This window comes from Podarcis liolepis (assembly GCF_965112155.1).
Source record: "Podarcis liolepis genome assembly, chromosome: 3".
Lineage (NCBI taxonomy): Eukaryota > Metazoa > Chordata > Lepidosauria > Squamata > Lacertidae > Podarcis > Podarcis liolepis.
This window is the reverse complement of record NC_139557.1, coordinates 13,839,887-13,967,822: the sequence shown is the minus strand read 5'-3', so window position 1 is coordinate 13,967,822 and position 127,936 is coordinate 13,839,887. Positions and strand designations below refer to the sequence as shown.

General features: G+C 44.9%; 1 protein-coding gene across 1 annotated transcript; it reads right to left on the bottom strand.

Moving 5' to 3' along the window:
• Positions 1–6,556: 6,556 nt before the first annotated feature.
• Positions 6,557–53,287, bottom strand: FERMT1 (FERM domain containing kindlin 1). Its single transcript, XM_083493784.1, has 15 exons — positions 53,076–53,287; positions 49,551–49,750; positions 47,770–48,003; positions 41,098–41,238; positions 38,277–38,490; positions 37,564–37,666; positions 36,042–36,149; positions 34,418–34,549; positions 32,824–32,873; positions 29,069–29,193; positions 25,984–26,090; positions 18,075–18,296; positions 14,666–14,790; positions 10,273–10,414; positions 6,557–8,534 (listed from the first exon to the last, which is right to left on the bottom strand). The coding sequence occupies exons 2-15, from the start codon at positions 49,699–49,701 to the stop codon at positions 8,361–8,363; spliced, it is 2,028 nt and encodes a 675-aa protein (XP_083349910.1). The 5' UTR covers positions 49,702–49,750; positions 53,076–53,287; the 3' UTR covers positions 6,557–8,360.
• Between the last annotated feature and the right edge of the window lie 74,649 nt (positions 53,288–127,936).

Genomic DNA, 127,936 nt, shown 5'->3' with positions numbered 1-127,936 from the left:
CAGTAGTCCAGCTGAGAGTGTAGATCACGGGTTCCAGGCTCCCCCAGTCCGCAGATGGCTGTAGCAGGGGAACCAACCAGAGTTGGGGATAAACACTCCTCTTCACTGAAGCCACTTGGGTTGACAGTCACTGCACAGAATCGGGGTGTGTCCAAGCTGCATATGTGCTCCTGCACGGGGAGTGCAATGCCTCCAGAACAGGCTGCCTCCCTAATTCCCAGACCTGGGAACCTCCTATCCACAGCATCGTGCTCTTATCAGGATTCAGCTTCATTTTTTTCAACCTTATCCAGCTCATCAGTGTCTCCAGACACTGGTCCAGTATTAGCACAGCCTCTATAGGCGTAAGCAAAATCTCCCAGAGCATTCTGTAAACCCACTGGAATTTTCAATCTTCAAGTCTGGACCATCCTTTGGCCTGTACATCTCATCTCTCTTCTGCCTCCCATCACAGACTGTGTCATGAAAATGTACGCCCTTTGTGATGTAATGATCTGATCATAAGGGTGACATCTGCATCACCCATCTTCAGGCTGCCTGTTTCCATGACAGCGTAATACAACAAATCTAACATAGGACCTGTCACATGTGTCCTACATGTGTAGTAGCCCTAAACACAGGCTTAGCAACTGAGTAACTAATGCTAGTAGGGTCCTATGAGTGTCAGTCATCCCCTGAGCCCTGCTCTGGAGTGGTCTCCTAGACTACATCTTACTGTTAAGACGTGAAGTTGTGAAGAAATGTGGATTAAACATTAAAAGCTGTGACATTAAAAGCCCTGAGCAGCTTGGGCCCAGGTTACTTGAATAACTACCTGCACTCATGGACCCCTGACCATTAGGTCCAGTCGTGGACGACTCTGGGGTTGCGGCGCTCATCTCGCTTTATTGGCCGAGGGAGCCGGCGTACAGCTTCCGGGTCATGTGGCCAGCATGACTAAGCCTGGAAACGCCGTTTACCTTCCCGCCGGAGTGGTACCTATTTATCTACTTGCACTTTGACATACTTTCAAACTGCTAGGTTGGCAGGAGCAGGGACTGAGCAACGGGAGCTCATCCCGTCGCGGGGATTCGAACCACCGACCTTCTGATCGGCAAGTCCTAGGCTCTGTGGTTTAACCCACAGCGCTACCCGTGTCCTATGTTAGCAGCATAAATGCCCCCAATCCCAACCCTTTCGGATGTCTGTCCTACAAGAAAGCTGCCAAATAATGAAACGGGTACGAGAAGCAACTCCAAAACTTGCCCTAGCAAACATCTGCCAAGACAACAATGTATACTCACCTTACAAAGAACTCATAAGCCACCTACTCTCAGCAGTGAGGAGCGTCATAACTAAAAACTGGAGGGACCTGCCACTGCTCCCAAACTGTATGGGAAACGGCCCTACTAGAAAAGTTAAGCAACAAATTGAAACTAGCACAGGGACAGACAAAAGAAGATGCCGTAACACTGGTATGGCTCCCCTTTATTACACATACAGCCCAGCAAGACAACAACATAACCCCCCCAACAGCATACCAATTGATGCGGCTAACTTGACCCAACCACCTTCCACCCTCTCTCACATACAAACAAAACTCATTGCAACCAACCATGCTCTGGGCTCTCGGTCCGCCAAAACAGACAGACAAATAAAGAACCTATCACTGTGATGCTGACACAAAAACCCTATGCATATACTAAGCAAAAGAATGGAAAACTCTATGAACTGAGAACAAAGATGTTGCATGTACCCTTGCTGTTCTAGGAAAATCCAATAATAATAATAATAATAATAATAATAATAATAATGGCATCACACTCCAAATTCCTGGGAGGCATCTCCCAGTGGTTTCATATAGCTATTAAATAGGTTGGCTATGACAAAGAGAGACTATAAAATCACAATTGGCCACCCTCCCAGAGTCACTTTTCTTTAAATGAAGAAAGAACAAGCCAGTGTCAAGGCTTAATTATTGTTGTGCAAATTAGCAGTTTGTTGCTCAGTTTGCTACCTATCCATTCTGAAGGAAATCAGCCCTGAGTGCTCACTGGAAGGACAGATCCTGAAGCTGAGGCTCCGATACTTTGGCCACCTCATGAGAAGAGAAGACTCCCTGGAAAAGACCCTGATGTTGGGAAAGATGGAGAGCACAAGGAGAAGGGGACGACAGAGGACAACATGGTTGGACAGTGTTCTCGAAGCTACCAGCATGAGTTTGACCAAACTGCAGGAGGCAGTGGAAGACAGGAGTGCCTGGCGTGCTCTGGTCCAGGGGTTCACAAAGAGTCGGACACAACTAAACAACAACAACAACTCAGTTTAAAACAAGTGAGTGAAAAGCAGCAGGCATCATTGTCCAAGGAAAACCATGCACACCCTACAACTACCATAGCAATTAAAGCTACGCTTTTCAAAGGGCCTTGAGAACACATGCTGGGCTTATCTTTGCACATGTCACTCAACATCAAGGCAGCTTTGAGATCTACCAGACTTCGCAGAAACGTAAGACAGATTTCTTAATGGGTCTGTCTGGTCTGGAGCCCTTTTGGGTTCTGCCTCCTTTGTTACAAACTGATCAGCGTGTACTTTTAGAAAACCCCTTTCAAGCGAAGGAGCGTCATCGGGTATTGCCAAATGCTGTTCAACTCTGGTGAATACAGAAAGGTAATTTCTCCCGCAGCAACAATTCTGGAAAAACAAAGCCCAGGCAGAAATAGGGCAAAAAGAGGCGTACCTCAGTTTACCTCAGAATGCCCAACTGTCTGATTTAAAATATATTTATTTATATTTATAAAACACATGCCCTAAGTGCTCAAGTTGCTTCATTCAGCACTACCCAGAGGTCCTTATGACAATCCAGTCAGCTTGAAATAAACAAGTACTATTTTATTTCCAAAATAAAACAAACAACAAAAATCAAAAAGTTACACCATATAAATACTAACAGAAGGTGATGATGCCTTTAACACATCTCTCCTCTGTAGGTATCTAGGCATCCAATATGCACTGGCAACTTGGAGATTTTGTTCTACTTCTTCGCAAGATTGCAATTTCTACTTAAGCTCTTTCCCGCAATCTGTGAAAAGCCTTTGATACGTGTCCCTGATTTGTATACGAGATAAAACCACGCCACACTATGAAAATTAGTTATTTTAGTTTTGTCTTTAGCTAATCTACATTGGTAAGTCAATTTTTTCTGCCATGGGTATTTGCCAGCAGTTTGTGGTAAAAAGCTCTTGCAGTTTCCGAGTGTCTGCGAGCAAAAATACTGTTAGTTCCTTAGATGTCGCTTTGATGAGGTTGACTGGTTTTGTTATCCCACTAATGCATACAGAGAACGGAAGCTGAGAGGTCAGAGTTTACCTAGGGCTATCTAAAGCGTTAATGGCTAAACTGTGATTTGAATGAATGACATCTGCCTCATATCTCCTGATCTTAACAGCACCGCTTCTGTAAGTGAAACACATTCCTGATTTCACAGGTTAAAAGCACAGGTTAAAAAACAACATGAAAGAAAAAGCACGTGAGAGTGTGCATGCCCATCTCAAGCTTATCGTTTCATTCCTCAGGAAATGACACAAATTACTGTTGTAAACAAAAATCTGCCCTCTTTCCCTTATGGGGTATCCGAGAGCCCATATAGAGTCCTTACATAGGTTCCCTATTGGTAGGAGAAGATAACAGAGGCCAACCAGAGAATATTGAGAAGCAAAGCAGCTAGTAAGCTTGATCTTTATTTAACTGTTGCAACAGGGTGCTCCCCTCACCTGTAGGAGAAGAAGAGGAACCCAGAAAAATGGCGCGCAAGGCCTTATAAAGACTTTTGAAATTGCCACCCTGTAGATCAAGACCACCCCCAGAAACATCATACATACATCACAGAAGGGGTGTAACCTAAGACCACCCCTCAGATACATCATACCTACATCACAGAAAAGGCGGTCTTAAAACAGAAATTTGAATGTTGTTTTTCTCCTGTCGTTGTTTATCTCCTATCTGGCAGGTTACTTGATTGGATTTCCTTGGTAGCCTGGCCAGTCTTTTGTAATGATAAATACTTAGTTCCTGGGCCATGTCACAGGCTCACACCCTAGTCATATCTTAAATGTGCCCTTAAGACAGGATTTGTGAGGAAAGAGACAATGGGGAGGTTTCCCACTTTGACCTTGCAGAGAAAACATTTGCTCAGTTTAGGAATCAAAATGGTTCCAGGTCGGTCTTCCTGTGCTGATCTATGTACGTGCTTGGTTGGTATGCTTATGAACATTACCATATATCTAAGACCTCAAAATTCCTATCACACTGCCAAGATATTAAAGAAGAAAGATGGAAGGCGGAAGACAGCAATTAATCACCTGCGTTTGGGGTGACCCTGACATTTCAAATTTTGATCCAGAATTTAGAGAACAAATCTTATAACGAAGTTAGATTGAAAGTTAAATAAAGTGATCTATTTTGATTTCTGGAGAAAATAAAGGTACGCCAAATATTCACTGGTGACTGGGCTTAGCACTATACAAGCATCTTCCATCGCAAATGAGCTCCTCTTTATGTTCACATTAAAGGGGGGAATTCTGCATGCGCCTGTGTCCTGGTCCCTTCCCACATCTGCTCCAGAGATAGTTTAGGGGGAACAGATTTAGGAGGCACATAGTGGGGAAAGAGTGGGAGAATATTTCACTGTACAAGCAGAAATCCTCACACTAACCAAACATTCACAAAGCGCTACATTAGATACAACCCATTATCATTTATTTTTAAAAGTCATTGTAAAACGTCTGCTGCACAATAAGCTGGTGGTTTCGCCATCTAAAGTGCCTTTAAGAAGTGTCTCATTTTTTGATCCCACCACACAGCTGCTCTTGAAACCCCTTAACAAATTGCAGAAGTCATATTGGCCACTTGGTGCCCTAATGTTGGGAAGTGCAAAACAGTTCTCTGGTGTGAAGTACTAAGCATATGATGAGCATTCCCTCATCCATTTTAGCACTGGAATCATTATCTCATTTACTACTGGATGAAAATGGGTGAAATTGACTCGCTCAAAGGGATTTAAACCCAGATCTCCTAAACCAGGCATGTCCAAAATCCATTTCGGGGGCCTAATCTGGCCCGCTAACCGGTTTAATCCGGCCCCTGTGGCAGTTTCCAAGTTTATTTCCTGAGGTAAAATCCTAAAAAAACTTCAACAACTTCAATTGTAAAGAAAGCTTAACAACTTCAACCCTAAAAAAAGGTCAATGACTTTGGTTGGCCCTTTGGTCACTTCATCAAATCTGGCCCTCTTTGAAAAAAGTTTGGACACCACTGTCCTAAACATACAGGAAGTAGACTACACAGATGTGTGTTTGCTTTAGAAGCATGTTGCACTCTGTATATTATAACAGCACCTTGAAAGCTGCAACCAGCTATGTCCTCCTCCTCCTCTCCATCTCTAAAGGGATGAATCAACGCTGGCTGCAAATCATCCAGGTTGGAATGTGAAGGCTGAAAGCTGAATTCCTTACTGACACAGGAAGATAAACAGAGCAGAGCAGTCCCAAGAGGAGATGGTACCAGGCTCCAGAGATGAGCTCCTCCTTTAGCAAGCAGAGAATGATAAGAACTGAAATATTCAGCAAAGGCTGAGGAATTTTTCTTTCTTTTTTGCACTCTATAAAAATAGCATGACATATTCAATCCAGACTGAATCAGATCCCTGCATACAACTGATTGTAACAAAGGAAAATGAAATATAGCTCAAAGAGAAAGAACATGCTGTTTTCTTCTCTGTCGCACATTCTGACACCAAAAATTGAGGCAATTTCTACAGAGGACAGAAAGATCTGTTGTGCTCTAATTAGTTTGGCTTTAACTCCATAGAATATAGTTCATGTAGCAGGAAACGCTACATTAGATGCTGCTTCAGCCCCCCCCCCCGATTAGAACTGAAGGAAACCACCACCATGAAAAGCACGATAGAATGTTCCCTCTGGAAAGCAGACTGTATGTTAAAGCCTGCAGTGTAGCACCCTTGGCAGGATGTGGGTGGCGCTGTGGTCTAAATCACTGAGCCTCTTGGGCTTGCTGATCGGAAGATCGGTGGTTCAAATCCCCGCGATGGGGTGAGCTCCCGTTGCTCTGTCCCAGCTGCTGCCAACCTAGCAGTTTGAAAGCACACCAGTGCAAGTAGATAAATAGGTACCACTCTGGCGGGAAGGCAAATGGTGTTTCCATGCACTCTGGTTTCCATCACTGTGTTCTGTTGCACCAGAAGCGGTTTAGTCCTGCTGGCCACACGACCCAGAAAGCTGTCTGGGGATAAATGCTGTCTCCCTCGGCCTGAAAGCAAGATGAGCACTGCAACCCCATAGTCGCCTTTGACTGGACTTAACCATCCAGGCGTCCTTTACTTTTTACCTAGCACCCTTGGCACTGGATTGGATCCAAATAACTATGAACAGAAGAAAGCAGTAGAGCAAGAATCCATCTCAAAGTAGTAGTTGTTTTTTTTTTAAAAAAGAAGGCAGAATAGAATAAGTACAGAAGAAGAGGCTTTCTTGGAAGTCCCGGAAACATCACTAGGATACTATTGTTTTGCAAGAATGTATTTATTTTAAAATCTCTATTACACAGCTTAAAAAATTATGGTTTCAGTAGGTTCATTGCTACATGCCAATAGTTTTGATATAAAATATTAAAACGACTAAACGTTAAAAACAAGCTGGAAGTTAAATTTCTTCAGAAGATGGCACGAAATTAAAACTGTAGTTTCCCCACAGCAAGGCGCTAGTTGCTAGTTGCAAAGCTTTACAAAATGCACTGTACAAAAAGCAGATACTAATGGCTTATGAAAATATGAGCAATTGCAGCAAAAACTGGGAGGACGTTGATAAAATCCTTTCCATGAGAAGAACAAGAAGAACAACAAAATGTCCAGGTGCAACAACACCCTAAAAATAACATTAAATCTTTTGGTGGCACTTGTTTTCTTGTCTTATTTAAGCAGTAAGGAAAAGTCATCGGAATTAATCAATTCAAATAAATGCTTTTCACAGTATGCCATGCTTGTGCGTGTGTCTGACAGTTCGTAGTCTTCGGGAGTGAACCCCAAGGAAAAATCCATACCTGATGCATTGTGGGACATCTTTAGGAAAAGAAAAGGCTAAGTGCACATCTGGAGACAGTTGAATGTCATCTTGTATGCCTCCTTCTGGCAACTCCTGCAGCCAAACTGGTGCCAAACGTATCTGGTTTCCTTTGGACCACATCAGCGGGGCCACTGGACCGAGTCTTGTTATCGGGGCAGCCCAGGTCCTCCACACAGACTGCCCAGGCCTGCGCCCCAGAGAGGTCACGTGGGAGCTGCCGATACAGCAAAAACAACGAAGGAGGCAGCGGTTACAAGTTACCGGTCTCCGCAGCCACAGCAGGCGCTGTGATTCTCCAGCGGATTGACTCCTCCCCCGAAGGAGCACTCCAATGTGTCTTGAGACGGATGGACCATGCCTAAGGGGTTCAGGAGTGAGCGGAGGTGAGGAATAGGAGGCACAAAAGGAAGCTGGATTTGTCCTCTAAAGTGTTTGCTGCATTGGAGCCTTAACTGGATTTCACAGGCTCCCCAGCGTCACACGCCAATAAAGATTACGGATAAGCCAAAACCATGTGCTCTACAGGGATAGAGAACTATTGGACTACAACTCCCATCATCCCCGTCCATGCCGGCTGGGGCTGATGCGGCTTGGATTGCAGTATCACCTGGAAGACTGCAGGCTCCACACCTCTGCCGCAGGTACTTGGTTGCAATACAGTAGACTCTAGGTTTGTTGTTGCCCAGTAGGCTCCAAGTCAGGGGTGGGGAGCGTGAGGGCCTCCCGATTATATGGACTACAAGTCCCATCGGCCCTGCCAGCACATCCAGCGGTCAGGAAAAATGGGAGTCGAACAGCATTCGGCGGGACACGGGTTAGCCCATAGCTGTCAAGTGTCCCTTATTTGGTGGGACAATCCCTTATCCCAGCGCCATGTCCTGCTGCTGTCCCTTATTGATGAGGCTTCATTTGGCTGCTGGCTGGGCTTTCTGCCTTTGGCTCAGAGGGGCTCAGAAGTTGAACATACCTGTGCCCGGAAAATCCCTTATTTTGGCTGCTGATCCCTTATTTTCGAGGCTGCTGGTCCCTTATTTTCAAATCTGTAAGTTGACAGCTATGGGTTAGCCACCCCTGCTCCAAGTATTTACATCCAACGTAGATAAACCCTTGAGGTAAGCTTATGTTTCTTTTTCAAAAGGTTACTGAGCTACACCCATTTAAACTTCTCAGGTTCAAAACCAAGATGGATCTAGAGGAGGCACTTGGATTTTGGAGTTGTCAATCGGCTTCTTGCTTCTCCCCTCCTTATTCCCATCCTCCAGTTAACTTGTGGAACAAGTCCTCATCCAGCGTTTCGTTCTGGTCTTTGGAACGGGTGGACAGGAAGATGTAACCTCCAATGTATTCGTGGACCACCTTGCAGTCTGCGCTCAGGCAAGCGAAAGCAATAGACACGTTCTGGTCAAACTCAATTGCAACCTGAAGGGGAAATGCAAAGAGGTCTATATATAAAAAGCATTAAGAGCATGCAAGTATGGATTGTTAACACTTAAAAATATATATTTACAATAGGTGATGACACAGAGTCATGAAAAACGACAGAGGGTAAGGATTTGCTGAAAGGTCTTTCTAAATGGGAATACAAAAGGGGAGGTGTGAGGAGGTCAAAGATTCATGGTAATGAGATAAAGGATGACTTAATTTTAAACTTTCTATGTTTGTTTTTTTCTTTTTTTATATAACTAATCATTGTCTTTTTCTCTTGTTCATTTAATTTTTTCTCTACGTGTGCTCTTTCTTTTTTATTCAACTTTCTATTCTTTTTAAATTGCTATTTATGATCTGTATGAATTGTACTGTATAACTCTATGTTTACTTTTAAAACCTTAATAAATATTATTTATTAAAAAAAAGCACAATTAAACCGCCAAGAATAGAGGGAGGAAGGCGATAGCCAGAGAGGAAGCCTGTGATATACAGGATTGGACCAATGGCCCATTTAACCGTGCATCTTTTATCCAATGCCTCCACGCAGCCTGTAGACAGGGCCCAAAGAGCCAAAGGTCCAACCTTTCCCACCAGTCACTGGTATTAGGCGGCTAGACTGCGCCTGCACCTGGAGGGTCTGTTTAGCCGCAACTGCTAAAAGACTGTGATAGACTTTTCTCTCATGAATTTGCCTCGGTCCCCTTGACAGCTTGTGTCTATCAATGCTTCTTGCAGCAGCAAATTCTGTCAAGTGAATTATGCATTCTGCGAAGCGTTTTTGCTTCTTTGCCCTGAAACTATGAACATATTTCAGAGATTATCTTTTGTGACTCCCAGCTGAGCTCTATCCCCTTGCATTCATCGCATTTATGTCTCCCACACTCCCAGTTTTCCTTCAAATGACTGTTAAAGAAAGAAACTCCACAGCGATATTTTATATCATGGTGGAGATCGTGAAGTCCCTAAATAAAAAACGTAGTGAATAAAACAGCCCAATATGATGAAAAACCACCCAATATAATAAAGTATAATACTGTGAATGGGGATGTGATGCATAATAAGGTAAAAGTAAAGCGATCCCTGACCATTAGGTCCAGTCGTGACCGACTCTGGGGTTGTGGCGCTCATCTCGCTTTAATGGCCGAGGGAGCTGGCGTACAGATTCCGGGTCATGTGGCCAGCATGACTAAGCCGCTTCCAGAGAACCAGAGCAGCACACGGAAACGGCATTTACCTTCCCGCCGGAGTGGTACCTATTTATCTAATTGCACTTTGATGTGCTTTCGAACTGCTAGGTTGGCAGGAGCAGGGACCGAGCAATGGGAGCTCACCCCGTCGCAGGGATTTGAACCGCTGACCTTCTGATCGGCAAGTCCTAGGCTCTGTGGTTTAACCCACAGCGCCACCCGCGTCCCTCCGTGATGCAGATTAGGAAACACATTAATGCAGAGATAGGGAACCTGCGGTCCTCCAGATGTTATTGGACTACAATACCCATCAGCCCCCGCTGACATGGCCAGCAATAAAGGATTATGGGAGTTGTAGTCCAATACCACTGTAGGGCCACGGGTCCTCTTCCGTGCATTCATATAAGGGTTTCTATGTACAATGGGTATATTGTTTTGCATTTCAAATACATCACAAAAGGGCTGTTTGCCAGGTTTATTTGTGCAAAAGGTTAAATCGCAGTGCGAGAGGCAAGTTTGCTCCAGGAAACCTTTGTCTTTACCTGCCGTATCTCCCAGTTCACGTTCCACTGTTTCATATTTGAGAATCTCCATGTCGTAATTGGGTCCCCGGTGGCTGTATCTATCCTTATCAGCCTGTTGTAAGAAATGCCCAAGAGGTCATCCTTCTTGCTTCCTTTAAATCTAAGGAGGGGGAAAACCCAGTCAATTAATTCGGCAAGTCTCTCAAAAAGCAGTTTGCAACAGAGGGGAAAAAATCACAGCCTCTTTCGGAGGTTCTGTGAAGACTGTGTATAAGGATTTGCACTGGGAGAGAGGACCTATGTAGAGTGGTATTATTATTATTATTATTATTATTATTATTGTCTCCCCTCAAGCCTACAAGTCAGTAACTAATGTAAAGAGGGATGAAATGAGAATATCAATGTTTATGATGGGATTGCACTTCCCTCTACTGGCCAAGCACAGAAATGCAATGGTAAACTATGTTATGAAAATAGTTATCGCTAAGCATTAAACTTTCCGAAGGTTTTTCCAAGTGTTTTTTTTTTTAAAAAAACTTATTGTGAATAAAAAATATTTTGGCCCAAACTCTGATTTAGTAGTAGCAGGGCAAAATGTAACGACCTTGTAATGACTGTAGCCTTTTTTGCAGGGGAGACAGCCTGTTGTGGTTGAAATCTGCACTTGTATTTGACAGTTAAACGTTAAAGCCGGAAAAGATGTGTACACAGGACCCAAGAGAGGGAGAACACAGTATTTAAAGACCTCACACACCAGCAACAGTTTCCAAAAGGACATGGTGGTAAAGGAAGCAGATTTAGCTTCGTGGGTGTTCGTGGTTGAGTAATATCTGCTCATTATGGCACAGGCATTTTTTTCTGGTTAAGAGCACATGACAACAGAAAGAGAACTGGGCCTCTGGCCAGGTTACCTGATCTCATGCGCTCTGAATTTGAAAAATGTTGGTGCTGCTCTCTGCCCAAACAGGGCTCACCCTCAGTTACCTGCTAACTCGTTTTGGAGCCATAGCTGTCAACTTACAGATTTGAAAATAAGGGACCAGCAGCCTCGAAAATAAGGGATAGGCAGCCAAAATAAGGGATTTCCAGAGCACAGGTAGGTTCAACTTCTGAGCCCCTCCAAGCCAAAGGCAGAAAGCCCAGCCAGCAACCAAACAAAGCCTCAAGCGGTGGTTCCCACAGCATAGCAACCCGGCAAAGGGGAAGCAGCAAGGAAAACCACTATCACCTCTCCGCTGGGAAGCGCTGAGCAAAAGCGAGTCCCCAGGTAACGCGTCCAATTTGATCAGCACAAGGCATGCAAGCTCCACCCCCCAGTCGTTCTTAGACTCCTTATTGGGTGAGCAACACAGCCAATCAACACAGTTGGAGCCTCCCTCCTCCCTGGCCGGCAGGGAGGGAGGAAGAGGAGCTACTTCCTTTGAAACCCGGGAAATTTAAGGGACATCATCAATCCGGGACAGCAGCGGGATACAGCGCTGGGATAAGGGACTTTCCCACCAAATAAGGGATGGTTGACAGCTATGTTTGGAGCACTGGCCCAGGGACTGAACACCAGAATCTCTCAAAGGACCAGTTGATGGCATTTTACCATTGCACTGTTGAGAGTGTATTAACTTATGGTCTGTGTGTGTGGTTTGGGAGCTGCACGGTCAGGGAAAACACCAATGCTGTCCAAGGTTGTAAAGACTACAGAATAAGGAGAATAAGTGGGTACACTCTTCCCACCTTGGATCAAATCTATGCTTCCAGGTGCCATAAGAAAGCTGCAAAGATAGCGCAGGATAGTGCGCACCCCGGAAATGATCTCTTTCAACTTCTGGAAGAAGGTACAGGGTTATAAAGACTAGGACTAGCCGCCTGAGAAACAGTTTCTATCCAAATGCGATTTTGGTTTTAAACGCAGTGTAAGGTAGTTTCTATGGGAGTATATTATATTCAATTATGGGGTATCAGAGTTTTTAGGGGCTAACCAGGCTGGGATAGTTGGAATAGCAGGCTTGTTGGTTTTTGAATGTCTGATGTAATTTTTTTCAATTTCGTTGTTCTGTATGGGACAATGACAATAAAGATTATCATATCATAATTCCAGACCCCCAGTCAGGAATTCTATGATGGGAGTCAGCTAAGGGACGCCGAGGATGGAGCGGGAGAAAATATGCGACAGCCAGGTCAGTGTGAAACAGCTACCTCTTAATTGCAAGTGGGAGATACCTAAACAAGTGGGAGAGCCAGTGTGGTGTATTGGTTAAGAGCGGTATTCTCATAATCTGGTGGACCGGGTTCGCGTCTCCGCTCCTCCACAGCTGCTGGGTGACCTTGGGCTAGTCACACTTCTCTGAAGTCTCTCAGCCCTACTCACCTCACAGAGTGTTTGTTGTGGGGGAGGAAGGGAAAGGAGAATGTGAGCCGCTTTGAGACTCCTTAAAGGGAGTGAAAGGCGGGATATCAAATCCAAACTCTTCTTCTTCCTCTAAACAATTTCCCAGCGGCTCAGTTTTTTTACTTGCATGAATTCAACAGCTGCTTTCCTGCACCCCGTTCCAGCCTTTTTCTTCTGCCTTTCCCTTTCTTTCTGGCTGCCCCCTCTTCGCTCTCTCCTTGTCCTCTGGCCTCGCCCTGTGACTTCACTCATTTGTCAGCCAAGGGTAAAGGTAAAGGGACCCCTGACCATTAGGTCCAGTTATGACCGACTCTGGGGTTGCGACGCTCATCTCGCTTTACTGGCTGAGGGAGCCAGCGTACAGCTTCCAGGTCATGTGGCCAGCATGACTAAGCTGCTTGTGGCGAACCAGAGCAGCGCATGGAAACGCTGTTTACCTTCCCACCTATTTATCTCCTTGCACTTTGATGTGCTTTCGAACTGCTAGGTTGGCAGGAGCAGGGACTGAGCAACGGGAGCTCACCCCATCATGGGGATTCGAACTGCCAACCTTCTGATCGGCAAGTCCTAGGCTCTGTGGTTTAACCCACAGCGCCACCCGCGTCCCTGTGCCAGCCAAGGGCTGGGTGCAAAAAAGGATCATAATCCCCATGCAATGTAACTTGACAGTATTTTCTTTTCTTTAACACGGACTTGTCAGTCATTCCAATGTTGGTCAGAACACTGGAAGATGAGCACCAGTTTAAGGACACCTGATCAACTAAATGCTAAATGCTGCCTGCGGTTTTCCTCCCATCTATGTGCACAAAGGATTACAGGCTTCATTTAAAAACACAAAAGTGTAAAGTTCACATCTTGTCCACAACCCTACAGCTGAGACCCAAAGGCATTCCAGTCAAGAGCTCTAGCAACATGGGCCAACAACCCTAGAAAAACATACAGTGGCACCTCAGGTTACATACACTTCAGGTTACAGATGCTTCAAGTTACAGACTCTGCTAACCCAGAAATAGTACCTCAGGTTAAGAACTTTGCTTCAGGATGAGAACAGAAATTGTGCGCCGGTGGCATGGCGGCAGCGGGAAGCCCCATTAGCTAAAGTGGTTCTTCAGGTTAAGAACAGTTTCAGGTTAAGAACGGACCTCCAGAACGAATTAAGTTCTTAACCCGAGGTACCACTGTATTCATTTATTTATGTAAACAGCAGGATAATATTAGGACTGCGTTCTTTGCAGTTGGGTCACGTGACTTCAAATGACTGTCAAAGTGGCCCACAGCTGATGACCCTGTTCACCCACCCTGCTGTATTTTATCCAATTCCACCTGGGAGAAAAATCGATGCATCTTGAAGAACATTGTCGGGTCACCAGGAATCATGTTGCAACTGTCACAGCTTCTGTTAAAAAAAGTCACCTCTGCCTGATCTAATTAATAATAATAATAATAATATTTTTTTTTATACCCTGCCTTTCCCAGTTAAAAAACCAGGCTTAGGGCAGCTAACAACAAGTTTAAAACAATTAATTATAAAAGCAGCATAAGATACAGTATATAAAAAAATTCAATTTAGGGGAAATAAGCATTAGATAATCCCCAGGGCTAGCTGGCTGAATTGGTCCTACTTGGGCCAGCGAGGAGGCCAGGGGAGAATTAGATGTGAGGTCTCAGAGTAAGTGATCTTCATAAAAGGGGAGGGGGAGGGAAGAGAAGGGAAATAAAAGATCAAATTAAAGGCCAGGTGGAATAGCTCTGTCTTACAGGCCCAACGGAAGGAGGTTAAATCCTGCAGGGCCCTGGTCTCATGGGACAGAGCATTCCACCAGGCTGGAGCCATCACTGAAAAGGCCCTGGCCCTGGTGGAGGATAGTCTGACTTCCTTAGGACCTGGGACCTCTAAACTATGGTTATTCATTATTAATTAATAATTGGTTATTAATTGCCAACTCACTTGGTGCTCAGTCAAAATGAAGGAAGTGGAAGAGCTCAGAGAGCCATTAAATGGTCACAGCAGCGTAACATTGCACTTACCTCACAATGTAGTACGATAAGCCAAACTCAGGGAGCGACTGCCACGCCTGGACAAACCTCAGCTTGGCTTCCACCAGAGACATGTGGGCGATATTTTGGTGCGCCTCCAAAATGCGAGTAGCCAGCTGCGAAAACAAGGAGGGGAATAGAGGTTTCGATTGACAGGTGCCGGGGGTGAAAGAAGAGCATTAGGAAGATGGTTATGCATGTGGTCAGAGAGCAGGCAGGCATCCTTGATACTCCCTTAAGGAAGGAAGGCAAAGGGGTGCAAACTGGGGACAGCTCATTCATTTCAGGGGGACCTTCTTACTTGGTTCCCAATCCCCAGAAACGTTGCACACATGGCCAGAGTTGATATCCCCTAATCACATGGGCAAGAGGCCTTAAACGGCTACAGGTGGCTTTGATTTCCCGTAGCTTTTGTTTTCTTTATCACCAGGGCGTGGGTGGAGAACTTAAGCTATGAATGGTATTTGATGCCCAAGAGGAGGACTTGTTGACTGTGGTTTACTACAGCGCTGCCTGGTGCAATACATAATGAGGCAATCTTAATGGAATCCAATGCTGGAGGAGACTCTTGAGAGTCCCATGGACTGCAAGAAGATCAAACCTCTCCATTCTGAAGGAAATCAGCCCTGAGTGCTGACTGGAAGGACAGATCCTGAAGCTGAGGCTCCAAGACTTTGGCCACCTCATGAGAAGAGAAGACTCCCTGGAAAAGACCCTGATGCTGGGAAAGATGGAGAGCACAAGGAGAAGGGGATGACAGAGGACGAGATGGTTGGACAGTGTTCTCGAAGCTACCAGCATGAGTTTGACCAAACTGCGGGAGGCAGTGGGGACAGGAGTGCCTGGCGTGCTCTGGTCCACGGGGTCACGAAGAGTCGGACACGACTAAACGACTAAACAACAACAAATGGAATCCAAAGGTGAGGGAACTGACCAGCTAGGGTTGTTAGAAGCGAAACCTTAACACACAATGCTGGGAATGTAAGAAAGTAAAAAACGTCTAGGAAATGATATATAATAAGATGAAAAAGATGTTGAAATATACATTTCTAAAAAAACTAGAAGCATTTTTACTTATAGGTGAGGATATTAATAGACAGGATGTTAAATTGTTCTTATATGCAACAACAGCGACAAGAATATTGTTGGCCCAGAAATGGAAGCAAGAAGAAATACTGACAAAAGAAGAATGGCAAACAAAATTAATGGACTACGCAGAACTGGATAAAATGACAGGAAGGATTCGAAACCTGCGGGACCAGAGATTTACAGAAGATTGGTAGAAATATACAAACTATTTGAAGAGGAACTGTAATCAACAAATTACAAGATGTTTTATAAGGAGAAATATATGAAATATTGCAAAGAAGAGAAAGAAGAGAGACATTAGTTATGAGATTTAAATGTAACAGTGAAAGTAAGAAATGTATATTAAGTGAAAAGATTGGAAAAATTTTCAGATGTGATTGATGGAGGTAAAAAAAAATTGTATAAGATATAAAAGTATGTTTAATAATTGTTGAAAATGATATGTTAAAAAACTAATAATTTTTTTTTTTTAAAAAGAAACTTTAACACACAATGCAACAAGGAACTGAGCACATTTTTAAAAGCAATAGAGAGAAGTCAGGTTGGGGTTGGGCAGTTTTGAACTGACTCTGGCAATCTGCATTTTAATCTTCCTCTATTAGGAACAACGCAGCAATTAAGGATTGTTTCTCAAGAGTCCTTAATGCTTCAAGGATCTTTCTGTCCGTAATGTTTCTTGAGGCCAGTTAAGTACACAGGATTTGGGTAGCTGAGGCTGCCTTGTGCTGGATCAGGCCATCCTGGGCACAGCGAATGTAACCTGAGGCTTTACAGAAATGCTTGCAATTTTGCCCAGCCCTACTCTACTCTCTTAGGGACACAGATGCTGCTGTGGGTTAAACCACAGAGGCTAGGGCTTGCCGATCAGGAGGTCGGTGGTTCGAATCCCCGCGGCGGGGTGAGTTCCCGTTGCTTGGTCCCTGCTCCTGCCAACCTAGCAGTTCGAAAGCACGTCAGAGTGCAAGTAGATAAATAGGTACCACTCCGGCGGGAAGGTAAACGGCATTTCCGTGCACTGCTCTGGTTTGCCAGAAGCAGCTTAGTCATGCTGGCCACATGACCCAGAGGCTGTACGCTGGCTCCCTCAGCCAGTAAAGCGAGATGAGCGCCACAACCCCAGAGTTGGTCACGACTGGACCTAATGGTCAGGGGTCCCTTTACCTTTACTCTACTCTCTTAAACCTATTCTGCAGAAGGAAAACTGGGAGCCTTCAATGATTTTCACAGGGTCAATACAGTGAGGACATGAGAAACGCACATCTCCCAAATTCAAGTTCAATACTCTGTATCTGTTGTATAAAGCTGGCTCTTCGGTTATTACATGCAGATCTCATTATTTAGGGGGGTGACCAACCTTTTTTATTTTTAAATATGATTTTTATTAAATTTTCTGTTTTACAATTTCAGATAAACCTTTTACATACTTAAGATATCAATTACTTCCATGGTTTATTTTACACATATCCCTGCATATTTTACATAAACTATACCAATAGGTTTTCCATTATTACATCTTTCAAAACTTATTTACGCTGTTGAATTTATCTTAATGCTGCCAGAGTTTTCAGCCGAACACAATTATTTTCCATATATTCAATAAACGTTTCCCAATCTTCTTTAAATGTATGCTATTCTTGTTCCCTTATTCTATATGTTAAGTCTGCAAGCTGTGCATATTCTGTCAGTCTAAGTTGTCAATCTTTTTCCATTCTCCATTTTTGGGCTAACAAAACATGGGCCGCAGTTGGGGAATTTCAGTCTGAATGATGCCCAACAGAAAGGACTCTCGTTTCAGGGGGAAGGTAATTTTTAACATTGTGACCAACCTTTTAAAGTTTGTGGGCACGTTTGGATTTGGGAGTATGTGCCATAGACTCTGGATAAAGGTTAGATCCAGTACAATTAATCTGAGCCTTGAAAAGCATATAGAACTGGAAAGGGAAATGGGAAAGAGCGTCGCTCTTCCAACCGCATATTGATGTCCTTTTCAAAGGAGAAAAGGGTAACCACCCTCACCACTTTATGACCAACAGGGAAGTGTGTGTGTGTGTGTGTGTGTGTGTGTGTGTGTGTTTGTGATCTTCAAAAGCTTCACGGGTTCAGAGGAAGACCTCAAACGGTCATTGCACCCACAGGTGTTATGCTTCCGACTCTCGTCCCAGTCTAAGACCTTGCTGAAGAAAAATACATGCTTTTGGCTTTGTTAAGCAAGAATCATTTGAATCAGGCTTGAGTCAGCTTGACAAGGGAAATCTGCTCTAGATCCCGCTGTTATTTCCTTCTCCCAACCCCTTGCCCCACCCCCAGTTACCTGCTTCGACTTGTATTTCTTTGCATATCGTGGCGAGATAAAGCACTCTGGCTTCATATCCATGCTTTCCACGTCAGAAACATCCTGGGGAGCAGCAGTTCTGCTTTTCATCTTTAAGAAAGACAAGATGTTGTGGACCTCTGGGTGGTAGGAGCTGTCGGCCATCGTTTTCCCTTTGGAAGCCAAAACGCAAGCGGCCATCCACCTGGCATACTGGTTTTCCTGCAAAGAACACAGTCAGCGACGTAAATTGAAATATACTCAGAGTCGAGAGTGGATTTCATGCTCTTTATTCAGCTCATAGTGGTGAGGAGGAATGAAAGTTTCCCCAAAGTATCTGCTTTATATACATTATTTACACAATGGGCTGCATGTGATTGGCTAATTCTGGAATTCTCCTGTAGGCCAATCAGGTTGTGAATTCACTTCCATCTGGAGCTGGATTGGGTGGCTCCTGAAGATCAATCATACTGCTGCATTGTTCTAGTACCAATCAGACTGCTGCATTTTGGATCCTATTGTTCTAGGACCAATCAGACTGCTGCATTTTGGATCCTATTCAACTCAGTACATAACACAAATGAAGAATAAACTTCTTCAAAGAATCCTTGCACTGTCATTTGCTTCCTTCTGCCCCACCTTGCAGTTGCTTGAACCAAGGGCCAGCAAAATGGTACCCTCTCATGGTAAAGGATGGTGGAGGGCCCCATGTTAACTTCCCCCTTTTTGGTTAAGTTTAGACGCAGCCCCTAATCTGAAAGCGACAGGGTAGGGCCTAGACTTCACTTGCATGAGTTCTGGGTGGCTTTGCAAGGAGACTGGACTAATTCAAGGAGGATCAGTAAACAATGGCTACCAGTCATGGTGGCGGCACTCAGGTTCGGAGGCTTTCTGTCTCCGAACAACAGCTGCTACCTTTGCCCCTTGTAATAATAATAATAATAATAATAATAATAATAATAATAATAATAATAACAACAATTTATTATTTATACCCTGCCCATCTGGCTGAGTCTTCCCAGCCACTCTGGGCGGCTCCCAATCAAGTGTTAAAAACAATACAGCACTAAATATTAAAAACTTCCCTAAACAGGGCTGTCTTCAGATGTCTTTTAAAGCTAGGGTAGCTGCTTATTTCCTTCACATCAATGTAAACTTCCAAAAGGCACTTGGCATCGCTGATGTAGCCATTGGCCTGATCCAGTAGGCTCTTCTTACCTATCCAGCAATTCAACATATGGGTTTGCCTATCCAGCAATTCAACATATGGGTTTCAGAGTGGCGGTGGTGGTGACGCTGGGGCAAGAGGCTGGGTGCAGACCCTCCAGGTGTCCCTATTTTCCAAGGACGGTTCTGGATTTATAGGGGACATTAAACCTGAGACTTCTTCCTTGCCTTGTGCTATAGTTCCTTTGCTCCAGAGGGGCAAACCGAGTGCCTTGCTTTCAACTTTTGTGAAGCTCAAACTGTTAAGTCGTGGGTTGACATAGCAGCCGGCACAGCGATTTCTTCAAGTAGCTCTTTATTCTGGTAAGCTGGAATAGAACTGACTGGGAACAGCTCAGCCGGCCTGTATTTATAGGCAGCCGGCTGTCAACATTGTAACCACAACAGCCCAGAGTTCCCGCCTAAAATAACTGCCGCGGACCTGAGTGAAAACTATCTACAGACCTGAGTGAAAACTATATACAGTATCCCCCTGTTGGCCCAGGGTGAAACTACACTACATAACACCCCTCCCCACCGAGATAAGGCGTTAGTTACAATCGTAATGGTTTCCTTATATACAGCACTACGCGTAATGGTTCAATTAGGCACAAAAGCATATCGGTTACATTTCCCATATTTAGACCAACAGTGATACCTGTCCAACAACATAGTCCCTTAAATGAGTTGGGCGCTTGGAAACTCTGCCAGACCGCCGGGGACTGGTAGCCAAGTCCGGGGGGCCACACAGTTCTCGCTGAGGCTGTGGTGCGACCCTAGGTGGCGTTGGAACCAACTCCCCTGGATCCGCTGCTGTGAGTGGAGCCTCCGCAAGTGGAGTGGTCTGAGTCTGTTCTGAAACGGCTTGGTTCGGCTCCACGCTGGCAGTTTGCGAGGGAGGTGTAGGTGGGGCCTCGCCATCTGTACGTGTCTCTTCTGGAGCCGCAAGCGCAGTTGGGGGCACCTCGGTAGTGTCCAAGTCCCCAACCCTGCGCCTAAGCTGGTCTATGTGCCGTCGCCACAAGCGTCCGTCTTCGAGTGCCACCTGGTACGAGCGAGGTCCAGTGACTCCCACCACTGTGGCTGGCACCCAAGGGATGTCCCCCACATAGTTCCGGGCAAAGACCTGGTTTCCTGGGACAAATGACCGTGGTGCGTTGGCACAGCCTGGGGGTTCAGCCACGGCAAAGTCTGGGTGTAGCCGGTCGAGCGGTGGCCTGAGGCGGCGGCCCATAAGCAGTTCAGCAGGACTCCTCCCTGTGGCCGCATGAGGGGTGATGTGTTGCACGAACAAGTATTCGGCGACCCGCTCATGCCAGTCTCCCCGGTCCAGGCGCGCCAGTGCCTCTTTTGTCGAGCGCACCATTCTTTCCGCTTGCCCGTTGCTGGATGGATGAAAAGGTGCCGTTAGGGCATGGCGGATGCCCAGTCCCAAAAGATACCGCTCAAACGTGCCTGACGTGAACTGCGGTCCGTTGTCAGAGACAAGGACATCAGGACACCCATGCGTTGCAAACAGGCCTCGCAGCACCCGGATGACAGCTTCGGTAGTGGTGGAGGGCATCAGGGCGACCTCCAGCCATTTGGAATAGGCGTCCACCACTACCATAAAGGTCCGGCCGTGAAAGGGGCCAGCCAAATCGATGTGCACCCTCGACCAGGGTGTCTTTGGCGTCTCCCAGGTGTGTCCCTTAGCTGCCGGTGGTGCAGGCCTCGACTCCTGGCACGCTTGACAGGCGGACACCCAGGCAGTGATGGCATCGTCCATATTAGGCCACCAGACGTAACACCGAGCCAACGCCTTCATTTTGACAATTCCCGGGTGGCCAACGTGCAGAGCCTCCAGGACGCGCTGATGGAGTCCCTGGGGAATCACGACGCGGTCTCCCCACAGCAGGCAGCCACGATGAGCTGAGAGTTCATGTTGTCTGGTTGCGAAGGGCTGGAACTCCGATGCAAAAGGCCCTTGTGGCCACCCCCTCCACACCCAGTTGAGCACCCGGCTGATGGTGCGATCCTGGGCAGATGCGGAGGCCACAGTGGCAGCCGATACAGGCGCTGCCGGAAGATCCGCAATCAGAAGGAGCGATGAAGCTGGAGCCGGGTCTTCCACAAATGCTGGAAGAGGGCAACGGCTGAGGGCGTCGGCATGGCCCATCGATTTCCCCGGGCGATGGATGAGCCGGTAGTGGTAGGCAGCCAGGAAAACAGTCCATCGCAGCATGCGTGGTGAGAGGACCGGTGGAGTTGGACGATCACCGGCGAGGAGGCCCAGGAGTGGCTTGTGGTCAGTGATGAGGTCAAAAGTCCTGCCATAGAGGTATTCATGGAACCTCTTCACTCCAGCCACAAGTGCCAATGCCTCCTTGTCGAGCTGGCTGTAATTCCGTTCTGTCGGAGATAGTGTCCTGGAAAAGTAGGCGAGCGGTGCTTCTCTTCCATCTGGAAAACGGTGACTAAGGACAGCACCGATGCCAAAAGGTGAGGCGTCGCAGGCAAGGACCAGCGGCCTGGATTCACTGTACTGTACCAGCACACTGTCTGAAGAAAGGAGAGCCTTGACCGCGTTGAAGGCCGCCGTCTCCCGATGACCCCAGGCCCAAGGCGTCTTAGTGCTAAGGAGTCGGTGAAGAGGCTCAGCCACTGTGGCTTTGTGGGGCAGGAACATGTTATAAAAGTTCAGCAGCCCCAGGAACGCCTGCAACTCCGTTTTGTTCTTTGGAGTGGGGGCCTGCTGGATAGCGCGGATCTTGGATGTGGTTGGATGAAGACCGGAGGCATCGATAAGATAGCCCAGGAACTCTACCTGTGGAACGGCGATCTGGCACTTCTCCCTTTTTACCTTGAGCCCGGCCTCCTGGAACCTGGTCAGCACGGCACGGAGGCGCTCGAACAGCTGCTGGTGTGAGTCTGCAGACACCAAGACGTCATCAAAATATGGTACCACGCCCGGAAGCCCTTGCAGGAGACGCTCCATAAGGCTTTGGAAGATGCCAGGAGCCACACTCACCCCGAACTGCAACCGGCGGCAACGGAATGCCCCCCGGTGGGTGACGATCGTCTGGGCTTCAGCGGTGGCATCATCGACTGGCAGTTGTTGATAGGCTTGGGCAAGGTCCAGCTTAGCGAAGACCTTACCCTCACCCAGGGAATGCAGCAGGTGTTGGACAACAGGAACCGGATAAGCGTGCTGCTGAAGTGCCTTGTTGATCGTGCACTTGTAGTCAGCGCAGATTCTCACCGACCCATCTGGCTTGACAGGCGTGACGATGGGGGTTTCCCACTTTGCGTGGTCAACCGGCTCCAAAACTCCTTGGGCGATCAGTTTGTCCAGTTGTTCGTCCACCTTAGCCTTGAGAGCAAAGGGAACCCGGCGTGGCTTTAGCTTGATGGGGGCGACTTGTGGATCAAGGCTAAAGGAGATGGGCGTACCTGTATATTGGCCCAAGGTGCCGTCAAAAACCTCGGCAAAGTCTTTGACCAGACCCTCAGTCTCTGCGTTAGAGATGCAGTTGATGCCGGTGACTTCCAGGCCGAGGGCATCAAACCAGTCTAACCCTAGGAGGCTTGGCCGCTGACCTTCGACCACCACCAACCGGAGCAGGCCCGAAAAATCCTTGAAGGCGATCCGGAACCGGCCAACGCCTACCACGGGAATGTCGTTTCCCTGGTAGTCTCTCAGGTGTACGCGGTGAGAGTCGAGTTGCCTTTTGGACACTCTGGGTACCAGTCTTTTGATGGTGCTCCATGACACGATGGACAGGGCAGACCCGGTGTCGATCTCCATGTCACATGGAGCTCCTTCAATGAGCACCGTGACGTTCAGCTTGCGTCGCGTAGGCGAGTCGGTTTGGCCAATCGTGGTTCCAGACGGGCAGCGGCAGTTGGTGAGAGCGAAACAACTTTCCTTGGCAGACTGGAGTGAAGACTTGGACTTGCGAGTCGATGAAGGGGGGGTGTCAGACGGAGCCGATCGGCAGACCTTAGCGATGTGGCCCCTTCTGGAACACTTCCTACAGATGGCGTCTCTGAATCGACAGTTGGCACGGGAATGGTTGCCTCCGCAGCCAGCACATTCCGGTTGGCCCTTGGACTTCTGTTGGAACTTCCTGCGCTCCCGCTTTGTCTGGTGCACGTCATCGTCTTCACTGGAGGATGCCTCCTCACTGCTGGCCTCTTCATGATGCACCGGAACTGGCTCCCTAGCAAGACGCGGGCTGCTGGACTTGCGGATCTCCTGGGCGGAGCGTTCAGCAGCTTCTGAGGCCACAGCCTCCTCAATGGCTTTCTGTAGCGTGAGGTCTGGCTTGGCTAGGAGACGCCGTTGCAGATGGATGTCCCGGACCCCGCAGACGATTCGATCCATCAGGGCATCGTCTAAGTCTCGGAACTCACAGTGCATTGCAGCCTGTCGCAGGGCGGTGGTGTAGTTGTTGATTGACTCCCCCTCTGCCTGGTTCCGGTGGTAGAACGCATGGCGGGCAGCAATCTTGGACGGCTTTGGTGCGTAGTGGTTGCGGAGCTTCTCTTGGATCGTGTCCCATGGTGTTGCCTGGACTGCTTCAGGCGCAACCAACGCTCGGGCCGTCTCAAACACCTCAGGCCCACAGAGGCTGAGGAATAGGCCCCGCTTCCGATCCTTTGATACTGCTGTCAGCTCGTTGGCTTGGAGGTAGCAGTCGAACCGAGCGAGGTAGGAGTCCCATGATTCAGAGGCTGGCGCAAACGGCGGTAGAGGCACAAGTGAAGCCATGATTCCGATGCCGGCGTGAAGGGCGATGGATGGAACACAGTGCTCTAGCCAGAACAGTCAGCTCTGAACTGGTTCTGCCCAGTGATTTCGCTCAGTGATTTCGCTCTGTGATTCAGCTCAGTGATTCAGCTCAGTTCAGAGGCTGGCCGCATCTGGCTGTGCTCTGATGTCCATCTATCCCACCTTCGTCGCCAGTGTTAAGTCGTGGGTTGACATAGCAGCCGGCACAGCGATTTCTTCAAGTAGCTCTTTATTCTGGTAAGCTGGAATAGAACTGACTGGGAACAGCTCAGCCGGCCTGTATTTATAGGCAGCCGGCTGTCAACATTGTAACCACAACAGCCCAGAGTTCCCGCCTAAAATAACTGCCGCGGACCTGAGTGAAAACTATCTACAGACCTGAGTGAAAACTATATACAGTATCCCCCTGTTGGCCCAGGGTGAAACTACACTACATAACACAAACAGTTTTCGTCTTCACTTAGGAGGCTCTTATAGGACAAAGGGTGAACAACACTCCCAGGTCTGGAGAATGCAGGGTATTTTGAATGGACAAGGTTGAGGTTATTGCTGAGAGGTTTGTGAACTCCAGATGTTATCTGAAAGACAGGCTTCACCCAGACACTGTGCTAACTCCCTTGTTTACACTGGGCACCCCATAAATCTCCCCACTGACAGGCTGGCCTGCGTTGTAAAGGTAAAGGTAAAAGGACCCCTGACCATTAGGTCCAGTCGTGGCTGACTCTGGGGTTGCGGTGCTCATCTCACTTTATTGGCCGAGGGAGCTGGCGTACAGCTTCTGGGTCATGTGGCCAGCATGACTAAGCCACTTCTGGCGAACCAGAGCAGCGCACAGAAACGCCATTTTCCTTCCCGCCGGAGCGGTACCTATTTATCTACTTGCACTTTGACGTGCTTCCGAACTGCTAGGTTGGCAGGAGCAGGGACCGAGCAACAGGAGCTCACCCTGTCACGGGGATTCGAACCGCCAACCTTCTGATTGGCAAGTCCTAGGCTCTGTGGTTTAACCCACAGCGCCACCCGCGTCCCTAGGAGGCTCTTATAGGACAAAGGTTGAACAACACTCCCAAGTCTGGAGAATGCAGGGTATTTTGAATGGAGAAGGTTGAGGTTATTGCTGAGAGGTTTGTGAACTCCAGATGTTATCTGAAAGACAGATTTCGCCCAGACGCTGTGCTAATTCCCTTGTTTACACTGGCGTCCCCATAAATCTCCCTGCTCACAGGCTGGCCTGCATTGTAAAAGAACATAAATCCAAGGCTATAGGTGGGAAAAGGAGTTCGCCCAGGGGGGCAACAGCCTCCCAGCAGCAGAAATAGCCTTTCCAGCAAGCTGTTGCTTAATGGAGAAGTTGGGCGTGAGGACAGAGCTGTGTATACCCTTCGGGGAAGCTATTGCTTGAGCTCTGCCTCCCCACCAGGTGAACCACTCCTGATATGTGGAAGCCAACCTGCAGCCTGGTTCACTGTTGTCCCTTCTGTGTTGTTAACTTGTTCCCTGCACAAACCCCATTTCTGTGCATATGCCTCATGTTAAGTACTGAAGTTCTCACCCTGGGCCAGCAGGGGGATACTGTAGATAGTTATGCAAATGAAGGATCGAAAGTGACGTTCAGCGATTGGATAGTTTTAGAAAGTTGTTACAGTAACGTTGTACTGGAGCTCTATATAAGCAGGCCGACTGAACCCTTCAGTTCAGTTCTGTTTTGGCCTCTGAATAAACAAGAGCTGTTTGAAGAATCGCTGTGTCGTCTGATATGTTCACCCACAACTTAACACCTCACTTCATTGGCCATATTTAGGCCCTGCAGTCGTTCCCCGTGCTTTGCAATGCCAGCCGCTAAAGAGACTTCCTAAACTTCTCAGCAATGCATGTAATGGACCTTAAACCCTCCTATAGAATCTGGGTTAACCCTTTTTTACTACTCACGTTATCACATCTCAGGTGCACTTCATTCATTCCGTCGGCTACAGGGATGAGTAACTTAATCCCGTATTTTCTGCCCGACACACTCACGTCCGGAACAATCTCACATCCTGATTGACAGAAGGTACGAAAAGTCAGAAGCGAAGTTATGCTTGTAAAGGTGAGCTACGGTAGGAGAACTTGAAAGAAAACCAGAAGAGGATAAGAATAAAAAGGCATATAAAAAAAAGAAGGTAACATGATTTCAAGTTGTGCAGGCGATTGAATATTATATTACTATGCTGGAAATGTAACAGAACAAAAGGTATGTTATACCACATGTGGTGGACTTGCCCAAAGATTAAAATCTTTTGGGACATGATCCATGACGAAATAAAAAAATTGATAAGGACATCACACAAAAAAAGGCAGAGGCATATCTATTAGGAATCCTAGATAAAGATATCCCCAAAGATAAAACTAACTTATTTCTATACGCGACAACAGCGGCAAGAATTTTGATTGCTAGCTATTGGAAAGAGGAAAGCATCCCAACAAAAAGGGAATGGTTGGGGAAACTTTGCGAGTACCTGGTACTATGATGGCCTCCCTATGCCCATACCATGACTATTACCAAATAGCTGGTTTAGGAAATACTGAAATTAATTTCCTTAACTCTCTCCACGTATTAGGTGTGGCAAGACATGTTCTTAATATTACAGCATAGAACAGGCATCCCCAACCTGTGGCCCTCCAGATGTTTTGGCCTACAACTCCCATGATCCCTAGCTAGCAGGACCAGTGGTCAGGGATGATGGGAATTGTAGTCCAAAACATCTGGAGGGCCGAAGGTTGGGGATGGCTGGCATAGAAGTTAGTTAAATTTAAGGCCAAAAGTAACACTCTAAATCAGTGTCTCCCCAATTTGCATCTCCATCTGTTGTTGGACTACAACTCCCATCATCCCTAGCTAGCAGGACCAGTCGTCAGGGATGATGGGAATTGTAGTCCAAAAACAGTTGGAGACCCAATTTAAGAAATCCTGGTCTAGAATCACAGCGCTGACAGACAACATAGTCATCGTAAACATCAAAATCCTACATTTGGCAAGAGCCCATGCTCTAAAGCAGAAGCAGTGATTCAGAAAACAGCAAATTCAATCAAAACATTGGGCTTTGTTTGCACACAATAAACCACAGTCAGGTAATTAAGTCTGTGCATGAGATGCATGATAGTACAGAGTTTGCTTTCTCCTCTGTTCTTAGAGTGGAGAAACAGTACGGAGCAGCCGTCTTAGCATTAAGTGTGGAAGCCAAAGTTTGCTTGGGGGAAAGTAAGTCACAAGAGTTTCTTTTCACATAACACCAAGCCAGCCGCTCCGCCGTGTGTCGACCTGGTTTAGGAAGGGAGGAGCTGAATGCAGTAGCACATAGTTCCTGCACAGGATAATTTCCCTAACCCTGGTTTATGGCCAGTGTCATGTCTGAATGGGGCGACTCCATAAAAGCAGACTACAAATTCTTGTTGGAAATGTAAAGAAGGTACCTTTTATCGTATGTGGTGGACTTACAAGGTAATATAAGCTTTCTGGGAGATGATATACAGTGAAATGAAGAAAATGTTTAAAATAACTTTTGTTAAGAAACCAGAAGCCTTTCTATTAGGAATTACAGGTACTGATATTCAAAAGGAACAGAGGAGACTTTTTATGTATGGAACAACAGCTGCCCGGATGTTACTGGCCCAGAGATGTCCCTACAAAGTCCCTACCAGAGAGGAATGGCAAACCAAGCTATTTGGACTATGCCGAAATGGCAAAACTGACTGGAAGGCTCAGGAACCAAGAGGACCAAAACTTTATAAAAGAATGAAAAAATGTATAAGTTATTTAGGAGACCATTGCAAGCAGATAGAAACATTAGCAGAGTTTTGATCTCACTTGTAGCTTAACAATTACCATGGATAATACGCTTTGATATAAAAATCGAAGTATGAAAGAATATACAATTGTACCTTGGCTTACAAGCACTTTGGGTTACAGGCTCTGCTAACCCAGAAGTAGTACCTTGGGTTAAGAACTTTACCTCAGGATGAGAACAGAAATCATGCGCTGGTGGCGCCGTGGCAGCGGGAAGCCCCATTAGCTAAAGTCATGGGTAGGCAAATTAAGGCCCAGGGGCCGGATCTGGCCCAATCGCCTTCTAAATCCGGCCAGCAGACAGTCCGGGAATCAGCATGTTTTTACATGAGTAGAATGTGTGTTTTTATTTAAAATGCATCACTGGATTATTTGTGGGGCATAGGAAAATTTGTTCATTATTTTTTCAAAATATAGTCCAGCCCCCACAAGGTCTGAGGGACAGTGGACTGGCCCCCTGCTGAAAAAGTTTGTTGACCCCTGGCTAAAGTGGTACCTCAGGTTAAGAATGGTTTCAGGTTAAGAATGGACCTCCGGAATGAATTAAGTTCGTAACCAGAGGTACCACTGTACAGTATTAAATGTTCAAAACCCCGTGGAGGGGATGAGGGAAGCCCTGAGATTTGGAGGAACCTCTTTACATTGAGGTCCAGCGCCGAGGGCCTTCTGGCGGTTCCCTCATTGCGAGAAGCGAGGTTACAGGGAACCAGGCAGAGGGCCTTCTTGGTAGTGGTGCCCGCACTGTGGAACGCCCTCCCATCAGATGTCAAGGAAATAAGCAGCTATCTTATCTTTAAAAGAGATCTGAAGGCAGCCCTGTTTAGGGAAGTTTTTAATATTTAATGCTGTATTGTTTTTAACACTCGATTGGAAGCCGCCCAGAGTGGCTGGGGAAACTCAGTCAAATGGGTGTGGTATAAATTTATTATTATTATTATTATTATTATTATTATTATTATTATTATTATTATTTGAATATACTTTTTGATTCTTTGTTTATAACTTTGTATTTGAAAAACCAATAAAAATGATTTCCAAAAAAAGAAAAGAAAGCAGATTACACGGTGCTTGTGCACATATGCACCAAAAGTGCAGAGCAAAGGGGAGCGCTGAATTGTGCTAGAAATTCCCCAGTAGGTAGTCAACCAGGATGCGTTTCGTAAAGGTGGTCTGAAAAACAGCACTCCATACCTCTTAGGTTGAGCTTCTCAATGGGTTCTCCATGTTCAGCCTCCTTATTTTTAAAGTAAGAGACGGATGTGTCCTTGAAGACAAACCAATATTGCTTGAAGGCTTTCAGCGCCAGCTTTTTGGACCTGCAAATTAACAAACCAATTAACAAACCTGCAAATTAACAAACTATCTGTGTGGGGATGGGGAGAAAGCTTGTTCTCCCCTGCTCCAGAGGTTAGGACCTAAACCGATGGCAGCCTCAAGTTACAAGAAAGGAGATTCCACTTAAACATCAGGATGGACTTTCTGACAGTAGGAGCTGCTTGAGGGTGGAACAGACTCCCATGAGAGGCAGTGTACACTCTTTCATTTGAGGTTTTTAAAGCAGATTTGGATGGCCATCTGTCATGGATGCTTTAGCTGAGATTCTTGCATAGTCGGGGATTGGACTACATTGGACTAGTACCTTCCAACACTACAGTTCTTTGTATAGTTTGAGCAGGGTGGATAAGAAACAATGATTTTAAAATATTAAATAAATCGGATTTTTTAAAATTTAAATCAGATTTTAAAAAAAATTAAATTGGATTTTTAAAATAAAATGCTTTTGGAGGAAAAATCTTTCTAAAGATAGTTTTCTATTTAAGTTACATTATAGTCCAAAGGCTATTCATCAGGATATGTTTTAAGTATTTCATGTGTGCTAAAACTCAGTCTAAGTTTTTTTCTTTTTAAATATGCAACCACACCAGTTAACAAACATGGATATGTGTGTGATAATATTATTGTTTTAGTTAAATAGTTTCAATTGTTATTAAGGAAATGATTATTTTTCTCCTTCCAAAAGTTGTCCAAATATAAACAGTTAACTTATTAAACCTCACAATAATTTCATAATTATCTGTCTATGTATTTCAAATAGTGTAACAGATCAGTAATTTTTGATATAACTGTAAAAACTACTCTGAAAATTTATTATTCCAGAAATGAAACCTTCATTCGGTTGTAAATATTAAGATTATATGAGCAAGAATGAGTCTTCCTGTAAAAAAAATGATTTAAATCAAGTCTTACTGACTAGTTTGTTTGTCTTGTTGTTTGCGGGACCAGAGATTTACAGAAGATTGGAAGAAGTATATGAATTATTTGAAGAGCAACTGTAATCAACAAATTACGCTAGTAGGACTACAAGAAGTTTTGTAAGGAGAAATATAAGAAGTGCTACAAAGTATAAAAAGATAGAGAAATTGGTTATGAGTTTGAAATGTAATAGGGAAAATAAGAAATGCATACTGAGAGATTAGACTGGAAAATTTTCAGACAGGATTGATGGAAGTCAAAAATTTGAATAAGATGTAAAAGCATGTTTAATTACTGTTGAAAATGATATGTTAAAAAAACTAATAAAAATTATATTTTAAAAAAAAGTCTTAGTGACTAGTGATTTAAATCTTGATTTAAATCGATTTGATTCAAATGAAATCCACCCTGAGTGTGTGCACATTAATTTGGCTGCTTTTTTTTCCCCTTGCTCTAGTTTCTTGCATTTCAAAGGTCACTTCTGAGGTTCCGAGGTTCTTATTAAGAATGTCTTAATGACATTGGTTCGGTGACAGAAATGGGTCCCTTTGGCACTGTTGCCTTTGAGGGAGCTCACACAAGTCCTTTGGGGGCTATTGCCCTGACAGCCAGGGAACAGACCGATGCTGAAAACTGGCATTTAATCTTGAAAGCACAGCTCCTGCCCTTTGTCACTTGCATATGAATCGAAACGGTCTTTTATTAGAGGTTTCAAAAATAATCAAATTCCCTTTGAAGCACACCGCTTCATTTCTGGGGGAAATGCCGCCACCGATTAGCAAAACTAAACACTCTAATCAGAGTTCAAAGCTACAGGCAATCTCTTATCTTATGTTTTCCATAGAATTAAACGCTTGGAATCAGTCACTTCAATGGAAGAAATAGGCTAGAGACTTTCCAGTGCAAATAAGACAGGCAATAGCAGAGCTTTATCTGAGTCACTGGAATGTTCAATTTGATTGCCAACACACACAACTGATAGTGACACAGGTCGGTGCTCCTACCAGAAATTCATGCTCATTTAACAATATACAGTCGTACCTTGGTTTGCAAACAGCTTAGTTCTCGGACATTTTGGCTCCTGAACGCCGCAAACCCAGAAGTGACTGTTCCGGTTTGCGAACTATTTCTGGAAGCTGAACGTCAGACGGGTTTGACGGGAACTTCCTGCAGCCAATCAGAAGCCATGCTTTGGTCTCCCAACGTTTTGGAAGTCGAACAGGCTTCTGGAACGGATTCCATTAGACTTCCAAGGTACGACTGTACTTAGAAGCATGCAGGCAAATGTTGCCGACAGCTGTGTTGGTCTACTACAGGCATAGGCAAACTCCGGCCCTCCAGGAGTTTGGGACTACATTTCCCATCATCCCTAGCTAAAAGTGGTCAGGGATGATGGGAATTGTAGTCCCAAACATCTGGAGGGCTGGAATTTGCCTATCCCTGCTTTACTGGGGGGGGGGGGGGAATCCAAAATAGCAACAGTTAATTCTATTTTTAAGACCAACTAAAAAGTCACCAAGAAGCCAGCCTTGGTGTTTCTTAAGCCTATGGATCTAGGTAGATGTTAAGCACAAAAGAAATGCACACCTAAAAATGAGGCAGGAAGAGAGTGAGAGAAAAATATGTTGCTGGCATGATAAAGGGGGGGAAATCTAGTCTGCAATTTGCAAGGTGTGGTAAGGGCTCAGTGGCACAATATCTGCTTTCTATGCAAAAGGTTCCATGTTCAATTCTTGGCACCTCCTGGTAGTACAAGGAGAGTCCCTGGTCTGAAATTCTGGAAAGCTGTGGACAGTCAGTGTAGGTTTTTTCTGAGATAGATGGGTCAAGGATGTGACGTGTCAGCTTCCAGTCTTCCTAACAGTCTTAAGACAGAATGGAAGAGGTGCCATGCAGATTAACCACACTTATTAGATAAAAGGTATAAAGATAAACAACCCCTGGACGGTTAAGTCCAATCAAAGCTGACTATGGGGTTGCGGTGCTCATCTCGCTTTCAGGCCGAGGGAGCTAGCGTTTGTCCACAGACCCTTTTCTGGGTGATGTGGCCAGCAGGACTAAACTGCTACTGGCACATGGAGTACCGTGACAAGTGCCAGAGAGCATGGAAACGCTGTTTACCTTCCCGCCGCAGAGGTACCTATTTATCTGCTTGCACTGGTGTGCTTTCGAACTGATAGGTTGGCAGGAGCTGGGGCAGAGCAATGGGAGCTCACCCCGTCGTGGGGATTCAAACCGCCAACCTTCTGATCAGCAAGCCCAAGAGGCTCAGCGGTTTAGACCACAGCACCACCCGCGTCCCACTTATTAGGGACTCGGTCCCATTTAACTCAGTGAGACATAGTACTTCCGCGTGAGAATACAGAAGTCTCTGCTGCACACAAGGCTAAACTGTGAAAGGCTTAAAGTGCAACAAGGCAACTTTGTCCAACCACGTGGCCATTCCAGTTCACAGCACAATCCTTAAAAGAAAAAAAGATTAAAGAAAGCTATTTTACGGAGGTGGCTAATGGCATTCATCACATTATAGTGTTACATTGGTAGACTCTGCATCTCAGCGGGAATGTTAAAATAAATTATAGCCAGAAAACCTTTCTGTGCTAACTGGTGTCCATTACAGTCCATATTTTAATTTTACGATTTACAAAACAAAAACAAAGAAAACTTTATATGATTTTTTTTTTTTTACTTACCTAAATAGTTTGAGGTTATCTGCAAGCTTTGGTATGTCTGTGATATCCTCCTAAAGACAGCCAAGAATTGTTTTAGTTTCACTTATAGATAATTTGCTGATACTATCATATATATGCACTTGGTTAAAAAGTTATGTGTTGTCATTATTACTATTCCCTTGCGGTATATCTTGAATCCCAACTCAACAGCATGCCAACAAATAGGTAGCTTTTTTCACATTTGGGAGAAGCAGACTATCCAGAAGGTGTTCTCCAGAGCATAGCAAGTTGACAGAAAAATTTCTCTTTAGGACAATCTAGGCCAAGTCAGAAATTCGGGAGCAATCTCCGCACTGGGAGAGATTCAACTGAGTTATTGCATATGCAAAACAAAGGACTTTCCCAGCACCCCACCTGTGCTCCCTAAATCTGTTCTGGAGGGTAGGCGGGAAGCCCAGGACAGGTTTAGGGGACTCGTGAGGGGAGGAGAGGGAGAAAGTCCTGTTGTGCAAGTGTACCTTGTTCCCCATGTGCATTACCCCACTTAAGCTGAATTCCACCCCACGAAAAGAACATTTATTTCATTAGAAGAGTTGCAACCATACGAGAGATGGACTGTCATTGCAATGGAGTCAGTGTGTGTTCCCATATTGCAGGGATAGCCAAAACGAAACCCCCAAGATGTTGCTGGACTACAGCTCCCATCAACCCCAACTATCATGACCAATGGACAGGGATAATGGAAGTCATTGTCCAACGCCCAGATACCTCAGCTGGTTAGAGCATGATCCAGCCAAGGTTGCAGGTTTGATCCCCGCATGACGAAGGGCTTCAACATTTTTGAGTCCTGGGCTCCCCATACCACCTACATTCTTTCTGTGGCAGCCCTGTGGGGCTCAGGAGCCCAGTTATGTCACCCCTTGCCTGCAGAGCTGGCAACCTCTCACCCTTTCCCAAACAACCTCCCTTGTGGAGTGTTCCCTTAGCCTCCTCTCCCATCTCCTTGGAAGTCCTCTGGGCAGCCGCTGCCGCCGCCCCCTGCCCCAAAGAGAGGCACCTCCTCACACTGTCCATTCCCAACATCAAGGGCTGGAGGACTGCCTGGCTGGACTCCCCTCACCCACTTGCTTGCTTACTCCAAGGCCGCCTCAGCTCCTGGCAACCAGCACGCTCTGACCAGCCCCAAAGGCAACATTCGCCTAGGGAGCTTGTAGCCAGGGCTGCTGCAACAAACAGCTGTGCAAGCTGTGGGGAGACAGAGATGTGAGAGGGTATCAAAGGAGCGAGGGAAGGAAAGAGGGATGGAGGCGAGTGTTGCCCGTGGCACCCCGATCATTATTCAAGGCACGCTAAGGTGCCGTGGCCCACTGGTTGAAAACCACTGCCGTAAGGGACAGTTGCATATTCCTGAATTGCAGGAGGTTGGAAGAGATGATCATCAGTGTCTCTTCCAGCTCTATGAGTCTACCACTTCTGGAGGGTTTCCTGTGTTGGCCACACCTGCCCTACTGGATGTAGCTTGAGAGATGTTTAGTGACAAATCACAGACCCCACTCCTCTGCCCACCCAATTTTCTCAACTTTGACCTCTACAGGCACGCGTGTGCATGGTATACCAAAATATTCTCTGCTTTCCCCCCTTCCAGAGTGACTTCAAGGTTAGAAAGGGCCGCCTCCACTTCATCCGTTTCTGCTTCGGTTGTGAAAACTTGTGACCCCGATGACAGTGTCAACTTGCTGATGTGGTACTGCAGGAAAGATAACAAGATAAAGACAGGGAGTTGAGCAAGAGAAGGTACGTTGGCTTCACATCCAGGAGGGATTTGTTGTGAGCCAGTAACAAAATCTTATGAAACTGTCCTTTTAAGAAATGTATGCATTACATATGAATGCATATGAATGTTTTGTTAGCCCCAAAATGGAAAACGAGCGAAGTCCCAAACAAAGAAGAATGGCAACTTAAACTGATGGAATATGCGCAGACTGCGGACCTAACATATAGAATCAGAGAACAAGAAGAACATACGTTTAAAGAAGATTGGAAAATGTTTATTGAATATATGGGGGGAAATTGTGTGCATTTGAAAACGTGGACAGCATTAAGATAAATTCAACAGTGTAAATAAGTTTTGGTGGATGTAATAAGGGAATACTGAATGGTTTATTTTATATAAAATATGAAGGGATTTATGTTATGCAAAATGAGCCATGGAAAATAGCCTTGATATTTTAAGGTTGCTTAAATGAATATGCTAAAATGTAAAACAGAAAATGTAATAAAAATGATACAAAAAGGAAAAGGAAAAAATGTATGCATTAGATTTGTCCTGTTTTTTCACCGGCTCTCAGAAAGTCTTACTATAACAACAGCCAAGTACAACAGAAGACTGGAGTCTCTTGATTGACCAGAGTCTCCCATTTTAATCACCGTGTATTAATGGGAACACTGTATATTTATACCCCACCTGTCCTGCAAGGAGCTCAAGGTGGCCTACTCAATTCTGTTACCTTTCCATTTTATCCGAACAACAACCCTGTGACATAGGCTGAGAGACAGTGGCTGGCCCAAGGTCATCCAGTGAACTTCATGGCTGAATCGGGCATTGAACCCTAATCTCCCAGGTTCTGGGACATCACTCTAACCACTATTACACACTGGCTCTGTTTTATTGCATATTTTGACCATGGGCCTTAATATTTTAACATGTCAAGCAGATAGTTTTATTGTGCATTTTAACAATGAACACGGAGCCTGCAGAAATCACTTTCTGGGAATCTGTTGCAGGACAGCTGCCTGTTTGTTTCCACTCTGCCTTCATTGTTGTAAGCAAAGGGGGAAAAAAGTATAGAAACACTCTTCTCTCATCTGAAAGAAACTGATTCCTGTAGCACTCCTCCTGAAATGACCAATCGCTTGGAAGTGGCAAGCATAGAACAATGCTTTGAGAGGGATGGTCCTGTTTGCATTTCGTGTGGTTAGATTCGTTCTGCCAAAGTGTAACTTGGCAGTTGTCGCCGTAAAAGACTGGGGGCACCTGTCAATTATTTACATGGGTCTCAGCGGAGCTTGAAAGAGCCAACCCGTTAATCACTGCCGAAAGAGGCGGGGTTGGAGCAGGAGAAGGAAAGGGCTTGGAGAGGAACCAGTCTGAGCTCGGTTCATTGTGTTCATGTCCTGGCAGGTGTTTGCCTGCCGCAGATGGGGAAACTGGTTTGTCAACTTGAGGATCAAGTACGTACCTGCAGCGCAGCAAATATGAAGGTTTCTTCCTCTGTGCAATCTATCTCTTCCAGCAGAATGGCCCAGCGGGCTTGTTCGTAGAGCTGGTTGATTCGCACTGCGTCGTACTGCCAGGAGAAGACAAACAAGGCCATGTTGTGTCAGAGGCGGCCAAAGGCTCTCAGCCAGCGGTGGCCAACATCTTGAGTGAGCCTGTCATTATGTACAGCTAAGCAGTGCGACACACAAACACACAATGCATTTCTAATAGGAAGCAAGCCTGAGTCAGACAGAGATAGCTGCAGGAGTGAGAAAACGTTAAAAGATAAGTGGAAATCTTTAATTGAATTCATGAAGAATAGGTAGAACATTAACATTGATGAGACCTACATTGGCTCCCAGTACGTTTCCAAGCACAATTCAAAGTGTTGGTGCTGACCTTTAAAGCCCAAAATGGCCTTGGCCCAGTATACCTGAAGGAGTGTCTCCACTCCATCATTCAGCCTGGACACCAAGGTCCAGCTCTGAGGTCCTTCTGGCTGTTCCTTCCCTGCGAGAAGTGAGGTTACAGGGAACCAGGCAGAGGGTCTTCTCGGTGGTGGCACCCGTCCCGTGGAACACCCTCCCATCAGATGTCAAGGAAATAAACAACTATCTGACTTTTAGAAGACATCTGAAGGCAGCCCTGATTAGGGAAGTTTTTAATGTTTGATATTTTATTGTGTTTTTAATATTCTGTTGGGAGCCGCCCAGAGTGGCTGAGGAAACGCAGCCAGATGGGTAGGGTATAAATAATAAATTATATTATTAGTTATTACTATTATTAATTATTAAAGCCAGATAGTGTGTTGCATTTGAGCTCCGGACCTGAGCTCAAATGCAAGTCTGATGAGAGCCCTGCAACTAGGCATTTGAGAGTGACTTCCATCTTTCTTTGCACAGGAGAAAGAATCAAACATTAACCTTCCCAAAGCTACATGGAAGCATGACTTGGCGTTGGTCAGGATATAAGCAAAAAATTATGATTCTTATAATTAGAGCAGTTTTTCTACGTGGTAAATTAGTAAAGTTATAGTTATTGCATTGTGATATTTATAATACTGGTATTTATAGTTGTGGGAGATAGAAATGTATTATCTAGATGGTGGAATTCAATGGAGTGCTGTGGAGATTGTTCAGAAACCATCTCCCTTCTCCTTCCTGGGATGTTCTGCAGTTCTCCGAACTCTCCAGAGCAGATTTGGGGCAGGTGCCTGGGTGGGTTTGAAAGATGCTAGCAGGAGTCATTGCACTGGCTTCCACTAGTGGAATGAGTTAGCTGAATCCAGTGTACAGGCAGAGTTGGCAACTGCCGCGAGGAGGGGTGGCAGCCCTTAGTTTTTCTATATTTACGTAGATACGCATTTGCTACATGAGTCGCAGATGGCCAAAACTCAGAGAACAAACAGGAAACCTAGTAAGATCCTCGCAGTTGCTCTTTATCCAACATGCCCTAAGTCACGACAGACCGTGAAGGAAAGCGACTCTTTAAGAGCTACTTACTTTTGCATTCAGATCAAAGAAAGAATAGTACTTGAAGCGTAACAAAAGCTGGTCGTCCTCCTGGATACCTTGTTCCATAAGTGACCGAGAGGAATCTAACCACCTGAAAGAGGACGGGAGATAAAGGAACAGAGCAGGAAGGATCCTGTTAATTTGCAAGGCGTCTGGGAGAAACAAGGCAGCATATAACCATGCAATCGGGGCTTCAGGCACTGTCTTCCAGACCTACCTGGAGACCCCGGGGTTTAAATTAAGAACTTTTGGCTGTGTCACTGATTTTCAGCCTCCCTTCCCCCCGTAAACCCCCCCCCCCCATAATACTGTAAGCTGCCTTGAGTCCCTGCCAGGGAAATTGGCAAGGCATAAATAGAGATACAGTGGTGCCTCGGGTTACATACGCTTCAGGTTACAGACGCTTCAGGTTACAGACTCCGCTAACCCAGAAATAGTACCTCGGGTTAAGAATTTTGCTTCAGGATGAGAACAGAAATCGTGCTCCGGCGGCGCAGCAGCAGCCGCAGGAGGCCCCATTAGTTAAAGTGGTGCTTCAGGTTAAGAACAGTTTCAGGTTAAGAACGGACCTCTGGAATGAATTAAGTACTTAACCCAAGGTACCACTGTAATAATAATAAGCCTATACAAGGACACACTTATGACCTATCCTGGCATGTCCAAAGTGGCTAATCCTGATATCCAGCGGAGGAGTCTCTTACCCAGCATTCAGCTTTGCTTTGTCGACCAGAGTCCGAGGCTGGTACATTTTGGCAAGCGATTCCGGTGTGCAGTTCGAAGGGCTGAAGGCAAGGTTGTTCCAGCTCTGCTTGGCCAGAGGGCTGTCACCAAACCAGGCAACTGCAGACGAGACAGGTGTCCCACTGACAGGATCATAGATGGGAGTCATGGTTTTGCTATAGAAGCCAGGGCTTGCTGAAATAGAGGAGATGAACAATTGAGTCTACAACAGCACAGCCAGTATCAAAACAAGGAAAGTGGCTTTCCCTAAAGCCTGGCTGATCTCAGAAGTGACCTTCTATAAAACAGGTATAGAGAACTCCGCTCTCTCCAGGCAATGCTGGACTCCAACTCCCATCAGCTCAAAGCAGAATGGCCAATGGTTGGGCATCATGGGAGCTGTAGTGACATCTAGAGGGGCGCAAGTTTGTCCCGTCCCTGATGGGAGCTGCTCATGGAAATTGAAGAAATCAAAGTCTCTTTAAGGCTAAGAGCATACTGTGGCGAAGGAATGAGCAACGAGCTAGGTGCTCCCAGTTATTGACAGCATAATGTCTCTACATGTCTACTCAAAAGCAAGACCTATTTATTTCCATGGGGCTTAGCCTCATGTAAACAGGTACAGAATGACAGCCTTAATGGCATTTTTAAAGGCTGTTCTGGGGTGGTTGGAGCAGGCAACTTTCACGTGCCCGGTACCCCAGGACCGAATTCGTATCAGCCAGAGCCTTGCTTTCCTGAGAAAGGCACTTTGTGACTCAGCTAGAGCAATAGCTCCCATGCGACTGCGGTTCATTAGCCAAGACTGCAAACTGTGTCCCTTCTTTCCTGGCCAGGTCCTTTCAGTGAACCTCCTTCGCTCCTCTTGAAAGCTTTCCAGGATATGTGGCTTCTAAGTCAAGAGATCAGTGACACAAGCCAGAAGACATTGCTGGGAAAACTCACTCCCTTTGATAGCCAATCTATCATACTACAACTGTCCCTTTTTCAGCAGGCTAATCCTGAGGGGATCTGGTGGGAGACTGAAATGGGAGGAACAAACTAGAGCAGAGTCACCATTTCTCAGGAAACATTTTTCTGATAAACTTCCTGAGATTTTCCTTTGCCTCGTTCCCTCACCCAAGTAAAGAAGGCTACACTGCCGACTCATCTCCACTTTTTGCTTGGTTTTTGTGTTTTGCTTGCTTCGGCAGCCACCATTTCTACCCTTCCAATAGCCCAGAAGGATGCTAGGCCTGAGGCACTGGGGTGGATTCAAAATGGCGGACACTTTGCCAACAGCAGCAGAATAAACAAAGCCAAACTTGGCGACAGAGGCTGCCAATGGTGAGCCCCCACCCCTGGAAAACTGTTGAAGAGCTTCCCATCTCCTTGGAGAAACAGGTCATAAGAATCCCGAGAGCTTTGGTTTACCCCTCACATCACAGCATCCTTAACACACTACAGTTCCCAGAATTCTTTGGGGGAAGCCATGCGTTTTAAATACATGGTGTGGATGTAGCAGCAGTCTTTCCTTCTGCCCACAGAGGGGAGAATTTCAAGAGGCCATTTTGTGCACAGCTCCAGAGATAGCCTCCCACAGACAGATAGTTATCCCACCAGCTCCTCTCTCCATTTTCTCCTTGTTCAGCAGACTGAAAGATGCTCAAAGGCCTTCACTGCCATCATCCAGCACAGCTAGCAAGATTTGTTACTGCGGAGACCACTGATTCCCTCCAGATTGTATTGATGCCTTTTTGGACTTGGGTACCAGTTTTTATAGGGACGCGGGTGGCGGTGTGGGTTAAACCACAGAGCCTAGGACTTGCCGATCAGAAGGTCGGCGGTTCGAATCCCCGCAATGGGGTGAGCTCCTGTTGCTCGGTCCCTGCTCCTGCCAACCTAGCAGTTCGAAAGCACGTCAAAGTGCAAGTAGATAAATAGGTACTGCTCCGGTGAGAAGGTAAACGGTGTTTCCGTGCGCTGCTCTGGTTTGCCAGAAGCGGCTTAGTCATGCTGGCCACATGACCCAGAAGCTGTATGCTGGCTCCCTTGGCCAATAAAGCGAGGTGAGCGCTGCAACCCGAGAGTCGGTCCCGACTGGACCTAATGGTCAGGGGTCCCTTTACCTTTACCAGTTTTATGGGTGTCACAATGCAGATGGTGGAGAATGGTTTTTCCCCTTTTCACCATAAAAAAGTTTGAAAAACCACCCAGAGATGGAAAGAAGAAAAAGTCCCCACCAGAGAGGAATGGCAAACTAAATTGTCAGACTATGCTGGGATGGCAAAACTGACTGGGAAACTCAGAGACCAAGAAGAAACTCAAGAAAGAATGGGGAAAGTTTATAATTTATTTAGGAGACCACTGTAAGCAGATGAAAACATTAGCAGGATTTTAATCTCACTTGTAATGCCACAAATACTACGGACAATATGGATGGTTATAAAACATAGATTATGGAATAATATGCAGTCAGAAATGTTGACAACAGGACCCATGGAGTGGATGGGGGAGGGAAAGTCTTGAGATTCAGAGAAATCTCATTTTATGGATATGTATTTGGTATTGTAACTAATTTCCATTTGTAAAATCAAATAAAACATGATTTCAAAAGCTAAAAAAAAGTTTGAAAAACTAATTCAGGTTTTGGTACAACCCCCATAATGCTCACCTGCTACCGAAAGCAAGCCTTCCTATCAACTCAACACGTTTCCTTCCCTCTCTTTCCTCTGTTGCTTGTGACAAATTGAAAGATCACGAGTGCTTTACTTACCAAATAAGTAAGTAAATAAACTCAGTAGTGTCTGTTGGGTTATTTACCTGGCAATCCCAAACTCACAGGAGAGTTGTTCAGATTTAAAATATCTTCTATGACTGGTTCTTTGTCTTTCTCTTTTCTCTTTTTCTTCTTCGCGTCTTCCGATGGTCTCAGTAGAGAGAGTTCTTCTGGCCGTCTGATACCTGGGAGGGAGTTTCGGAAGGTAAAAATGGAAACATCTTTGATGAGAATAGGCTGAAAAGGCTTCCCTCATTTGTGCCTCCTGAGCTTTGACAAATTTGGTCGCAGCCTTGCCTATGCTTACAATATTTCCTTGGTAACCCTCCCTGGACAAATTTATTGTATCAAAGGGCAGCACATACACGTTATGTTTCTTTTCCTCACATTTTCTATATTAATAAAAGTTATTTTTAGGGGAGGGGGAAACCTTGGAAACGAATAATAAAATAAAAATGAACCTGACTACCTACGAGCTGGCAATTCAAACAAGAAATTTTGTGTGTTATTTTCTTTGCTTTTCCCAGTGTATGGGAACATTCTCCTTGCTTGCTTGACCAAGGTGCAGGGATGAGAACTGCAGGGCTGAATCTCTGCATATGTAGAACAAACATGGTCTGATGTGTATGAATGACCCTATTTTATTTCGTCAGTCAACTCAAGCAATAGAACTAACTGCTGATATTGTAGCAGAAGTACTGCAGTGTTCTGAAAACACAATCAATTGTATTAGGTGCTTCCTACTTTCCCTTCTTTAATTACGGTCTTATAGCCAAACAATGCTTTTATTCAGTTAATTTGGTCACACATATTCTCCCGCAGGCTGAACTAATTTATCTGCTCCATAACTGTTATTTGTGGTTAGGAAGACTGAAGAGCCAAATTCCAGTTGAGCAATATCTGGGGCTTTCATCATAGTAATTGTGACACTCAAGACAGGTTTACAGTCATGCGCTAGGAATTTAGATAGTGAATTGCACAGCTGTTAATATGGCTCGGGGTGACAAATTCCATCCCCAGGGAGCGTGCGCGTTAATTCACATGCCACAGGAGATGTGAACGATATGCACTGCGGTCGTTCCGAAATTCATGGCCTTAAAACAGCCTTATTGAGTTGAGGCAGCAACCTCAAGCTGCCGTGTTGATGCAAACGCCATTAACTCTGTGAGATTTGTACCAGTAGGAAGATGGTGTGTTATCACTGCCATTTTGACAGTTTCAGAACCACTCCTCCTCATCTCTCTCTAAAGACAGATACCGTATTTTTCGCTCTACAAGACGCACCAGACCACAAGACGCACCTAGTTTTTGGAGGAGGTAAACAAGAAAAAAAATATTCTGAATCTCAGAAGCCAGAACAGCAAGAGGGATCGCTGTGCAGTGAAAGCAGCAACCCCTCTTGCTGTTCTGGCTTCTGTGATAGCTGCCCAGCCTGCATTCACTCCATAAGATGAACATACATTTCCCCTTACTTTTTAGAAGGGACAAAGTGAGTTTTATAAAGCAAAAAAATACGGTAAATAATTTTATTGCAGTGGTGCATTCCATTTTTCTTCGCAAAAACAAATCCAAAGTTGCTCACGGGGGTGGGGGAGGTGTTGAAGTGTAAAGGGAGGGGGGTTGATTAAGTATGGGGGAAGGATAGTTTGCAATGGGGTTGACAAGTAGGTGGGGCAGCGAAGCGAGCAGGGGCAGAAACCTTAGTGTGTGTCTGTGTATACTCTGTCTGTCTATCTGTCTGATATTCATCTCTGCTTCACATTAACTAAGATATATATATGAGATTTTTTCTGAATATAATAGGTCCCGACGCAGGTGGTGCTGTGGGTTAAACCACAGAGCCTAGGACTTGCCAATCAGAAGGTCAGCGGTTCGAATCCCCGCAACAGGGTGAGCTCCCGTTGCTCGGTCCCTGTTCCTGCCAACCTAGCAGTTTGAAAGCATGTCAAAGTGCAAGAAGATAAATAGGTACCACTTTGGCAGGAAGGTAAACGGTGTTTCCGTGCGCTGCTCTGGTTTGCCAGAAGCAGCTTAGTCATGCTGGACACATGACCCAGAAGCTGTATGCCGGCTCCCTCGGCCAATAAAGCGAGATGAGCGCCGCAACCCCAGAGTCGCCCATGACTGGACCTAATGGTCAGGGGTCCCTTTACCTTTAACGTTTAGTCTATATACTCTTTCTTTTTTGAGAGAAAATGTTTCTATTCTTTCTTTCTTTCTTTTTTTGGAATAACATTATTATTATTATTATTATTATTATTACGTTTTTACATCAAGTTTAAGGTGCATAAAAATAAAACACATAGAACAATACCCGTAACAAATGAAGCAAACAAGTGTGGGACAATCAAATGTTAAATCAACAACAAGGTGCTTCCGTATCCGTGCCAAATATAGTCCATAATCTTCTGAGAGTTGTGGGAGGGTGAAGAATGCCCTCAGATTTAAGTTATATGCTCAATAAATTTATACCATATAGCATAAAAATTATCTGCTTCTGGACCATTTCTTTGAGCCTGAACTTGAAAGGTAAGGTTTTACATCAGAGGAATTTGCCACATTTCCTTATATTCTTTTTTCTTAGAATTCAGACAAAATCATTCAAGTCCTACTCTCCGGAGCAACAGGAAATAAATCTGGCCAGAATCTAGGTGAGAGTTCTTCTGCTATCTTGTCCAAACTGCTTTCAATGCAGGAATCTTTTGCCAAACCCACAACCTTGAGATTAAAAGTTCCATGCTCTACTGACTGAGCTGAGTCAGATACCCAACTCATTCATTCAGTGTTTCCTCTTTGGACTTGCTCCCCAGGCCCCTCACTGTCTTTGTCTCCCTCTTCTCTACTTATTAATTTATTTAATATACAGCCCTTTATCTGTAGATCTCAGGGTGGTTCCTGCTCCCGTTAGCCTTCTTTGAACAGCCGTGCCCAGAGTACTCTAGGTGGGGTCTGGCTTAGCCTACAGACAGTAAAGTAAAGGTAAAGGGACCCCTGATCATTAGGTCCAGTCGTGGCTGACTCTGGGGTTGCGGCGCTCATCTCGCTTTATTGGCCGAGGGAGCTGGCGTACAGATTCCGGGTCATGTGGCCAGCATGACTAAGCCGCTTCTGGTGAACCAGAGCAGTGCACGGAAACACCGTTTACCTTCCCGCTGGAGTGGTACTTATTTATCTACTTGCACTTTGACGTGCTTTCGAACTGCTAGGTTGGCAGGAGCAAGGACCGAGCAACGGGAGCTCATCCCGTGGCAGGGATTCGGACCACCGACCTTCTGATCGGCAAGTCCTAGGCTCTGTGGTTTAACCCACAGCGCCACCTGCGTCCCTTTTCTACAGATAGAACCTCTGATCTAAAGAAGTGCATACAGCAGCTCCTTCCATGCAACAAAGGATAACTGCTCCACAACATAAACCATAATTGAAATACCACCCAAAGCCATCTGCAATGCAGCGTCGGGTGGAGAAAAGAGGAACACTGTTCAGAAAAGTAAAGAGGTTCCTGGGCTGTTTGAAAAGCTGATTGTAGATCACAACCAACCTTACATACCGTATTTTTCGCTCTATAAGACGCACAAGACCACAAGATGCACTTAGTTTTTGGAGGAGGAAAACAAGAAAAAAATATTCTGAATCTCAGAAGCCAGAACAGCAAGAGGGATCGCTGCGCAGCGAAAGCAGCAATCCCTCTTGCTGTTCTGGCTTCTGGGATAGCTGCACAGACTGCATTCGCTCCATAAGATGCACACATATTTCCCCTTACTTTTAAGGAGGGAAAAAGTGAGTCCTACAGAGCAAAAAAATACGGTATATGGGCAGAAAGTGCTTATTCAAATAATAATAATAACACACAGGTGAGGACAGGGTGGATTTGATTTAAATCAATCAATTAGATTTAAATCAATCACAATTTAAATCACTAGTCAGTAAAACTTGATTTAAATCATTTTTTTTACAGAAAGACTCATTCTTGGTGGTATAATCTTAATATTTGCAACCAGATGAAGGTTTCATTTTTGGAATAATAAATTTTCAGAGTAGTTTTTACAGTTATATCAGAAATGACTGATTTGGTTATACTATTAGAAATACATCGGCAGAAAATTATGAAATGATTGTGAGGTTAACTTGCTTTATATTTGGACAACTTTTCTGCTGTACTTTACTGGAAGGAGAAAAATAACCATTTCCTTAATAACAATTTAAACAATTTATTTAACTGAAACAATAAAACATTATAGCATATGTATCCATGTTTGTTAACTGATGTGGTTAAACAATTTTTTTTTTTAAAAAACAACCTCTTAGACTGAGTTTTAGCACACATGAAAAACTTAAAACAAATCCTTATTTCCTGATGATATAGCCTTTGGACTATAACGTAACTTAAATAGAAAAGTATCTTTAGAAAGATTTTTCCTCCAAAAGCATTTTATTTTAAAAATCCGATTTTTAAAAAAAATTTCGATTTAAATTTTTAAAATCCAATTTTTTTTATTTGATTTTTAAAAAAAATCTATGATTTTTATCCATCCTGGGTGAGGAGGACCATATTTCCTTCCTGTGACAGCTCCACATGGGGTGTTGCTCTGTAAAATTCCCCCTGACCCTGGCAACTTGGAAAAGGTTTTTCTGGAGCAATGAGAGTTGCAACTGAAAGGTGCATGGATGAAAAGCCTTGGAGAATGCAGAGGAGACAATGAATGATGGTAGCAACTCTGACTAGTACAGTGGTACCTCGGGTTAAGTACTTAATTTGTTCCGGACGTCCGTTCTTAACCTGACACTGTTCTTAACCTGGAGCACCACTTTAGCAATTGGGGCCTCCTGCTGCTGCCGCACCGCCGGAGCACAATTTCAGTTCTCATCCTGAAGCAAAGTTCTTAACCTGAAGCACTATTTCTGGCTTAGTGGAGTGTGTAACCTGAAGCGTATGTAACCCGAGGTACCACTGTATTGGGCTTTCATCCAATTAGCTTGGGATTAACCCACTGAAGCAAACAGTACAGTGGTACCTTGGTTGTCAAACTTTATTTCTTCTGGGAGTCTGTTCGACTCCCAAAACCTGCGCTCAGTTGGAAGCCAAGGAAGTTGCATCGGATGTTTGGCTTCTGAAAAATGTTCGCAAACCGGAACACTCACTTCCGGGTCTGCGGCGTTTAGGAGCCGATTTGTTCACGAGGCAAGCCGTTTGGGTACCAAGGTACCACTGTATAGAATATCTATATATGGGTAACACAGATAACTGAAGAAGAAACTCTTTCCTTTAATCACAGAAGCAGAAAGCTCATTCTTAGATCATCAAACAAGCCTTAGGAATTATAACCTTCACCGAACAACATAGAGCGAAATTTACCAAAGCCAGATGTTGTTCTGTTTCCATCCTTTGCAAAGAGCGGTTTCATGGGAAGCCAACCACAAGATAGAAGATACGGAAGGGATTGCAGTTGTGGGAAGGGACATAGGTCAATGGCAGAACACAGGCTTTGGGAGGCAGCCTTGTCTGAAAACCTGCAGAACTGCTGCTAGTCACACTTCCGGTTTACCACGGAGCCGATTTGCAAGCGGGATTCAGCCCTCTGGGGAGAATCCAGCTTTTCAGGGGAAAACGGGGGTTTTGCAAGGGCGCCGCAAGCCCCCCAAAAGCCACAGGAGGAAGATCCTGAGGACAGGATCCCTGCAAGCCATAGAGCGGTCTCTCTGCTGCCAAAAAAAGCTCCTTTAAGGAGCAAAAAGAGCAGTGAGATTGAGACGCCGGTGTGGGACGCCATTTTCTACCCTCGAGAAGTGCAGCCTCAAGCTTGTTCGGCAAAGCGGTGGACTCTTAAACACTAAAAAAATCTGGATTTAATTGGCGAAACAAATAAGAAATGCATAAGAAGTGGTTAAAACAGTGGATCATCAGAGGTGCTGATGGAAGTCTAAAAAGATTGTGTAAGTGATAAGTTTTGTGGTACATTTTATAATTTATATGTTAAAAATCAATAAAAATTATTTATATATATATAGAGAGAGAGAGAGAGAGAGAACAGCTGCTAGTCAGTGCAGGTAGTACTAAGTTAGAAGGAACAATTGTCTGACTCAGTATATAATGCATCTTTGTATACTACTAATTGTGTTAGCAAAGAGCTAACGCCTGCTCCTTGGGAGAAAGGCAATGGCAAACCTAGACAGCATCTTAAAAAGCAGAGATATCACCTTGCCAACAAAGGTCCGTATAGTTATAGCCATGGTTTTCCCAGTAGTGATGTAAGGAAGTGAGAGCTGGACCATAAAGAATTGATGCTTTTGAATTATGGTGCTGGAGGAGACTCTTGAGAGTCCCATGGACTGCAAGAAGATCCAACCTCTCCATTCTGAAGGAAATCAGCCCTGAGAGCTCACTGGAAGGACAGATCCTGAAGCTGAGGCTCCAATACTTTGGCCACCTCATGAGAAGAGAAGACTCCCTGGAAAAGACCCTGATGTTGGGAAAGATGGAGGGCACAAGGAGAAGGGGACGACAGAGGACGAGATGGTTGGACAGTGTTCTCGAAGCTACCAGCATGCACCTGACCAAACTGTGAGAGGCAGTGGAAGACAGAAGTGCCTGGTGTGCTCTGGTCCATGGGGTCACAAAGAGTCGGACATGACTGAACGACTAAACAACAACAACAATTGTGTTACACATATTCAGGTCACCAAATATAACTTCCCAGAGTCTTGGAGAGGCCACTTACCAAGGGTCCTGCAGATGTCTCCAACTACCCTGAAGACCACAGATGAGAAGCTAACGTTCAGCCTCACCGTCTTCATGCTTGGCAGACGGAGGCGCAACATTTTGTGCTGAACAGTGAACAACAGCTTGGCATCTGCTTGCACCCCATACTTATCCAGCGTCCAGTGAGTTTTGAGAAGCCAGCACTGCTTCTGCTCCCACCAAAGGGCATAGTCTGACCAGTCCTGCGACACTCCTGGGGAAAACAACAAAACCAAGCACAAGTATTAACAACCTGCTAAAGGTGATTGGTCAGGGATGATGGGAGTTGTAGTGCGACAACATTTTTATGGCTATGGGTTTCCCATCCCTGAGTTCAAAGAACAGGTACCATTATAAGCTTTCTTATGTAAACATGAATCCACCTGGCTCTACTTTGCACCTAGGCTGGTGAGCCGGATCCTTATTTTTCCCAGTTCCCCAAGTTTGATAGGTAGGTGCGGCTGCCTATCTGTCTATCCCATGATGTCACCTGGACCTCAAGTGACCTCTTTTCGCCACATGTGGGGCACGACACTTGGAAGCCCCGACAATCAGCTGAAAGCCTAATTTGAAAGAAGGAAGAACAAGCCTTGTTGTTGCTCTTGTTAATCAACGAAAGCCAGAATCTCTTGACTATCTACTGAAGTGATGGCCAAACTTGCCCCTCCAGCTGTTTTTGGACTACAACTCCCATCATCCCTAGCTAACAGGACCAGTGGTCAGGGATGATGGGAACTGTAGTCCCAAAACAGCTGGAGGGCCAAGTTTGGCCACCACTGGTCTACTGCAAGTCATCCCAGCGTTACTATTCATTATAATTGTCGCTTGCTACAAATATTTCTCTCTCTCTCTCTCTCTCTCTCTCTCTTCTTTCTCTGGCTCTCTCTCTCTCTCTTCTTTCTCTGGCGCTCTCTCTCTCTCTCTCTCTCTCTCTCGTAGCTTACAATTTAAAAGCAAAACAAAACGTACAATATAAAATTATAATGCAGCCAAAGATTAAATGCATTGGGAGGCACTCAAGTGTTGCACTACCGAGTCATTCTGTCAGTGCAAACATTTCTGCTTGTCACACAGAATAATCTCCCCTCTTCTCCCCATGCACACCATTCTGGGGGTTCTCCTGACCCCCCCCCCCACAGCCAATTTTGGGGGTAGCGGGAGCCCTGTTGCACTAATGGGACTTCTTGCACTAACTCCCACTAGTGCAACTACTTAGTTGAATCCAGCCCTTTATTACCAAAAAGCGTTCATCCTGCAATAGCTTAAACAGGACACATCCTACTCCCCCCCCAAAAATGAGCACCAATGAAGAGTTGTTGTACAGTGGTGCCTCGCAAGACGAAATTAATCCGTTCCGCGAGTCTCTTCGTCTAGCGGTTTTTCCGTCTTGCGAAGCAACCCTATTAGCGGCTTAGCGGCTTAGCGCTATTAGCGGCTTAGCAGCTATTAAAGGCTTAGGGGCTTAGCGGCTAAAAGGCTATTAGCGGCTTAGCAGCTTAGAAAAAGGGGGGAAGCGAAAAAAAATCGCAACACTCGCAAGACGCTTTCGTTTTGCGAAGCAAGCCCATAGGGAAATTCGCCTTGCGAAGCGCATCCAAAAACGGAAAACCCTTTCGTCTAGCGGGTTTTCCGTCTTGCGAGGCATTCGTCTTGTGGGGCACCACTGTATAGTGACACTTGAAGAAACTGCCTATATAAGGATATTAACCAAAATGTTCTGCCTTGGTGCATATACAGAAAAGCATATATCATTGAACTCACTGATTTGTTCCACGAGCTTAAGCATCACTCCTCCAATGTGAAGATCTCCTGATACTTGGAGGGAGCTTTCCTTTTGCTCCCCTCCGCACTGGTGATCGATAGCAACAATGAGCTCCCAGGAACTGGAACCATATTCATTCGACGAAGTCATATTGCTACTGAAAATCCCAGAGGCTCAAGAATGGAAGAAAAGTCAACATCTGTTCAGAAAGAAAGGCGAAGGGGGAAAAAAAGAGACTTTTTTCTTGCACAGTTACCCAGCTATGAGGCCACTTCACCTGGTTTAGGACCAGGATGACTGAAGCCAACTGGAGATATTCCCATGAATGTTCGGCTGCTGCCTTCATTATATACCTTTAGGCTCCAGGCAAAAACATTCCTCTTTAACCAGGCCTTTGCCTGATTGAGGTCCAATGCCCTTTTAAAATGTGATAGGCCTATGGGTTCTTGGGTTGCTTTTGTTTCTGTTTTGATTATGCATTTTTTTGTTTTTATATTGTGATTTTATGTTGTGAACTGCCCTGAAATCTGTGGGTATAGGGCGGCATGCAAATTTAATAAATAACAGTAATTAGTTCTAAATAATTACTGGTTACAACCAAAAACATGGTTGCCATCAATTTGATTTGAATTAATTTTATAATTAAATAATTATAGAATGTTGTATTATTTTATTGTTGTTAGCTGCCCTGAGCCCGGCTTCGGCTGGGGAGGGTGGGATATAAATAAAAATTATTATTATTATTAAATGATATTATATCCTGAAGTGCATTCCATAGTTTTCAATGGGGATGCCTTTTCTGGAGAGATTCTGGAGAGATCCCATTCAACTCAATCCTTGGAATCTTCCCCCCACCAATAAACAGGAAGAACCACTAATTAAATTCCAAGGAGCTTCTATGAACTATTATTTTCCTGAACTCTGTGACCCAGCAACAACAAAAGAAAATCCTCTGCTATCCATCAAACTCAATAAATATACCAGATGTCTCTTGTTTTCAAGGTCATGTCTTTTTCTTTAACACTCCCCTCCCCCCAAACACACACACACACACACACACACACACACACACACACCACTCCCCTCCCAATAGTTTATTCAAGACTTGAAAGTCCATTAAATCTGCAATCTTTTAAGGTGCTCCTGTGGAAGGAAATTTGGGTGCTGGAAACCATGTTTGTTAGAGCAATCACCCTTATGGCTCTACATATTATTTAATCTGCTTAGAAGATTCATTCATTCATCATCATCATCATCATCATCTATTATATTTGTATACTACCCCTCATCTGAACATCCTAGAGAGGCTGACAACAGAAAAATACAAATTGAGAACACAAAATACAGAATAAAACAAAAACTTACAACCTCCTTCCCACAAACACATTTAAAAAGCCATAGAATGTTAATCAGCTGAACACCTGGTGGAGGAGAAGCACTTTCACCTGGCACCTAAAGATATGTAATGATTGGCACCAGGTGAGTCACCACAAGCAGGGAGCCACCACAGGAAAGGCCCATTCTTGTGTTGTGGAGGAGACACACAAAGAAGGGCCTCAGAGATTGATCTCAGGGTCCGGTTGGTTCATATGAGGAGAGGCAGTCCTTAAGGTATTGCGGTCCTGGGCCATTTAGGGCTTTATAGGTGAAAACCAGCACTTTGAATTGGGACCAGAAGCTAATTGGCAGCCAGTGCAGTCAGACCAGGATCAGTGCAATAAGCTCAAACCGTGAAGAAAAGAAGAAAAAGCTCTTCAGGCAGTGCACAAGCAATAATATCTATCTATCTATCTATCTATCTATCTATCTATCTATCTATCATGGGATGCAGGTGGCGCTGTGGGTTAAACCACAGAGCCTAGGACTTGCTGATCAGAAGGTCGGTGGTTTGAATCCCCGCAACGGGGTGAGCTCCCATTGCTCAGTCCCAGCTCCTGCCAACCTAGCAGTTCGAAAGTACGTCAAAGTGCAAGTAGATAAATAGGTACCGCTCTGGCGGGAAGGTAAACAGCGTTTCCGTGCGCTGCTCTGGTTTGCCAGAAGCGGCTTAGTCATGCTGGCCACATGACCCGGAAGCTGTACGCCGGCTCCCTCAGCCAATAAAGTGAAAAGAGCGCCGCAACCCCAGAGTCAGCCACGACTGGACCTAATGGTCAGGGGTCCCTTTACCTTTACCTATCTATCTAGCGCTGGCTTCAGGGCAGTGTGGGTTGTTTCCCCGTACAGGGCGCTGAGCCAAGGAGGCACATAACAACAACAACAACAACAACTATATTTATATTGGTACCAACTGAGAAGATCTGAAAAAGAAGAAACTGTGCCTAAAGGAATTAGTGCGACACTAATAAATATATTTAGCGGTGGCACCAAATTTTGTCCTCGCTCATGGCATCATATTAAAGTCCAGCTCTGAGATATATATATATATGCAAATGAATAAATCTTCTTAAGTAGATCAAATAATAGGGATAGCATATCAGAGTGTGTATATATGTAAGTGTGTGTGTGTGTGTGTGTGTATAAACACATGACCAAGACATTCTCTGATATGCTATCCATATTATTTGACCTACTTAGAAGATTTATTCTTTTGAAAAGGAAAGAAAAAGCTCTCCCAGCAGTTTGCAAGCATCTACCTATATATGTGTTTGTGTGCTCTTAATGTTGTACACTGTCCTGGGATTGTTGGTAAAGGCGGTACATAAATTGATATTTCATATATATATATATATATATTCATATATATATATATATATATATATATATATATATATATATATATATATATATATATTCATATATATATATATATATTCATATATTTGCTTTCGTAGATTTTCACGGGTACAGGAATGCAGGTTTTGGTGTCCGTCGAAACGTCGCCTAGACACCCCAACTCTTACACGGGAAGACACCCGAAGACACCAAAACCTATATTCATATATATATATATATATATATATATATATATATATATATATTCATATATATATATATATATATATATTCATATATATATATATATATATATATATATATATATATATATATATATATATATATATATATATATATATATATATGAGAGCTGGGAGGGTCTACTACCATCTGTGGGCGGTAAGCGTTAAGAACTATCTTTAAGAGAGGACTCCATTCAGATACTTGTATCCGTTTTTGTTTTTTGTTTACATTAAGTTTTCTAGATCACGAAAAAAGCTAATCTAAACAGCCATACGTGTGCACGGCCTCCTCTAGTGCCTTCCTAGTGCCTAGCAGACGTGCTGCTGCAACTCTCGAGTCGCACGATTCCCGCCCTCTGGAAGTAACCCGCGCGCTCCCCACTCCCCATAGCATAGCAACGGCGCAGGTGTTCCCACTGGCTGAGCTACTCCGAATCGCGCGCTTCCCTTCCGCAAGCAGCCTGGGAAATCGCGAGCGCGCTGGCACCAGCCCCGGCCACCCGGGCTGCCCCAGATCCCCACCCGATAAGTCTTTGATGGTGCCCAAATCCACGCGCTACTCACTCGCTCCTTCCCAAGCCGGGCGCCGTCTCTGCTGCTGCCGCTGCCGCCGCCACCGCCTCTTCCCGTCCTGGAGGAGCCGCTGGGTGCAGGTCCCGACAGCGCCAGCCCAGGAGGTGCCTCCCTCCTTCCCCGCCAGCCCCACCCTCCGAGGCGGCGGGGCCCCGAGGAGCCGGCGCAGATGCGCTGATGACCTGCGCTCTCGTCGGGCCCCGTGCGCAAAGACGCACGCCTGGCCCGGACGCGAGATTCCACAGTCTCCTCCCTGTCTGGCACCGGCAGGCAGGCAGGTAAGAACAAGCGAGCGCGCCGGGCGGAGCTTCCTGCAAGACGCCTCGGCGAAACGCGCGCGGGTCTTTCCCAGCGTCTGGCTGGAGCGAAGAGGAACGGCGTCGAAGCCCAGGAATGCGCCTCCTGCAGTTCCGTGCGCGCTGACTCCGAAGGAAACTGCGCTGGGGTCAAGGAGTAGGCTTGTTGCTCCCCGGTAAGGATGCGCAGCATCTTAAAAACAGAGACATCACCTTGCCAACAAAGGTCCGTATAGTTAAAGCTATGGTTTTCCCAGTACAGTGGTACCTCGGGTTAAGTACTTAATTCCTTCCGGAGATCTGTACTTAACCTGAAACTGTTCTTAACCTGAAGCACCACTTTAGCTAATGGGGCCTCCTGCTGCTGCCGCACCACCGGAGCACGATTTCTGTTCTCATCCTGAAGCAAAGTTCTTAACCTGAAGCACTATTTGTGGGTTAGTGAAGTGTGTAACCTGAAGCGTATGTAACCTGAAGCGTATGTAACCTGAAGCATATGTAACCCGAGGTACTACTGTAGTGATGTATGGAAGTGAGAGCTGGACCATAAAGAAGGCTGATCACTGAAGAATTGATGCTTTTGAATTATGGTGCTGGAGGAGACTCTTGAGAGTCCCATGGACTGCAAGAAGATCCAGCCTATCCATTCTGAAGGAAATCAGCCCTGAGTGCTCACTGGAAGGACAGATCCTGAAGCTGAGGCTCCAATACTTTAGCCACCTCATGAGAAGAGAAGACTCCCTGGAAAAGACCCTGATGTTGGGAAAGACTGAGGGCACAAGGAGAAGGGGACGACAGAGGACAAGATGGTTGGACAGTGTTCTTGAAGCTACCAGCATGAGTTTGACCAAACTGCAGGAGGCAGTGGAAGACAGAAGTGCCTGGCGTGCTCTGGTCCATGGGGTCACGAAGAGTCGGACACGACTAAACGACTAAACAACAACAACAAAGGATGCGCATGGTGGAAGCATCGTGGTCTCCACTTCCCCAATATGCACGTGTTGCGCGCAGGAAGAGCCCCTCTGTGGATCAGGCCAAGGGCTCGTCTGGTTCCCATCTCAAAAATGACAAACTAGCAGAGGGAAACCCCCAAAGCAGGGGTGCAAACTTGAATAAAATATGTGGGGCGGCAGGTAAGCCTCTCTCTGCATAATCAGTCACAAGATGTTGGGCACACATACCATCAATGACAATGCCCATCAACTTGGGGGGTCGGGCTGGCCCCCTCATATTTTATTGGGGGTCCTGAAAGGAGCTCTGCATCTAGGAGTTGGCTCCTATGTCCCAAACACATATACAGAATTATTTAAAAGTTATTCTTCTGTATTGTTGTTATTATTTTTGGCTAAACAGCACAGAAAATAAATACATCATTCTATGAAGTTCAAGAGCTGTGTTACTGCATTCTTAGCAATGAGCCCCTGTGCAATTTCAGTACATTCAGAACTTTCAAAATGTTTCCAACCAGACTAAAACCTAAATTCTAAACTGAGGAAACAGAATTTCCTGTAAGGATACTAAATAATCTGCTTGTTCCAATGATGATTGCAGAGGGAAAACAAATGTCTACCTGAAATATAAACATAGCTTTACTTAGAACCTATCATTTCAAATGTGTGCTGCCACAAGATTTTGGTGTTCTAAATGAATCCTGATCAAACAAGAGGCACACTAATTCGACAAGAGTTGGTTCCCTTCTAATTTACGATAATAATGGTCCAAGATGCTTAGCTAATGACTTCATATTCACATTATAAAAAATATTCATATTCACTATAAAAAAAGAAAGAGTTCCAGCGATAGGTCTATGGGAAACTCAGGTGTATACAGCGATAAGTACAAATTCCAAAGTTCTGGTTGTTGCAACAAAAACAAATAGTTTTGTGGCAGCTTAAAAACCCAGCAGGTTTATTGCGATAAATAGGCTTTCCTTATCCTGAGCCAAACCATTGAGCCATCTGGCTCAGTATGATCTACATTAACTGCCAGCATTCCTCAAGGGATTCATGCAGGCCTTTCTCCCAGTTGTACCTGGAGATAAGGTAGGGGAAAAAAAAGAGAGGTAAAGGTAAGGTAAAGGGCCCCTGGACAAACTGGCCACTGTGTTCTCAACGGATGTGTCCAACCAGAAGGAGAGACACAGGCCATTGTGATGTCATGCTGATGCTGAAGGAGAGAGAAACTGGCCAATGTACCAGCCCACAACTGCTGTTCACCTGAATAACAAGGAGACACTGCCTGGCACGCCAACACATTGCTCACCATGTTCATGAGAATTAGGTCCTTTGCACCTTGGACTAAACTGGGGTTTTTTAACTTGCTTTTACTCTCTTGTTCCTGCATATTAGGTTCCCTTACCAGAGGTCTATAATAACAAGGTAATGAATCAACCACATTTATTTGTACATAAAAGGTAAAAGGTAAAGGACCCCTAGATGGTTAAGTCCAGTCAAAGGCAACTATGGGGTTGTGTTCATCTCGCTTTCAGGCTGAGGGAGACAGCATTTATCTGCAGACAGCTTTCTGGGTCATGTGGCCAGCAGGACTAAACCGCTTCTGGCGCAACTGAACACTGTGACGGAAGCCAGAGCACACAGAAATGCCATTTAACTTCCTGCTGCAGTGGTACCTATTTATCTGCTTGCACTGGCATGCTTTTGAACTGCTAGGTTGGCAGGAGCTGGAACAGAGCAACAGGAGCTCACCCTGTCAAGCGGATTTGAACCACCAACCTTTTGATCAGCAAGCCCAAGAAGCTCAGTGGTTTAGACGGGATTGAGCCTGGGAACTTCTCTGCATGTCAGAAAGATATCATTCCACTGAACCTTTTCCTACTGCTAGCCAACAGCTGACAGATATATCACACACTTATCTGGAGAAAAATAATATTAGTAACAATAACAACTGTTACATATACTCTACTTTTCAGCTAAACTGTGATCGAAGACCATAAAATGCAGGAGAAGTGGTGGGACTGTGACCAAACACATGGTACTGGTGCTTGCCTTAAAACAGCTAGGAGGAGTTTAGCTGATGCTTTGATGCTTTGTCTCCACTGATGCTGTGTTTTCATATAGGTAAAGAAGCAATGCTGCAAGAATAACATTTAAACAGTCTTCAGTGCTCTCTCTTCCAGATGAGACCAAACTCTGGTAGCATTGCTCTCCTCCCAGCCCCCTGGAGTCTTACCACAAGTCAGTTAGTTAGAAATGTAAGGAAACTAAGAAAAGCTAAGGGGAACTCTAGAGTGTCACTATTTTGTGGGATGGCGCATACCATATATCCAGGATTAAAGTCTTCTGTTGTCTGGATCAGGCTTCCTCAACCTCGGCCCTCTAGAAGTTTTTGGCCTACAACTCCCATGATCCTTAGCTAGCAGGACCAGTGGTCAGGGATGCTGGGAATTGTAGTCCCAAAAAAATTTGGAGGTTCGAGGTTGAGGAAGCCTGGTCTAGATTAACAAACACACTTTTTTTTTTAAAAAAAGTGGGATTTTTGCAGCTGGGATGTGAAGAGTGTGGGAGGAACATAAGATTAGTAGGAAGACCTATAAACACCCTACAAGCAGCTCAGGATGAATGTAGGGTGAATTCTTCTTGTTATATAGTTTTCCTGTAAACAAAACACAATGAATGTCACAGTCTAACTACTGTGTAAGCTTTGGGCAAACAAATCAGGATGGTTGCTGAGTAAACTAGCTGTCTATAAGAACCCTAATGGACTCCATTTTTCAAAACAGATGAAAGATCATGGAGTTGCGGGGTGACGAAGAAGTTTGTTAGGGAGCCCAGGGAAATATTTGGGGTACTGGGCATGAAGATTCCTATAGCTCAGATTATGGGCACACTATACCTTTAAAACACATTCAAAGCTCATTTCCCCCCCTCAAAGAATTCTGGGCACTGTAGTTTGTTAAAGTTTGGTGGGAATTGCAACTCTCTGAGGGGTAAACTATAGCACCCAGAAGAGAAAGAAATGTGTTCTGGATGTGCTTTAAAGGCATAGTGTATAAGCAGCCTCAGACTACACTAGACTTAATGGTCTTCTTAACCCGAGGTGCCACTGTAACAAGACTAAAAACTTAGCACTAAGCATACAGAACACCACACCAGACAGAAAATAGATAGAAAAAGAAAGTAAGTGAAACCAAGGCTCCTTCTGGCCCTACTATTATAGTCAGCATGACCTTGACTGAAAGAGATAACAGAAGCAGTTTAAGCCTGCTGTACTCAGTTTTCCATAAGGAATAACCCGAACATCATGAGGCTTCTTTCACACAGAGAAGCTTCTAGAAGCTTCCAGAATTAAATAGAATAGGAACAGTATCTACACATCAGATTGATACTTTCTGTACTAAAAAACGCAAACTGACACTCCCCCCTTCCGTTCTCTGGTAGCCAAAGTACAACAATAATAAATTAAGCCATTACTTGCTACCCCAAATCTCCTGTTTGAGGTAGCCAACATGGTAGTGCCATGTTATGCCCTGACGCACAACAACACACAAGAAATGATCATATGGCAGGATAACCAATGGAGATCCAGAAATGTCTGCATGAAGTCACCAGTGAGTAAACATGAGATGTGTGTGGCTGGGTGGAATTCTGTCTCTGATTCAAAGGAGATCAGTAATACAAGCAAACGTATCACAACAATGTGGAGTTTCCTATGCAGTCTGGGCTAATGATTCAGATCTTTGTCATGCTTCCAAACATGAATCCCCAAATCTGGGCCCGGTTAGATGGCAATGGAATCATTTGTCATGCTCAGAAAGGTCTCTCATTGATTCAGCTTCCGGCAGACCTTCCTGTTATGTGTCATGGATTGATAGCAGTGGCGAATACAGGCGTTCTCTCTATGGGTAGGAGTTCAGTAGCGAACCAGAGGCTTATTGGAGAAGACTGGAAAACAATCTGTGAATTTTTATACGCCAGCCGTCTTAATGGCTTGCCCCAGCCACTCTGGGCAGCTTCCAACATACATAAAAACATAATAAAACATTCAGCATTAAAAAAAAAAACACAACTTCCCTATACAGGGCTGCATTCAGATGTCTTCTATAGATTATATAGTTACCGTATTTTTCGCTCTATAAGACGCACCAGACCACAAGACGCACCTAGTTTTTGGAGGAGGAAAACAAGAAAAAATATATTCTGAATCTCAGAAACCAGAACAGCAAGAGGGATCGCTGCGCAGTGAAAGCAGCAATCCCTCTTGCTGTTCTGGCTTCTGGGATAGCTGTGCAGCCTGCATTCGCTCCATAAGACGCACACACATTTCCCCTTACTTTTTAGGAGGGAAAAAGTGAGTCTTATAGAGCAAAAAATACGGTACTTATCTCCTTGGCTCAGGGTGGGTGTCACATCACTCCATACCCTCCAACATTTCTCTGGTGAAAATGGGGGTGTCCTGAGGAAAAGCGGGACATTTCTCCCCCCCCTCCATTTTTTATTCATTTTATAACAAACAGGAAAACAAACAATAGAAACAGATTCTTGTCTTATCCTTATTTTTTCTAAACATTGTTAGGTGGGCTTCCCCAAGTCCCCCCTATCTGATTTTCATTTTACCTCATCTTTAGCAGTTTACATATATAATAATTTCTAACCATTTTTTTTATCACACTTACTTTAACCATAAAAATCTTCACATTTTATCACTTGCAAATAATACTATTTTAAAATACACTGTCTTCTACTTCTAACCCTACAGCCTAAATTTACTTCCAAAGCTATTCTAAGATTTAAATATTAACATATTTTTTTCAAATATTCCTTAAACTTCTACCAATCTTCTTCCACCGTCTCTTCTCTCGGAGTCTCCCGGTCAGTTCGGCAAGTTCCATATAGTCCATCATCTTCATCTGCCATTCTTCTATAGTTGGTAAATCTGGCTTCTTCCGATTCTTCGCTAGCAATATTCTCGCAGCTGTTGTGGCATACAGAAAAACGTAACATCCTTTTTGGGGATTTCACCCCCCACTATACCAAGTAAAAAGGCTTCTGGTTTTTTTAATAAAAGTGTTTTTCAACACTTTTTTCAATTCATTATAAATCCTTTCCCAGCAGTCTTTTACCTTGGGGCATGTCCACCACATTTGGTAAAAGGTTCCTCCTTTTTCTCTGCATTTCCAGCATTTATTATCATGAGTATGATACATTTTTGCTAACTTCACTGGTGTTAAATACCATTGTCATCAAATTCTCTCTTAATACATTACAAGCTGTAAATTTAATTCCTTTCCCCCGCAATTTGTCCCAATCCACCATCATGATATTGTGCCTGGCCCATTCAATCATTACAGATTTCACTTGTTCATCTTTCGTATGCCATTCCAGCAATAAACTGTACATCTTAGATAGGTTTTTTGTTTTTGTATCTAATAATTCTGTTCCCAGTTTGGATTTTTCTGTTTGAAAACCGATTTTCTTATCCATTTTAAAGACTTCATTTATCTGGATGTACTGGAAGTGGGAGATTTTAGGATCAAATCAGAAACCAGGATGGCTTAAATAAATCTGGGACTGTCCCCGGAAAATAGGGACACTTGGAAGGTCTGCAAATCTAGGGTTGAACTGGCCAGGACACTGGGGTGGCAACATCCCTTTCCGGAAAGCATCTTATCACCTGTTGAGACGGGGCTGTGGGAGTGAGCAAAGGCCTAGGCATCTTCCTTTCCCAGGAGTCCTGAAATCGCATCAAAACTTTCCTTGTTTGAGTAACCCCAAACGTCAGTCAAGATACCTCTCCAGATTTGGACGCTCTCACCTGTCTTCTGCTCGGGGACTTTGAATGAAGATGTGCCAAGGCAATTTCACAACAGTCGGAGACAAATGTATTTCCCCTCCAAGGCAAGTGTTCAGCTGTTTGTTTCTGAAGGTGTTTCTTGGCGCTGGGGTAGTCATGCATATTATCTCATGGAAGTTACATTGACTCAGAAGAACCTGTACAGGCAGCAAGGTTGCAACCCAGTATTCTGGGGAACTGTTGGCCCTCCAGATGTTGTTGGAGTACAACTCCCATTGTGCCTGAAAACTGGTCGTACTGACCAGGGCTGGGAATTGGTTATACTGATTGGAATCTTCCCAAGATGCCCATTCCAAATTCTCAAAACAGTGATTTTAGAGCAGTGGTTCTCAACCTGTGGGTCTCCATATGTCGTTGGACTACAACTCCCATCATCTCTGAGCTCTTGCCTTGCTAGCTAGGTGTGATGGGAGTTGTAGTTCAACAACATCTGGGGAACCCACAGGTTGTGAAAGGCTGTTTTAGAGGATCATCTAACACCAGGGATGGGGCACCTGTGGCTCTCCAGATATTGGACTCCATCAGCTGCTGTCAGCACAACCAGTGGTCAGATGGAGCTGCTGTCTACCAACATCTGGAGGGCCGCAGGCTTCCTATCTATATGACTGGCAGAGGAGTTTATATCTCATAAATAAGAAAATTCTCATCATCACCATGTTTATTTACATCTTTAGGCACCAGGCAAAAATGTTGTTCTTTAGCTAGGCCTTTGGCTATTTGACATCCAATGCCTTTCTAAGGTGTGCATGTGTGTATATGTGTGTGTGTGTGTGTGATTATTGGGTTGCTTTAGTTTATATTTTGATCATGTATTTTGTGCTTTGATATTGTGGTTTTATCTTGTGAACCACCCCGAGACCTCTGGGTATGGGGCGGTATATACATTTTAACAACAACATTTATGCGCTATTTTCTCAAAGCAGCTCACAAGCATTGGGAGTTTCCATAATAAAATATAACAACATTTCAAGAGAATTATAAGATATATCAACCAAATGTCTATAGCCATACAAATATTGATAGGCTATAATTAAAAAAACAATCAATGTTTTATCAATGTAGATAGTTTCGATTCCATCAATGTTTATTTCTTTCTTTGATGGTTGTTTTTTCCTATGTTTTTAGTGGTTCTTATTTTTACCTGTAAGCTGCCATCAGGGGAAAAGGTGGGATATAAATAAATATATTCTACTAATCAAGTTAAACAGTCCAGTATCAATTCATAGTTAGGCCCAAAAATAAAAATACAAGATCATAATCCAGATGGCAGCAAAAATAGTATATTTCCCCCAGAATTAAATGTTGCTGCCAACTACAACCCTAAGCAAGATCCTGCCCCGATGGTCCCTATTAGGCCCTTTGAGCAACAGCAATCTGGGCTGTTCGTGCATGCAGGCTACATCTCCTTGCAAACCATAGCTGTCAACTTACAGATTTGAAAATAAGGGACCAGCAGCCTCGAAAATAAGGGACCAGCAGCCAAAATAAGGGATTTTGCTTAGCTTATGCATGTTGGGGCTGCCATCGTCCTGGCGCGAGGAGTTCCATCGACCCTTCCCCGCCCAAGAAAGAGGGAGGGAGGGAGAGAGACTCCCGCCCGCGAGTCCGGCATGAGGCGGTTGCGGTGCCACCGCAGCCACTGAAGCGCCGCCCTTCTGCGTCCCTCCCCATCCCCTCCTCTTCCTCCTCCCTCAGGCTGCCTCCTCAGCTGCCGCTGCCGCCTCTGGCTTCCCCTGGCAGCGTGGCGGAAGTCTCGCAAGAGAGGGGCTGCCTGCCCACCCGCTGCCACCCGTCTCCTCACGATGTGCCCCTGAGGGGGGAAAGGGAGAGACAGAGACATGGCAACTCGTGCACGCGCGCTCTCTCGCAGCGGAGGACCCAGAGCCGCTGCTTCCATCCCAAGCCGGGCCAGCATGAAACCCAGGAAATTTAAGGGACATCTTCAATCCGGGACAGCAGCGGGACACGGCGCTGGGATAAGGGAGTTTCCCGCCAAATAAGGGACGGCTGACAGCTATGCTGCAAACCCTCCTCTATCTGCAGCTAGCCCCAAGAAGCCTCTGGGTTATCCCCAGCTGCTGGCAACAACTTCAGCCAAGCCATCCTACCTGGCAAGTGGCGTTGCAATTTGCTGATCAAGGCTACAAGCTGAAACATGCTGTGCACCAAGCGATGAGGCCAGCCAGAGGAGGAAGCCAGGGAAGGAGCCATTCTGGCTGGGCGTGTGTGAGAGAGGCAGACAAAAGGATGCAAAGAGAAGCCAGGAAGGGATGCTTGTTGCCCAGGTTTGGAAAGAAGCATCTCATGGAGCCTCCTGTCTGAAAGGTCTTTTCCCATGACCCTCCTCCCCCACCTCTTGGTCTTGCCAAAGGCAGCAGGGAGACTTACAACCTATTGAGGTGCTGTTCCATCATACCCAGGGGCAGGCAAAATAGAGAGAAGGTGTGGGAATCGATTGTTCACTTTTGGGAAACAGACACACACAGACCAAAGCCAAGCCACGCTTCCATGTAGCTTTGGGAAGGGTAATGTTTGATTCTGCAATTAATCCAGAATGCGGCGGCTAGACTGGTGACTGGGAGTGGCCGCCAGGACCACATAACACCGGTCCTGAGAGATCTGCATTGGCTCCCAGTATGTTTCCGGGCACAATTCAAAGTGTTGGTGCTGACCTTTAAAGCCCTAAACTGCCTTGGTCCTGTATACGTAAAGGAGCGTCTCCACCCCCATCGTTCAGCCCGGACACTGAGATCCAGCGCCGAGGGCCTCCTGGCGGTTCCCTCGCTGCGAGAAGTGAGGTTACAGGGAACCAGACAGGGGGCCTTCTCGGTAGTGGCGCCCGCTCTGTGGAACGCCCTCCCTTCAGATGTGAAGGAAATAAGCAGCTATCCTATCTTTAAAAGACACCTGAAGGCAGCCCTTTTTAGGGAGGTTTTTAATATTTAATGCTGTATTGTTTTTAACACTTGATTGGAAGCTGCCCATAGTGGCTGGGGAAACTCAGCCAGATGGACAGGGTATAAATAATAAATTATTATTATTCTTTCTCCTGTGCAAAAAAAAAAAAAAGATGAAAGCCACTCTCAAATGCCCAGTTGCAGGGCTCTCATCAGAGGTGGGGAACCTCAGGTCCCGAGCTCAAATACAATACACTATCCAGCTTTAAATAAATAAATAAATAAGTAAGTAAGTAAGTAAGTAAGTAGTAGTAGTAGTAGTAGTACAGTGGTGCCTCGCAAGACGAAAAGAATCCGTTCCGCGAGTCTCTTCGTCTTGCGGTTTTTTCGTCTTGCGAAGCAAGCCCATTAGCGGCTTAGCAGATTAGCGCTATTAGCGGCTTAGCGGTCTTAGCGGATCAGCTGATAAGCGGTTTAGCGGCTTAGCGGATCAGCTGTTAAGCGGCTTAGCGGCTTAGGATCAGCTGATAAGCGGTTTAGCGGCTTGGGAAAAAGGGGGGGGGAGGAAAAAAAACCCCGCAGGAACTCGCAAGACATTTTCATCTTGCGAAGCAAGCCCATAGGAAATTCGTTTTGCGAAGCATCTCCAAAACGGAAAATCCTTTCGTATAGCGGGTTTTCCGTCTTGCGAGGCATCCGTCTTGTGGGGCACCACTGTAGTAGTAGTAGTAGTAGTAGTAGTAGTAATAATAATAATAATAATAATAATAATAATAATAATTTTATTTATACCCCAGGGTTTCCCCAGCCACTCTGGGCTGCTTACAGCACATAAAAAAGGTAAAACATTAGATATTAAAAATCCCCCAAAACAGGGCTGCCTTCAGATGTCTTCTAAAAGTCAGATAGCCTGGTTCCCTGTAGCTTCGCTTCTTGCAGGGAGGGAACCGCCAGAAGGCCCTTGGAGCTGGACCTCAGTGTCCGGGCTGAACGATGGGGGTGGAGACGCTCCTTCAGGTATACCAGGCCGAGGCCGTTTAGGGCTTTAAAGGTCAGTACCAACAATCACTGAAAAGATGACAGAGAAGGAGCCTCTTTGGAGAGCCTTGCATGTGTCCTAACCGTTTGGCACAATCAAATAAGGGAGGGGAAAGGGATTCGTGGAATGAGAAACAAAAAAGAAAATAAATAAAATGGCAAACCCACATTATGGCCAGTAGATGTCACTGTGCCCATGTCAACCATTTAGCCATGAATGCCAGTTGCTGGTTTTGTACCCAAAGGAAAATTCATCGATGCATTTTAATATCCCTTGGTTACTCAGCCTTCCCTCACAGCCGACTATGAGCTGATCCTGCAGAACTGTGTTTCATTTAGGGGACGATATGAACGTTTGACCTGTGGCGTCTGATCTGTGGTGGTGAATTCATGCGTGCAAGTCACTCTGACTGGGTGCCGCGTGAATCAGCCAGAAGACCTGGAGGGCTGTCAGTCTCTACAGACACAGACTTGCATGCTCTTCCAGTGGCGCTCAGTGGCGCATTCCACTGACAAGGACCATCTACAGTGGCCAGTTGCCAAAGAAGTCAGGGAAACTGATAGGGCACGAGCGCTGTCCTCTTTTGACTTTGGCCTATCCCTAACCACAAGTGAGGATTTCCCCGTCTCCTGTAGTGTCTTAATCATGCTATTTATTTTTGTCTAGCAGCCTTTGATATACAGTACTACCTCGGGTTACATACACTTCAGGTTACAGACTCGCTAACCCAGAAATAGTACCTCGGGTTAAGAACTTTGCTTCAGGATGAGAACAGAAATCGTGCTCCGGTGGCGTGGCAGCAGCAGGAGGCCCCATTAGCTAAAGTGGTGCTTCAGGTTAAGAACAGTTTCAGGTTAAGAACGGACCTCCGGAACGAATTAAGTACTTAAACCGAGGTACCACTCTAAAGTTATTCCTACCAACTCAGCGTACTTGACCTCATCAGCACTACACACAGGGCCGGATTTAGGTTTGACGAGGCCCTAAGCTACTGAAGGGACGCGGGTCGTGCGGTGTTCTAAACCACTGAGCCTTGGGCTTGCCGATCAGAAGGTCGGCGGTTCGAATCCCCGTGACGGGGTGAGCTCCCATTGCTCGGTCCCAGCTCCTGCCCACCTAGCAGTTCAAAAGCACGTCAAAGTGCAAGGAGATAAATAGGTACCGCTCCGGCGGGAAGGTAAACGGCGTTTCTGTGCGCTGCTCTGGTTCACCAGAAGCGGCTTTGTCATGCTGGCCACATGACCCGGAAGCTGTCTGTGGACAAGCGCCGGCTCCCTCGGCCTATAGAGTGAGATGAGCGCGCAACCCCAGAGTCGTCCGCGACTGGACCTAATGGTCAGGGGTACCTTTACCTTTAAGCTACTGAAGGTAATGGGGCCCTTTATATTGTCTCTGTTTGTGTCGAATATATGCTATATGGTAATTTATGGACCTAGTAGGTATCTAAAGCCATTTGCACATAACAAATAGGAGCGTACACAACACAAAACACTGTTGCTGTATGTAGGTTTTATTTTGTTTTTTATCTTATATTTTAGAAATGTACATCCAGTTTTTTTCTTTATTTTTTGGAGGGCCCCCAAGAGAGTGGGCCCCTAAGCTATAGCTTGTTTAGCTTATACGTAAATCTGGCACTGATCAGTGGCGTAGCGTGGGGGGTGCAGGGGGGGCCGGCCGCACCGGGCGCAACATCTGGGGGTTAGGGGGCACAAATCCACGGGTTAGGGGGCGCAAATTACTTGCCTTGCCCCGGGTGCTGACAACCCACGCTACGCCACTGGCACTGATACACATTTAGAGAGCTAGAATACCAGTCATGGTTTCCTCCCAAATAATTCTGAGAACCATAGTTTGTTAAGGCTGTTGAGAGTTGTAAGGGGACCCCCCTGTTCAGCTTCACACAGCTACAGTTCTTGGGGACCCCTGGGAACAGGGGTTGGCTGTTACAACCACTCTCAGAATTGTAGGGCTTTGTGAAAAATAGGCTGGGCGCATGCATCACTTAATAACTGTCAGTATCCTTGCCAAACTACAGTTCCCAGGCCTCTCTAGTTGAAGCCATATACGGCCTCGGTCTTGTATACCTGAAGGAGCGTCTCCACCCTCATCGTTCAGCCTGGACACTGAGATCCAGCGCTGAGGGCCTTCTGGCGCTTCCCTCATTGCGAGAAGTGAGGTTACAGGGAACCAGACAGAGGGCCTTCTTGGTAGTGGCGCCCGCCCTGTGGAACGCCCTCCTTTCAGATGTGAAGGAAATAAGCAGCTATCTTCTCCTTAAAAGACATCTGAAGGCAGCCCTGTTTAGGGAAGTTTTTAATATTTAATGCTGTATTGTTTTTAACACTTGATTCGAAGCCGCCCAGAGTGGCTGGGGAAACAATAAACAATAAATTATTATTGTTGTTGTTGTTGTTGTTGTTGTTGTTGTTGCCATGGCTGTTTAAAGAGGCATGAAACTGCTTTTAAAAAAGGGGGTTGGTTTTTTGGATTGTTCTTGCTTTTATTTTTATTATGTATTTTGTGTTTTTATATTGTGATTTTATGTTGTGAACCTCCCTGAGATCTACGGGTATAGGGTGGTATACTAATACCAATACCAATACCAATACCAATACCAATACCAATACTAATACTACTAATAGGGCCTCAGAGTGGAACTCCCCTTGAAGTTAACAGACACCAGTTCATTCATTCACCCTCATGGGAAATTGCTGTGGAGAGGTGTGCTCAGTTGGTAGGTCACACATTTCAGCGAAGCCCTGATGTCATCTTTATTCGATGCCAAGAGATTAAGAGTTCAGAGGATCAGGAAATGTCTGCAGGGCTTAGAAGTGGGTTGTGACTTCTATCAGATGACAGGTTTATTTGGACTCTCCGTGATAAGTGACCTGCTGGAAATTTCCTTTCTGAACAAGCAGTTTTTAATTCTCATTTGGAAGGTTTGTGTGCATGCATGATAGAAAGAGAGGTTCCACCTGCAATATACGTTTAAAGCAGTATTATACCACTTTAAACAGTCCTGGCTTCCCCCAAAGAATCCTGGGAGCTGTCATTTGTTAATAGTGCTGAGAGTTGCTTTGTTGTTTAGTCGTTTAGTCGTGTCCGACTCTTCGTGACCCCCTGGACCAGAGCACGCCAGGCACTCCTGTCTTCCACTGCCTCCCGCAGTTTGGTCAGACTCATGTTTGTAGCTTCGAGAACCCTGTCCAACCATCTCATCCTCTGTCGTCCCCTTCTCCTTGTGCCCTCAATCTTTCCCAACACCAGGGTCTTTTCCAGGGAGTCTTCTCTTCTCATGAGGTGGCCAAAGTATTGGAGCCTCAGCTTCAGGATCTGTCCTTCCAGTGAGCACTCAGGGCTGATTTCCTTCAGAATGGATGTGTTTGATCTTCTTGCAGTCCATGGGACTCTCCAGAGTCTCCTCCAGCACCACCATTCAAAAGCATCAATTCTTCGGCAATCAGCCTTCTTCATGGTCCAGCTTTCACTTCCATACATCACTACTGGGAAAACCTTAGCTTTCACTATACGGACCTTGCTAGGAGACTATCTACCTCACAGAGATATAATTCACAGAGTCCCCTGGAAAGATGAATCAACTATTACATCACTCTGAAGTGGGGTAGGATGGGGAGAGGGGTCTTAATGAAACCCACCAGTGCAGCCATTTAATTCTCCTCCACTTTAGCCTACCTTCTTCTTTGGTGATCACTTGTAGCTGAGTATGATTGTCTTCCAGTGTGGTGTAGTGGTTAAGAGCGGTAGACTCGTAATCTGGGGAACCGGGTTCGCGTCTCCACTCCTCCACATGCAGCTGCTGGGTGACCTTGGGCTAGTCACACTTCTCTGAAGTCTCTCAGCCCCACTCACCTCACAGAGTGTTTGTTGTGGGGGAGGAAGGGAAAGGAGATGTCCAGCCACTTTGAGACTCCTTCGGGTAGTGATTAAGTGGGATATCAAATCCAAACTCCTCCTCCTCCTCCCATAAACACGGTTTTAACAGTGGGTCCATAAGTGTCTGTGGAGGCAAATTCTGGATCCACACGTCCTTCCGCAGTGGAGACATATGTTTCCAGGCAGGAGTTGATCATGGTGAGGGTTTGCCAAGTGTACCTTCCTAGCACATTTCTCCCTTTCGTCCCAAATTTGAGCATCTTCAAAACCCATGACACCTTTGGTAAAGGCTGTTCTCCGATTGGAGAGCTCACAGGCCAGTGTTTCCCAGTTATCAAGTGCTTATACTACTTTTTTTTTTTTAAGATTTGCCCTGAGAGAGTCTTTAAACCTCTTCTTGACCACCAGGCATTACGCTTTCCATTTTTAAGTTCGGAATACAGTAGTAGAAGAGAAGAGAAGAAGAGTTTGGATTTGATATCCCGCTTTATCACTACCCAAAGGAGTCTCAAAGCGGCTAACATTCTCCTTTCCCTTCCTCCCCCACAACAAACACTCTGTGAGGTGAGTGGGGCTGAGAGACTTCAAAGAAGTGTGACTGGCCCAAGGTCACCCAGCAGCTGCATGTGGAGGAGCGGAGACGCGAACCCGGTTCCCCAGATTACAAGACTACCGCTCTTAACCACTACACCACACTGGCTCTCCAGTTGCTTTGGAAGGCGATAATCAGGCATCCGCACAACATGACCACTCCAACGAAGTTGATGTTGAAGAATCATTGCTTCAACAATGGGGATCCTTGCTTCTTCCAGTACACTGGTATTAGTTCGCCTGTCTTCCCAAGTGATGTGTAAAATTTTTCAGACACACCGTTGATGGAATCTTTCAAGGAGTTGGAGATGGCGTTTATAAGCAGTCCATGTTTCACAAGCATACGGTAAGGTTGGTAATACAATAGCTTTGTATTTTAGCCTATAGCCCTCTGAAAACAGTAGCTAATGGCCAATGTTACAGGTCCAACAACATCCCTACTTTGAAACCACCACAGAAAACTGGAAAATGTGGGCAATGATAAAGTTGGCATGAAGAGTTTCTCGGCTTTTGAAAACACCTCTTTTGTTATCTTAATTCTCTGGTATTTTTTAAATCAGTGCATGTGCTTTCCTCAATTTCATGTCCAGACACTTAGCCAAATATATTTTTCCTCGTTTGTTTTTTAGTGCTGATTCACAATTCCCTTATTTGGTTTGGTTTCTGCTTCTTTTAACAAGTAATACAGTCATTCTGCAGGTGTCGGGGATTTCCCTTACTCGGACCTGCCTCAGAAAGGAAGGCAAATCTTTGCTGAACTGCTGCGCTGTACAAATATTTGCTGAGCCTTTTAGGATTTCTGGTAGAAACTATTCACACTGAGATCACAGAACTGATCAGAATGGAGCCAGCTTTCCTTCCGTCTGCCATAACTCACGGTGATGACTTTTATTACACAAATGATATGCGTCGGAGAGCAATGGGATCCTACCGCCTTTCCCTACACTGGGAAATAGCAAGCATTTCCACATCAATAATTGTCCTAGTTTCCATGGAATGCATGGCTGAGATCCAAGGAACTCTGCAACTAATTCTGCATGCCCAAGGAGTCTTTGGGCTGGAGTTTCAGAAACAGTAGCCTCCCCTCCCAAGCCACAAAAATCAAACCACTTCTGAAATAGAGGAGTTTGCGATCAAGGCTGGCCCAAGCCATTTTGCCGCCTGAGGCAGACAACAAAATGGCGACCTCCTGGTCACCAGGGAAAAGGGGGTGAGGGAAGATCTGCGTCAAGAACAAGTGGGAAAGGAAGCTTGACATTGGGATCTGCTGCCCTGGTGAATCCTGCTTCCTCAGGCAGTTACCTCACCTTGCCTCATGGTTGGGCCGGCTCTGTTTGTGATAAGGAAATGTGGAAAGGGGGAGTTTTCCATTAAACAACTTCCTGCCATGCATATTTCTTTCTTTTTTTAAAAAAAATGTATATATCCTTTTATTATCTGTCTAGACTTGCCCTTGGTTACTTTTTTAAAAATTTCAATGCAAAATTATAACAAAAATTACAAACATTGAATCCAAAACAATACAGTGGTACCTCGGGTTACATACACTTCAGGTTACATATGCTTCAGGTTACAGACTCCGCTAACCCAGAAATAGTGCTTCAGGTTAAGAACTTTGCTTCAGGATAAGAACAGAAATTGGGCTCCGGCAGCGCAGCAGCGGCAGGAGGCCGCATTAGCTAAAGTGGTGCTTCAGGTTAAGAACAGTTTCAGGTTAAGAACGGACCTCCGGAACGAATTAAGTACTTAACCTGAGGTACCACTGTACCATACAAACAAGAAAAAAAAGCTTACCACGTGCAAAAAGGTAGCATTCTGCTTACCACGTGCAAAAAGGTAGCATTCTGAGGTTTTTCGCTTGATGAGGAATAAGAAATCAAAAGTAAGAAAAATGGAGCAGTGAAGGTGCGCTGTTTGAACTGCACCACGTTTTGAGATATTTCCTCTCTCCATCTCAGATAACATGTGGCACCAATGACTTTATTGGTTTTAATATAAAAAAAATGATATAAAATTACGTTTCATTTATTTACATGGTGTTTGTATACCTGCTTTGTAGCAAATTGTTCACAAATTCAAATACTGCCAATTTATTCTTAAATTCCTGATCATCTGTAAGAAGGCTGAAATTCTTTTCGGCTTTCACATTGCTTGGTGCATGTTCTACCTTACAATCTTCTCCCAAGGTGGAATCATGTAAATCAGAAATCATTCCTTTAAAAAAATTCCAAATCCAGCCAGCCAATGAACAATTGCCTACCATTAACAGGGTAGTTAAAGGTCTGCGAATAGTGTTACAGGAGGGGTTTTTTTTTTTGGGGGGGGTGCCCTAAACTCTAGAAATTAATAAATGGTATTCAGGATATGAAGGGAGAATACAAGCTGCCCAGGAATTCCGGGGCTACCCTATGCAAAATCACCTGGCCAAGCTAAGGCCATGAAGAAACAATATAGGGCCATTGAGAGCCATTGGCAATGCAAGAGAATTATTCTTGAGGTGTGAACAGAGACAGTGGATCTGAAAGGCTGCCATGGTACCTGGGTGTGAGGGGACAGGGAGAGTTTAGGGACATTGGCATGAGGCTTGGAATAGCCGAGAAGAGGCTGGACCGATCTTGGGTGCTTGGCTGAAGGCAGGCTGGGAGAGATGCCTTGGACTCCAGCTCTGCAGAGCTGTGGGGAAGAAATCACCATGCTGCAAGATCTGGTCTCCCTCCATCTAAACCCAGGGGTAAATGTGTGCATAAATCAGCTTGAGCAGCCTCCACCATAATAATAATAATAATAATAATAATAATAATAATAATAATAATAATAATAATTTTATTTATACCCTGCCCATCTGTCTGGGTCCCTCCAGCCACTCTGGGTGGCTTCCAACAAAGCACCAAAATACAATAACCTAATAACATTAAAAGCTTCCCTAAACAGGGCTGCCTTCAATCTTCTAAAAGTTTGGTAAAAATAAAAAATTCCTTCCAGTAGCACCTTAAAGACCAACTAAGTTAGTTATTGGTATGAGCTTTCGTGTGCATGCACACTTCTTCAGATACCAAGTGTGCATGCACACGAAAGCTCATACCAATAACTAACTTAGTTGGTCTTTAAGGTGCTACTGGAAGGAATTTTTTATTTTGACTATGGCAGACCAACACGGCTACCTATCTACTACTAAAAGTTTGGTAGTTATTTTTCTCTTTGACATCTGGTGGGAGGGAATTCCACAGGGCGGGCACCACTACCGAGAAGGCCCTCTGCCTGGTTCCGTGTAACCTGGCTTCTCGCAGTGAGGGAACCGCCAGAAGGCCCTCGGCACTGGACCTCAGTGTCCGGGCTGAACGATGGAGGTGGAGACGCTCCTTCAGGTATACTGAACCAAGGCCATTTAGGGCTTTAAAGGTTAGCACCAACACTTTGAATTGTGCTCGGAAACGTACTGGGAGCCAGTGTAGGTTTTTCAAGACCGGTGTTATATGGTCTCGGCGGCCGCTCCCAGTCACCAGTCTAGCTGCCACATTCTGGATTGTCGTTTTCAGGTGACCTTCAAAGGTAGCCCCACATAGAGCGCATTGCAGTAGTCCAAGCGAGAGATAACCAGAGCATGCACCACTCTGGCGAGACAGTCCGCGGGCAGGTAGGGTCTCAGCCTGCGTACAAGATGGAGCTGATAAACAGCTGCCCTGGACACAGATGTCACCAAGTCTTCAGTTCTCCAAAGGAGGGCTAAGACTCCTGGAATTCCATGCAAGGCTCAGCAGGGATTGGGGTGACAATACAAATAAATTAACCACCTGCAGCTTGAGGAGTGAAGAGGAGAAGGGACATTTGTTGCCACCTCACTGGTACACACAGGAGAACATTCTGCAACCTGCGGCCATCTTTACCATGGATCAGCTGGAGGTTGTGGAGCTCAGTAGTGAATAATGCATACAAGTGACAAAGGCAAGGACCAATGGTGTCCTTGGGATTCATGGAGGCAGATCCCAGGCAGCTGGGGAACCTTGCAATTTTTAAACACAGTCAGGACTTTTGCCTTGAGGCATTATAGATTTGTTCATTTGTTTTTCTTTCTGCTGTATTTTTCTTCTGTGATAAAGTAGGATGAAATATACTCGGAGTCGAGTGTGAATTTCATGCTCTTTATTCAGCTCGTAGTAGCAATGAATGGAACTTTCCTCAAGATGTCTAGCTATATATACATTATTTACACAATGGGCCCCGCGTGATTGGCTAATTCCGGGCTGCTCCTGCAGGCCAATCAGGTTGCGGAATCACCTCAGAAGCCTGATTGGCTGCTCCTGCAGACCAATCAGGTGGCTGATTCCCTTCCTCCAGGAGCTGGATTGGGTGGCTCCTGCGGACCAATCAAACTGCTGCATTCTGGGTCCTATTGTTCTAGGATTCAGCTCAGTACATAACATAGTACTTGATTGAAGGAAATCTCGTTTGATTAAGACCATTAGCTGGCATGCTTAAGCCTGAATAGAATGCAGCTTTGGAATTTTGCTCTAATATTTTTCCAATCAAGACGTGTAATTCTGTTTGCTGGCTTTGCATGTCCTTAACAGGATTTGGGAACCTGTTCGTAGATCTTCCCAAAAGGGAGCTGAGCTCTTGAAACTGGAACTGTGCAGTTCCTGTGATTTAGGTTGCAATCTTATCCACACATAGCAGAAAGTAAGGCCCACTGAGATCAATGGGACTTACTTCCAAGCAGATGTGTACAGGTTTGTTGTGTTAACAGTTACGCTATGTATCTGAGCTTATGCAACAGAAGCCGGAAATGTGTGATGCACTGGGATTCATGTTTAGCCACAGGCTGTTTCCCTGTCTCTAGCTAGGGCTGGGAAAGATTCCTGTCTAAAATGCTGAAGAAGACAGGTGTTAAAAATATTGAAACTTAATAAACTATAATTGGAAAAACAACAACAACCCTGAAGAGTTGTTAAAGGTAAAGGTAAAGGGACCCCTGACCATTAGGTCCAGTTGTGACCGACTCTGGGGTTGTGGTGCTCATCTCGCTTTACTAGCCGAGGGAGCCAGCGTACACCTTCCGGGTCATGTGGCCAGCATGACTAAGCCGCTTCTGGCGAACCAGAGCAGCACACGGAAACGCCGTTTACCTTCCCGCTGGAGCGGTACCTATTTATCTACTTGCATTGGTGTGCTTTTGAACTGCTAGGTTGGCAGGAGCAGGGACTGAGCAATGGGAGCTCACCTCGTCACGGGGATTCGAACTGCCGACCTTCTGATCGGCAAGCCCTAGGCTCTGTGGTTTAACCCACAGCACCACCCGCGTCCCAGAGTTGGAAGAGTTGCTGCCATACAATATTGAGCTAGTGGGAACAATGGGATGCTTCTAGACTGTCGATATCTTGGGGTGGGATTCAATCGTATGACAGCAAATCCAGGTTGCACAATCAAAGTTGTTTTAGAGGAATTTTGCAACAAACCTACTCCCCCTGCCCCCAAATATTGGACTTTTTGTGGTGAGGAAATTATTGTTGTAGTGGTTAAAATTTGTATACTGCCCTATAACTGCGGGTCTCAGAGCGATTGCAACATAAAATCACAATATAAAAAAACAAAATACATAATAAAAACTATCTTTAAACTTACTTTCAGGGGGTTTTTATACCATTTTTGGAAGTTTTTCTAGTTGCTTTTATCCTGTGTTTGCAAATTGCTTTGATGTGCAGGTAAAACACAATGCATAAATTAATTAATTAATAACAATGATAAATGTAATAACCTCCCTGTAAACAAAGCAGAATGAAGGCTGAATGAATAGTTGACACTAAGTTCTCCGCAGACAAATCAGCGTGAATGCTGAAGAAACAGGTCACGTGACCTGTGTATTAAGTAGTTCCCTGTGTTCCTCATTCTCTGGTGACACAGCAAATATATTTAAGTCCTGTAGGCAACTTCTCATGGCAGCTTATAACATTTAGGGTTGCAGAAGTGGATGAGAAGGTCCTGCCAAGCCTGGGATACCTGCTTCTGTTCACTTTGCAAACGTGCATGAGAAATTTCATAGAGGGAAAAAAATCTGCTGGGTGTCACCCACGTCTAATTGCCAGTCCCATGATTGATTGCTAATGCAACATGCGTTGCATAATTAGAAGAGACACAGACTTTTAGGGCACCATGTCATTGTCAGATTCATTTCCAGTTTTTCAGAAATGCTGATATAAATGTGTTAAATGGAAACAACAGCTAATTTAATTATATCGTGGGATAAAGAAAGAGGAATGAAATTAAAACAAATCAAATCAAGGCAAGTAAAGTAAAGCCATCATTCTTTAGAAGATTGCCATGTACAATGATTTGTGGAAAAAATATGGAATAGTTTCACTCTAAAGGGCTAGTAATAACAACGTATGAGTTTTGCAAATCCCAAATTATAAAGGCTGAGACAGAGAGAGAGAGAGAGAGAGAGAGAGAGAGAGAGAGAGAGAACGAACTTCAGGCTCCATGAAGTTTCTCATAAATGCTTTCATTTTATCTAGGACCACTTGCAATAAAAAGCTTGCCTGACATAAATGGCCAATTTCCCCTTGTACCAATTTCTTCACCATTAGGAACAACGACTGCTTATTTGTTGATTCAGAAACACTATAATCTCTGTTAAACCAATATTCTAAAGCCATCCTGCATGGACATTAAGTTGCATAGAAATCAATGGGACCCACTTCTGGTTTGAGAGAAAGAACATCAAGCATCTTTGTGTCCAAAGACTGAAAACAGGAATTGTTGTTGTTGTTGTTTAGTCGTTTAGTCGTGTCCGAGAATCCAGACTCTTCATAGGATACCTTGTTTTGTTACCATCCCACTTTCAGGTTTAGGAATCTGTAGTCATGTACGTAGAACTAAATGCACAGATTTATAGATATAGTTATATATGAAAATGTCAATGTTTAGGGGAATATTGGAAGCAGCTGTGATCCGAAAGGAGGCAAAAGCACCAAGACGAAAGCCAAGCAATTAACGCAAGCATAGAGGAGTGCCATTAAATCCTAGCAAGCGGCACAGATTTTCTTTTGAGAGAAAAAAAAGAGGAGCGCAGATTTTCTTCCCTTATTCCCATAACTTATGTTATTAATTCTCCTGGCATGTATCATAGTAGAATGATTGCATTTATGAGCTTGGCTACCTCTTTTAACATGATCCGATAGCTGCTTCCTAAAGCTCTTGTTTTTATATCCATTACATACCGTCGTAAGCCGCACGGAACTCAACCAGAGAGTGACTCAAAAGGGGGTTGCTCGTGTCAGATGAAGATTGCCAACTGCCAAGTGCAAAATGTGGATATAATTTTATAACATTATTTTATAATTAAAGTAATAAGTGAGGTTTCCTGCTATTGTTTAAAAATGTGTCATGATGCATTTAAATCACAGATAAAGACATCGAAAGAGCTGCTAAGTAATATGTTGGCAGCAAAGATGGTATAGAAGGGAGGGGGGGAAAGAGAGACATGTGCAAACAATTTCACAGGAATAGTTATGTTTATGGCATGTAGATTCTGTTTTAGGAACTCTAACCACTTAGAGAAAGTGTTTTCATTCATGCCAGAATGAGGTTAGCTTATTTGCTATTGTACATCTATGGATTGGTGTGTGTGTGTGTAACTGCCAAGGAAATTTAATCTGCTGTTTTTATGAGCGGACAATATTTTTAGCAAACTGTAAAACAGGGCCCTAAAAGAATGCGGAAGGTTAGTCGGTTTGAGTGAAATCGTGCGCCTAGATGCTCATGGATGAAGGGCTAGAATAAAGACAATGACCAGAATCCCATGAATCACACAATCAGTTCCAGGCACACAAAACGGGGTTCTGGTCTTGCGGTTCCTCAAGAGCAGTCCTTGTCATCTCTCCCTCCCTCTCTCTCCCACATTACATAGCAAATAGCTTTTGAGACGAAGGGGGCTTTTCAAAGGCGGCAGGGCAGAGGCTGATGTTCATTATAAGGAGGGAAAACCCCCAAAGTCACTGCAGTGGGCATGCCAAAAGCCTCGGAAGAACTTAAAATAGCTCTTTGGATATGTGTAAGGAACAGAAAAATTGCAGGTGGCCTCGTTCAGAGTGCTTTCCATCTGCTGCACCTCTATCTGGACAGGGATAGCCTAACTTGCACTGTCCATGTTCTGGGAACCTCTAGGTTAGATTACAGCAACACGTTCCACATGGGGCTGCCTCTGAAGATAGTTTGGAAACTTCAGATGGTGCAGAAATCAGCAACCAGGTTGCTCACTGGGGCAATTTTACTCAGAACAAAGTCCCACTGAGGTCAATAGGATTTACTCTCTGGTATGTTTCCGGTATGTTGCTGCTGTTGTTGCTGCTGTTGCTGTTGCTGCTGTTGCTGCTGCTGCTGCTGCTGTTGTTGCTGTTGCTGTTGCTGCTGCTGCTGCTGTTGTTGCTGTTGCTGTTGCTGTTGTTGTTGCTGTTGCTGCTGTTGTTGCTGCTGCTGCTGCTGCTGCTGTTGTTGCTGTTGCTGTTGCTGCTGCTGCTGCTGCTGCTGCTGTTGTTGCTGCTGCTGTTGTTGCTGCTGTTGCTGCTGCTGCTGCTGCTGCTGTTGTTGTTGTTGTTGTTGTTGTTGTACCTTTTCCCATGACAGGGACTCAAGGCAACTTACAGCTAAAATTTCATTTCATTCCACGCACAATCCCTTCCCTTGCACATTCCCTCCCCTTTACAACATTCCTGCAAGGTAGGTTTGGTGGAAAGGTTGCAATTGGCTCAAGGTGACCGGTGTAGATGTGAATACGATGTCTATGTGTGTGGTGAGATCCAGCGTGGGAGAAACTTCCTGATGTGGAACCATGTCCCTATTTTCATGAAATGTTGGAGGGTATCAAAAGGTTGTTTGGGTAGCTGACTGCTTGGAGTGTGTCTGGGGTGTGTGTGCTCCCCTCCCTCACACACTCCTTTTGACACACAAACACCCCACTTTATACATGAATGGAGCAGAGACATGAACATGGCCGCATTGTTCCATCTAGTCCCGTCCTTAGAATGAAGCCAAGCTTAATGGCAGGAGTTAAGAATGGATGTAAGTGGCAATATTCACCTCTTCCCTTTCAACACCATACATCTGAGCAACCACAAGATTCTTGTGGCCTCCTTCTGCTGGTCATCACCACTACCCTTTGTTTTGCTATTGACACAGAGTCCACTTAAATTCCTCACCAGTCTGCAAGAAGATAAAACCTATCTATTCTTAAGGAAATCAGCCCTGAGTGCTCACTGGAAGGACAGATCGTGAAGCTGAGGCTCCAATACTTTGGCCACCTCATGAGAAGAGAAGACTCCCTGGAAAAGACCCTGATGTTGGGAAAGATGGAGGGCACAAGGAGAAGGGGACGACAGAGGTCGAGATGGCTGGACAGTGTTCTCGAAGCTACCAGCATGAGTTTGACCAAACTGCGGGAGGCAGTGGAAGACAGGAGTGCCTGGCGTGCTCTGGTCCATGGGATCACAAAGAGTCGGACACAACTAAACGACTAAACATCAACAAGCTTCCAAAAATATATAAAACAAGTACAAATACCTACTACCATATGTCGTGGTCATGTAAGGTAATAAAGGCTTTCTGGGAAATGATATATAATGAAATGAAAAAATGTTTAAAATAACTTTTGTAAAAAAAAACACCCAGAAGCCTTTTAATTAGGAGTTACAGGTACCGACATTCCAAAGGAACAGAAAAGACTTTTTGTGTATGCGACAACAGCAGCAAGGATGCTACTAGCCCAGAGATGGGAAGAAGAAAGAGTCCCTACCAGAGAGGAATGGCAAACTAAGCTGTTAGACTACGCTGAAATGGCAAAACTGACAGGAAAGCTCAGGGACCAAGAAGACAAGAAATTCAAGCCAGAATGGGAAAAGCTTATAATTTATTTAGGTGACCACTGTAAGCAGATGAAAACATTAGCAGGATTTTAATCTCACTTGTAACAAATACTATGGACAATATGGATAGATATAAAATACAAATTATGCAGCTGAAAATGTTGACAAAAGGACCCTTGGAGTGGATGGGGGGAAGTCCTGAGATTCAGAGTAATATATTTATATGGATGTGTATTTGATGGTTATAAAGTTGTATTTGTAAAATAAATAAAAAAATGATTTCAAAGATAGACTTGCCGTCTTTCAGTGGGACCAGACTTTTATTTCAAGCCATCCTAATCTGATTGCGTGATGCGATCATCAAACTGGCAAAATTTAAAAGGGAGAGAGACGGGGGTGGGACTTTTCATTTACCCTGTAATCTCTTCCTGCTACTGGAACTGCTGCAATTCCTTCAATTTTTGTTTTTCAAGAACCTAAACCTCTCCGCTTACCCGACACCTAATCTAATGAAAGAAAAGCACAGACGGGTTAATCCAGTTCACTTCCAGTATTTGCTATTCTAACTCGTTAATCTAGTTCGCTTCCACTATTTACTGTTCTAGTTAGTCCAGGAAGGAAACAGATGCTTTGAATGTGCAATAAAACACCAAACTCACAAACGCAGCAAGCCCATCATAATGTTTGAGAACCAATACAGAATGACCTCATCTTTGTAGGCAGTGTAATGAATTGGACTAGACATTCCTAACTTAAAACACAATATTCAACCAACAGCATTAAGACCACAAAGTAAAAGATACGGGGAATATTCAGTAAAGAGGAATTCAAATGCTTATAAGGCTTGATTCTCTGGGGGGAAACATTCTTCTAAAGTTTAGCAGGCTCACCCCTCTTTGAAATGTGGTATTACGAGTGTTTACTCTTTGCTTTGCTCATTTTGTGACAAGAATCGGGGAGTTTGACTTTATTTGTTCACTGTACTGCGATTTCAAATGATCCAAACGTTTGCAATTGCATTGATCGCAGCAAGAGAGACGTGGAGTAGATTGAAATGGTATCTTTTATCTCATCAATCGTATATGTGCGGGTTTTAATCTGACACAGATGTTTAAAGTAACCTGCCCCAACCTGGTGTGTACTAGGTGTTTGGGACAGCAACTGCCCATCAACACCAGTGGCCCCAAACATCTTGAAGGCACCAGGTCCAGGAAAGATGGTTTGGAACAACAACAAACAGCCTTGGCCCAGTATACCTGAAGGAGCGTCTCCATCCCATCGTTCAGCCTAGACACTGAGGTCCAGCTCTGAGGGCCATCTGGTGGTTCCCTCCCTGTGAGAAGTGAGGTTACAAACCTCACTTCCTCAAACTTGGCCCTCGAGATGTTTTGAGACTATAATTCCCATCATCCCTGACCACTGGTCCTGCTAGCTAGGGATCATGGGAGTTGTAGGCCAAAATCATCTGGAGGGCCGAGTTTGAGGAAGCCTGGACAGAGAACCAGGCAGAGGGCCTTCTTGGTGGTGGCACCCTGAGGAACACCCTCCCATCAGATGTGGGTGGGTCTAGCTTGGCCCTTAACAGAAATAAAAAAGGCAAAGGGTATTTTGAAGGGCATAAATTAATGCAGCTTGATATCCGATATTAGTTATAATTAGACCCAATGAAATTGATGAATTTAAGTAACTTACGGTAAGTCTGATGATGTGAGAGGTTCTGCTCTGAGTAAGGCCCATCTACACTAGACATTTAAATCCACACCATATCACTTTAAACAGTCGTGGTTCCCCCCAAATCAAATCAAATCAAATTTGTACGGGGCGCAAATCTGGACGGGGAACCATTGCTCCAGTCTTGAAACTGTCCAGTCCAAATTTCTAAGGCAGATACTCGGTGTCCCCTCCTGTGTTCCAAACGCAGCATTACGACTCGAGGCCTGCCTTCCATCTGTGGAAACGCGGACCTGGCAGAGAACATTTAATTATTGGCTTCGTCTTAATCTGAATCCTCCTGGTCTACTGCCGTTAGTAATGCAAGACCCTCACAAAAGCAAGTGGTTTAAAACTGTGCATCAAAAACTCCTTACATGCGGTCTGCACTCACAGTCCCTACTATCAATGGGCCTCATTAAAGCAAAGAGTCTAATAGGCCAGCGCCTGAAAGACATTGAACGACAAAACAACCTGACTATCTTAAAGAAACTGTGCCCATGGTATACCTACTTTCCTCCTTCTCATTTTGACTCTCCAGCCTCATACTTGTCTAAACTAACCATCCCAAAATACAGACGTGCCTTTACATTGGCTAGATGGGATGTTCTTCCCTCTGCTGTACTCGAAGGGCGTTACCAAAAGACTCCATTTGAAAAACGACTCTGCCCATGTGGAGTTGGTAACACGGAAACAGTGTCCCACGTCCTTCTTTCTTGCCCCCTTTACAAAGACCTAAGGAATGAGATTATTACTCCACTCATTCTCTCCAACCCCGGCCGTTCACCAGACATTACACTGTATTTTCTATTATCTGATACGGATAGTCAGATAACAGAGAAGGTCGCGAGGTACATCGAGAGAGCTGCGAAATTGAGGGCCACCATCTGAGTGACAGACCTGTTTACCCGACGGACCTCCTTTTGCCTGTTCTTTTCTTCCTTTTATCCCCATTCTCACTTTTAACTCTTGTACAGCTGTGGCCTGTTGGCTTTGCTAATAAAGTTTTGATTTGATTTGATTTGATTTGGTTCCCCCCAAAGAATCCTGGGAAATGTGGTTTGCTAAACAAGCCCCACAGAGTCTCTCTTATGCCTTCTGACCCCCCCCCCCCCGCTATCGCATCCCACAAAATCAAGCTTTTTTTTGCTTGGGGAAGGGATAGTGGTAGTAGGAAAAGGGCAGGAATGGGAAAATTTGGCATTTTCGATCACCAAAAATGGGGGGAAGGGGCACCACAGAAATTTCCCAGTGTCAGCTTTTTAACATTAATGGTCACAAATTGCTCAGCTGAGCATTAATTTTCTCAGCTGAAGTATATTAAAAATTCCAACAGAACAACTATGTAACAAGGAAACCTGGATGCCTTTTAAATATTTTGTGATGATAATAATAATAATAATATCTCAACCAAGCATAGACACCAATGTGTTACCTTAAATTAGTTTTGAGGATCTGATCAAATCCTTTGAAATTAGGAGATTTTTAAAAAAACAAAGTGGAAGTATACAAAAAACCCCAATTATTTTCCATCCTACTGTAGTTTTTGTTTCATTTCAAAAAATAAAATTTATTATTGCTTATATTTTGAATTAGATATATATGTGGGAACCAAAATCTTTTATGTGCTTGGGGCCTCTAGAAGTCTTAATCTGGCCCTGTTACAGGGCCAACTTCATGTTATTGCTGAAAGCCCTGGTATTACACTCTCAAAACAGAAGTCCAAGGGCAGCAGTTTACGAGCCCCAAAGCAAGGTAAAAGGTAAAGGTCCCCTGGACGGTTAAGTCCAGTCAAAGGAAACTATGGGCTCATCTCACTATTCAGACAGTGGGAGCTGGCGTTTGCCCACAGACAACTTACCAGGTCATGTGGCCAGCATGACTATATGCTTCTGGTACACCGGAACACTGTGACAGAATCAAGAGTGCATGGAAACGCTGTTTAACTTCCTGCCAAAGTGGTACCTATTTATCTAGTTGTACTGGCATGTTTTCGAACTGCTAGGTTGGCAGGAACTGGGACAGAGCAACGAGATCTAACTCCATCGTGGGGATTTGAACTGCCAACCTTCAGATCGGCAAGCCCCAAAGGCTCAGTGGCTTAGACCACAGCACCACCCACACCCACTTCCTGTAAACAGAGAGGCCCTGTAATAGATGGATTGCCTACTTGCCTGCTCTTTGCCTTCCCTGCTGCTTCTCTGTCCGCATGCTGCTGCCCATTTTGGTGAGATGACCACTACACTCATACTTCTGCTGACCACCTCACTAAGGGAAGAACATACAGGGTCCACCATCTGCTCCCAATTTACTGAGAAAGCCCACCGCACTGAGAAAGAGATTGTGCTGACATGTACCTGCTTTTGGCAGCTTCCACAAGAGAAATAAATATTCTGCCCACATGCTACTGCCTGCCTGAGTGGAAGAGGAATGAAGATGAATGAATGCCTCTCCCCACAAGATGATGCTCCCTGCCTGAAGGACAGGGGCTGCCCACTGTGGCCCATGCTAGACACCTGAGGGAGAAAAACTAGCCACTGTGATCTCATGCTGATGCTGCCTATTTCACAGACTGGCCACTGTGTTCTCACACGGATGTGTCCCACCAGAAGGAGAGACAAAGGCCATTGTGATGTCATGCTGATGCTGAAGGAGAGAGAAACTGGCCAATGTACCAGCCCACAACTGCTGTCCACCTGAATAACAAGGAGACACTGCCTGGCACGCCAACACATTGCTCACCATGTTCATGAGAATTATGTCCTTTGCACCTTGGAGCAGACTGGGGTTTCTTAACTTGCTTTTACTCTCCTGTTCCTGCATATTTAGGTTTCCTTACCAGAGGTCTATAATAACAAGGTAATGAATCAACCCCATTTATTTGTACACAAAAGGTAGGTAAAGGTAAGAGATAAAGGACCCCTGGATAGTTAAGTCCAGTCAAAGGTGACTATAGAGTTGTGGCACCCGTCTCGCTTTCAGGCCGAGGGAGCCGGTGTTTGTCCACAGACAACTTCCCAGGTCACGTGGCCAGCAGGACTAAACTGCTTCTGGCGCAATGGAATATCGTGACGGAAACCAGAGCGCATGGAAACGCCGTTTACCTTCCTGCTGCAGCGGTAGCTATTTATCTACACGCACTGGTGTGCTTTCAAAGTGGTAGGTTGGCAGGAGCTGGGACAGAGCAACGGGAGCTCACCCTGGTGTGAGGATTCAAACCAACCTTCTGATCGGCGAGTCCACGAGGCTCAGTTGTTTAGACCACATCACCACCTGCATCGCAGCCTAGCCCCCAGGGGAGAGATACTGGCCTTGACTTCCAAGCAAATGTGATTCTGGCTGCCGTTATTACGTGCGATGATCCTAACTGAAGCAACAGGTGGCACTGCAGACTCACATTTGTTTTGCTGCTATAATCAGTACTGATGTGCTTTGCCCACTATGCAAGCATCTGCCTTTCCACAAACAGGGCAGGGGCTGTTTCCAACTATTCCAGAAATATGCGCAAGTCAGTTTGCTCATTCCTAATCACATCTTTGCAAACGTTAAATATATTCTACGCAAAAACGGGCCACCAGGGAGCAAGGCATTTATAGGATTCCTAGCGTCATAGGAAGGAATTTCAGAAACAGAAAAGTGTATTAGGTTGCCATCCACTTCTCATTTGCACCAGAATCATTCCGTTAAAGTCAACCGGTTCACTGACTGATTGCATTTATAACTGGTCTCCTCAAAGCGGCTTAAAATAGGATTGAATACGTACAAAACAATAAACTGGAACACAGTGGTACCTCAGGTTACAGACGCTTCAGCTTACAGATTCCCCTAACCCAGAAATAGTACCTCAGGTTGAGAACAGATAATACCTTCAGGATGAGAACAGAGATCACGCAGCGGCAGTCTGGCAGCAGTGGGAGTCCCCATTAGGTAAAGTGGTACCTCAGGTTAAGAACAGTTTCAGGTTAAGAACGTACCTCCAGAACCAATTAAGTTCTTAACCCGAGGTACCACTGTATTTAAACCAGAAAAGACTAGCAAGATAAAACAGCACAGTGTGTTTTTTAAAAAAAACAAAGAAAAAACCTGGCTCTAGAAAAAAAAAGTTCATAAAAACTTCCCTAAATACAAGTAGGACAGGGCGGGGTAAGCAGCTCAACCTATTTTGGCAAGGTGTTCCAAAAAGTTCTATTTGCCTGGCTGCCACTCATGGCGGCTCCCTCGGCCAATAAAGCAAAATGAGCACCGCAACCCCAGAGTTGGTCATGACTGGACCTAATGGTCAGGGGTCCCTTTACCCTTTACCTTTACAACAGAGTCTATACCAGGCATCCCCAACCTTCGGCCCTCCAGATGTTTTGGCCTACAATTCCCATCATCCCTGACCACTGGTCCTGTTAGCTAGGGATCATGGGAGTTGTAGGCCAAAAGATCTAGAAGGCCACAGGTTGGGGATGCCTGGTCTATACATATTCAGCGTTGCAGTGGCGCAGAAAAAGACTTGTGCCAATGTGCATGCAGTGTCTTCCTGTAAGATGCCAGGCATCTTACAATGCTTGCTACAATCAAAATGGTGTGAAGAATTGCACTGGTGGTGGTGCCAACCATGGCAGAGCTCAGTGGAGGGAGAAGCCAGCCAAGCAGCCGAGTGTCAGGGAGGTACTTGCCTGGAAGCAGAGTCTGAATACAAGGTCCAATCCAGTCCTAAGGTCAGGAGTATCTTGATTCACGTAGTCAGACCATCTGGGGGTCAAGAAAGCTGAAGGTCCAGGGTCACAAGAAGCAACAAGGTCTGCTCAGGAACAACAAATGTTGTTTCCAGCAACTGTTTGAGGCTGGAAACCTTTCTTAAGAAAGCTGGAGCCAGGTGGTTCTCATCAGGAGCAAGAACGCTGATCAGCACCAGGTGGAGTCACTTCACCTTTTGCTCCTTCAGGCTGCTGCTCAGCAGGTGAAGCTGACTTCTGGCCCATGACACATAACTCCTTTTGGCCTCTTTTAATGGCTATGAATCGCCTCTGTACCATATCTGGCAACAGTGGCCACTACTGAGAAAGCAAACAGTGCACCTAGAATGCTGCCTCAGGGTATGGTATGGATGCATTCCATCCAAAGGTTAAATGCAATTGATATTGAATTAATACTGAAGCATGATTAAAGTTAAAAACATACACCTAGGGTCTCTGTTTTTACATCAAGGGCTCCTGACTTTGAATCTAGCCAGCTCTGTGTGGAGCTAAAAAGGTAAAGGGACCCCTGACCATTAGGTCCAGTCGTGGCCGACTCTGGGGTTGCGGCGCTCATCTCGCTTTATTGGCCGAGGGAGCCGGCATACAGCTTCCGGGTCATGTGGCCAGCATGACTAAGCCTCTTCTGGCAAACCAGAGCAGCGCACGGAAATGCCGTTTACCTTCCCACCAGAGTGGTACCTATTTATCTACTTGCACTTTGAGGTGCTTTCGAACTGCTAGGTTGGCAGGAGCAGGGACCGAGCAACGGGAGTTCACCCCGTCGCGGGGATTCGAACTGCTGACCTTCTGATCGGCAAGTCCTAGGCTCTGTGGTTTAACCCACAGTGCCACCCGTGTCCCTTGTGTGGAGCCAGATCCTACCTGTTTTTAGTTAGGCATTTACTCCGTACAGTATATGATTGCAACTTTGTTAATCCAAAACACAGCCCATAGAACTGGACCATTGGTTTCTTGGTAGAGTGACTTTTCAATAAACATCTGGGATAATTTTACTATCCCTCTTTAGCCTGGTGTAGAATTGCTGTGCTTGTTTCACCGAGAGCCCTTTTCTTTTCTACTGTGAGAAAAGCCCAATATTTTTTAGAAGTATGTTCAAGGCAAACTTAACTGCTACATCTGATGTCAAGGGCAGACTTTGGTAATCTGGTGCCCCGAGTGAGCCCAAAATCTTCTGAGTTATGGATCTTCTCAATTTTGCACCCTCTCAGCCCAGCGCCCTAAATCCAGCCCTGCCGATGCCCTGCAGTCACACATCTAAGTTTTCCTCTTTCTAGCAGAGAAAATATTTAAGGTGTAAATTGAGACAGATACCTTGATTTGATACCATAATAATAATAATAAATTTTATTTATACTCTGCCCTCCCCAGCCAAGGCTGGGCTCAGGGCGGCTAACAAGCAATAATAAAAACAAGTTGAATGAATACAACTTAAAAACAAGATTAAAATACAACATTAAAACATTAAAACATTAAAATGCAGCCTTATCACAGCAGGAAAAAGGAAAAAGAAAGAGGGGGAGGGAATCAAATTGGCTCCAAGCCAAAGGCCAGGCGGAACAACTCTGTCTTACAGGCCCTGCGGAAAGAAATCAGATCCTGCAGGGCCCTGGTCTCATGAGACAGAGCGTTCCACCAGGCCGGGGCCAGCGTTGAAAAGGCCCTGGCTCTGGTTGAGGCTAATCTAACTTCCTTAGGGCCCGGGACCACTAGGGAGTTGCTATTTATGGACCTTGAGGCTCTCCATGGGGCATACCGGGAGAGGCGGTCCCGTAGGTACGAGAGTCCTAGGCTGTGAAGGGCTTTAAAGGTCAAAATCAGCACCTTAAATCTGACCCTGTACTCCACAAGGAGCCAGTGCAGCTGGAAAAACACTGGGTGAATATGCTCCCATGGCAGGGACCCCGTGAGGAGCCTCGCTGCAGCATTCTGCACCCGCTGGAGTTTATGGGACAGCTTCAAGGGCAGCCCTGCGTAGAGCGAATTACAGTAGTCAAGCCTGGAGGTGACTGTCACATGGATATGAATAAGACAAATACAGTGGTACCTCGGGTTACAGATGCTTCGGGTTACAGACGCTTCAGGTTACAGACTCCGCTAACCCAGAAATAGTACCTTGGGTTAAGAACTTTGCTTCAGGATGAGAACAGGAATCGGGTGGCGTCAGTGGGAGGCCCCATGAGTTAAAGTGGTGCTTCAGGTTAAGAACAGTTTTAGATTAAGAACGGACCTCCAGAACGAATTAAGTACTTAACCTGAGGTACCACTGTATGGTAAGTATATTTTGGGTGCTGGAAGAAAGGCAATTCAGAGAGTATGACAAGCTTTAAAAAGCAATCCATAGGCTCCTATGTCACCCCAATTTACAACACCCCATATCTCAGGAGAGATACAAATGCTTCTGTTTTTGTTTGTATCCCCAATCCTCATAAAAAGAGACAAATGAAGCCCATTCTCAACTGGTTGTATCTTCAACTTCCCCATCCTGCCCCACATTTCTTTTTTTTTGTAAAAAAGGATCTGTATGTGCATCTGGATAGCTCAGCTGGTAAGAGCATGGTGCCGATGATAATGCCAAGGTTGCAAGTTTGATCTCCAGACGGGACTGTCAGTTTGCATTTCTTGGTACAGAAAGTACCAAGTATGATGTGTAGAGATCCTTCCTGTTCTAATTAATTCAAGAGAGTTTTCGAAGCTTCTCCTTGTGAAAGAACAAGCAGAAGGTTCATGATGTTTGGGTTATTCCTTCAGAGAAGCTGAGTACAGCTGGCTTAAACTGGTTCTCTTATCTCTTTCAGTCAAAGAGGTCATGCTGACTTTAAAATTAAGGTCAGAAGGAGCCTGGATTTCACGTTCTCTTTCTATCTCTTTTCCTTCTGGTGTGGTGTTCTGTACATAATCTGCTTAGTGTTAAAGTTCAGACTTATTATAAGTTATTGTAAGTTTAAGTTATGTCTACTGCAACTGGGTTTCTTATGGACAGTGCCAATCCTGAATGTACTGGATTTGTGACCATGATGTTCATTTTTGCCTTCGGTTGCAGTAAAGCTCTGCCAGATGAAATACAATTGCCTCTGGTCTATTTTTTGGGAATCCTGCAACGTGTTTAAGTTGTTACTCTGCCAACTATACATTGGATACAGAACAACAAACCCCTTGTGTAGCCAACTTAACACAACAAACAACACAAGCAACGCAATGACCAGTATACTAGATAGCACTGCAATTCTTATTGCATAATATACATAATTTAGTACAACAAAAACAAAATGTGTACACTTGTAAATTCTCTAATATATTTGAAATCAAATGAACACACGTCTGTCAATCTTTGAAAGTCCGCAGGAGTATAAGAAGTCTATAGTTGAAACATATCCTTATGACCACTGCTCCTTGTGCATTTTTCTAATCTATGGGTTGTGCTGAAGAAGATTCCAGCGAAACAGTCAGATTATCCGAGATCACTGTCCTATGTTGTTATTCGGCACCATGAACGCCTAAAAGGTTTTACCGCTTAGCCCACAAGATAGCATCTATTACTTGGTTTCAACTATAGACTTATGTACACATTTTGTTATTGTTGTACTAAATTATGTATATTATGCAATAAGAATTGCAGTGCTATCTAGTATACTGGTCATCGTGTTGCTTGTGTTGTTGGATGAACTATTGGAATCAACTCTGGATCAATACAGTGGTACCACTGGATGCAAATGGGATCCGTTCCAGAGCCCCGTTTGCATCCAGAAGCGAACACAACCCTGCGTGTGCGCGGGTTGTGATTTGCCGCTTCTGCTGATGTGCGTGACGTCATTTTGATCGTCTGCGCATGTGCGAGCGGTGAAACCTGGAAGTAACGCGCTCCGTTACTTCCGGGTCGCTGCAGCGCGCAACCCGAAAATACTTATCCCGAAGCTACTTCAACCCGAGGTATGACTGTATTGCGTAGAATTTCATGACAGGGACAGCTGCATATTCCTGCATTGCAGGGAGTTGGAATAGATTATCTTCAGGGTCTCTTCCAACTTTACAGTTCTATGATTGGAGCTATTCTGTACTCCATGCAGATCCAGCTGCAGGTAGCCTACATTATTCCCTAACTGGGAATTTCCCATGTGGAATTCGTCACTATGTTCTGCAGAGAATTTTTAAGGAAAGTAAGATAGTAAGACATATGCACATCTTTATCTCGTTCAGGAAATCCCAGAGAACTAAACCATTTCTAGGGCACCTGTTTACCTGTCTCTGTTTTGCTACGAAGAACTATGAATGAATGAGATCAAGGTGGAGAAAGGCAGGTGACAAAAAGTATACAAGACACAGGTTGTATGGATTATTTCAAGGTCGCTGAGGGTTAAACTGTCCTCCTCCTAACTAGGGATGCTGGTGGCACTGTGGTCTAAAACACTGAGCCTCTTGGGGTTGGTGATCAGAAGATTGGCGGTTTGAATCCCTGTGATGGGGTGAGCTCCCGTTGCTCTATCCCAGCTCCTGCCAACCGAGCAGTTCGAAAGCACACCAGTGCAAGTAAATAAATAGGTACCGCTGTGGTGGGAAGTTAAACAGCGTTTCTGTGCACCATGGTTTCCGTCATGGTGTTCCGTTGTGCCAGAAGCGGTTTAGTCATGCTGGCCACATGACACAGAAAGGCGTCTGTGGACAAACGCCGGCTCCCTCGGCCTGAAAGCGAGATGAGCGTCGCAACGCCATAGTTGCCTTTGACTGGACTTAACTGTCCAGGGGTCCTTTACCTTTTTACGGACGGTCTGGGAATCACCACATGGATTGTCATGGATCTGATTGTTCGGGCTGTGCCAGCATGCGCATTCAGCAGCGCCTCCTCCTGGCTTCTCCCCACTCTGCCTAGAGTTGAGAGGAAGGGGACTGGGCTTTGTTGGTGCCAGCAGCAGCGGGAGCACTCAAGCAGCTGCCATTGTAAGCAGGATCAATTCGGGCTTTGTTGCTGCCAGCCCCTCTCCGGAGCCCTTTCGCATTTGGTGTAGTGGTTAAAAGCGGTGGACTCGTAATCTGGTGAACCGGGTTCGCATCTCCGCTCCTCCACATGCAGCTGCTGGGTGACCTTGGGCTAGTCACACTTCTCTGAAGTCTCTCAGCCCCACTCACCTCACAGAGTGTTTGTTGTGGGGGAGGAAGGGAAAGGAGATTGTCAGCCGCTTTGAGACACCTTCGGGTAGTGATAAAGCGGGATGCCAAGTCCAAACTCCTCCTCCTCCTCCTCCTCTTCTTCTTCCATAAACATGGTTTTAACAGTGGGTCCTTAAGTGACTGTGGAGGCCAATTCTGGATCCATACGTCCTTCCACAGTGGAGACAAATGTTTCCAGGCAGGAGTTGATCATGGTGCCGCTGCCACCAGCCACTGCTGCTCACAAGACATGAGCCACTGGGGCTCGTCCGGTGCTGTGGAAAAGGGAGGGGAGAGTTGGGTGGTGGTGGTGGCGGCTTACCTGAGTAGAATGTGTCCTTTTATTTAAAATGCATCTCTGGGTTATTTGAGGGGCCTGCCTGGTGCTCTTGCATAGAATGCTGTGTCCTTGTATTTAAGATGCATCTCTGGGTTATTTGTGGGAATTTGTTCATTTCCCCCCAAACAATATTGTCCGGGCCCCCACAAGGTCTGAGGGACAGTGGACCGGCCCCCTGCTGAAAAAGTTTGCTGACCCCTGTTCTAACTTGATGTTCTTGACCTACTTCATTTTCTCACCTGCCTCGTCCAAACTGTTAGCTTTCATTCCACTTAGCTGAACAGGGCCAGAGACTTACCCTTGGACACGAAGGCAGACTATGGCTGAACTAGAATTTACACCCATGTTTCCTGTGTTCAGTCCTATCCATATATGGCAGCTGTAAATACAGTGGTACCTCAGGTTACATACGCTTCAGGTTACAGACTTCACTAACCCAGAAATAGTGTTTCAGGTTAAGAACTTTGCTTCAGGATGAGAACAGAAATCGTGCTCCGGTGGCGCGGCAGCAGCAGGAGGCCCCATTAGCTAAAGTGGTGCTTCAGGTTAAGAACAGTTTCAGGTTAAGAACGGACCTCTGGAATGAATTAGGTGCTTAACCTGAGGTACCACTGTAACTTGTAATTCTTCAAACTGAATACAGGCTAACAGTCAGTCATTGGGGCCTCTGAGGTGCTTGACAATTATCCTGTTGCACAACCCCAGCCAGACAGGAAAAAGCAGGGTCACCGAGTCCTCGGTGGGCTTACATATGGCAGTTGGGGGGCTGTGTTTGACTGAGGGGTCACCAACTGGACAGACCTGCTTATGTCACACAGCACATCTATATTGCAAAGGTCTGAGACATTTCCGTTCCACAAAATTAGCTTCCATCAGGCCGACAGGGAGAGCGAAAACTGGTCTCCAAATACCATTCCCCTTATTAGGCCGCAGAGCTCAATTTGCAGAGGGTTGGAATCCAGGTTTTGATTGCTTATGTTTGACAATGGTGCAGATTATTAAGAGAGAAAGGCTTGCCAGCACCTACTTAGTGGCACATTGGAAGTCACTTCACATAGCTGATGGCAAGGTTGCCAACTCTGGCAGCTTTTTGTGTGTGCGCCTCATTATTTTACTGCTCTTTAAAAGCCAAGATTTGCAGGAATCTCAGTGTTCACATAAAAATAATAGCCCAGGCGATTGTGGCTGAAATGCAAAGGTTGAGTATGTCAATTTTAGATGCCTCCAAATCATTAAAAACAAAAGAAGAATGTGCAAGTTTTTAAAAGACTGTGCTTATTTTAACGGGGGTTTTTTGGATATGCCAATCCAGCTGTGCCTTATGAGACAACTGGAGTGTGTCCAGACTGTTAGGAGTGAGGAAGAAGACCCCCCTCATTGCATACTCAAGGCACACTCCAGAATATGCGCCATACATTGGAAGCACATTCCCTAAGACACCTAGGAACTGTAGCTTATCCCACATAGAGCTACATTTCCAAACCGTCTCAACAAACCACAGTTTCCTGGATTCTTTGTGGGAAGCCATGACTCTCAGACTTCTATAAGAGTGCATTGGCTGTGACCAATGTCTCATGGCCCATTTCCCCTTCCATTCATAAAGATCCAAACCACACCCTTTTTGCTGAAAGTGCTATCATCTCACCCACTCCAAAAATGTCTCCAGAAGTGAGGGCCAAATTTTAAAATAGCAAGAATTAGGGTCCTAGTGCCTTACTGGTGAGGTTCCAAGCCTTGCAGTGGTTCAGGGAAGAAGAAGAAGAAGAAGAAGAAGAAGAAGAAGAAGAAGAAGAAGAAGAAGAAGAATTATTTATACCCCGCCCTCCCCAGCCAAGACCGGGCTCAGGCGGCTAACACCAGATATAAAAACAATTGATTAAAATACAACTTAAAAACAAGATTAAAATACAATATTAAAATGCAGACTTTATGTTGCAGCCTCAATGCAAAATTAGTAAGAATGTCCCGTCTCACAACCATAGAGTTGTTGTTGTTTTTTAATAGCAGGACACTGCTTCTCATGGCAAGGAATAAACTCTGATAATTGAATGTGTCCGCTGCTTACTGTTCCCCCCAACAACACTTCTCAGAAAAATGGTTCCTCAAAGAACAGCCAGCGACAGAAAGTGCCCTTGACCTTAATAGCGCCAGCAGAACAATTCAAAGAGGTTTCCATGACTAAGTAGATGCCAAGCAGCCTTCCTTTTTGGCAGGTGGCACTGTAGGTTAAACCACAGAGCCTAGGATTTGCCGATCAGAAGGTCGGCAGTTCGAATCCCCGCAACGGGGTGAGCTCCCGTTGCTCGGTCCCTGCTCCTGCCAACCTAGCAGTTCAAAAGCACGTCAAAGTGCAAGTAGATAAATAGGTACCCCTCCAGTGGGAAGGTAAATGGCGTATCCGTGCCCTGCTCTGGTTCGCCAGAAGCGGCTTAGTCATGCTGGCCACATGACCTGGAAGCTGTACGCCGGCTCCCTTGGCCAATAAAGCGAGATGAGCACCGCAACCCCAGAGTCGGCCATGGCTGAACCTAATGGTCAGGGGTCTCTTTACCTTTATTCCTTTAACAGAGCTGCTGTTCCCAGAGTTCTTAGGGAAGAGATTCATTGTTAAACTATACCTCTGTGGCTCAGTGCGTCAGTGTGTTTGGCTGTTAACCAGAAGGTTGGCGGTTCGAGCCCTCCCAGGGACAGGTATGGGCAGGATTCATGCATTGTGGGGGTTGGACCAGATGACATCTGGGGTCACTTCCAAGTCTACAATTCTATGATTAAACTCTGGGAATTATAGCTCCCAGATGGGAATAGGGATCTCACAACACCTTTAACAAACCAGAGCTCTAGAATTCTTTGCGGGGAAGCTGTGACTGTTTAAAGTGGTATCACAGTGCTTTAAATATATGGTGTGAGTATGGCCTAGGAGCCCCAACCAAATACAGACTCAGGCACACCCAACCCCATTGATTTCAATGGCCCAGCAGGGCAATATCTTATGTTCTTTGCAGAGCAGGTAGATTAGAAAACCTTAGAGGAAAAAACTGCTAGGAGAGGCTGTTAATGAGATTAACAAAATGTAATGTCCATCTCAAGGCACGTGAGATGATTCTTGACGGAAAACGCACGAAGGCTGAGGGGATGCCTGTGGTTGTGGGAAAGCGGGCCCTTGTCTTTGGGAGAAATCTGCTCTCGTAATTGCATGTGATAATTAAAGCTGATTCAATCTTTCTATCAGGCATTAATGCCATTAGTTGCCAACTATGCTCTGATTCCTAAGCACTGTCAGTCCTTTCTCCCCCCCACTCCTCTCCCCCTCCCAGCTTTTAAAACAGCACAATAAGGGAAATGGACCATTTGGATCACTCTAAATGCAATTTGTTCAGTTCTTTTCAAGCATATAATCCTGGTACAAAGAAAGGATTTGGGGGGCATTTTCAGCTCCGAAGGAACAAAGGCTCAGGCCAGTCAGAAGGCAGAATTGTCACTTGCAGCTGCACTGATAAAAGAGCAGCCACTAAATGCCTCTACAGTTTTGGATGCTTCTTGGGGAAGCTGAACTATCTCTCTCTCTCTCTCTCTCTCTCTCTCTCTCTCTCTCTCTCTCTCTCTCTCTGCTAGCAGGTGCTTTCACCACAACTCTCTGACCCCCCCCCCCAGGGCTGCTCTTCCCTCTTTCTAGGTCAGGGTACAGAGCCAGTTCAGGAACAAGGGCGAATATGGGAGCACATCACTGAACACTCAAAGCTGCCTGGTGCTCAGCCCAGCCATTGGGCCATCGACTACTAGATTATTAGGGTATGTTCACAGTAGCAGCTTAAAATGCAGCGATGTCACCCGCCCCCCCCACCTCCACAGCTGGATTTCAAGTCGCATTTGGACTGCGTTGTTTGCATCAGAGAGGCGGCGGGGATGTCTTCGCCAAACGCACATGTTTTCTTTTTTTTGTTTCCCTGCCCCTACAGCCACCCTGGAACTCCTATTCACGAAGCTGTCATCTGTGCATGTGCAGTCATCACTGCATGCTCATCTGCTGTCTCAGATGTTTGCTCATCCTCAATGCCCCCTATCCTATAAAAAGCATTATACAGAGTAGCGGAGGTATTCTGTATAATGCAGAATAGGAAGGTAATAACACAACAGAATTCACAACAGAAACAATCAATTGCAGATTTGTTTTTTAAAAAATCCAGTTGAAACTATTTTGTTTAATTAATTCAACAAAACTTATGAACATGGTCCAGTGTGAGACCAGCTTTGCAAAGTCTGATAGTCATTAATAATAATAATAATAATAATAATAATAATAATAATAATAATAATAATAATAATTTATTATTTATACCCCGCCCATCTGGCTGGGCTTCCCCAGCCACTCTGGGTGGCTTCCAAAAAAATATTAAAATACTATAATACATCAAACATTAAAAGCTTCCCTAAACAGATCTGCCTTCAGATGTCTTCTAAAAGTCTGGTAGTTGTTGTTCTCTTTGACATCTGGTGGGAGGGTGTTCCACAGGGTGCCACTACCGAGAAGGCCCTCTGCCTGGTTCCTTGTAACTTGGCTTCTTGCAGTGAAGGAACCGCCAGAAGGCCCTTGGTGCTGGACCTCACTTCCAGGGGCCCTCTGCTGTCCCCTTGCCCCTTAGTGCCCCTCTACATCATCCCTCTGGCCACCAGAGGGCGGTACCATCCACTTTGAGAACCATTGCTTTCAAGGAACATAGTAGATATCTACTCAGACCACAGGTCCATCTAGCTCAATATTGTTCACAGTGACTGGCAACAGCTCTCTATGGATCCTTTGTTGTTGTTGTTGTTTAGCCGTTTCCGACTCTTCGTGACCCCATGGACCAGAGCACGCCAGGCACTCCTGTCTTCCACTACCTCCCGCAGCTTGGTCAAACTCATGCTGGTAGCACTGTACAACCATCTCGTCCTTTGTCATCCCCTTCTCCTTGTGCCCTCCATCTTTCCCAGCATCAGGGTCTTTTCCAGGGAGTCTTCTCTTCTCATGAGGTGGCCAAAGTCTTGGAGCCTCAGCTTCAGGATCTGTCCTTCCAGTCAGCACTCAGGGCTGATTTCCTTCAGAATGGAGAGGTTTGATCTTCTTGCAGTCCATGGGACTCTCAAGAGTCTCCTCCAGCACCATAATTCAAAAGCATCAATTCTTTGGCGATCAGCCTTCTTTATGGCCCAGCTCTCACTTCCCTATGGATCCTAGCAGGAGAAATTCCCAGCCTAGCTGCAAAAGTCACAGATTGAACTTGGGGTGTTCCACACACAATGCAACTGCTTTACTACGGAGCAACAGCCCCCCTGCAAGCAGAGAGCACCCCTTTTCCTCTTCCGTTCCCATCCCTGCATCTCTCCCTGCTGACAGCCACTATCTGCATTGGGATGTGAGCAAACACCAGTGCCACTTTGTGAGTCAAGTGTCAGGACATGGCATGGCCTGATACTGTCTGAAGTTGCTCCCTCGGCCTCCAGAGATAGCAAAGGCAGGTGCTCTTGAGAGCGAAAGTTCAATTCCTGTTTGCCCCCCATTTAGAACTAGAAACTGCAAAGGAGGAACAGTGGCAAGTTACCTGGTGTTGACAAGTCGGATGAGGGAAGGGTCATGCACCCATCAGTGAATTCCTCAGCAGAGTGGGAGGCAGCTGATGTTTGTCTATAGTTGAATGCTGAGCTTAAGCCCAAGAACAGATTTCATCAAATGACAATATGGGATTCTCCACCATGGCCATCGGCCCCAACTGGTTTCATGAGACTTAAATTATTATTGATGTCATTGATAGGAGGGCGTTCCACAGGGCGAGCACCACTACCAAGAAGGCCCTCTGCCTGGTTCCCTGTAGCTTGCAGTGAGGGAACCACCAGAAGGCCTTTGGAGCTGGACCTCAGCTGAACGATGAGGATGGAGATGCTCCTTCAGGTATACAAGGCCAAGGCTATTTAGGGCTTTAAGGTCAACGCCAACACTTTGAATTGTGCTCAGAAACATGCTGGGAGCCAATGTAGATCCTTTAGGACTGGTGTTATATGGTCCTGGTGGTCACTCTCAGTCACCAGTCTAGCTGCCACATTTTGGATTAGTTGTAGTTTCTGGGTAACCTTCAAAGGTAGCCCCACGTAGAGAGCATTGCAGTAGTCCAAGTGGGAGATAACTAGAGCAGTCTGCGGGCAGACAGGGTCTCAGCCTGTGTACCAGATGGAGCTGGAAGACAGCTGCCCTGGACAGCTGTCCATTTCAAAATCGGCATCAAATGTTGGCACATGCAAACTGCATGCAAATCTATGTCCTCTTTGGTCCTCTGTCTTGATGATGCGTTTCTTCTCAGGTGACCGCATTACTGACAGTCCTTTTTCATATGTGTAACAACTCATATAAAAGGACAGAAAAAGGAAAGGACTTGTTCACATAGTTCAGCCATGGAACTTATGCCTAGAGGAGGCCGTGATGGTCTCAAACCTAGTAATAATAATAATAATAATTTATTATTTATACCCCGCCCATCTGGCTGGGTTTCCCCAGCCACTCTGGGCGGCTTCCAAAAGAATATTAAAATACTATGATACATCCTAGATGGCTTTCAAAGAGGATTAGACAAATTCATGGAGGAGAGGGCTCCTGAAGGCTACTAGCCACAATGCCTAGGATCTGCTGTCACAGTTGGAGGGAGCAATGCGTCTGAATGCCAGTTGCTGGAAATGGCAGGAGGGCAAAGGGCTCTTGTGGCTGAATTCTGCTTGTGGTTTTCTCCCCATGCATGTGGTTGGCTACTATGAGAATAGCTTACATGACCAGACGAGCCATTGGCCTGATCCAGTAGGCTCTTCTTATGTTTTTAGGTCGGTCATCAGTATCTGCATCTCTGCTGGAACTATTTTTAACTGCTTTCGTTGTTTTGATATGTGGATTTGTTTATGAATATTGGGACAGAGTGATTTTTGCAGCTGTTGTTAAAGTTGCGAAACAGCAAAGCAATGGAGAAATTTCTGAAACAACAATGGGATATCAGCTTTGCCCAAGGCATGATGGATAACAGCAACAACCAGGGGAAAGAAAGACATAACATCTTACAAGGACAGGAAGAAACACCACAGACAGAATAATTGCCACACACAGGAAGAACAAGGATAAACTTGTAGTTTTATAAATCATTTAATGTGTCAACATGAATAGAAGTTATTAACATTGCAGTTGTTGTATGAGGAATTATTATGATGACCGGAATGTAATGGAAATTAATAAGATTTCAGAACACAGAAATAAAGCAAATAATCAAGCCATCAATTCTAGCATGTAGGGGAGCACCTTATCTAAATTATATAATTTGGTATTTGAACTATTTGTATCAATAACTGTATTATAAATTGGTATTGTTATAATGAGACTATTATTGGATTGTAATTGAAAACTAATAAAAGTTATTTTATTAAAAAGATTTGTTTATGAATGGAAATGCTTTTACATTTTTCTTGCATTAGGGTTGAACCAGTTTTGTTTTGTTTTGTAATTGTATTTTGTATTGTTGTAACCTGCCCTGGGTCTTTACCGGTAAAGGGCAGATGAGAAATAGAATAAAACAAACAAATACAATAAACATCTCCATGTTAAATGTGAGAAACAGAGAATGAAAAGCTCCTCTTCTCTCTAATCCCAAAGATACGCAAAGATTCTATTGGTGAGCATGGATGTGAACTCATGGCTTCTTCATGTGAAAATGGTTTTGGATGGGGAATCAATGCACAAATACAGAAAGCGAGAGTTGGGTTTTCTATATTTGCACATATCACTAATGTTCAAGGTATAGGGCTTGCACATCCCTGCAAAGCATGCCCCAACATTAAAAGAGCCTTCAATGCAAACACTAGTTATGTGCACCTACAGAATAACATGACTAAATTTCCTAAATTTACACATATGATTTACAGCCCCAAATACTCACTACTTCCACACTGGGCATTTATAGTTGTTGTTGTTTAGTCATGTCCAACTCTTCGTGACCCCATGGACCAGAGCACGCCAGGCACTCCTGTCTTCCACTGCCTCCCGCAGTTTGGTCAAACTCATGCTGGTAGCTTCGAGAACACTGTCCAACCATCTCGTCCTCTGCCATCCCCTTCTCCTTGTGCCCTCCATCTTTCCCAACATCAGGGTCATTTCCAGGGAGTCTTCTCTTCTCATGAGGTGGCCAAAGTATTGGAGCCTCAACTTCATGATCTGTCCTTCCAGTGAGGACTCAGGGCCGATTTCCTTTAGAATGGAGAGGTTTGATCTTCTTGCAGTCCATGCATTTATAGTATAATACCCAATAACCATGCTTTGGCCATACACTTTTAAGGAGACAACATCATGAATAAAACATCTTCCTCTCATATTATCTTCTTCAACTCCTCATTCACCTCCAGATCTCAGAAAATCATGATAAAACACTTACAATAGAATGGCTCTGCAATCTCTCCAGAGAACTGAGATGTGTTGGTCTCTAAATCCTACATGCTTGTGGTAATCTGCTCCAGAGTGTTAGAGGAAAACCCACCACAGATTTAAGGGGGTGTATTTCAGTTGGGCTTCCAGTCAGAAATGGTACTGCCATTCAGTAAGCCAAGGGGTGGTCTACTGGCCAGATCTGACCAGCAAACCAGTTACCGTATTTTTCGCTCTATAAGACGCACCAGACCATAAGACACACCTAGTTTTTGGAGGAGGAAAACAAGAAAAAAAAAATATTCTGAATCCCAGAAGCCAGAACAGCGAGAAGGATTGTTGTTCTGGCTTCTGGGATAGCTGCACAGCCTCTTCAGGGCAGTGGGATGAAGGCTCCTCACGCCCTGAAGAGGCATCGCACGGCGAAGCTAGAACAGTGAGAGGGAGCACTCGCAGCGATCCCTCTTGCTGTTCTGGCTCCTGGGATAGCTGCGCAGCCTGAATTCACTCCATAAGACACACACACATTTCCCCATACTTTTTAGGAGGGAAAAAGTGTGTCTTATAGAGCAAAAAATACGGTATATGAGGCTACTCCATTTTAAGCCAGGTGTGGCAAAATGGCTGAGCCTTGTAACAGTCATAAAGCCACTGTTCCCTTTCCCAATAACAATTTTCCAAATGTAACAAAAACCAAATGTGCATGTTTAAAAGATGCCAGACAAATGTTTACGCAAGGTAAATAGCTGGGCACTTGAGAGAAAGATGGACAGCCTGACTCAGGAAGAGACTCAGCAAGAGGAAGAGGAGAGATTAACAACGGGTTTCAAGCAAAGTATTTGTGTGCTCTTTGAGGAGCGTAAAGAGGGGAAACCCAGCTCACCACAGAGCAGAAAAAAACCAGGACTGGTGGCCCTGATTATCATCTGGCAATCTTTGCGGCTTCCCTAAGTTTGCTTTTGTTTTCTCTGGTTTTGAGGATGGTGTCATGAATATTTTTTTGTGAGCTGCATAGACGTCTTTGAAGAAAAACAAATGTGATAGGCAGAAAGATACTACTGTAATCTGCAAGGCTGAACTCTACCAGCTGAAGAACTGGCTCGTGCATTGGTATGAATAATTCTGCCCCCCATCCGCAAATATTCATGAATATCTTCCTCATATTAGGCAGCCCACACATCAGACCTCTTCTTTGTATATTCACTTCCTGTGATGTTATTTTCATTTTTAAAAAGAGTCAAACACAAAGTTGCTAGGCTACCGGTTAATTTCCCTTAGAATTTCTTCAGTAGGCTTCATACTGAGCATATACGCTGCAGGCCTATCTTGTTGACAAGGGATGTTGAAAGATTGTTGGACGAGCCATCCTCCTCAGGCTGAGAGAGAGAAGCTGAGGGAGGAGATGAAAGAAGTGGGAAACAAATTGACTTCAGCTCTGAAGCTCCGCGCTGTCTCCTAACAATAGTTGAAACAGACTTCAGAGGACATTTCCCTGCCCCATTTTCTGCTTCTGAGTAGTAGTTGTGGGTGTGTGGAGAACAGCAAGAGTTCTGTGATCTCCTTTTTCCTCCAGACTGGCTGTGGTCTTCATTGCCATGTTTCACTGCTGGGGCAGATGATTCTGAACTCTCTTTTTGGTATAGGTGATGAAAGAATGCCTAAGTCAACTTGCTGGCCTTCAGATGTGATCTGTTAATGGTCAGGGATGATGGGTTGTGGTCCAGCAATATCTGAAGGAGCAAGGGGAACCACCCTGGGTGCAAGTGGCTGCCCCAAGGTCAACTCAATGAGCTTTGCAGATGAGCATGTATTTATGGCCAGCTTTCTTTGACCATAATCTGACATTTTAACCATTCCCCCATACTAGCCCTCTCATTCCTAAACCTAAACACACTGGATCGTATACAACATGGCGCTCAGCAAGGCTCCCATCAGCACAAACATTTCCAGTTGCATAATGGGACTCCCTCCTCTCTTCCCTCTACATTCCCCCTAAAACTATTATGGGGGTCCCCCCACTCTCTGAAGGGACCACAGAGCCTAGGGCTTGCCGATCAGAAGGTCGGCAGTTCGAATCCCCGCAACGGGGTGAGCTCCCGTTGCTCAGTACCTGCTCCTGCCAACCTAGCAGTTCGAAAGCACGTCAAAATGCAAGTAGATAAATAGATACCATTCCGGTGGGAAGGTAAACGGCATTTCTGTGCGCTGCTCTGGTTCGCCAGAAGCGGCTTAGTCATGCTGGCCACATGACCCGGAAGCTGTACTCTGGCTCCCTCGGCCAATAAAGCGAGATGAGCACCGCAACCCCAGAGTCGGCCACTACTGGACCTAGTGGTCAGGGGTCCCTTTACCTTTACCTTTTACCACTCTCTGAAGCAGATTTGTGGAGGGTATGGAGCACACGCCACAGGGAGGGAAAAATCCTGTTGACACAAGTGAAAATCCTTGCGTTGGCAGGATGCATTCGTTGAATGCCGCCCAATGACCTGCAAATAAGTTCACCTGGACCCATCTATGATTTGTTTCCAAGGAAAGGCATGCAAGATGGGCTTGATGGCTGTGTGTCTTGCAGCAATCCTTGGAAAATCTACGCACATCCTTTCAGGTGTTTGTTTTGATTTTCAGAGCCTGATAAGAAGGGTTTGATTCACACTTAACACTGACACTGATAGTTCCTACAGAAGCAGAAATGGTGGGGCTATTTCGGAAAGCAGTGTTTAAGGCTTATAATCCTTCACTTCGCCAGCTTTGAGAAGGCTGCCTTCCTTCTCTGCCATGGCAGTAGTTTGTGGCCTCTGATGGGAATCATTCTCCCCTTCTTATGAAAGAGAGGGGCAATGCTTTTGTTGGCAAAAGCTTCACACAGCATGCTGAATTTATTAAAATAGGCAAAGAAGAGAGGTGGTCTTCTGAGTTACAAGAAAAACACACACGCATCGAACATAGGAATATTAACTATATAAGACTGTTTAAAATAGCACTTAATTGACTCCTTCCAGTGCAGCTCGGTAGCAAATAGTTATAGAACTGTGCTGCGCAGGGATCTTGTCTGGGCTGGCAGAAAGGGTGGGTGGGAGCGGCGGTGGGAGTGAGGGAGAAGCTATAAAAGGTGGGCTGAAATTTATTATATGAACAAAGTCTTCCTTAAACCTTTTATTTAAGCCTCCAGCACCTAAGTTGTTGGCTTCTTGCAGGTCAACCTCAACTACTTTAGCATAGTGAAGTATGAGAGAAGGCTGAATATCATTACATTTGAGCTGTGCCTATTTTCTCCCCACATGAAATGTAAAACATCTCGACTCAAGGGGGCCTGGGAACACTTAGAAGGCATCTATGTTTTTCGTTCTATTTTTAAGCAACTAAAACCTCTGGAAAAAATGTTTCCCCTAAATGGTTTAAGCTGTCCATCTTGAAAGAAATTCTTAAAAACACCCCCCCCCAATATCTGAGTATTAAATTTATTCTAGATCCTCAACATTGATTCAGCTAACATCTCGACATGTTGACATGGATTCTAATGGCCCAGTCACACTGGGTGCATGGTAGCTACAGGAGAAGACCGAAAGGACAGCATGTCTCATTTCCAGTATTGCAGGCATGTCCAACTTTCAAGAGACTGTGATTTACGCCCACTATAAAAAAAACTGGCAGTGATCTACCAAAGTTGTTGAGCGCTTTTTTGGAGGGAGCAGATCCCACGATCTGCCACAATCGATCACGGATTGACCAGTAGATCACAACTCAAAACAGAGTGATCTTAATCCCTGACTTCCCATGGCTCAGGAAGCAGTGGAGGTGTCACTCCATCTCTGCTAAGGTGGGTGGAGAGTTGGTTGCTATGGAGGTGCCACAGCACCTGGTGAAACTGTGGGCAGGTAGAAGCCACTACAACTGGTCTCTCCACCAGAGGAACCCCCTAACTGGGGGTTCCTCTTCTTCCTCTTCTTATGTTTCAATGCTGAATGGTAATTTAAAGTCTTTCTTAATCTATTCTACTCTGAATTGGCCATCTGCATCTTGCAAAACCTTAGAGTGCACCTCTATCAGCTCAGGTTTATCACCCCACCCCCTTTTAAAAAAGGTTTATCATCTTATCTTTTCTCAGAAGCCCCTGAGATCTTGTCTGCTTGGTTATGGCAGTAAATGACTGCAAATGACTTATTTTGCCTTAGCTTTTCAGGGGTGGAAAATAGATTGACCCCAATCTAGGGAACCATAAATAGAGCTGAAGATTGTTTACTGACAGGGCTTTATTATTACGGTACTCCTGCAAAGATGTGGTCAACGCTATCAGTTCTGTCAGTCATCAATAATCTGCTTGGTGGTGTTTACACATAGTGCAGGAGTTCCCTAGATATGGATCCTGGGCTGGAGGTGTTCCTCCAAAGCAGCTACAGTGGTACCTCAGGTTACATACGCTTCAGGTTACAGACTCCGCTAACCCAGAAATAGTGCTTCAGGTTAAAAACTTTGCTTCAGGATGAGAACAGAAATCGTGGTCCGGCGGTGCAGCGGCAGCAGGAGGCCCCATTAGCTAAAGTGGTGCTTCAGGTTAAGAACAGTTTCAGGTTAAGTACGGATCTCCGGAACGCATTAAGTACTTAACCTGAGGTACCACTGTATCTCGGAGTTAGAGGGGCTGCTATGAGCATAGAAAACTGTTTCTGTGTTCAGATTGTTTATCTGGATTGGGACAATTGCATTTATAGTATCATTAATTTCAATACAAAAAGTGAAGTCCATAAAATGTAATCTGTTTGAAAGGCCAGGGCTGCGTTCTAACAGTCCCTCTGTGTTTATGGTATGTTATCTAGCTTTCAGCAGAAGAATTCCTGTGGCTAATTACTGAGCGAAAAGGCCAAACAACTCAAACAAATGGCTGGATGAGGCAGCAAAACTCATGATAAGTGTCAGCATAAGATTATGCCTTAATGACAGTATTTTGATGTCAGGTCACAGGAGTCTACTTTGGTCTTTGTAAACAACCATATTAAGACAAACAGGACAAGTTAACGAGGAGCTATCTCTCTCTCTGTGTGTGCGCACACAGGCACATATGCAAAGCCAAAGATTACAGTGGTACCTCAGGTTAAGTACTTAATTCATTCCGGAGGTCCGTTCTTAACCTGAAACTGTTCTTAACCTGAAGCACCACTTTAGCTTCTGCTGCTACTGCGCCACCAGAGCACGATTTCTGTTCTCATCCTGAAGCAAAGTTCTTAACCTGAGGTACTATTTCTGGGTTAGCAGAGTCTGTAACCTGAAGCGTATGTAACCCGAGGTACCACTGTACTTGTAAAACCTGAACATTTAAATGCTATTAAGAGTCTATCAGTTCATCTCAACTAACTGTCATTCACCTGACAGCTGTACTGCATTCTGACTACTGTTTCCATAGGCCAGTAAGGAGCCAGGCAGAAATGTTGGGGTTTGAGGTCCAGATCCAAAACTGCACCTAGCTACAAAGCCCATTGCAACCTTCAGCAAATAAAATCACATGTCTCTCTTTGCCATTTTGAATAGAGGAAGTTTTAGGGCAGTGCAACGGGTTCCCATGCACTGACCACCAAACCGGGGGGCAGCAGGCAGTGGTAAGCACATGCCTGGTGAAATATACTTGGAGTCGAGAGTGGATTTCATGCTCTTTATTCAGCTCATAGTGGTGAGGAGGAATGGAAGTTCCCCCAGAATGTCTGCCTTATATACTTTATTTACACAATGGGCCCCACGTGATTGGGATTCTCCTGTAGGCCAATCAGGTCGCGGATTCCCTTCCACCTGGAGCTGGATTGGGTGGCTCCTGTGGACCAATCAAACTGCTGCATTCTGGATCCTATTGTTCTAGGACCAATCAGATTGCTGCCTTTTGGATCCTATTGTTCTAGGGCCAATCAGACTGCTGGCTTTTGGATCCTATTCAACTCAGTACATAACACCTGGCTATGGGAAGGAGGTGTGAAGGCTCTGAAAGGGTCCTAGAGTCCCCCCTCCCCCCACTCCCCAAAGCCTAGTCAACTCTTTCCCAGGTTTGGGAGGAAATGGGAGGGCTCTAAGACTCTGCTAGAGTCCTCACACCTTCTTCCCAAAGCCCAGTTTGATGGCAGGGGATGGGGCATCAAATTTTGGCCTAGCTCAGGGCACCATATTACCAAAAATCCACCCCTGGTTTGAACATGAAAAGGTGCTACAGAAAAGATCAATTACACAATGGATATGGTTAGACATTAGGGATGCGGGTGGTGTTGTGGGTTAAACCACAGAGCCTAGGACTTGCCGATCAGAAGTTCAGCGGTTTGAATCCCCGCTACGGGGTGAGTTCCCGTTGCTCGGTCCCAGCTCCTGCCAACCTAGCAGTTCAAAAGCATGTCAAAGCACAAGTAGATAAATAGGTACGGCTCTGGAGGGAAGGTAAACGGCATTTCCGTGCACTGCTCTGGTTCACCAGAAGCGGCTTAGTCACGCTGGCCACATGACCCGGAAACTGTACGCTGGCTCCCTCAGCCAATAAAGCGAGATGAGCGCCGCAACCCCAGAGTCAGCCACGACTGGACCTAATGGTCAGGGTCCCTTTACCTTTACTTTATGGTTAGACATTAGAAAAAAATAGATCAGAAGTTCTAAAAATCTGGTGGAGATACGAGAGGAAAGAAGGCTTCTCTTAGTCTTCATTTTTCTCATTTTTTGAAGAGCGCTTTAATTATCAACAAATGGCAATTAATTTCCTGTCATGTAAGGGTTGTACGGTATTAGCCCATCACCCATTAGAAACAATGTTGACAGTACATAGCTCCTTTCAAAGATGAGAACTCGCTTAGTTATATACAGTTGTCATTGCAATTAACTTGGGCCTTTAATTATAACCAGATGGATTAATTGTTTTAATCGCAGCTGTATATCTTGAGTTCTCAACATCTTTACAGTAGCTTGTACATTTGACACGAAAGTCAAGAACATCAAACAGATGTTAAAAGCTAGTGCAGGAAACTTGCCAGCCTCTAAGGGAAGCTGCTGATCACAACCTGTCATTTTAAAAGGTTCGAAAATGCCAGGCAACCACTTGGGATTAGTGTCCTAAATAGGGTTTTATCAAGCCAGCTTTCTCTTGCCTGATAATTCATTGGTATCATTTGTCTAAATACTCTGCAATACACAGCTCCAGCTCTATAATTATACAGCTTCAGGTATTCCCTTCTTCCTGCCTTTGAAATATTTGCTTTGAGGCTCTTCAGAAAAGAAGATATGATGCTTATTAGAGTGCTATTTGATGAGCGGTACAAAAAAAGGCAAGCTATAAAACTATCCATCTTAAGTGCTCTGCCAAGAGTGAAGGGAGTTCAGAATGGCCACCAAGGAGAAGCTGGTTTTAATTTTTTTATGATTGTCACTTTTGCAATTTACACACGGAATATTTTTCAGATTGCAGGACTGCCTTGATTGACATTTTCAAATTAAGGTGAGTGACTGTCAATTTCAGTTCCTCTCAGTTTCCTATTTTTACACTATTAAGCTGAGTTCTCCACATTTCCACATCAGTTTGTGGTTTTTGTTTTTTAAGTCCTCTTGAACATTAAACAGCATTTTGGTGTGAATTTTTCCTAACAAGCACATTTTTCTATGCTGTTTTGCCCCATTTGCGTATACGTTACTATTCACTGGGTGACCAGCCCTAAATTTAATCTACCTCACAGGAGTTGTTGAAAGGATACAGCGAGTATGACAACCATGCCTGCCATATTGTGACGCTTGAAGGAAGAAGAGGATTTGATATCCCGCTTTATCACTACCCTAAGGAGTCTCAAAGCGGCTAACATTCTCCTTTCCCTTCCTCCCCCACAACAAACACTCTGTGAGGTGAGTGGGGCTGAGAGACTTCCAAGAAGTGTGACTAGCCCAAGGTCACCCAGCAGCTGCATGTGGAGGAGCAGAGACGCGAACCCAGTTCACCAGATTACGAGACTACCGCTCTTAACCACTACACCACAGTGGCTCCCAGTGTGGTGTAGGAAAGATGGGGCATAGATCTGATAACTTGTTTACTGAATAAGTAAATATATATATCCCTAATATTACTCAACTCCAGGAAAATAAAATCAAGATGTTGGTGGCTCTTTGAGATCTAGAACCATGACATTGATTTAACTGTATCGCTTTGCGGCTGTGCCACAATTCTCTTGAGCAATGAAAACTGCTGGTTTTTGTCCAGGGTTTCGATTTCCTTAGAATGAGATCACTGGAGACATTGGGCCATCTTGTAGTATAGGAGGGCCAGGCTAGGCCAGGTTGCATATGCAGCTTTGTCTTCCGACAGCGGGGATTGGCTGGGGTGGGCAAGGTGCGTTTCGTCGGAACAGCCAGGGGGCCGCTATAGATCTGGTTTAAATTAGAGATAGGGCTTGATTTGTGCCCAATTTATATGTGGCAAGTCTTGGCGTGAGAGCACCCACGCCACTCCAGTAATGTCTTAGGGAAACAAATCACATGAATTAATGTGGCATTGGGACCAATGTATTAAAAGAAACACATTCAGTTCCTGCGATGGGTAGCGAAAACCTCCTTGCAGGGATGAATTTGACAGCCTTGGGGTTCTGAATCCCTGCCTCGAGCAAAATTTGAAAGTAGTTGCGTATCTGTCAGGGGCTGGACTGAGGAGGAACGGTGGGGGCCGTCCCCTGTTCTCCTGAACCTTCCTGAGAACGGGAGGACAGTATAGATTTAGAACAGTGGTTTGCAGAAGGGCATAGTTCAGAGGCTGCAGAGGGGAGAAGCTGGGAAATATTGGAGGAGGAACAGCGGGAAGAAGAAGTACCAGGGGAGAGACAGCTGACAGACTCAGTGTCCTTGGGAAGCATTCCTGCCCCCCCATCCCCGGACCAGGCAAGCATTGAGGGTAGTCGAAGAGAAGGCTCAGAGGCAGAAAGCTCAGATTAGCCGATGTAAGGGTGACATAGAACAGGAGAGACGTAGGGGGTGGGGCTTTACTTGGAGGAACACCATTATCTAGGGGAGACTGCATTCCGTCACCTCTCGCTGTGAATATTGAAATAAAAAAATTCCTTTTTTATTTTTATTTTGACTATGGCATACCAACACGGCTACCTATCTGTAACTGTGAATATTGAATAAATCAATTGGTAAGAACTTTTATTGTCTGTCTGCTTCTTGGCTGCCACTGTGGGAGGGATTGCATTCCCCAAAGCCTGGCAATATCTTTGATCAAGTGGCAATGTTTGCTTTTCGGGTTCTTTATTGGCTGTTGCTGCTGCCACCCACACGGTCTGCTCCCTTTAATTCATTATACAACGCACTGCAATGCTTGTCCCTGTGCCTGCTCTGCTCTGCTTGCCAACCTCTCGCCAACCTCATCCCTTTCCCTTGTCCCCGGTCCCCATTCTCCCCCATGCCCCCATAACCCACAAGACCTTTCCCTTTCCACTTCATGTCACTTCTTGGGGCCTTCCTGCCCCCACGCCACTCCTCCTCCTCCTGCTTTTCATGCTTTTTTAAAAAAGTTTTTTTATCCAAATTAAAGCAAAACATATTATCCAAAAACATATCATCCTTGTTTCCCCCCCATTTTTCCTCCCTCCCCCCACCCTCCCACACAAAACCCACCCACCCCCACCCCGACTTCCCTCAGTTCCAGTCTTTAATTTCTCTAAAAATGCTGTTTTCTGCATGTTATAAAGTTGTACAGATCCTCAAACTATTTAGCTGATTATTATCAATAAAAAGTTTGTGAATGTTTATTCAAAACCTGCCAAGGAGTCCAGTTCACTTTGTTGCGTCTTCAGATACTTTGTAAAGGGGTCCCATTCATCTTTAAAGTCACAGTTATCCTTGTCCCATAGCTTATATGTCAGTTTTGCCAGTTCTGCATAGTCCATCAATTTTTCTTGCCATGATTCTTTAGTTGGGGTTTCTTCAGTCTTCCATCCTTCTGCTACCAGAACTCTCGTGGCCGTTGTCACATACATGAAGATGTTTTTCAGCTTTTTTGGCAGGTCTTTCCCTACACTCCCCAACAAAAATGCCTCGGGTTTTTAAACAAATGTTAAATGGAACATTTTCTTCAATTCACTGTATATCCTTTCCCATTTTTTAAAATTACATTACAATCCCACCACATATGATAAAACGTCCCTTCCTTTTCCTTACACTTCCAACATATATTTGAAGTATGGTAGTTTTGTACATTTTCCCTAACTGCACTGGTGTTGTATACCATCTATACATCTCCTTCAATAGGGAACAATCTGTAAATTTTAAATCAGTTTTCCACTAGACCTTTCCCTTTCCACTTCATGTCACTTCTTGGGGCCTTCCTGCCCCCACGCCACTCCTCCTCCTCCTCCTCCTGCTTTTCATGCTAATCAGCAACAGCAGCAGAAGATCTCAAGGTCTCCTGCTGCTACATCTTGATGCTTTCCTCATCATCCTATATCGTTGCGGCAGGATAACTGAGCGCTTTGCTCCGTGCGCTGGGCAAATCAAATAAATAAATAAGTCCAAAATAAGACCTCTATTCATGGGACGAAGAATGATGAAAGACAGAGGGGAGAGAAGACACAGAGCTGACAGCTGAAGCTTGTGTCTGCTCTCTTAGCCAGCAAAGCTGACAAGTAGATTGCCCAGGACAGGCACTTACAGGTTACCCTGTCAGCTACTTGAATGCCCTGTTTTTTATCTGCCACCTTCATGGAGGACTTTAAAGAGAGAGAGAGAGAGAGAGAGAGAGAGAGAGAGAGAGAGAGAGAAGGGAATCAGTGCCCATCTGATCAGCTGGCTCACACTGGCATGTCATCAGTTTTTGCAGCGCAAGAACACAGAGGGGGGCAAATTGACAATGGGATCTTTCATATACTCGTCAGATTTTGTACCATTGCTGGATTACACTAAAATCTTTGATGTTTGCAGATAAATACATAGCATGGGGTTGCAGAAGCCGTGTAGGCACCATGCATCTTGTCGTACGTATGGTGGTGGAGAGTAAGTAAATGATAGCCCACAAAATACAAATTATTCTGTTTGGTTTTCTTTTACCTTCTGTGAATACATTAGGCATGGGGAGATGTTGATAGACACCAACTCCCTTCAGGCCTAGCCATCAAGATTTGTAGTCAGGAATGATGGGAGTTGTAGTCCAATGTCATGCTCTATAGGTTCCCCACTTCTGGGACTATTCAACCCAGCCCTGCCAAGTAATTCCAAGCAAAATACTAGACTTTTTGATAGGTTGATCAAAGTGTTGGTGGCCTTGCTACTATGCCACCAAAACTGGGGTATATGAAAGTAGGGAGACACCATTTTGGGTACCAAATGTTTGTTTAAAGAGACTTGAAGCTTCAGATAATTCACCATTGACCAAACCGTTTCATTATGAAGTAAAACAAATGCTTGTGAAGCCATTTTGGTCATGGTACAGCCAGTAGCTTGTTGTCTTTGTCTATGGAGTTTTCTTGGCAGGGATACTGGAGTGGCTTGCCGGTTCCTTTTGAATTCTGGTGCTGGAGGAGACTCTTGAGAGTCCCATGGACTGCAAGAAGATCAAACGTATCCATTCTTAAGGAAATCAGCCCTGAGTGCTCACTGGAAGGACAGATCCTGAAGCTGAGGCTCCAATACTTTGGCCACTTCTTGAGAAGACTCCCTGGAAAAGACCCTGATGTTGGGAAAGATGGAGGGCACAAGGAGAAGGGGACGACAGAGGACGAGATGGTTGGATAGTGTTCTCAAAGATACCAGCAGTGGAAGACAGAAGTGCCTGGCGTGCTCTGGTCCATGGGGTCACAAAGAGTCGGACACGACTAAACGACTAAACAACAACAACAACACAGCCAGTAGCATTTTCATCTACTGTAGGGTTTGCCTAAACAGAAGAGAATTTTCAAGTTGGAAGATGATAATGCTGTCAAAAGTCTAATGCATGATCCAAGGCCAACCCAGCCTTCTCCACCATGGTGCCTTCCAGATCTTTAACCCGTGCTTAACCTAAGTTCACTGAATTGATGCAGAACAGACTAGTGCGCCTCAGAAATTTAACTTCCCCCTAAGCCGAAATAGCACTTTGAGCCCAGATATTAAAGCAATTTGATTTCTTCCTTTGTGAAATGGGTGTGTGTTTCCCAGCGGGTTAGTCAACTTTACAAAGGTTCTAAAGCAGATCCCATTGTTTTATTTGGGCACCTCCCAAATCAGCACAAGCTAGTCAACTCTAGCCAATAGGAAATCTAATTAGCAACTGAGCTGGTATTTTTATGCAGAAATAATCCCTGGCTTCTGTCAAATGGGCCCTTAAAGGTTTGTTCTGCTATTCTTTTTTTTTGAAAAAAAAAAAATTGCACCATAAATTTATGAAGACTTCCATGAAAGTCAAAAACTCCCAACATCTTTAAAGGTGTAGGTTGGGTTGAACAGAAGATATCATCTCAATAGTTCCATGTCTTGATTTCAACAAGTTGCACAGAACAAAAAATTAAAAAATAAAATAAAAAGTGCCCCACCTTAATGTTTCTGTAAATGTAGTTTTGAAGGAAAATTCCTCCCTAAGGACAGTGTACTCAGTGTTTATATATTATGTCAGCAAAAGATGAGCAAGATACAAGGCTTTGCAGATTAATTAGTGGATGGTTATAAGGCACTTTGAAGTTAGAAAGTGCTATATAAACTTTAAGTATGATTACAGTGGTGATGTATTTGTGGTCCATAATCTACTCCTGGTATTGCTGTAATTACTGATAACTCCTTTAAAGCCTCAATAGCTGCTTTATAATTAATCTCTCTGAACCAACTTATCTACCACAGAATCAAACAATTTTCTTAGGCAAGGTTTACGCAAGTCTTTGCCATTACAAATAATTTGAGATGATAGTGGTATATGTAATACCATGTCTTAATTTTAATTGACTTGGATAGAACTTCAGTTGATTTAAGCCTTTAAGTTTTGCAACAGTGTGTGGAGATGTGGTGTTTATACCACACTTGCTTGGTTTTCTTCTAGCTGGGAGAGAATTCCTTTTAACAAGGGGGATGAGTGTAGGGCTCTCCAGTTGGATTTGAACTCCCATCAACCTCTGCTTGCAGGGCCAGTGGTCAGGGATGATGGGAGTTGTACCCAGCAGGTTCTCTGCTCCTAGCTTATAAGAATTTAAAAAGAACCTTGTTGTTGTTTAGTCGTTTAGTCATGTCCGACTCTTCGTGACCCCATGGACCAGAGAACGCCAGGCACTCCTGTCTTCCACTGCCTAACCGCAGTTTGGTCAAACTCATGCTGGTAGCTTCGAGAACACTGTCCAACCATCTCATCCTCTGTCGTCCCCTTCTACTTGTGCCCTCCATCTTTCCCAACATCTTCTCAAGAAGTGGCCAAAGTATTAGAGCCTCAGCTTCAGGATCTGTCCTTCCAGTGAGCACTCAGGGCTGATTTCCTTAAGAATGGATAGGTTTGATCTTCTTGCAGTCCATGGGACTCTCAAGAGTCTCCTCCAGCACCAGAATTAAAAAGCATCGATTCTTCGGCGATCAGCCTTCTTTATGGTCCAGGTTTCACTTCCATACATCACTACTGGGAAAACCATAGCTTTAACTATACAAACCTTTGTTGGCAAGGTGATGTCTCTACTTTTTAAGATGCTGTCTAAGTTTGTCATTGCTTTTCTCCCAAGAAGCAGGCGTCTTTTAATTTCGTGGCTGCTGAACCTTACTGGATCCAATAAAAGGTTTATCTAGTCCACTGTTTCCAACAGTGGCCGGACACATACTTTAAAGAAGCCCTAAATTAGGCAAGGAAGGCAAGTCTTTGTTTCCCATAGCAACTGGTATTTGCAGGCTTACAAAACTGAACATGGAGAGCCCATGATTTTATAAAAATGGGAGGGATCAGGTGGGGACTGTCAGAGGGATGTCAGAGAATTCTGATGAAAACAGAAATAATAATAATAATTTATTATTTATACCCTACCCATCTGGCTGGGTTTCCCCAGCCACTCTGGGTGGCTCCCAGCAGAATAATAAAAACACGATAAAACATCAAACATTAAATACTTCCCTAAACAGGGCTGCCTTCAGATGTCTTCTAAAAGTCAGATAGTTGTTCATTTCCTTGATGTCCGATGGGAGGGTGTTCCACAGGGCGGGTGCCACCACCAAGAAGGCCCTCCACCTGGTTCCCTGGTTCTCGCAGTGAGGGAACCACCAGAAGGCGCTCAGAGCTGGACCTCAGTGTTTGGGCTGAATGATGGGTGTGGTGATGCTCCTTCAGGTATACTGGGCCAAGTCCGTTTTGGGCTTTAAAGGCCAGCACCAACACTGTGAATTGTGCTTGGAAATGTGTTGGGAGTCAATGTACGCAGGGCCAGATTTAGATGAAAAGAGTCCCTAGGCTACTCCACTTGTGAGGCCCCTCCCCACCCCCACCCTCACAACTAGAAGAAAATGTAAGAATGTTATACAGTGGTACCTCAGGTTAAGTACTTAATTTGTTCCGGAGGTCCGTTCTTAACCTGAAACTGTTCTTAACCTGAAGCACCACATAAGCTAATGGGGCTTATGTAAGCGTATGTAACCAGAGGTACCACTGTAAACAAAACCCAAGGATGATTATGGGTACTTAAAATTCTACAGTTCACAATTTCTCCTCTAAAGATTTAGAGGCCCTAGTTTCCCTGCCCTTGCATGAAGTCTTGGGTTTGCAATTTTGGGAGAGGGGAGACCACCCGCTGGGGAGCGGGAGGGCTGGCAAGGCCCCCTAGATTTAGAGGCCCTAAGCTTCAGACTGCTTAGCCTATACAGTGCTACCTTGGGTTACAGACGCTTCAGGTTACAGACACTTCAGGTTACAGACTCCGCTAACCCAGAAATAGTACCTCGGGTTAAGAACTTTGCTTCAGGATGAGAACAGAAATTACGCAGTGGCGGCAGCAGGATGCCCCATTAGCTATAGTGGTGCTTCAGGTTAAGAACAGTTTCAGGTTAAGAACGAATCTCTGGAACAAATTAAGTTCTTAACTCGAGGTACCACTGTACATAAATCGGGCACTGAATGTAAGTGTTTCAGGACCAGGAGTGGAATGGACAATATTTGCTTATAGATAAGGGACTGGTCGATAAAGTAAATGAATTGAAATTGGATGACAATGAGGCACTCATAGAGAAATAAAAAATGGTCAATTTACTTTAAGAGATATGTTTGAACACTTTCAAAACATAATGGAAATGGGATACTTTGGTCAAATCATGGGCATGATCCCAGGTTTTGGAACAGTTTTTATGAGTAAAGACAATGAACAGGAATCAGTGACAAGGCTAAAGAAACTGATGAGAATCATGGACAGTATGAATGATCAAGAACTTGATAGTTCAGGTGGGGCCAAAGTTTTCAATAAAGACCCAGGAAGAATCCAGAGAGTAGCAAGACGTTTTGGTTTTTCCCCTAGAGTTCTTCAAGAACTCCTGACACAGTACACACAGAAGTTATAGAGAACCACGCAGAGGGCCTTCTTGATAGTGGCACCCACCCTGTGGAATGCTGCCCCAGCAGATGTCAAGGAGATGAGTAACTATATAACCTGTAGACAACATCTGAAGGCATTGAAAAGCTTTTTAATGTTTAATGTTTTATTATGTTTTTATATATTTTGGAATGGGACATGGGTGGCTCTGTGGGTTAAACTACAGAGCCTAGGACTTGCCAATCAGAAGGTCGGCGGTTCAAAACCCTGTGACGGGGTGAGCTTCCGTTGCTCGGTCCCTGCTCCTGCCAACCTAGCAGTTCAAAAGCACGTCAAAGTGCAAGTAGATAAATAGGTACCGCTCCGGCAGGAGGGTAAACGGCGTTTCCGTGCGCTGCTCTGGTTCACCAGAAGCAGCTTAGTCCTGCTGGCCACATGACCCGGAAGCTGTACGCCGGCTCCCTCAGCCAATAAAGCGAGATGAGCGCCGCAACCCCAGAGTCGGCCACGGCTGGAACTAATGGTCAGGGGTCCCTTTACCTTTATATATGTTGGAAGACACCCAGAGTGGCCGGGGCAACCCAGTCAGATGGGAAGAGTACAATTATTATTATTATTATTATTATTATTATTATTATTATTATTATTATTATTATTATTATTACCAGGTCTGGAATGGAAATCAACCCAGCAATCCAGGCGCAATGCACTTGTGTTCTTCCCATACGATCTTGGCGAAAGAAAGCATGGAAGCATGGAAGAGAGAATGAAAGAAAGCAGCGCCACTCTTGTTCCCCCTTTGATGAGATCCTGACTAGATACCGCTGATAAGGGCTACACCACCCAAAGTGAGAGTAATGGATGTTGTGTTCGTAGCATTGCTCGCTGGGCTGAACGACGCATTGTTACCATTTGAAAAGAAGTGAAACCTGGAGGCATGGGCCTTCCTGAATTTATGGGGAAAGCCTGTTTGTTTTTCATGCACTGGAGAAACTGTCTAAAAATAGTTCATCTTTGTGAAAACATTACTGCTGGAATGTTACCAAGGGCAACAACAGCCTGAATTATCAGCCTTGTTAATGCTCACATAAATTCAAGCTGTCAAGTATTAACTTGTTCAGCTGAGATTTTATAAAAAGGCCTTCCTTTTCCTGCGCTTTCGGAAATTCCCCTCCGCATTTGAGAAGCATGGATATTCCAGTGCGCAGGGAGCAAGCAATCTGTGGACTGAGCTCTAGGTCCACACATATATTATTAAAACAATTGGCTATTTTCTTAATCACAAGCTGAAACATCTGTAAAAAGAATCGAAAAAGCTTGCTTCAGTTCTGAAAATCAAATGCAACTTTGAGGCACACTGAAGAACTGTATTGAACTGTGGGTAATTTTCAGCGGTTTTCCAGATCAAAAACCATCAGTGCAATCCCATAATGGTGGTGCTGACTCCCTTAGGTAGGTTTGTATAGAATTTCAACCTAAATTAAGCCACACAGTCCCAAGGCAACTTCTCTCCACCATATTTTAATTAACTAACCCAGAATCAAATCTATACCCTGGTGTAATCCACTCAATGTGGGTAGAAATAATCAATCCATATGAAACATACTTTGAAAAAAAGTGGACACAAGTAAAACCTCACAGGACAAATGGAAGTGCTACTAATTTTATAAGTTATACCACACCCATCTGACTGGGTTTCCCCACACAGTCTTAGAGAGCTATAGTGCTTTCAGGAAACACACACACATTAAACGGGTAAGATTTTACTGTGGGATGTGAAACACAGAGCAGTCAAGTATAGTACCCCTAGAGTGGACATAAAAAGGGGGTGTCTGGAGCAGCCAGTCGGAATTTCCTATTTCCTCCTAGGCTGGGACAGACTTCCTTTACATGTGACCAGAGGTGGGTGTGGCTTCGCCTGTGCAGGTAACAAAAGCATAGGACTGGCCGCCATCTCTCTCTGACTACATTTGTCGAAGAAGCAACATCTGCTTAGCCTAAGATGCTTTCTTGGCTTCCAGCCAAGAGAGGACAAAGGGACAATCTCCTTAAGGGTTAGTTTCCAGGTATATTACTTTTGTAACTTAAGTCTGCCTTCTGGGATCCATTTGTGAACAGAATCTTTCCCAACATCAGGGTCTTTTCCAGGGAGTCTTCTCTTCTCATGAGGTGGCCAAAGTATTGGAGCCTCAGCTTCATGATCTGTCCTTCCAGTGAGCACTCAGGGCTGATTTCCTTAAGAATGGAGAGCTTTGATCTTCTTGCAGTCCATGGGACTCTCAAGAGTCTCCTCCATCACCATAATTCAAAAGCATTGTTGTATTGTATTGGTGCTACACAGCTGTCAATTGTCTGCTAGGAACAACTTTGACCAGAGCTGGTGGGATTAATCTTACTGCTCAGTACCGAATGGATAATTGCTAAGGGAACGTTTTTTCAATTTCACTGATCTGGACTTTCATCCAAAGCAGCACTGGATGTCTGTAGAATCTACAGGATAGATAAATGTTTCTAGAGTCGTGTGCTAACAGATGCTGAGCAATAATTGCGGTTTTGGGTATTTGCATTAACTATGGAAACGCTCACTGTTTCCATTTTTGCCTTAAGCGGTTATGGGGTGTGTAGCAAATTTACTAATGCGCTGCATAGTCTTTTTGTGAATGGCTTTATATTCTCAGGGCTTTGGCATCTCAGATATCAGTGTGCAAACCAACTGTTTGGATGCCATTGTATTGAGACAGATTCTATTATTGTTTTAAGTCCGGTGGTTAGGAGAGCTTAACTCTAACATGAAGTGGGGGCAGGGAATGAACCTTCCTTCTGCAAGTCTGAAATCTCCAAAGGCTCATAAGCCAGCATGACATATTGACTTAATGGAGCAGTATATTTTTTGATTCAGGATAGAATCCTCCAATCCTCTGATTAGACTGATACATAGATTTTCCAGAGATTAGCAAAATCTGAAATGCATTAAAATAAGCCAGTGTGACAAAACAGTTTTGGCAGCATAAATAAAACCTTACCCTGAAGTAAAACATAATTATTGTAACTTTTTAAGTGGCCCTGCACTATGTAATGCCTCCCCCGCAATTTCTCTTGAAAGCAGGTTGCCCTCATTCCTATTCTTTGTGTTAAGTCATGTTTGGAACTGGGTATTTCCCCTTTCCCCCCACCACCATGCCCCAATTTAAAACCTTTTGGAACTCTTTAGACCCCAGACATTTCTGCACACTTTGTATCAAAAAGGTAAAGCAAGATAGTTGCCAAAATGGGAAAGGGGGGGGGGGAAAGGAAATTCCAGTTTTCTCCGTAAATGATGTGGGCCTAGTTCCCAAAGAACCATGAATAATACAGTGGTACCTTGGTTCTCAAACTTAATCCATTTCAGGAAGTCCGTTCCAAAACCAAAGCGTTTCAAAACCAAGGCACGCTTTCCCATTGAAAGTCATGCAAAATGGATTAATCCGTTCCAGACTTTTAAAAACAACCCCTAAAACAGCAATTTAACATGAATTTTACTATCTAATGAAACCATTGATCCATAAAATGAAAGCAATAAACAATGTACTGCAGTCATACAATCAATCAGTAGCTGAATTGGATTTCACACAGTCATAAAAACAAAACAAAAAAGCCGCCAAAAAAAAAGCAAAATAAATAGCAAAAACAGACAGTAACACTCAAAACGGAAGTGTGGCCCTCAAATTGGAAGTGTAACACTCAAAACAGAGAACATTCAGCTTCTGAAAAAAGTTCACAAACCGGAACACTTACTTCCGGGTTTGCAGTGTTTGGGTTCCAAGTTGTTTGAGTACCAAGACGTTTGAGAACCAAGGTACCACTGTACACATATGACTAATACACACAAACAACCTTACACAGAGTTTGGTCACTGAACTATTTAGATTGGGCCTAGCCTTCTTTTCTCTGGACTGTGCGCTGTGCTAGCCCTACTCAGAGTTGTTGTTGTTTAGTCGTTTAGTCGTGTCCGACTCTTTGTGACCCCATGGACTAGAGCACGCAGCCTTTGTCCATGGAGTTTTCTTGGCAGGGATACTGGAGTGGCTTGCCGGTTCCTGCTCCAGGTGGATCACGTTTGGTCAAAACTCTCCACTATGACCTGTCCATCTTGGGTGGCCTTGCGCGGCATATCTCATAGCTTCTCTGAGTCATTCAAGCCCCATCGCCACAGCAAGGCAGTGATCCATGAAGGGGCCTACTCAGAGTAGATACATGGAAATCAACGACGTTAGGTCCATTCATATCAGTGCATCTACTCTGAGTATTGGGTACAACCCTTCAACTGGTGGCTGCAACCCAAGGCCTCTGATGGAGATGTTTACTAGCTCTGCTTGCTTTCGGATGTCCTTCAGTCGGGGACTAAACCTTGATTCTCCTACATGTGGAACATGTGCTCTTCCACCTCTGAGTGATGGCCTTTCCTTTTGCGCCCAAAGTGGCATTAGACTTAGACCCCATCTTCTCTTAAAGAAACACCACACTACTTTGAACAGTCATGGTTTCCACCAAGGAATCCTGGGAAGTGTAAACAAAAAAATTCCTTCCAGTAGCACCTTAAAGACCAACTAAGTTAGTTCTTGGTATGAGCTTTCGTGTGCAAGCACACTTCTTCAGATACCACACAAAAGCTCATACCAAGAACTAACTTAGTTGGTCTTTAAGGTGCTACTGGAAGGAATTTTTTTATTTTGACTATGGCAGACCAACACGGCTACCTATCTGTAACTGGGAAGTGTAGTTTGTTAACTCAGAGTTGTTAGAAGACCCCTATATTCCACAAAGAGCTGCAATTCTTAGAGTGGTTTAACAGCCAGTGCCTTTTTCCTGTGAACTCTGGAAATTGTAGCCTCTTCAGATCAGGTACTGTGGCTTATGAATTGGGACTTCCACCTGTAAGTTCTAGACAAGGCTGTTATTGGTCCCCATGGTATGCCCTGCCAAATAAGATCAAACAGGGCTATTTGCTCTCCCTGTTGTATGAACCGCCTTACTAATTAAGATCATCATTCAGTTGCAGCAATATAATTTTCCAGGGCAAAGGGTGGGATTCTGAGAATTTTATCTATAGAATCTGACTCACCTATTTCTTCCTCCCTTATTACCATTGTAACTGTTATGTACTGAGTTTAATAGGATCCAAAATGCAGCAGTCTGATTGGTCCTAGAACAATAGGATTCAGAATGCAGCAGTCTGATTGGTCCTAGAACAATGCAGCAGTATGATTGGTCTGCAGGAGCCACCCAATCCAGCTCCAGGTGAAAGTGAATCCACAACCTGATTGGCCTACAGGAGAATCTCAGAATTAGCCAATCACGTGCAGCCCATTGTGTAAATAATGTATATAAAGCAGATACTGTGGGGGAACTTCCATTCCTCCTCACCACTATGAGCTGAATAAAGAGCATGAAATCCACCCTCGCCTCAGAGTATATTTCAGTAACTAATGTCAAAAAGAGGGTTCCCAAGTTTTCTTTTCTTCACACTGTGCTCCTATCCCCATGAGTCCACACCCATATTACTCTGACCTAGGGTTGGGTGAAAATGTCAATTTCCCTCTCTCTTTCTCATTTTTCCAGTCTTAAATTCAGTTCTTCACATTTCCACATCAGTTTGCATTTTTTAAAAGGAAGTCCTCATGAAAATTCACCAGCAAGTTAGTGCTAATTACTCCTATTTTTTGTATGCAATTTTGCTGGAAAGGTGCATTTATTTTTGCAAAGCAACCCCTCCCTAAAATAATGCTTTTTGTATGTTAATTTCACTGATATCAGGAGTTTTATGCACACTTTATGTTAGCTTATGCTGTTTTGTACACATAACTTGGCTGGGAAACAGCACCTCAAAATGCGAATTTCAAAGAATAGCAGTGTTTTGGTTCTCATGTTGTTTCAGAGAGTGCAAATTGGGAAAGTTCACCCTTAAATGCAAATGGACCCCAACTGCTCCCCAGTCCCTACTCAGACATTGTCACTGAGCTTTTTTGGGGGGGAATCACCCAAAAAGTTGTAGGGCCTTTTCCCAGAATCGCCCGGAAAGGGCAAAGAGTGAAAAACACACACTTCCTAGCTCTGTTGCCAAGATCTCAGACATTTTGCTGATTATTCAAAATCCCCCCTGGACGCTAATTTTGTATGCGGGTGGCGCTGTGGGTTAAACCACAGAGCCTAGGACTTGTTGATCAGAAGGTCAGCAGTTTGAATCCCAGCGACGGGGTGAGCTCCCGTTGCTCGGTCCCTGCTCCTGCCCACCTAGCAGTTCGAAAGCACGGCAAAGTGCAAGTAGATAAATAGGTACCACTCCGGCGGGAAGGTAAACGGCATTTCCGTGCACTGCTCTGGTTCACCAGAAGCGGCTTAGTCACATGACCCGGAAGCTGTACACCGGCTCCCTCGGCCAGTAAAGCGAGATGAGCGCCGCAACCCCAGAGTCGGAGATGTGTGCCTTCTCCCTTTACCCCAAGGGTGGGTACTTTTCGACATTCTTGGACTCTGAACTTTCACCAGTCCCAGTCATCCTGGCCAATAGTCAGGGATGATGGGAGATGGAATCCAACAACATCTATTTTTATTTTTCATTTTATTTGTTGACTGTGTGCCACCCTTCCTCTCCAAGGAGCCCAGGGAAGCAAAACAGATACACAATTTTTTTAAAAAAGCAAAAACCTTCTAAACCAGTTTAAGCATTCTAAAAAGAAATGGTTAAAAAAAAACCTTCGAAAAGCAGTTCCAATTGAAAACCTAATTCCATCCAATGAGCCTGAACAGTATTCTCCAGCACACAAAACGGTAAGCGCTAATGTCTTCAAATTCCTCCAAAAGTTAATGACGGAGATAAGACACACCTCACTAGTGAGGGTATTCCGCAGCAGCGGAACCACCACTAGAAAAGCCCTGTCATTGTTCAGCACCAACCGATCAGCCACCTAAATGACCACAAGTCCCTCCCAGCCCTGCTTTGCTTTAAGACTGCAATAGGATAAGTTCCTTGTGACAAATTTCCCCCTGCCATACAGCCAGAAAAGGAATAGAAAGATGGATGCATAACAATAGTGACACCAAAGAATGGACACAATCCAGTTATGTGCATTTGGAACCCATAGGTTTAGCATACACCCATTGTGCAGTGGTCAGTGAAGATGTGAAATCTATTTATAATGAGTGGATTTTCTTTATTGTTTGTGGGAAACAGTAAATGATCTGAGCTCAACCATAAATGCCAGTGGTCTCTCTCTCTCTCTCTCTCTCTCTCTCTCTCTCTCTCTCACACACACACACACACACACACACACACAGTTATGTATGGTGTCAATACATGGTTTAAGCCCCTTGGAATAATGGATTTTAGATTTGATAATCTCTAGAAAATCTGTGTGTCACTTTAATCAGAGGATTTAGGCTTCTTTAATAAATCAAAATACACTGCTCAATTAAGCCAGCGTTTCACACCAGCTTACAAGCCTTTGGAGATTTGGAACCTCCACAAAAGGGAAAAGCTTTGCGTAGGATTTACACTTTTGTAACAATAACAGTGGCTCAAAGGAAAGGCAAGATAACAAGCAAAATAATTAAATCAACGGATAGAACAGGCCGCTTCCTACAACATGGCAAGTATGCTGTCCCAACCGATAAGGAGTAAGATAGTCACAACAGTTGTATTCTGTACTACAAGAAAGGAGGACACCCCTCTAACTGTCATGTAAAACGTAGCTTTGTGAAAGTGAAACAAATATACATGAACTAAAATCAGTGCATATATTTGGGTAGCAGAGAAAGGGAAATGAGGAAGCCAATTTGTGGATCTAATTCGGGCTTCCTCAAGCTCGGCCCTCCAGATGTTTTGAGACTACAATTCCCATCATCCCTGACCACTGGTCCTGCTAGCTAGGTGATCATGGGAGTTGTAGGCCAAAAACATCTGGAGGGCTGAGGTTGAGGAAGCCTGATATAATTCTTATGTGGGGTAATTTTGGATTTTTTGTGTGTGGCACTTTTAATTTGTTCATTTGCAGACCCTCCAAGTGTCCCTATTTTCCGGAGACAGTCGCAGATTTACAGAAGCTGTCCTGGTTTCTGATTTGATCCTGGAATGCCCTGCTTTTCCTTAGAATGTCCCTATTTTCATCAGAGAAATATTGGAGGGTATGGAAATGTAACCCCTGAGCCCAGGAGATAAGTAACTATTCAACCTTTAGAAGACATTTGAAGGCAGCCCTGTATAGGGAAGTTTTTTTTTTAAAAAAATTATGTTTTCTTATGTTTTTATATATGTTGGACACCACCCAGCATGGCTGTGGGAACCCTGTCAGATTAGTAGGGTATAAATATAGTAGTATAGTAGTAGTAGTAGGTCCAGTCGTGACCGACTCTGGGGTTGCGGCGCCCATCTCGCTTTATTAGCCGAGGGAGCCGGCGTACAGCTTCTGGGTCATGTGGCCAGCATGACTAAGCCACTTCTAGCGAACCAGAGCAGTGCACGGAAATGCCGTTTACCTTCCCGCCAGAATGGTACTGATTTATCTACTTGCATTTTGATGTGCTTTTGAACTGCTAGGTTGGCAGGAGCAGGGACCGAGCAACGGGAGCTCACCCCGTTGCAGGGATTCAAACCGCCAACCTTCTGATTGGCAAGTCCTAGGCTCTGTGGCTTAACCCACAGTGCTACCTGCGTCCCTAGTAGTTGAATAGGACATCCTTATTTTCATCAGAGAAATGTTGGAGGGCATGTCTCTGAAGCTAGTGGCAGGTAAGGCCAGAGCCAAAATGGATGGAACTACCCAATTTACTCTCCTTTTCTGCTGCCCATTCTCTCTCTCCCCCCCCCTTCCCTCTTCCATCCCACTTATAGTATACCAGGGAAGATATGGATCATGCTTGCCAGAAGTCTGAACTCTCTGTTCGCAGAAGGCTCTTGAATTTAGGTTGGGGGGGCCACATAAGGTTAGACTGAGGGCCACTCATTAAAGTGAGTTTGCTTAGTAAGGCTTGGAAAGGGCTTGGGCTGAGAAGCTAGAGCATTGTAAACAGCAACTTCATCTATACGCCAAAAGCTTGACCACACAGCAGTTTGTATGTGATAAATTCCTTAAAGGGCAAGTCTGCACAACTGAGTAATAATTGTACATTTATTAATTTTTTTAAAAAAATACCCAAAATCTCTCTGTTCTAGAAAGGGGAGGTGTGTGTTTGGAAAAGACTCTGTTGTGTAAGGTTAGGCAAACTAAATGCCACAAAAAAGGAAGAATAAAATGAGGATTTCTTGCCGTCTGCCATCATTGCAGTAACTCAGTGTTGCAAAATGCATATCCTCCATTTCTCAGATGAAAATAGGGATATCCTATTCCATAAGAATAATAATTTGACTATTTATACCCTAGCCATCTGACTGGGTTGCCCCAGTCACTCTGAGTGGCTTCCAACATGTATAAAAACATAACAAAACATTAAAAAGCTTCCCTGTACATAGCTGCCTTCAGATGTCTTCTGAAGGTTGTATAGTTACTTACCTCCTTGGCTCAGGGGTTGCATTACCAAACCCTCCAACATTTCTCTGATGGAGATAGGGATGTCCTAAGGAAAAGCAGGACATCCTAGGATTTACCGTATTTTTCACTCTATAACACGTACCTGACCATAACACGCACATAGTTTTTAGAGGAGGAAAACAAGAAAAAAATATTCTAAACGAAACAGTGGGTGTATGATTGTTGTGGTTCATGCTGTGGCCACAGACATGTGATCTGACGGTGAGTTTGGAGTAGCCCAGTGCAAAAATCCTGAGGATCCATGTGGATCCATGCTTTGTAACCACGTTTTAAGTGGGGAGGGAAGGAAAAGCACTCAAGGGACAAGGAACACGCGTGGGGTGGGTGGAGAAGGATGCTATTCATAATGCAGAAGAGGGGTATAAGAGGAGAAGGCTCCTCTCCTCTCCCGCTTTGCTGTCTCAAAGCGGGCCATGGGGGAGAGAAGGAAGGGGAACCATGGATCCTCTGCTCACGACTGCAGCAGATCCCCCGCCATCCGTAGGCATTCTCTCCATAACACGCACAGACATTTCCCCTTACTTTCTAGGAGGAAAAAAGTGAGTGTTATGGTGCAAAAAATACAGTAATCAGAAACTGGAACGGCTTCTGTAAATCTGGGACTGTTCCTGGAAAGTAGAGACATGTGAAGTAATGAGGACATTGATATGAAAAAAAAGTTGCCCACGTGTTTTAATAAGAGATGTCAGGAACTGAATTTCCATGCAACACATGTGCCACACCACCACTGCGCTGTGGCCTTTCTCACTCCCCCCCCCCCAATATCTCTTCATTTATTTTAGCCTCTTTCCCCCCAAATACTTACCCCCCTTTTCTGCAGGCTGTTTAAACAAAGCCATAACCACCCTCCTGTGACCTCAGTGAGTAGCTTCATATCACATCTGTAGAGGGGAGTGAGCTGTGGTTGGCATTTAATATATAGATTTTAAATAAAATACCCCCCCAAAACAAAACAAAACAAAAACTCCACCATGTTTGGCGTGGAATCTCTGAACTCATACGAGTATTTCAATCTAACAGCTTCAAACTGGTTTGCTGTTTTCAGCCCTCGAGGATGAAAAGAAACAAAGTTCATCTGTTAAGAGTCCTGAGGTATATGGAATTTGAAGAGTTGTGGTTACAGCAACTTTGTTCCAGGACGTTCAGATATTCAGCAGCTCATAGCAACTGCAGATGGAAAATGTTAGAAATGGAACCTCCAAGAGGGGCTGGGCATGGCTGGGGAACAAGAGACCCTCTCACTGGACTAATCTGAACTTCTTGAAAAATCTCCCATTGCAAGGAATGTGACACAGAGGAGAGATCTGATGGGCAGGAGGGACCAAATCTGACTCTTCTAAGGAAACCCATGGTTGTTGTGAGAAAATGTGCATACATTACTCTCTCCCTGCTCTCCGTATGCTGGATAATAATAATAATAATAATAATAATAATAATAATAATAATAATTTATTATTTATTCCCCACCCATCTGGCTGAGTTTCCCCAGCCACTCTGGCTGGCTTCCAATCAAGTGTTAAAAACAATACAGCGTTAAATATTAAAAACTGCCCTTCAGATGTCTTTTAAAGCTAGGATAGCTGCTAATTTCCTTCACATCTGAAGGGAGGGTGCACCACTACCGAGAAGGCCCTCTGTCCGGTTCCCTGTAACCTCACTTCTCACAATGAGGGAACCGCCAGAAGGCCCTCGGAGCTGGACCTCAGTGTCCGGGCGGAACAATGGAGGTGGAGACGCTCCTTAAGGTATACAGGACCAAGGCCGTTTAGGGCTTTAAAGGTCAGCACCAACACTTTGAATTGTGCTCGGAAACGGGAGGGTTCTTCTTCCTTTTGCTTCCTTCTCCTCTCTTCTAAAACACATGCCTTGGGTTCGAGGAAGAGAGAGGAAAAAATGCAGAAGGTCAAAGCAATGAGCTTTGGGGCCAAACTACACATTACACAGTAGATTTGTGATTGGATACACCAAGTTTACTTTGCTCTCTCCCTGTGCCAATTTCACTGGGAAGTAATGTTGTGTGTGAACCCTTTTATACCCATGCCATTTTCCTGATTTATTCTTTTAAAAATATGTTTGTTGATTTTTTCAAAAAAAAAGGCAGCACACAAGTGAAATAAAAATCTGCAGAACAAGCAACAACTGTGCGGAACACTCATTACAGATGTAATAATACAAATAAGAAAGGCATGACTCAAGGATGTATCTGGTTTGTACCTTTGGCTCCTGAGATGTGTGTTTTCAGGACTCGACCCATTTTTGTGAAGGTAGTATATTTTCACTGTTTGTACAGTGGTACCTCAGGTTACATACGCTTCAGGTTACAGACTCCGCTAACCCAGAAATAGAACCTCGGGTTAAGAACTTTGCTTCAGGATGAGAACAGAAATCGTGCTCCGGCAGTGTGGTGGCAGCAGGAGGCCCCATTAGCTAAAGTGGTGCTTCAGCTTAAGAACAGTTTCAGGTTAAGAACGGACCTTCGGAACGAATTAAGTTCTTAACCTGAGGTACCACTGTAATTCTGAATTTTGAATTGTTGTAACCTGCCCTGGGGCCTTCTGGTGAAGGGTGAGGCCAATTGATGTAATACAGTACAGTACAGTACAATACAGTGGTACCTCGGGTTACATACGCTTCAGGTTACATACGCTTCAGGTTACAGACTCAGCTAACCCCAAAATAGTGCTTCAGGTTAAGAATTTTGCTTCAGGACGAGAACAGAAATCATGCTCTGGCAGCGCACTGGTGTGCTTTCGAACTGCTAGGTTGACAGGAGCTGGGACAGACCAATGGGAGCTCACCCCATTGCATGGACTTGAAGTGCTGATCCCACGATCATCAAGCACAAGAGGCTCAGGGGTTTGACCACAGCGCCGCCCGTGTCCACTTCCTGTAAGCAGAGAGGCCGTGTAATAGAGGGATTGCCTACTTGCCTGCTCTTTGCCTTCCCTGCTGCTTCTCTGTCCACATGCTGCTGCCCATTTCAGGGAGATGACCATTACACTCATACTTCTGCTGACCGCCACATCAAGAGAAGAACATACATGGTCCACCATCTGCTCCCAACTAAGCCCACCTCACTGAGAAAGAGATTGTGTTGACATGTACCTGCTTTTGGCAGCTTCCGCAAGAGAAATAAATGTTCTGCCCACATTCTACTGCTTGCTTGAGTGGAAGAGGAATGAAGATGAATGAATGCCTCTCCCCACAAGATGATGCTCCCTGCCTGAAGGACAGGGGCTGCCCACTGTGGCCCATGCTAGCCACCTGAGGGAGAAAAACTGGCCACTGGGATCCCATGCTGATGCTGCCTATTTCACAGACTGGCCACTGTGTTCTCACACGGATGTGTCCAACCAGAAGGAGAGACACAGGTCATTGTGATGTCATGCTGATGCTGAAGGAGAGAGGAACTGGCCAATGTACCAGCCCACAACTGCTGTTCACCTGAATAACAAGGAGACACTGCCTGGCACGCCAACACATTGCTCACCATGTTCATGAGAATTATGTCCTTTGCACCTTGGAGCAGACTGGGGTTTCTTAACTTGCTTTTACTCTCCTGTTCCTGCATATTAGGTTCCCTTACCAGAGGTCTAAAATAACAAGGTAATGAATCAACCCCATTTATTTGTACACAAAAGGTAAGGTAAAGGTAAAGGACCCCTGGCCATTAGGTCCAGTCGTGACCGACTCTGGGGTTGCGGCGCTCATCTCGCTTTATTGGCCGAGGAAGCCGGCGTACAGCTTCTGGGTCATGTGGCCAGCATGACTAAGCCGCTTCTGGCGAACCAGAGCAGTGCATGGAAACGCCGTTTACCTTCCCGCCAGAGCGGTACCTATTTATCTGCTTGCACTTTGATGTGCTTTTGAACTGCTAGGTTGACAAGAGCAGGGACCAAGCAACGGGAGCTCACCCCATTGCGGGGATTCGAACCTCCGACCTTCTGATCGGCAAGTCCTGGGCTCTGTGGTTTAACCCACAGCACCACCCGCGCCCCTCACACAAAAGGTAGGTAAAGGTAAAAGGTAAAGGACCCCTGTACGGTTAAGTCCAGTCAAAGGCGACTATGGGGTTGTGGCGCTTACTTCACTTTCAG

What these genes read in the sequence shown, in the direction of transcription:
- FERMT1 (XM_083493784.1), bottom strand. Translation starts at nt 49,701, where the DNA reads ATGACTTCGTCGAATGAATATGGTTCCAGTTCCTGGGAGCTCATTGTT. An exon ending in AAAGCAAAGCTGAATGCTGG is followed by an intron (nt 37,667 to 38,276) that starts GTAAGAGACTCC and finishes GTCCTCTTTCAG; the next exon opens with GTGGTTAGATTCCTCTCGGT. An exon ending in TGAGAAGCTCAACCTAAGAG is followed by an intron (nt 26,091 to 29,068) that starts GTATGGAGTGCT and finishes TCTGTCAATCAG; the next exon opens with GATGTGAGATTGTTCCGGAC.